The following is a 144,179-nucleotide window of genomic DNA, read 5'->3' as shown; positions in this document are numbered from 1 at the left end:
CAAAGAATAGCTCGCTAGGAATAGCTGCTATTCCTGGGTTGGAGCTATTCCCGTGTCATCCAAATGTACCCTTAGACGTTATCCAGCATCATATGTAAAAATATCAAGTTTTGTGGCCCCTTAGATAGTTATGACAATATTATAAAAACCTATATGGTCCCCCCCCCCCCCCAAATTTAGTTTGAGGGGTCATCCACAGATAGTTATAGTGCATGGACGTTTGAAAATTTTGATTTGAGAGAATTATTTACATAAAAATTGTTCACCTCATAAGTATAAATACATAGGTATAAATATTTTTGTGCATAGGTATTAATACTTAAAAAAAATGCAGTGTTGGATTTTTTGCAGTCCTCCCAGACAGTTATGGTAGTTATACGTAAAAAGTTTGAATTAAAAAATAGACACTTGTATCCTTTTTTAATCCGCTAATGCTTCTATTCTGAACCTCTCTCCAATTCTTCTCTTGCATGCAATTTTTTTTATTTTAAAATTGTTTTTGGATATAGAATAAACTAAGAGATCTAGCACCACTTTAACTTGTAATTTATATAAGAATAAATAAAAGTAATAACTAGATAAGAGAAATATACGAAATTACTTTTGAGTTTGAAAAAATAAGAATAAAATTAACAAAATACTATAATAAATTTGGACTCTGATAACAGTCTCACACTCTAATTATAACTAGGGAGAATTGGTTCCATGCCACTTCAAAAGTTGAAAATTAGAAAAATGCCACTCCAAAACATGAAATTAGTTATTTGCCACCGCAAAACCTTTTTATTTAGCAAATTGCCACCTATACTGTATAATTTATTTTGAGATGTATTTTGGTATTTCCAATTTTACCCTTCATTTCATCCTCTTCAGAGTTGAGATTTTGCTCCGCAGGAATCGTTGAAAAATTTTCTATTACTACTCCGCAAGAATCATTTTCTTCTTTCTCCTTCGCTGCTAAATTCTCATCCTCCCCTTCTTTTTCTTCCTCTCTCTTTTCTCTTTCAGAAATCAATACTAACCTTTCCTCCGCTTCTTTAATTTTCTCCAGGACCTCTTCTTTCAATAGGTTGGTTACATTCTCGTTGATAAAAGGGTACATGGTTAAAATAATAGTAAATATGTCAATTTTTAACATGTGGTCTTAATTATGTACTGGTTTAAAATTGTGGTATTATCAATATACAATTGTCATTTTCCAAGTGGTTGGAGAGGGAAGTACTTGTGCAAAGAAACAACTGAAGTTCTGGTTATTACCTTCCCACCTTTTCAACAACTGAAGTTTTGGTTCTTACCTTCCCACCTTTTCATTATTTTATTAGTGTTACTATATTACCAATGAAAAGAAACAAACAGATTAAGACTGTTGGATGAATGTGATTGAAAAATATGTCTTATCATGAGAAGGATGAAGGATATATAGTAAAAGATCAAATTATCCTTTAATTTACAATAATATTTACATATATGATGCTTAATATAATTACATGAACTGATATCCTTATTATTATAATTATCACATTAAATAAAAAAATTTGGAAAAAATAAACAAATAACTTGAACATTACACATGCCAAGTAAATCATAGCTCGCACCAGTTGACTTAAAATTTTGAAATTGCAATCGGATCTCAGTAATTAATGTCAACTAAGCATAATCAAGGATCATAATCGAGCCAATCGATTCAAAACTCCTAACACAATCATCACTATTTACTGGTAAAAGATGAAACAAGGAAAACATCTGTGAACATGGTCAGACTATTTACTGGTACGTTTATACATGTACCAGTTGGTTCTTCAAGAGGTCAAATGCTAAGAGAAAATCACAGTGTTCCAATTGGACACAAGAGAATCAATTCAAATTAAAATTTGAGCAAAACTGATAAAAAGTTTCTCGTATTTTTATTGAAACTGATACTTTCAATGAAAATCACTAAATTTTCACAATAACGAATCATTACTTAAGAAAAGAAATTTCAGCCCAAACAATTATAATTGCAACTTATAATTGCTTCTTAGAAGTATCATTGTGCACTGTCCAGTGGTATGCTGATAGGAAGATGTGACAATACCGAACTGGTACTGGTACATTCTGGTATGAGCTGAAGCAGGTGTTAGCTTGTAATAATCTAGAAGTCAATAATACGATAATTTTGATTATATAAAGCTTTGTTCATGAATTGGATGATTAATATCATTTTGTTGCCTTGAGTATTATTGCATTTATGGATCATTTTGAGTTCATGACTGAAATTGTGAAACTCCATAATATAGATGATATATACTCTTAAAAGGTCATTGACCAAGGTAATTAGCAGGAACACTAATTACCGCTGTAAGGTTAGTATGTGGATTAAATGATGGTCAAGTTTTACATACCATAGACAAGGAGTTGTCATTTTAATCACATAGATATATGTTCCAGGAACATGATATCTGACAGACCCCGAATGAAACATTATACGGAATTGTGTTCGTGTCATTAATGCTTTCATTCAGTGTTAAGTTCTAAAGTATGAGGTATTCATCTTTCCTACTAAGAAATGTATATGTGTGATTGTTATCAAACGCTGTCGGTAAAATGCAGTTATAACGGTAGCTCTTCGGTATACATGGCTTAGCTGAGGTAGTGATGGTTTACCAAAAGTATTATTGTCCCTCGTATCTCTATACGAGCTATAGCATCACTGGGCCCCTTGATAGAGTAAGATTATCAGCGCGCGGTATGATTACAAGAGTAATCATATTTGATAATCTGCTCAAGATCAAGAAAAGATTAAGTTTACAAGGATGACACACACCTACCTTGAAACTAATCTGATAGCTATGTGACAAAAGAACTGACACAAGTAAATTGTTTACTGGATCGTGATATTGTACTGTACAGCATCATCTGTGTAATTGGATGGTCATGATGCGTTTTGCCAGATGCCTCTCATGATTATAGAAGTTAAAACAGTTTTAATTCTATTTACCAACATAACACATATCCTATCGGGTCACACCATATAGGAGTTAATCGGAGAATCTTATTGTGATTGATTATAAATTGGTTATGATCAATAGTAAGATGGTTATAATTAATTATACGTGTTATAATTAAATTATAAATGTTATGTAAAAATAACAAGCAACAACATTGGTTAATTTATAAACGTGTGTGACACGTTGTATAAAAGTTAACCGGTTAATTTATAAATGTGCAGGACACGTTGTATAAATTACCGAAACAACAACCACAAAAAAAAATATAATTATTTAGAATAATTATACGAATATTATTTGTATTCGGGCCGAGGGCATTCGGGTCTTTTCAGATTCGTCCTTATTCGTATGACATGTCATCGATCCTATCCAGATGACACGTCATCGATCTTATCCACATGACATGTCATCATCCTTATCCATTCAATGGCATATCTTGTAGATAGGCCGAACTTGGAGGGCATTTTGGTCTTTTGGCAACCGACCCTAAACCCTATAAATAGGGGTGGAGGGGTAGAGAGAAAAACCGCTAATTCACACGTATCGTTTCGTGCAGAATCGAATCGGTATTTTCTCTCTTTCTCGGTTTCTCTCCCAAATAGTGTTTCGGTTGAGAAAAGAAAGTTATACGTAGTTGACGTATAATCTTGCGGGTTGTTGTGAAGTATATTTACGGGATCGATGAGTAGTGTTTTCCCGAATTTCGCGGTATGTCAGTTTTGCTTATTTGTGAAACTGAGTAACCGAAAATTCGAGTTTACGGGTTTTCGTCTTTTTCTTCATGAATAGTGTTTTTGCAAAATTTCACGGTTTATAGTATTTCTGGCAAAAGAAATAAACCGCTCTTTGGTTAGTCCTGGTGGATAACCTATAGAGGCATCAGACGTCTGATGCTCCGAGTAGAATCATTCCCGTGATGTAGCTCTACTCGCTCGGTCTGCATTCCAACTGTGATTTGGAAACAAGGTATAAATATGTTATATTAATCTATTTAATTGGTAAGTAGATTAAAGTTTTAGAAATCAATCATGGAGTTGTTACATTCCGAAATTTTAAAACATGATTAAATTGTTAAATCGATCATTTGGCTTAAATAATTGTTTCAATTAACTTAACGATCGTTCAGAAATTTTCTGACCGACTAAAACGAAACTAAAATTTCGAAATATAAATAAAGTATGAAATTATGTATAATAAAATTTAGGGATTAGAAATATGTGTGTATGAACATATTATTTGATATCGAAATTATTCGAATATGAAATTTATAATTTAACATCTGAAATATTATAACGAATATATGAAGTTCTAATTAAGAGATTAAAATACAAACTTTTGTATGATTAACATTATATAAAAGGTTTCAAATTTCGTTCATAATAAATTATACAGACTAATTGGATTATGTATATTAAAAACATAATTATTATAGCCCTAAAATAATAGTACGATGTTATAATAATTTTTACGAAACTTCGATTCGAAATTATAGTAGAAACAAATTTTAAACCAATTAAATGAGATTATATTGAAATTCTGAATTGTTTGGACCTTTGGATTACAACCCAGCACGAATCTTGAAGCAGCCTTTTATAATCTCTTCTCCCTTCTCTCTTTCTCTCCTTCCCTACCCGTGACAGCCCCAACCCAGACCCGTTCCCCTCTCCTCTCTTCTACGCCAAAGAAAAGAAAGAAACAGGGGCTCCGCCCACGCCCCACGCCCCACGCCCCACGCCCCACGCCCCACCCTCTCCTCTCTCTCCTTCTTGGTTCGGAAAACCCCAGCTCGCCCCCTCTCTCTCTCAGTTTCTGCCTCCACTGCCCCTCCGCACTACCCCTCCTCCTCTCTCGCTGACCCACGCCACCACCACCAAAATATCACTCTCTTCTCTCTCTAACCCGTGGAACTCCTCTTCCAATTTATCTCTCCCTCTTTTGTACCGGTTGCCGCTAATTTCGTGAGAATCCGAAACCCTAGAAATGCGGGTTGTGCCTCATGCTTGCAAATTGGTCCCGCTGGTACGTTCCAATTGCTGCCTTGGTGCTGTGCTGGTGTTGATGTGGTGCTGTCTTGGTGCTTGCTTGGTGCCGTGCTGGTGTTGGCGTGGTGCTGCCTCGGGGCTTGACTGGTGCTGTTCTGGTGCTTGGTTGGTGCTGAGCCGTGCTAAGTGCTCGTTGTTATTGCTCCGGTGTCGATTCCCCTTTCCCCTTTGCTCTCTCCATACCAGGCTAGCTCTAATCGGATAAATTATCGAGCCTCTTGTTTAAATTGATTGTATTTTGTTGAGGGAATTGTAGTAATTACACCTTTTTGCTCGGGTTGTTGATTTTCCCGGCAAAGGTGCTGACTTGTGGCTTGTGCCTTGTGAGATGTTCTGTTTTACTGGTTGGTGCTGATCTGATTCTGGTCTGTCTGTCTGGTTTCGCTGGTGAATGTGGTGCCTTGTATCTGACCTATGCTTGTCTCTGTTTTGCTGGTTTTATTGTGCATGGCTGTGTTGTGTTGTATGAATGGCGAAGTGCTAGTACCAGTGGTACCAGCCCAGTATACTACTGGTATGGTGCTGAATTTTGCATGATTACCAGCATTTGACCTAACAGGGACCATATTGCAATTATTGCAAAACTTTGGTTGATTATGTGAGAAACCAGCCCTTGTAGAAATTTATTTAAGAGAGGGGCCTAAATGCAAAACTGTTATGCCTTGTGGTGAATTCGGCTTTAAAATGATGTGAATTAATTGTAACTTTGGACCTCTCCTTACTGGGCCGAATTAATGTTGTATTGTAACATGGGCCAAGTTGAAAATGTTAATTAATTGGATAAAGGGCTTTAGACCTTTAGTACATACATACTTAAAATTGACAAATGGAATTGGACTTGAATTAAAATGATTATAAATGAGCCGAAAGGTATAAAAGAATTGACGGATTTAAAAGACGGCTTTTGAAATTTAAGTTTTGATAATGCAACTGAATTAAACCAAGTATACGTATAATATAGGTGTAGGCTCGGTCGAGCAAGATTTCGCGAGGTAATTCGAGACGCCCGATCCTTAGATTAAGTGGTACGCTCGTCATAATAAGGTGCGGGATTCTTGGACTTGTTTGATACTTTATTTTCAGGAATTAAACTGTGTATTCGTTTGTCATGTTGAATATCATTGATTGCATCATTGAATTGTGTAAAGCATTTGCATAGCCCAATCAAATTAAACTCGAATTTATGTGACTTGAGTGATTTGCATGCTGGTATGGTTGTAGGTTGTGTCGATCTATTATGATCTGATTTGATTGAAAGTCACCACGATTTGGATATGTATGTGAATGGATTTACGAAGTTAAGCACTTGGATCCAATGAATTTGCCAAGTCGGGCTGTATGCTGACTTGGATTCCCAGGATCCTAATGGCCTTAGGTGAACGGCCCTCGATATTCCCAGTACCGGTTGGGACGAGGGAGGGTGATTATGTTATGAGATGTGATTGGAAATCGTGGGTGACATGTGTAACGTCTATGGCTCGGTGGCATTCTCCTACGTGTTAATGCATTTGGAAGGTCAATTGAATATTACGACTATTGGAATAATTCCAAAGAGGATTTTCTTTATATGATTCGAACCAGACCTTAATAAACTGTTAAGCCAAGCGATTGCAGATGGGTGTCAGATAAAGGGTCCAGCGGTTGGCCATCTGTAGGTGTCAGTAACCCTACAGATGTGGGTTTGATAAAGGGTTCAGCTCGAAAGAACATCTGTAATTGCTACAAGCCCTAATGAATCGAGTTAAGCCAAAATATATGTTGTGTTTGAAATTCATTTTGGAAATTCCGTTAACTGTGATTTATCTGATTAATTGTTGTCGAGCATATGCATTCCTTTTTATTATGAATATGAATTGATTTGAATTGTTGTTGTATGGTTTCATTTTTGAATGTGGAGTTTGATTGCAAGTCCAATAGTCTGAACTGTGGCAAATTCGCACTGAGAATTTATTCTCACCCCACCCTTTGGGTTATTTTCAGGTTTATTACACGGATGCAGCGAATGAGGATATTGGTAATGCATATAAAAAGATCCACTGCCTTGCGTGTGTTTATATGTGACACTTAATAGATACAAGCGGCAGGCTGTCAGACCCGGGACTTGGGGTGTGACAGGAGTAGATCTGTAAAATGATTAAATTGGGTTTTGATGCCAAAGGAATACTGAAGGTGGACCGCCTTGGAAAGTTTACTGACATGCCCCGTTTAATCCTTGGCTTAAGTTAGAAGTAAAAATTTTTGTTTTGCGTTCTTTCCGCAGCTTAAGTCTAAACGGGTTTTGGTTACCCCGAAACCCAACAGCAGGCTCAGACCTGGACCAGAGAACGGGATATGGACCAGAGAAAGGCCTTCCTTTTTGGTGCGTGCTTCCTACTTGCTTCCTGTCACCGCTAATCCATCAGATTCATAGGTGGGAGTGCTTCCTACTTGCTTCCTGGCGGAGAGGAGAAGAAGTGTGGAGGGGAGATGATGAGGGGCATTATTGTCAACATGATTAATTTTAGTATTTTTATTATATAATTACATCTCAATACAGTATAGGTGGCAATTAGCTAAATAAAAAGGTTTTGCAGTGGCAAATAACTAATTTCATGTTTTGGGGTGACATTTTTCTAATTTTCAACTTTTGGAGTGGCATGGAACCAATTCTCCCTTATAACTATCATAATTGTTTGAGGGGTCACAAAATAAGTGATATTTTATACTGGTGCGTTATAAATAATACAGTGCGTAGACGTTTGAGGAATTTAGTTGGAGGGACCATTATACGTAAAAATTATTCAACTCATATGTATAAATACTTATGTGTATAGGTATTAATACTTTAGAAAAAAAAATTCAGCGTTGAATTTGTGTGACCCCTCAAACAATTATGATAGTTATAATTAGAGTGCGGAGACTGTTATTAGAGTCCAAATTTATTATAGTATTTTGTTAATTTTATTCTTATTTTTTCAAACTCAAAAGTAATTTCGTATATTTCTCTTATCTAGTTATTACTTCTATTTATTCTTATATAAATTACAAGTTAAAGTGGTGCTAGATATCTTAGTTTATTATATCCAAAAACAATTTTAAAATAAAAAAAATTGCATGCAAGAGAAGAATTGGAGAGAGGTTCAGAATAGAAGCATTAGCGGATTAAAAAAGGATACAAGTGTCTATTTTTTAATTCAAATTTTTTTATTAAAACAAGTGATATTTTATACTGTTGCGTTATAAATAATACCCACTCCTGGATTTAAATCACGGCCCAGTAGAAAAATGATGTGCGTAATAGAAAGTCAGCAGAGATTGATTTGCATAAAAAAAAGAAAGAAAGAAAGAAAGAAAAAGATGCGATCTGATTCACTACTTCACTCAGAATAATCGTTGATTCGCTTGGACAAAAAAATAAGTCTACTACTAGGGATCTAAATATGTATCGTGCCGTGACTAGTCACCACGTGACTTGGATTACACGTCAAGCCTTGACCAAGTTAGCTTTATATGCGCCGTATATGCCATGGCCAAATTTGGAAGGATGATCATGGCATGTGAATGGTTACAACACATTAGTTACGTCGTGACCAATCACGTTTGTCACGTTTGTCACGTTTGTCACGTTTGATCATGTTTAACTATTTTTCATAATTTAGATTGGTTAATTGAAAATTCACCATTGATCAAGATTTAACAGTCCTAATTACATATGACTCATATGATCATATGCTGTGCCATGACTAAATCCTTTACGTGATGTGCTGTCGTGCCAAATTTTTGAAGATGGTCATGTCACTTGATTGGTCACAACACATGATATACGAGTCACGATACGTGACCGACATACGTTTCGTGATGTATCCGATTATGCCGTGACATTTTTAAATTCCTATCTGCTACCCCATTCTGATTCGTCAGAAAAAAAATTATACTTTTATCAATATTTTGTGCCTACTTCTGACTAGAATCTTGAATCTGCCCCTGAATAAAAGCTAAAGGGATAAGATTAACTTTTCATAAAAAAGAGGGGCGATTTTCATTTACATTCTATGTACTGCATTGTGGAATATATATATATATATATATATATATATATATATATATATATATATATATATAGGAGGGTTCAAATGCACCCAAATTTTTGTGCACCCAAATGTGTTATACTTAGGGCACCTCTAATTGCTCAAAAACTGAAATTAAATTGCAATTGAAAGTAAATAGATGAGTTTAGAGAAATTTGACACGCGGGATGATAACGGAGTTCGGCAAAACAAAGGCCTACATCTCCGGGGCTTCGCAACCTTGTGTGGTGCGCCTTTTTATTACCCAATACGAAATGATTACAACTTGTGAACCGTTGAGCCCTTACACACCAAGCGGGAAGTCAAACGGCCAACTCAAAGAGATGAGAACAAGGTCTCGATTGTCTAGAAACACAAGAGAAACACTCAATAGATCACTCTAACCTAATATATATCAAGATTTGAGGTTTGAGGTTGCTTGAGGGATTTTGAAGTTTTAAGCTCTCACAACAATGGAGTAGGCTAAGCTCTCAGAAAATCATTTTAAAAATGATTAGGGTCGGCTGAGATGATTTGGGAAGAGATCCCAATCAACTATTTATAGTGTCAGCTCAAAAATGAGCTGTTTGACATAAAACGTTACCAACGTTTAGTTCAAATGCGATTTTAGGGTTTTAATTTTCTGACAGCTCAGCAAAACGTGATAACGTTTGCAAAACGTTATGACGTTTTAACCTGTAAAAACTTGATCAAAATAGAAGTTCTTTGAAGCTTAATATTTACTTAAAACGTTACAATGTTTTATAAACGTTGCAACGTTTAAATTTGAATTTTCAATCTTTGGTACAGCTGTACTTAAAATTCTGACATCCATAAAACGTTACAACGTTTCATGTTGGTACTGTACAGCTGTGCTTCAGTAGTTCTGTAGCTATTAAACGTTACAACGTTTGCATAACGTTATGACGTTTGTAAAACGTCACAACGTTTGTATAACGTTATAACGTTATAACTTGTTTCTTCTTTTGATCAGTTTGTTGTTTCTGACTAGTATAAAACGTTACAACGTTTTGAAAACGTTACCAACGTTTTATCCCAGTTTAATCAACCTCACACATACTTTACCAAGTTTCTGATTTTACAATTTGTATTCTTGATAAAAGTCTTCGTGATTTCTTCAGTCCAAGCATATTATACTGCAGTTCTTACTCTTCTTGGACCTACATAATCTCAAAATAGAAAAAAATCGTAAAATTCAATAATTGTATGTTTTTGCAAATTAGTCAAATAGACGTAAAAGATTATTGTACGAACAACAAAATGCACCTTATCATTTTTTTCCGTTTTCAAAGTCCGAATAGTCAATTCGAACCGTTAGATGCGATCTATATATTAAGATGTGCTTGGAGACCAAATTTTACATTTTTTGAAATTTTTTTACTATTTATTAAGCCACTTTGAAAAATCGCTGATCCAATGGTCCAGAAAATGTAAAATCAGCGATTTTCAAAGTGGCTTAATAAATAGTAAAAAAGTTTCAAAAAATGTAAAATTTGGTCTCCAAGCACATCTTAATATATAGATCACATCTAACGGTTCAGATTGACTATTTGAACTTTGAAAATGGAGAAAAAGGATTTGAAAGATAGAGTGCATTTGGGTGCACAAAAATTTGAGTGCATTTGAACCCTCCTCATATATATATATATATATATATATATATATATATATATATGAGGAGGGTTCAAATGCACCCAAATTTTTGTGCACCCAAATGCACCCTATCCTTTTTCTCCCTTTTCAAAGTCCCAATAGTCAATCCGAACCGTTAGATGCGATCTATATATTAAGATGTGCTTGGAGACCAAATTTTATATTTTTTGAAATTTTTTTACTATTTATTAAGCCACTTTGAAAAATCGCTGATCCAATGGTCCAGAAAATATAAAATCAGCGATTTTCAAAGTGGCTTAATAAATAGTAAAAAAATTCCAAAAAAATATAAAATTTGGTCTCCAAGCACATCTTAATATATAGATCGCATCTAACGGTTCGGATTGACTATTCGGACTTTGAAAATGGAGAAAAGGGATTTGAAAGATAGGGTGCATTTGGATGCACAAAAATTTGGGTGCATTTGAACCCTCCTCTATATATATATATATATATATATATATTTGTTCCTTTTTTCTTGTAATTAACATAGCATGGATATGACGAAAATAATGCTGAAATAGGTAACAATATAACGATTTTGTTTAATATGAGTTTGAATATAAATTGTAGTACCATATCAATCATCGAAATGACATTTATGATGATAACCTATCTAGTAATTATACTTGGAAATAAAATGATCACATTAGTCTTCGATCACCGATAGTTAACTTGACAGTAATTGCTATATAATTATGTTCACTATATATTATTTTCGGTCATGCAACTATTGTATTTAAATTAATACATATGTGTAAATTCAACTCCATTTTAAGACTTTTTAGTTATCAAAACATCTTACCCAAATTATAGTATAGTACTGTCTTACAAATTATTAGCCTAGTAACAAGATTCACAAATTATTGACAAATAATTCAAATTTCAACTGTTGGTGAATCAATGTGCGTATTATTCGGTTTTTCGAATTTTTTTTCTGAATTATTGACAAACTTTTCATGATTTTTTTTGCTCTCTCATGGGATTTTTTTTTTGCTCTCGATATATAGTTCCGAGTTATTTTTGAATTACAAATTTTTAACCCCGCTGATCATTTTCTGAATAATTAAATTATCACTATAATTATTGGTCGACAAATTGCTACACGGATCTCTACATCGCCCGGGCCACAGAAAATAAGATTCTTTAAGCCGCAGCAGCAGACAGAAAAGGCAATTGATTCTCTCCGACATATTTTTTTTTATCAAAAGGTAACATCGTCAATTACTCTTACAGATCATACCATTTAAAATATATTAAAACACAACAAATTATTTGCTTATATAACCTTCAACATAACAAAATAGGACATGTCTCTATTCATTCAATTGCCATTTTTTTTCCCCTTATAGAAGTGGGAGTCATATATGACCGATTTCATTTCCTTTTGGAAACTTGCCTCCAATTACTTGTAATTTTTCTTTGTTCAGATTCGGAACGGAAGTATTATGTGCCACGTAGATTCCGAGGTTATAGATTGAATGTTTTGGGTATCTCTTTTGGAGTGAGTCTATGGTACTATGCATATCACGGGTTGTTACTGTGCTACGGCTCTATATTCGAGTTTTCAAATTCTAACGGTCGATCCAAACCGTTCATCTTGTTCTCCATATTAATATGTGTTTGGATACCAAATTTTACATTTTTTGAAATTTATTTACTATTTTTTAGATATTTAGAAAATCACTTGATCTGAAAATTCTGGACCATCCAAAAACAGTGATTTTCAATAAATCTAAAAAAATAGTAAACAAATTTCAAAAAAATGTAAAATTTGGTCTCCAAACATATATTAATATGGAGAACAAGATTAATGGTTCAGATCGACCGTTAGGATTTGAAAACTCGAATATAGAGCCGTAGTACGGTAACAAATCGTAATATGCATAGTACTATAGACTCACTCTTTCTTTTGCTATAAAAAATCATGAGTAGAACTAGGGTGTTCTTAAGTTCATCAAATTCTTTGGTGAGCTCAAGTCTAAAACATGCCAAATCGACTTTAAATAATAAATTTGAACTGTTGAAATCTGCCTACCTTACGAATAATGCGTCTATATGTGAAGTTTTCAAACATTCAAATTAATTTAGTGAACTTTCAAAAGATAAATGCATTAAAATTAATTTATTAACTTTCTAATTTTGACCGATTGACTTTATACTAAATTAATTTGAATGCTTAAAATTTTCATATGTAGACGCATCACTCGTAAGATAAGCGGATTTCAACCGTTCGAATTTATCATTTGAAGTTGATTTGATGAATTTTAGACTTGAGTTCATCAAAAAACTTAATGAACTTAAGAACACCCTAGTTCTACTCCAAAAATCATCCATTATTTAATGCAATACTCTTCAATTTGCTCTATATCTATTTTACAGTTTCATGTTCTAGATTTCTCTCGTGTACTGTAAATGCAAAAAGATATCGTGAATAGACAGTATGGAAATACAGATACATACAAAATAGCAACGGTAATTATTATTTTTTAATCTATAAATTGCTGACTTCTCAATCTGGGGCACAAATTATAAACTTTGTTGATTAGGTTGAGGTAACATAACCGACAAAAATCAAATGCAACTATACAAACTTTAATTTATCTAAAGAAATAAATCAGTGGGGCAACGATCATCGCAATACCTGGTCGCTTTGATTTATGGTGTCTGTGGTGTTTCACTCTTCTGCTTTTATCCAGTATGATACAAGTGCCGCAAAGATTTTTTTTTCTCTCTCTCTCTCTTGTCTGTTCCATTTTTATTAAATGGATAAACGGTTTTTGAAAGTTTTGAAAAAAAATTATGTTTAGAGCATCTCCATTCTAAAATCCTTTGAGATTTTTAAATAACTGTCAATTACTGTTTAGAAATTAAAATTTATAATTTTTTAAATTTTCACATTTTAAAATTAATTTTATATTTTTAAGTAAACAAGTGAGCCATGAATTAAAAATGAGCTTAGGATTTAGGATTTAGGATTTAGGATTTAGAATTTAGGGTTAATTTTAATAATATTTTCAGGATTGACCTTTCGTTAGCTCCAGAGATATTTTTTAAAGGAGAGAGCCCAATGAAAACCTAGAGCCAGCTACCACCTTTCTCTCTCTTCTCTTTCCAAACTCACACTTCATATTTGTTCGTTCTTTCCACTACTTGTAGATCTCATCTCCGACACATCATGTCCCTCTCTCTTTTGCTAGGCTCTATTTCATTGAACAGAGAAGATAATGAGAGAGAGAGAGGAGGGAACCGAGCAGAGCCGATCGGAGCTGAGAGCACAGTATCATCGGAGTTCGGAGTATGGAGTTCTCATCTTGATCGGAGTGCGACGGTGGTCAGAAGAGCGGATCCGGTCGTAGATCGAGATGAAGATTAAGGTATTAGAGCGATTATGAGTGTATATATGTAAGATTAGAAGAGTAGATCTAGTTAAAAAGTAGATCTAAAAATTTAGAGAGTGATTAAGGGTAATTAGAGTAATTTTGAGTAATTTAGAGAATTTTGTAAGAATAAAAAAATAAATTTAGAAATTAGAGTTGCTTGACTCATTGTAAATATATTTTTTATCAATCGAATTATTAGTAGACATTAAAACCGCTAACCTTTAAAAAAAAAAAATGGGCTCATTTTTTCCCGTTGCAATAATCGTTCGACTCTTTGATGTTTCTCCTTTCCGTCATTCCCTTTCGCTTATCCATCAAGCTGTCGCCAATCTTTTCATATTAACTCAAATAGTCTTCTAAATTAAAGTAAAAAAAAAAAAATAGTCTTCTAAATGAACTGACTGGACATTAGTAGAACATATCTTTCAAATTTGCTAGGTGTTAGTAGGAAGTAGGAAACGAGTTCTATTTGCAAATAGAAAGAAGAGTGAGGTTATGGTACTTTGTAATGCGCGGATAGTTCTGTGAATTGGATTCATATCTTTATTTTCAAATTCTAAATAGTCGATTCCAGTTTAGAGTTTAAGGTTTGCAAATTTTATATTTTTTAAATCTTTTTTACTATTTTTTGAAACAATTAGAAAATCACTTAATTTAAAAATTCTCGACCATCCATAAGTAGTGATTTTCTATCTACAAAAAAAAATAGTTAAAAAATTCTCATAAATATAAAATTTAATCTCCAAGTATATTTTCATATAATAATAATGTTGAGCGGTTCGGATCGACTATTTAGACTTTGAAGACAAAAATATGAATTCAATAGAAATATTAAATATATGTACAAAACGATCCGCGCATTGCAAAGTACCATAGTCTCACTCTAGAAACAAATATCAGGTTTTTAGTAAAACAATTTCAATATTTTATGCTCTTTGATGGCTATTTCGTAAATATTTAAAATGAATGTTTCTTTCTCTTGTATCGTATTCTAAATGTATATGTATTTAATAATTTAAAATGAAAGCATGAATGCAATATGACTTATAAATGTGTACATTTAAAAAATTGGCATATAATTATCAAGTATTAAAAAATACAGATATTGATGTTAAGTATCTAAATAATGAGATTGACAAAAAATAATTTTGAAAACGAACTCCAAATTTTTTTGTCCTTCGTTTCCTTACAAATTAATTAGGGGTGTGCAAAAATGAAGCCCGTCTGAAGCACTACTCCAATAGGCCATATTATTTTTGAGAGGCCTAATACAAACCTGAAGCTACAAAGCCTAAAACTTGGACCCAACAAATTAAAACACTAGTGGAGACGATTTGGTTTTTGATCGTTCAAATTGGTTCCAACATTGTATTTGTATCCAAAATGATTGTTACAACTATACTCGTTTAAAATCAAACTTATTAGTTACTACAGGTCAAATTGATGACGTCATCGGGCCATTTAATTTATAATACGTATACAAACTAATACAGTAATTAGTAAAGAATTATTATTTGTGAATATTGAATTCATAAATATTACTGATTATATATAAAAATTATAATTGTTAAGGATGTGAACATACAATTTCTAACTAGTTAATAGGATGTCATGAGAGTAACTCTTCGGTGCAATGTTTCTAGCCCAGCATTTATTCATCAACCTTCACTAATTTCTACATGTAATGGCATATCTTTCTGTGGTCATACTAAAACATGTACAAACTTATACAAGTTCTAATGCATGTTATTTATGGGGACAAGGCTTAAAACCTAGAAATATAGTCCTGGAGTTCTTATTGTAAAATAAACTAATTAATAGTGCAGTTGACAAATAATTTTCCTCATATACATGAAATTAATAACTTACCAATTCATTGATTAATTTTCACGGAATATTTTGAATATTTAGAATAAAATTATAATTTTTATGAGCGAGACATTGCAAAGCGCAAATGGTCTATACTATGAATCTATATATATATATATATTTTGAATTCAAACAATCAATCCAAACCGTTCAATATGATTTCCAGGGAAAGCTATATAAGTATATGGATGCCCAGGGAAAGCTATCTCTCGAATTTCTGAAAAACTGAAGACACATATACATTAGAGAGCACTTAGAATTAGGGTTTTTCTCTTATGGAGGCTATGCAAAGGAGAAATCAATAGAATAGCGAAGTCTTCATTAGAAGAGAATGAAGTGACGAGACTTGAAGACGGTGTATGAAAGAAGAGACAGCATAAGTGTCCTCCTTCCATCTCTCTCTCTATTGCTTTCTTTCTTTATGTCTTTTATCTCTTTTGTTGTTGAACTCGCCATGAGCGGCTAAGCAACCCTTTTCTAGGGTGAAAACCTTGAATTCTTATGAGTTTAATTTAGTTGTTTATTTATATTATCATTGCACTGTGATATGAATTCTTATTGAGATTTATTCCTTATGTTCTTACTTATTGTGTGCTTAAAGAGACCTCGTATGCATGGAGATGTACACTCCATGCCATACCATTGTGGGGTTAACCAATAACCAAAGAATATAAGTATCTTACATACAAGTAGAATAGACTGATCGGTTGACCGCTTGTATCTAAACTACAGTAAGAGACCTATTAGGATATGGTTTAGCAGACGAACGTCACATTCTATGACTAATAATGGAGTAATCTTAATTGTTGTTATTATGAAAGGTTAGAGGAAGGACCGACTAAGTGAACTTGATCCTTTTGTAATATTAGTAATTAGGACTTATCATTAATCTTAATGCAATTGTACTAGGTACCTGACCAGGACCTACTCAGTTAGGGTGTTGTGAGACTGACCAGAGATCAATACTAGAATATGATTAGCAACTCTCAGATTGCAATTGATACCAGTGCAGGGCGTGTGCAGTTAAGGCCAAACCGTATGCGATTCCGATTGGAGTAGAAACCAGCCCTTGTACGGTTTGCCTAGTCGTGTGCGGATGGTGGTAGCACCGCATGCTACTTAGTGACTTTACATTGATAGGTATTAGGAGTAGCATGCAGTTGGTAACAGACTGTATGCAACTGTTATGTTGTCCATAATCTAGATTAAATGAATAGGAATGACAGATAACATAATCCCTAGAACCCTTTATTACCTTTAACTCTCTACTACTTTGATTGATCACCTAAAACACAAACTCAAGCAAACAACCAAACACAATCAATCAAACCTAGAATTAGTGAACAACTTAATCTTAATACACTATCCCTGTGGATCAACACCCCAATCTATACTATACGATAGATTCATACGCTTGTGAATCGACAGTAGAGTAAAACATTAGGGTATAAATATTATTAGCATTGATTTCCACTCCATCAATGGGTTTAATTGTAAAATTGCAATTCTTTTTGAATCTCTTGTATTATAAATACAATATACTTTGTACGGTCTTTGAAATATGACATTCTGATAAAAAAAAGAAGTTAATTTGTTCTTAATTTTAAAGTGTAGCTTTGATAAAGCAAACCGTAGTTCTTCTATGGATACTAAATTGACTTAGGAAGAGATTACAATTGCTATAGTTTGGTACTAATACCATGTACCAATTAGTGTTCATCCATATCCATATTCAATTTTCAAGGTATTATATAAGAAGTGCTTCAGTGAGTTTATTATTTCTTTTTGGCAGATTAAAAGGTGGTCTAATCTGACAAGAGGAGTTAAAGTAGGAAATGTACTAGTTTTGTGGGGCTTGATTTTGTAATTTTTTTTTGCTTGTATTTTTTTTGAGAAAATTAAGAAAAACTGTGTCATCAAGCCCATTCTGACAAGAGGAGTTGTGCCAACCTATATGGTGTAGTAACAAGTAGCAAGAAGGAAAAAAAGACGGATGTAATACTTATGCAAGGAGCAGCGCCATCAAGTCCATCCTTGTGTAAATATAATTTTCTGAATATGTTATATGAAATTTACTTAATATGATTGTAAGCACTTTATTTTGATTTTCAGTTGGGCTGAATATGTGTTGTATATGTGGAATGTGTGTTGTTGGGTTGAATATGTGTTGTAATAATTTTTATTAAATTTACTTAGTTGCAGTTTTTGAATGTTCAATTCTCCTCAACAGTTCAATTTATGAGATGAATGTAATATTTGAATATGTGCTGGTACACTTTACCTTGTTAATATTTTTTGTAATTTTTTTGTTGGTACACTATTAGTATTGTTTATAATTTTGAATGTGCGCTTGTAAAATGATTTTGAGTTAATTGTTGTTCTTCAGAATTCAGAATTAATGTGTCTTTTTAAGAAATAGAATAATTTATATTTAGGAATTAAGCATCATGGATCCACAAGGTTTACATTAGACACTGTTTTATTATCATATTTTTCTGACAAACCAACTTTAAAATCAAATTTAGAGAGATTTACTGCACCATATTTTTTGTTCTTTTTATGAAAATGTAGAGGAAATCCTATTCTAAATACATGCCAAATGTAGATACTGTATAAGGTAATTTGAAAAAAACAATTACCATTTATTGCTTGAAAAATTATTATTATTTTTTTTATTCAATTTTGGAAGTATTTAGAAAACGAATTTTCAGCACAAATATGCACACCAATAACCGATTTTCAGCACAAATAAACTAGCAAATTGAAGTTCTTAAAGGTCACATAATCCTTTAATATGAACCATATGGTCTTTGTATCTATTGCTATTCACTTTTTGATACAACAATATCAATTCACAGTTATCATTTGACGCATTAGAGTGTTGAATAAAATTAGACTTTAAGGAACCAACATATCTAACATCACAAGAAATTTCTAAATTAACATAGTGCAATGATAATATTTCTAATTTAACTGAAAGATCCATAAAATTCATCTTGTTATATTTTAATATATGGTGATGGATGTATTAACAAGAGAAGAGGGTAGTAGCAACCCTAATACAACACTCCAATTGAAGGTCTATGTAGCATTTTAGTAGTGTCTCCAGATGGCAACATAAGAGGGAAGTTCTAACCATAATACAACACTCCAATTGAAGGTTTTCGCAACACACTAGTAGTGTCTCCATATGAAAAGAGAAATGAGTGATCGCAACCCTAATACAATACTCCCATTGAAGGTTTTTGCAATGTACTAGTACTGTCCCCAAATGACAAAAGAAGAGTGTGGTCTTAACCCTAATACAACACTTCAATTGAAGGTCTTTGCAGCACTCTAGTAGTGTGTCCATATGACAAGGGAAAATGGTAGTTGCAACCCTAATACAAACTCCAATTAAAGGTCTTTGCAGAACTTTAGTAGTGTCCCCAGATAGCAACATAAGAGGGTAATTCTAACCCAAATACAACACTCCAATTCAAGGTGTTTGCATCAATCTAGTAGTGTTCCAAGATGATAACAAAAGATGGTAGTTGTAATCCTAATACAATACTCTAATTGAAGGTATTTGTAGCGCACTAGTAGTGTTCCCAAATTGCAAGAGAAAAAAAGTTGTAGCAACCTCATACAATACTTCAATTTAAGGTATTTGTGGCACTATAGTAGTGTCTCCATATGGCAATATAAGAGGGTAGTTGCAACCCTAATGAAAACTCGAATTGATGGTTTTGTAGCACTCTAGTATTGTGTTCATATGTCAAGGGAAGAGGGTAGTCGCAACCCTAATAGAACACTCCAATTGAAACTCTTTGCAGCACTCAAATAGTGTCTCCAGATGGCAAGAGAAATGGGTAGTTGCAACCCTAATACAATTGGAGTGTCGTATTGGAGTTGTAAATGCCCTATTACCTTGCTATATAAAGTCACTACTAGAGTGCTTCATACAACTTTAATTGGAGTGTTGTATTAGGGTTGTAAATACCGTATTATCTTACTATATAGAGTCACTACTAGAGTGCTGCAAACACCTTCAATTGGAGTATTGTATTAGGGTTGTAAATACCCTATTATCTTGCTATATAGAGTCACTACTAGAGTACTCCAAACACCTTCAATTGGTGTGTTGTATTAGGATTGTAAATGCCATATTATTTTGCCATCTGGAGACACTTCTAGAGTGCTCCAAACACCTTCAATTGGAGTATTGTATTGGAGTTATAAATGTCATATTATCTTTCCATATAGAGACACTACTAGAGTGATCCAAACACCTTCAATTGGAGTGTCGTGTTGGGGTTGTAAATGCCCTATTACCTTGCTATATAGAGTCACAACTAAAGTGCTCCAAACATCTTCAATTGGAGTGTTGTATTTGGGTTATAAATGCTCTATTATCTTGCCATATAGAGACATTACTAGAGTGCTCCAAACACCTTCAATTAGAGTGTCGTATTGGGGTTGTAAATGCGCTATTATCTTGCTATATAGAGTCACTACTAGAGTCCTCCAAACACCTTTAATTGGAGTGTTGTATTAGGGGTGTAATTGCCATATAGAGTCACTACTAGAGTGCCCCAAAGACCATGAATTGGAGTGTGGTATTAGGGTTATAAATGTTAGATATGTGTTCTAAAAGTTATCTTATGTTGATCACTTTTACATGTTATATTTATGAATTGGATGCTACATGCATTTTGTTCCATGAAATTTATGTTTATCTATAGAAGTGTTCAAGAAGATGCTCTTGGTCTTGAACCATAGAACTCTATATGATGACAAACATAAATCTCTAGAATGTTCACAAACTTGGTTATTAGCATGGAACACTAATATACCATGATAAGTTTGTCATGTTGATTAAAGTACATTGTAGTTCTACAAATATTGATAAAGGCTTATCGTTTAATAACATGAGTATATGAAAGGTTTCATATATTGAACATACCTAACAAATGAAAATATTATATGGGTTATGTTAGTGTCATTAATATTTTCATTGTGTCTCGGAATTCTAAGATATGAGATGTATTTTTTTCACGTGAGAAGTATATAATATAATTAGTATTAAAAGCTGCTTATCATAAGTGGTGATAAGAATATTAGTTCATTGTATATAACTTGTGGGGGAGAAAGTTATATGTCAATAGTATCATTGCCCCTCACTTATAACGAGTGATGATATTTTTTGGGCCCATTGGTAAAGTAGAATTATAATGCATGCAATATAACTGAAGTGCAGTTATATATTTATAATTTACTTAAGAGATCAGGAAACGAATATAACACAAAGATGACACAGTCTGACTTTGTATATTATTCATAATATCATGTGTCAAGGAATGGACACAAGTAATGCTTATTTGTAACATTACTTTAAAGGATCATGTATTGTAAAAATGATACTTTACATCTATGTTATTTGGGTAACTATAATGTATAGCTAGAATACTGCTTATAGTTTATGGTAATAAAATATTTTATGCCATTGCCAACATAACACAGATCCTCCATATAGGTCACACCAACTGAACGAGAAATAAGAAGGATATATGACATATATTGTTTCATATGACATAAAATAATATACAGGTGATAAATAAATATCATGACTGCTTAGAACGAAGATAAATTTATGAGAAGTGTACATATATATTATTTGGTATAATATGGTGCATATTATATAGTATAATATACATGACACATAAATATAATAATGTGCAGAACATTGTTATAACATAAGTTTATTAAAACCCAAAATTAATATGAGTTGAGGCAGTTACTGTAGCGCGCACAGTAGCAGCGGCTAGGGTTGGCTCCTTTAATAAGAAGAGTTATACTAGGAAGGTTGCACAATGGAAACCCTAGTATATTGGTATATAAGGAGAGGTAGAGAAGACAATTATTAAGCAAGCAAGAAAGTAATTTTCTGAAAATTTATTTCCTTCTCTTCCTCTTCCTCCTAGCCACCACCCGTCTTCCTCTCATATTATTGGTTTTTCAAATGAAGAATTATTAGAAGAACAAGAAGGGTTATTAACTAGGTTCTAAACTTAGATTAGTTTAAGATCTCTAGCAAGGTCTTTCTAATCCTTGTTTAGTTCAAAGTGAACACTAGGAGGCTGTTTCGACAAACGAAGATATCCAAAAGACCTAGAAGAGAATTCGACTTCTCTCTATTTACCAAAAAGACATTTGGTAGAGGTATATCCAAATCACCTTTAGTAGATAGATTGGTGATGAATGAATGAGTAGATAATTATTTGTGCATATGAATTGTTTGAATAAAAATTAGCACAATAAAGTAGATCCGTAGATGCTTACAAGAGGGTCAAATTTTTTATATTTATTGCCTTGCCACACATCATGAAATCCTTCAATAAAAGCCCTATTATCTTGCAATATAGAGACACTACTAGAGTGCTCCAAACACCTTCAATTGGTGCATCGTATTGGGGTTTTAAATGCTCTATTATCTTGCTATATAGACTCAATACTAGAGTGCTCTAAACACCTTCAATTGGAGTGTTGTACTAGGGTTGTAAATGCCCTATTATCTAGCTATATAGAGTCACTACTAGAATGCTCCAAACACCTTCAATTAGAGAGTTGTATTAGAGTTGTAAAAACCCTATTATCTTACTATATAGAGTCACTACTAGAGTGCTCCAAACACTTTCAATTGGAGTGTTATGTTAAGAATGCAAATACCATATTATCTTGACATTTGGAGAGACTACTAGAGTGTTCCAAAATACCTTTAAATGGCCTGTTGTATTAGGGTTGTGAATGCCCTATTATCTTGTCATATGGAGACATTACTAGAATGCTCCCAACACCTTCAATTGGAGTGTACTATTAGGGTTCTAAATGCCATATTATCTTGCTATATAGAGTATGTACTCGAGTGATCCAAACACCTTCAATTGGAGTGTTGTATTAGGTTAAATGCCATATTATCTTGCCATATAGAGACACTAATAGAGTACCCCAAACACCTTTAATTGGAGTGTCGTATTATGGTTGTAAATGCACTATTATCTTGCTATATAGAGTCACTACAAGAGTGTTCCAAACAGCTTCAATTGGAGAGTTGTATTAGGGTTATAAATGCCCTATTATCTTGTCATATAGAGACAGTACAGTGATCCAAACACCTTCAATTGGAGTGTCGTGTTGGGGTTGTAAATGCCCCATTATCTTTCTATATAGAGTCACTACTAGAGTGCTCCAAACACCTTCAATTGGAGTGTTGTATTGGGGTTGTAAATGCCATATTATCTTGCCATCTAGAGAGACTACTAGAGTGTTCCAAATACATTTAAATGGCCTATTGTATTAGGCTTGTGAATGCCCTATTATCTTGTCATATGGAGACACTACTAGAGTGCTCCAAACACCTTCAATTGGAGTGTAGTCTAAATGCCATATTATCTTTCTATATAGAGTCTGTACTCGAGTGCCCCAAACACCTTCAATTGCAGTGTTATATTAGGGTTCTAAATGCCCTATTATCTTGCTATATAGAGTCACTACTAGAGTGCTTCAAACACATTCAATTGGAGTGTCGTATTTGGGTTGTAAATACCCAATTATCTTGCTATATTGAGTCACTACTAGAGTGCTCCAAAAAACTTCAATTGAAGTGTTGTATTAGGGTTATAAATGACCTATTATCTTGGCATATAGAGACACTACTAGTGAGCTCCAAACACCTTAAATTGGAGTGTCATATTAGAGTTGTAAATGCCTTATTATCTTCTTAAATAGAGTCAATACTAGAGTGCTCCAAAAACCTTCAATTAGAGTGTTGTATTAGGGTTATAAATGCCCTATTATCTTGCCATATAGTCAGACTACTAGAGTGCTCCACACACCTTCAATTGGAGTGTCGTATTGGAGTTGTAAATGCCTTATTATGTTGCTATATAGAGTCACTACTAGAGTGTTTCCTACATCTTCAATTGGAGTGTTGTATTAGGGTTGTAAATGCCGTATTATCTTGCTATATAGAGTTAGTACTAGGGTGCGGCAAACATCTTCAATTGGAGTGTTGTATTAGGGTTGTAAATGCCATATTATCTTACTATATAGAGTCACTACTAGAGTGCTCCAAATACATTCAATTGGAGTGTTCTATTAGGGTTGTAAATGCCCTATTATATTGCTATATGGAGACACTACTGTTGTATTACAGTTGTAAATGCCCTATTATCTTGATAAATAGTGTCACTACTAGAGTGCTCCAAACACCTTCAATTGGAGTGTTGTATTAGGGATGTAAATACCCTATTATCTTGCCATCTGGAGACACTATTAGAGTGCTCCAAACACATTGAATTGGAGTGTTGTTTCAGGGTTGTAAATGCCCTACTATCTTGCTATATTGAGACACTACTAGAGTGCTCCAAACATCTGCATTTGGGGTGTTGTTTTAAGGTTGTAAATGCCATATTATCATGCTATATAGAGTCAATACTAGAGTTCTCCAAACACCTTCAATTGGAGAGTTGTATTAGGGTTGTAAATGCCCTATTATCATGCTATATAGAGTCACTACTCTAGTGCTGCAAATACCTTCAATTGGAGTGTTGTATTAGGGTTGTAAATGCCCTATTATGTTGCCATCTGGAGACACTACTAGAGTGCTCCCAAACGTTCAATTGGAGTGTTGTATTAGGTTTGTAAATGCTCTATTATCTTGCCATCTGGAGACAATACTCGACTCATCCAAACACCTTCAATTGGAGTGTTGGATTAGGATTCTAAATGCCCTATTATCTTGCCATATAGAGACGAGTACTCATAACACCTTCAATTGGAGTGTCGTATTGGGGTTGTAAATACCCTATTATCTTGCTATATAGAGTCACTACTAGAGTGCTCCAAACAAGTTCAATTGGAGTGTTGTATTAGGGTTATAAATGCCCTATTATCTAGCCATATAGAGACAGTACAATGATCTAAACACCTTCAATTGGGGTGTCGTGTTGGGGTTGTAAATGCAATATTATCTTACTATATAGAGTCACTACTATAGTGCTCTAAACACCTTCAATTAGAGTGTTGTATTGGAGTTGTAAATGTCATATTATGTTGCTATATATATAGTCACTACTAGAGTTCTCAAAATATCTTGAATTTGAGTGTTATGTTAAGAATGCAAATACCATATTATCTTGACATTTGGAGAGACTACTAGAGTGTTCCAAAATACCTTTAAATGACCTGTTGTATTAGGGTTGTGAATGCCCTATTATCTTGTCATATGGATACATTACTAGAATGCTCCCAACACCTTCAATTGGAGTGTAGTATTAGGGTTCTAAATGCCATATTATCTTGCTATATAGAGTATGTACTTGAGTGGTCCAAACAACTTCAATTGGAGTGTTGTATTGGGGTTGTAAATGCTCTATTATCTTGCTATATAGAGTCACTACTATAGTGCTCAAAACACCTTCATTTGGACTGTTGTATTAGGGTTGTAAATGCCCTATTATATTGCCATCTGGAGGCACTACTAGAGTGCTCCCAACACCTTCAATTGGAGTGTTGTATTAGGGTTGTAAATGCCCTATTATATTGCTATATAGAGACACTACTAGGGTGCACAAAACACCTTCAATTTGAGTGTTGTATAAGAGTTGAAAATGCGCAATTAGCTTGCTATATAGAGTCATAACTAGAGTCAATACAAGAGTGCTCCAAACACCGTCAATTAGAGTGTCGTATTGGGGTTATAAATGTCCTATTATCTTGCCATATAAAGAAACTTTTAGAGTGCTCCCAACACCTTCAATTGGAGTGTCGTTTTAGGGTTGTAAATGCGCAATTATCTTGCTACATAGAGTCACTACTAGAGTGCTCCCAACACCTTCAATTGGAGTGTTGTATTAGAGTCGTAAATGCCCTATTATATTGCCATCTAGAGGCAGTACTAGATTGCTCCCAACACCTTCAATTGGAGTGTTGTATTAGGGTTGTAAATGCCCCATTATCTTGCCATCTGGAGGCACTACTAGAGAGCTCCAAACACCTTCAATTTGAGTGTTGTATAAGGGTTGTAAATGTGCAATTATCTTGCTATATAGGGCCACTACTAGAGTGCTCCAAACACCGTCAATTGGTGTCTTGTATTAGGGTAGTAAATGTCCTATTATCTTGCCATATAGAGACACTTTTAGAGTGCTTCGAACACCTTCAATTGGAGTGTCACTACTAGAGTACTCCAAACACATCCATTTGGAGCACTACTAGAGTAAATGCCCTATTTTCTTGATATATAGAGTCACTACTAGAGTACTCCAAACACATCCATGTGGTTGTAAATGCCATATTTTCTTGCTATATAGAGTCACTACTAGAGTACCCCAAACACATCCATGTGGTTGTAAATGCCCTATTTTCTTGCTATATAGAGTCACTACTAGAGTACTCCAAACACATCCATTTGGAGTGTTGTAAATGACATATTATCTTCCTATATAGAGCCAAAACTAGAGTGCTCCAAACACCTTCAATGTGATTGTTGTATTAGGGTTGTAAATGCGCAATTATCTTATTATATAGAGTCACTACTAGAGTGCTCCAAACACCGTCAGTTGGAGTGTCGTATTGGGGTTGTAAATGTCCTATTTTCTTGCTATATGGAGTCACTACTAGAGTGCTCTAAACGCATTCATTTGGAGTGTTGTATTAGGGTTGTAAATAACATATTATCTTGCTATATAGAGTCATTACTAGAGTGCTCCAAACACCTTCAATTGGAGTGTTGTATTAATGTTTTAAATGACCTATTATCTTCCCATTTCGAGGCAGTACTAGAGTGCTCCAAACACCTTCAATTGGAGTGTTGTATTAGGGTTGTAAAGGCGAAATTATCTTGCTATGTAGAGTCACAACTAGAGTGCACTCAACACCTTCAATTGGAGTGTTGTATTAGGGTTGAAAATGTCCTATTATATTGTCATCTAGAGGCACTACTAGAGTGCTCCAAACACCTTCAGTTGGAGTGTCGTATTGGGGTTGTAAATGTCCCATTTTCTTGCTATATGAAGTCACTACTAGAGTGCTCCAAACACATTCATTTGGAGTGTTGTATTAGGGTTGTAAATGACATATTATCTTGCTATATAGAGTCAATACTAGAGTGCTCCAAACACCTTCAATTGGAGTGTTGTATTAGTGTTGTAAATGCCCAATTTTCTTCCCATTTGGAGGCACTACTAGAGTGCTCCCAACACCTTCAATTGGAGTGTTGTATTAGGGTTATAAATGCCATATTATATTTTCATCTAGAGGCACTACTAGAGTGCTCCAAACACCTTCAGTTTGAGTGTTATATAAGGGTTGTAAATACGCAATTATCTTGCTATATAGAGTCACTATTAGAGTGCTCCAAACACCATCAATTGGAGTGTCGTTTTGGGGTTGTAAATGCCCTATTATCTTGATATATAGAGTCAACACTAGAGTGCTCCAAACACCTTCAATTGGAGTGTTGTATTAGTGTTGTAAATGCCCTATTATATTCCCATTTGGAGACACTACTAGAGTGCTCCCAACACCTTAAGTTGGAGTGTTGTATTAGTGTTGTAAATGCGCAATTATCTTGCTATATAGAGTCACTCCTAGAGTGCTCCCAGAGTGCTCCCAACACCTTCATTTGCAGTGTTGTATTAGGGTTGTAAATGACATATTATCTTGCTATATAGAGTCAAAAATAGAGTGCTCCAAACACCTTCAATGTGAGTGTTGTATTAGGGTTGTAAATGCGCAATTATCTTGTTATATAGAGTCACTACTAGATTGCTCCAAACACCGTCAATTGGAGTGTCGTATTGTGGTGGTAAATGCTCTATTATCTAGCCATATCGAGACACTTTTAGAGTCCTCCGAACACCTTCAACTGGAGTGTCGTATTGGGGTTGTAAATGCCCTATTTGCTATATGGAGTCACTACTAGAGTGCTCCAAACACATTCAATGGGAGTGTTGTATTAGGATTGTAAATGACATATTATCTTGCTATATAGAGTCAATAGTAGAGTGCTCCAAACACCGTCAATTTGAGTGTTGTATTAGGTTTGTAAATGCGCAATTATCTTGTTATATAGAGTCACTACTAGAGTGCTCCAGACACCGTCAATTGGAGTGTCGTATTGGGGTTGTAAATGACCTAATATCTTGCCATATAGAGACACTTTTAGAGCGCTCCGAACATCTTCCGTTGGAGTGTCGTATTGGGGTGGTAAATGTCCCATTTTCTTGCTATATGGAGTCACTCCTAGAGTGCTCCAAACACATTAATTTGGAATGTTGTATTAGCGTTGTAAATGACATATTATCTTGCTATATAGAGTCAATACTAGAGTGCTCCAAACACCTTCAATTGGAGTGTTGTATTAGTGTTGTAAATGCCCGATTTTCTTCCCATTTAGAGGCACTACTAGAGTGCTCCCAACACCTTCAATTGAAGTGTTGTATTAGGGTTGTAAATGCCCTATTATATTTCCATCTAGAGGCACTACTAGATTGCTCCAAACACCTTCAGTTTGAGTGTTGTATAAGGGTTGTAAATGCGCAATTATCTTGCTATATAGAGTCACTACTAGAGTGCTCCAAACACCGTCAATTGGAGTGTCGTATTGGGGTTCTAAATGCCCTATTATCTAGCCATATAGAGACATTTTTAGAGTGCTCAGAACACCTTCAATTGGATTGTCGTATTGGTGTTGTAAATGCCCTATTTTCTTGCTATATGGAGTCCCTACTAGAGTGGTCCGAACACATTCATTTGGAGTGTTGTATTAGGGTTGTAAATAACATATTATCTTGCTATATACAGTCAATACTAGAGTGCTCCAAGCACCTTCAATTTGAGTGTTGTATAAGGGTTGTAAATGCACAATTATCTTGCAATATAGAGTCACTACTAGAGTGCTCCAAACACCGTCAATTGGAGTGTCGCATTGGGGTTGTAAATGCCCCATTATCTTGCCATATAGAGACACTTTTAGAGTGCTCCGAACACCTTCAATTGGAGTGTCGTATTGGGGTTGTAAATGTCCAATTTTCTTGCTATATAGAGTCACTACTAGAGTGCTACAAACACATTCATTTTGTGTGTTGTATTAGGGTTGTAAATGACATATTATCTTGTTATATAGAGTCAATACTAGAGTGCTCGAAGCACCTTCAATTTGAGTGTTGTATTAGTGTTGTAAATGCCCAATTATCTTCTCATTTGGAGACACAACTAGAGTGCTCCCAACACCTTCAATTGGAGTGTTGTATTAGGGTTGTAAATGCGTAATTATCTTGCTATATAGAGTCACTACTAGAGTGCTCCCAGCACCTTCAATTGCAGTGTTGTATTAGGGTTGTAAATGACATATTATCTTGCTATATATAGTAAAAAATAGAGTGCTCCAAAAACCTTCAAGGTGAGTGTTTTATTAAGGTTGTAAATGCACAATTATCTTGCTATATTGAGTCACTACTAGAGTGCTCCAAATACCGTCAATTGGAGTGTCGTATTGGGTGGTAAATGCCCTATTATCTAGCCATATCGAGACACTTTTAGAGTCCTCCGAACACCTTCAACTGGAGTGTCGTATTGGGGTTGTAAATGCCCTATTTGCTATATGGAGTCACTACTAGAGTGCTCCAAACACATTCAATTGGAGTGTTGTATTAGGGTTGTAAATGACATATTATCTTGCTATATAGAGTCAATACTAGAGTGCTCCAAACACCGTCAATTTGAGTGTTGTATTAGGGTTGTAAATGTGCAATTATCTTGTTATATAGAGTCACTACAAGAGTGCTCGAGACACCGTCAATTGGAGTGTCGTATTGGGGTTGTAAATGCCCTATTATCTTGCCATATAGAGACACATTTAGAGTGCTCTGAACACCTTCAGTTGGAGTGTCGTATTGGGGTTGTAAATGTCCCATTTTCGTGCTATATGGAGTCACTACTCGAGTGCTCCAAACACATTCATTTGGAGTGTTGTATTATGGTTGTAAATGACATATTATCTTGCTATATAAAGTCAATACTAGAGTGCTCCAAACACCTTCAATTGGAGTGTTGTATTAGTGTTGTAAATGTCATATTATCTATCCATTTGGAGGCACTACTAGAGTGCTCCCAACACCTTCAATTGGAGTGTTGTATTAGGGTTATAAATGCCATATTATATTTTCATCTAGAGGCACTACTAGAGTGCTCCAAACACCTTCAATTTGAGTGTTGTATAAGGGTTGTAAATGCGCAATTATCTTGCTATATAGAGTCACTACTAGAGTGCTCCCAACACCGTCAATTGGAGTATCGTATTGGGGTGGTAAATGCCCTATTACCTTGCTATATAGAGTCAATACTAGAGTGATCCAAACACCTTCAATTGGAGTGTTGTATTAGTGTTGTAAATGCCCTATTTTCTTTCCATTTGGAGGCACTACTAGAGTGCTCCCATCACATTCAATTGAAGTGTTGTATTAGAGTTGTAAATGCCTATTATATTTCCATCTAGAGACACTACTAGAGTGCTCCCAACACCTTTAATTGGAGTGTTGTATTAGGGTTGTAAATGCGCAATTATCTTGCTATATAGAGTCACTACTAGAGTGCCCCCAACACCTTCATTTGCGGTGTTGTATTAGGGTTGTAAATAACATATTATCTTGCTATATATAGTAAAAAATAGTGTGCTCCAAAAACCTTCTCGGTGAGTGTTGTATTAGGGTTGTAAATGCACAATTATCTTGCTCCAAATACCGTCAATTGGAGTGTCGTATTGGGTGGTAAATGCCCTATTATCTAGCCATATCGAGACACTTTTAGAGTCCTCCGAACACTTTCAACTGGAGTGTCGTATTGGTGTTGCAAATGCCCTATTTGCTATATGGAGTCACTACTAGAGTGCTCCAAACACATTCAATTGGAGTGTTGTATTAGGGTTGTATATGACATATTATCTTGCTATATAGAGTCAAAACTAGAGTGCTCCAAACACCTTCAATGTGAGTGTTGTATTAGGGTTGTAAATGCGCAATTATCTTGTTAAATAGAGTCACTACTAGAGTGCTCCAAACATCGTCAATTGGAGTGTCGTATTGGGGTTGTAAATGCCCTATTATCTTGCCATATAGAGACACTTTTAGAGTGCTCCGAATACCTTCAGTTGGAGTGTCGTATTGGGGTTGTAAATGTCCTATTTTCTTGCTATATGGAGTCACTACTAGAGTGCTCCAAACACATTCATTTTGTGTGTTGTATTAGGGTTGTAAATGACATATTATCTTGCTCCAAACTAGAGTCAATACTAGAGTGCTCGAAACACCTTCAATTGGATTGTTTTATTAGTGTTATAAATGCCTATCTTCCCATCTGGAGACACTACTAGAGTGCTCCCAACACCTTCAATTGGAGTGTTGTATTAGGGTTGTAAATGCGCAATTATCTTGCTATATAGAGTCACTACTAGAGTGCTCCCAACACCTTCAAATGGAGTGTTGTATTAGGGTTGTAAATGACATATTACCTTGCTATGTAGAGTCAATACTAGAGTGCTCCAAAGACCTTCAATTTGAGTGTTGTATTAGGGTTTTAAATGCGCAATTATCTTGTTATAGAGAGTCAGTACTAGAGTGCTCCAAGCACCATCAATTGGAGTGTCGTATTGGGGTTGTAAATGTCCTATTATGTTGCCATATCGAGACACTTTTAGAGTGCTCCGAACACCTTCAATTGGAGGGTCGTATTGGGGTTGTACATGCCCTATTTTCTTGCTATGTGGAGTCACTACTAGAGCGGTCCAAACACATTCATTTGGAGTGTTGTATTAGGGTTGTAAATGCGCAATTATCTTGTGATATAGAGTCACTACTAGAGTGCTTCAGACACCGTCAATTGGAGTGTCGTATTGGGGTTGTAAATGCCCTATTATCTTGCCATATAGAGACACTTTTAGAGTGCTCCGAATACCTTCAGTTGGAGTGTCGTATTAGGGTTGTAAATGTCCTATTTTCTAGCTATATGGAGTCACTACTAGAGTGCTCCAAACACATTCATTTTGTGTGTTGTATTAGGGTTGTAAATGACATATTATCTTGCTCCAAAGTAGAGTCAATACTAGAGTGCTCCAAACACCTTCAATTGGAGTGTTTTATTAGTGTAGTAAATGCCCTATTATCTTCCCATTTGTAGACACTACTAGAGTGCTCGAAGCACCTTCAATTTGAGTGTTGTATTAGTGTTGTAAATGCCCAATTATCTTCCCATTTGGAGACACAACAAGAGTGCTCCCAACACCTTCAATTGGAGTGTTGTATTAGGGTTGTAAATGCGCAATTATCTTGTTATATAGAGTCACTCCTAGAGTGCTCCAGACACCGTCAATTGGAGTGTCGTATTGGGGTTGTAAATGCCCTTTTATCTTGCCAAATAGAGACACTTTTAGAGTGCTCCGAACACCTTCAGTTGGAGTGTCGTACTGGGGTGGTAAATGTCCCATTTTCTTGCTATATGGAGTCACTACTAGAGTGCCTCAAACACATTCATTTAGAGTGTTGTATTAGCGTTGTAAATGACATATTTTCTTGCTATATAGAGTCAACTAGAGCGCTCCAAACACCTTCAACTGGAGTGTTGTATTAGTGTTGTAAATGCCCTATTTTCTTCCCATTTGGAGGCACTACTAGAGTGCTCCCAACACCTTCAATTGAAGTGTTGTATTAGGGTTGTAAATGCCCTATTATATTTCCATCTAGAGGCACTACTAGATTGCTCCAAACACCTTCAGTTTGAGTGTTGTATAAGGGTTGTAAATGCGCAATTTTCTTGCTATATAGAGTCACTACTAGAGTGCTCCAAACACCGTCAATTGGAGTGTCGTATTGGGGTTGTAAATGTCCTATTATCTAGCCATATAGAGACATTTTTAGAGTCCTCAGAACAACTTCAATTGGATTGTCGTATTGGTGTTGTAAATGCCCTATTTTCTTGCTATATGGAGTCACTACTAGAGTGGTCCGAACACATTCATTTGGAGTGTTGTATTAGGGTTGTAAATAACATATTATCTTGCTATATATAGTCAATACTAGAGTGCCTCAAGCACCTTCAATTTGAGTGTTGTATAAGGGTTGTAAATGCACAATTATCTTGCAATATAGAGTCACTACTAGAGTGCTCCAAACACCGTCAATTGGAGTGTCGCATTGGGGTTGTAAATGCCCCATTATCTTGCCATATAGAGACACTTTTAGAGTGCTCCGAACACCTTCAATTGGAGTGTCGTATTGGGGTTGTAAATGTCCAATTTTCTTGCTATATAGAGTCACTACTAGAGTGCTCCAAACACATTCATTTTGTGTGTTGTATTAGGGTTGTAAATGACATATTATCTTGTTATATAGAGTCAACACTAGAGTGCTCCAAGCACCTACAATTTGAGTGTTGTATTAGTGTTGTAAATGCCCAATTATCTTCCCATCTGGAGACACAACTAGAGTGCTCCGAACACCTTCTGTTGGAGTGTCGTATTGGGGTTGTAAATGCCCTATTTTCTTGCTATATGGAGTCACTACTAGGGTGCTCTCAACACCTTCATTTGCAGTGTTGTATTAGGGTTGTAAATGCGCAATTATCTTGTTATATAGAGTCACTACTAGAGTGCTCCAAACATCGTCAATTGGAGTGTCGTATTGGGGTTGTAAATGCCCTATTATCTTGCCATATAGAGACACTTTTACAGTGCTCCAAACACCTTCAGTTGGAGTGTCGTATTGGGGTTGTAAATGCCCTATTTTCTTGCTATATGGAGTCACTACTAGAGTGCTCCAAACACATTCATTTTGTGTGTTGTATTAGGGTTGTAAATGACATATTATCTTGGTCCAAACTAGAGTCAATACTAGAGTGCTCGAAACTCCTTCAATTGGAGTGTTTTATTAGTGTTGTAAATGCCTATCTTCCCATTTGGAGACACTACTAGAGTGCTCCCAACACCTTCAATTGGAGTGTTGTATTAGGGTTGTAATTGCGCAATTATCTTGCTATATAGAGTCACTACTAGAGTGCTCCCAACACCTTCAAATGGAGTGTTGTATTAGGGTTGTAAATGACATATTACCTTGCTATGTAGAGTCAATACTAGAGTGCTCCAAACACCTTCAATTTGAATGTTGTATTAGGGTTGTAAATGCGCAATTATCTTGTTATATAGAGTCAGTACTAGAGTGCTCCAAGCACCATCAATTGGAGTGTCGTATTGGGGTTGTAAATGCCCTATTATGTTGCCATATCGAGACACTTTTAGAGTGCTCCGAACACCTTCAATTGGAGGGTCGTATTGGGGTTGTACATGCCCTATTTTCTTGCTATGTGGAGTCACTACTAGAGCGGTCCAAACACATTCATTTGGAGTGTTGTATTAGGGTTGTAAATGCGCAATTATCTTGTGATATAGAGTCACTACTAGAGTGCTCCAGACACCGTCAATTGGAGTGTCGTATTGGGGTTGTAAATGCCCTATTATCTTGCCATATCGAGACACTTTTAGAGTGCTCCGAACACCTTCAGTTGGAGTGTCGTATTGGGGTTGGAAATGCCCTATTATCTTGCCATATAGAGACACTTTTAGAGTGCTCCAAACACCTTCAATTTGATTATTGTATAAATGCGCAATTATCTTGCTATATAGAGTCACTACTAGAGTGCTCCAAGCACCGTCAATTGGAGTGTCGTTTTGGAGTTGTAAATGTCCCATTATCTTGCCATATAGAGACACTTTTAGAGTGCTCCGAACACCTTCAATTGGATTGTCGTATTGGAGTTGTAAATGCCCTGTTATCAATTGGAGTGCTCCGAACAATTTTCTTGCTATATGGTGTCACTACTAGAGTGCTCCAAACACATTCATTTTGTGTGTTGTATGAGGGTTGTAAATGACATATTATCTTGTTATATAGAGTCAATACTAGAGTGCTCCAAGCACCTTCAATTTGAGTGTTGTATTAGTGTTGTAAATGCCCTATTATCTTCCCATTTGGAGACACTACTAGAGTGCTCCCAACACCTTCAATTGGAGTGTTGTATTAGGGTTGTAAATGCGCAATTATCTTGCATTTGGAGACACTACTAGAATGCTCCAAGCACCTTCAAATGGAGTGTTTTATTAGGGTTGTAAATGCTCTATTATCTTGCATCTGGAGACATTACTAGAATGCTCCAAACACCTTCCAATGGAGTGTTTTATTAGGGTTGTAAATGCCCTATTATCTTGCCATCTGGAGACACTACTTGAGTACTCCAAACACCTTCCTTTGGAGTGTTGTATTAGGGTTGTAAATGCCCTATTAATTTGCCATAGAGCGAAACTACTATAGTGCTCCAAACAGCTTCAACTGAAGTGTTATATTAGGATTTTAAATGCCCTGTTATCTTAACATCTGGAGACACCACTCGAGTGCTCCAAACATCTTAAATTTGAGTGTTTTATTAGGGTTATAAATGCCCTATTATCTTACTATATAGAGTCACTACTAGACTGCTCCAAACACCTTCAATTTGAGTATTGTATTAGGGTTGTAAATGCCCTATTATCTTGTTTTTGGAGACACTACTAGAGTGCTCCAAACACCTCCAATTGGAGTGTTGTATTTGGATTATAAATGCCATATTTTCTTGCTATATATAGTCACTACTAGAGTGCTGCAAACACCTTTAATTGGAGTGTTGTATTAGTGTTGTAAATGCCATATTATCTTGTCATCTAGAGACACTACTAGAGTGCACCAAACACCTTCAAATAAAGTGTTGTATTAGGGTAATAAATGTCCTTTTATCTTGATATATGGAGACACTAGTAGAGTGCTCCAAACACTCCCAATTGGAGTGTTGTATTAGGGTTGTAAATGCCCTTTTATCTTGCCATCTGGAGAAACTACTAAAGTGCTCCAAACACCTTCAATTGGAGTGTTGTATTAGGGTTGTAAATGTCAAATTATTTTGCCATCTGGAGACACTACTAAAGTTCTCCAAACACCTTCAATTGGAGTGTTGTATTATGGTTGTAAATGTCATATTATCTTGCTATATGGAGACACTAGTAGAGTGCTCGAAACACCTTCAATTATGGTGTTGTATTAGAGTTGTAAATGCCCTATTATCTTGTCATATGGGGACACTACTAGAGTGTTCCAAGCACCTTCAATTGTAGTGTTGTATTAGGATTGTAAATGCCCTTTTATCTTGCCATCTGGAGACACTACTAGAGTGCTCGAAACACCTTCAATTAGAGTGTTGTATTAGGGATTTAAAAGCCATATTATCTTGTTGGAGACACTACTAGAGTGCTCCAAACTCCTTCAATTGGAGTGTTGTATTAGGATTGTAAATACCTTTTTATCTTGCCATCTGGAGACACTACTAGAGTGCTCCAAACACCTTCAATTGGAGTGTTGTATTAGGGTTGTAAATAACATATTATCTTTCCATATGGAGACACTACTAGAGTTCTCCAAACACCTTCAATTGAAGTGTGGTATTAGAGTTGTAAATGCCCTTTTATCTTGTCATATGGAGACACTACTAGAATGCTCCAAACACCTTCAATTGGAGTGTTGTATTAGTGTTGTAAATTCCCTTTTATCTTGTCATCTGGAGACACTACTAGAGTGCTCCAAACACCTTCAATTGGAGTATTGTATTAGGGTTGTAAATGCCATATTATTTTGCCATCTGGAGACACTACTAGAGTGCTCCAAACACCTTCAATTTGTGTGTTGTATTAGGGTTGTAAATGCCATATTATCTTGCCATCTGGAGACACTATTAGAGTGCTTCAAACACCTTCAATTAGAATGTTGTATTAGGGTTCTAAATTCCCTATTAGCTTGCCCTATAAAAACACTACTAGAGTGCTTCAAATACTTTTAATTGTAGTGTTTTATTAGGGTTGTAAATGTCATATTATCTTGATAGGTTTTTTTTTCTACCGTTAGTAGAAGTGTTGTTTCGGCTAATAGATTTACCTGTTATAAAATTTGGTAATAATTCAGGAACAGAGACCGAAACTGCTGTAATTTTTTAAAAAAACTTGGTCTGGTATAGGCTCGGGGGGTCTGGGTGGTTTTGTCTGGGTCCGTGGGGGTTTGGGGGGTTTAGTGAGGTTTAGGTACTGGTTAGGTCGAGTTTAGAGGGATTTAGAGGGGCCAGGTCGGGGGTTCCCTCGGGTCGGATTTTAGGGGGTCTAATATCAAAAAACCTGACCAAACCCTTGTTAGACCCCGACCCAAGGGTTGGTCTGGACCGGTCTGGGGGTCTAGCTAGGGTCGGTCCGAGTCGGGTGCGGTCCTCGGTTCGGCCGGGTCGGGTCTGACCCACCTAGTCTTTTTCAATACACTAGAGTGAGGCTATGATAATATGCATGTTATGGATCGACTAATAATATAAATTCATATTTTTTTTAATGTTCAAATACAATCTGAACTGTTAAATATGATCTTCATATGATATTGTACTTTCAAATGAAATTTTATATTTTTAGAGAACTTTACCAACTTTTTAGGTAGATAGAAAGCTAATGTTTTTTAATAGTGCGAAATTTTTAATTAAGTGATTTCTACCTTTTTAAAAAAATATTAAAAAAATTCGAAAAAAAATAAAATTTGGTCTATATGTACATTTTTAGATGTTGATTATGTTGAACAACTCAGATCGATCGTATGAACTTTAAAAATAGATATATGAGTCCATAGCGCATGCCATTTTGTAATATGCATATTAATTTTTTAAATATATTTGTTAATAGATAATTGCCAAAAACCTTAAAAAAAATATCAATTTAAGAACTGGTCTCTTGTTCTCTGCCTTCTCTTATTACGATAAGTTGAGTTTACATCTTTTTGCTGGGTACTGGCAATGTTGAATGTCAACATCAGCTTTTGGTATCAAGAAAAAAAAAAACAAAGTAAGAAAAAAAATATAAACAACAGGCACGCGCGATAGGTGCACACGATACTCCAATTTGTTTAATTGAGGTGGTTGATGCTATATTTTTAAAGAGGAGAGCAAATTAGGCGTTTTCCTCTTCCTATTTTATTCCGTGTACTTCAGATCGATATTCCCATCTGTGCATGTATTTACTTCTGTTAATTCACAAATTCATTAAAATTGAAAGGCACAAAGCCACTTTTAATGGTCGCATAACTAAATATAAGCGCAATTTTTCTTAAGGCTACCGTAACATATTACGGATCTACCAATGGTCGCATAACTAAATATAAGCGCATTTTTTCTTAAGGCTACCTTAACATATTACGGATCGACTAGTTAAAATATATTTGTAGAGCAAGTTTTATATTTTTTTTACTATCATTTTAGATAGATTAAAAACACTCCTTTTGGATTGACTAGAATTTTCAAATAGGAAAAAACTCTAAAACATCTAAATTATAGAAGTTCCTATTGAATTCATGAAATCAAAATTGACAAAATTTATTTTTCCTGGAGGGGACAAGCCGAAATTTTTAAAAATACCATTTTATTAAAATTGATAAACCAAAACACCAATCTGGGTCAGAATTTATATAATTCGCATGGCCGCTGCCAAGGGAAGCGGGCAGCTGGAACCGGACCGCAGCGAGAGGAAGCGGGCGCTTATTTGGGCCGCTTCTGGGCCCAGCGGGCTGGGCCGCTTTGGGGGCAACGGCCACACTGGATTTTGCTTTCTTTTTTTTATTTTTTTTATTTTGGAAAACATAATTTTTTATTTTTATTTTTTTTTTGTATTAAAATATTAGAAATGTTGAATATATTTATTTGAAAATAGATGAAATACAATATAATTTGATTTATTAGAAAGACTGCAACAAATAACCCGGATCAATATTTTTCAGGCCGAATTTTTCGCAGCTGTAAGAAAAATTAATATATTTCTTTATGTGTTATTGGAAAATAATAAAAATACTTAGATTCTGAGTTATTGATCCCGATTCAAAATTCACTTCTAGGTAATACAAAAAATATTATGATTCTTCTAGTACATTTAATTTTTAAAAAATTGTATCTATTTTTGAAAAAAAATAAAAACTTTAATTTATTTAATGATTGTTTTTCAAAAATAATTCTCAAAATAGATATAACTTTTTATAAATTAAATGTATTAGAAAGATCACAATATTTTCTGGATTACCTAGAAGTGACTTTTGAACCGGGATCAATAACTCAGAATCTAAGTATTTTTATTATTTTCCAATAACACATAAAGAAATATATTAATTTTTCTTACAGCCGCGAAAAATCCGGCTTGAAAAATATTGATCCGGGTTATTTGTTGCGGTCTTTCTAATAAATCAAATTATATTGTATTTCATCTATTTTCAAAGAAATATATTCAACATTTCTAATATTTTAATACAAAAAATAAAAAAAAATTATGTTTTCCAAAAAAAAGAAGAAAAAAAAGAAGCAAAATCCAGTGTGGCCACTAGCCCCCAAAGCGGCCCAAATAAGCGCCCGCTTCCCCTCGCAGCAGCCCGCTTCCCTTGGCAGCGTCCATGCGAATTATATTAATTCCGACCCAGATTGGTGTTTTGGTTTATCAATTTTAATAAAATGATATTTTTTTAAAAATCGGGGGGACAAGACCAAGTTATCCATTCGGCCACTCGGGCAACAATTTTATTTGTCCGAATTGTAACAATTTTCTTTTTGGATTCATTTTGACCAAACTTGACTAAATGCTAATACCATGATTTTAAAATTGAAATATTGGCTTAGAATTGATTCCACCTCAGTAAAAAAAATAAAAAAATAAAAAAAATAGGGCTCTGGCAAGGTCAAATCGGGAAATCCACTCAATCGTGATAGATTTGAATATAGCAAAAGTCACCTGATGAGCATTTTATCCTTGGATTTTAATTTATTTATTTATTATCAATGTCACTCCACCCCTTCGATTTAGCGAAAGGACAAGACAGTATTCACCCCTTCTTTCTCTTTTTTTCTATTGGGATTTGGGGGGGAGGGAATCAATTGCACATACAAAAAATAAAATTATTTCTATATTTGGTTTGAATCGAATTTCAATCTTTTTTAAAACATATACTAGTTTTACAAAAAAAAAATATTATGCGTCCTAGTAAAAGATAACTATTGTCGAGAATAAAAAAAATGCAAATCGTTATTACTGATGGGAGTATCCACAAAGATACTGTGTAGTTGTACCGGTGTCTGATCAAATACAAAAATGGTCGGTATGGATATGTCATAGCGCTGCAACCGTAGTCAGATAGTTGGAGAGGATCCGATCACCATTGCAGAGCCTTTGTCCCGGAAAGCAGGAGGCCTGATGGGTTGAACAAAATGTGTACATTGAGCACCATCACAATTGATGCTTCTATCCAAAAATGGTCAACATTAGGATCCACACAATTAGATTAAACAATTCTGATAATGGGAGATCGAATGATTAAATTAATTGGAGGGATGATGTGATTAGGCCAATTGAAATTACAAGAGACACAGAGGCAAAAACAAGGCCTAGTGGATTTCTAGACAACTGGAAGCCATTGTATATGTTGGATAGTTCCAAATTATTTTATCATCAATTATTGGTAGTTTTTCAATTTCAATAATTCTTTTGAGTGATAGAAGTCGGTTCAAATTTTTCGTTTGCACTAATAAAAAAAAGGACAGTTCAAATTCTTTTTTATTTTTTGTCTTCATCATGCCTCAATTTTTAAACACATTAATAACTTTAAATTAAAAACATAAATGTCAAATTAAAACCGTTAGATGTGTTCTATGTTATTTTCACTATGTGCTCTTAAAAAATTATCACATTTCAATTTTATTTATATGTGAATCAATAGGTTGAAAAATCAACATCTAGAAATTATCCACATCAATACATTTTACAGCCTCCCAATAAAACAAAATAAAGTTGGAATGTCATATTTTTTTGACACATGGGTAGATAAAATGATGTACATCATATCTACCTGTTTTTATTTTGACTTTTAAGTTTTAATTTTGAGTTATTAATTTTTTTTTAAATGAAGATATGATAAAAACACAAAAAATAAATACATTTGAACCATCGTCTAAAAAATTAGGAAAAAGAAAGCCTTTCCTAATATTAGATACTCTAAAAAATGAAGCCTAAGCAGGTCTGGCGCATTGCAATAATTGATGAAGAATATGCATCTCGAAGGGAATATGTTCATACAATTACGGAGTATTAAATTGCTCTTTGTTTTTGTCTTTAACAACAAGAGGTGTTGAACAATTTTTTTTTAATTGTGTGTTTAAATAGTTTTTTTATATTTGGTTTCCTTTGCTCAAAAAAAATATATGATATTAAGATTTTTGATTTTTGGTTCATTTTTTATTTAAACAAACCAAAATATTCGTAAATATTATTCTTGTGTTGTACCGAAATTTTTATTTCGAGCATTTTCTCAAAAAATAAAAATTAAAAAATCCTCTTTTTTAGAAAATTCAATTTCTACTATAACCGCAAAATATTGATACTGCCTCAAATACTGAGGTCCACACTATGCCAATACAGTTTCAGATATGAATCTGCATCCGCATAGTGCGGCCCTTTTTTTTTCAGAAAAAATCAACTTTCAAATGGGATGATATAACAACGGGATTGATATATATCAGAGGATTAATTTTCTTACCAATGGAATTGATATGTATAAGAGGATGCGAATTCCAAGGAACATTAGCATATTTCTTTAGACAAAAAAGAAGAAGAAGATGGGGTCGCAGAACACCGGTGCGGACTTAACTCTGAAGTTGTATTGATATAGTGCGGACTTCAGTCTTTGAATCTGCACCGGTATTCTGCAGCCATAGTAGAAATCGAATTCCTCATAAATCAGAGTTGTTGTTTTTTTTTTTCAGAAAATGGTACAAATTGGACTCATCGTAATAATTTATTATTAAGTAAAATTATAATTTGTGTAAAAAAAATTATGTTTTTGGTTCAATTGCTAAATACATTTGATCGGTTTGGTTTACATTATTGGTGATAGACAAAAGCTTGATTTAACTGATTTTTTTTTTTATTTGAATTGAAGTTAGTAAACTAACCAATGGACATTATCATTATTTAGAAAGCTAATTATAAACTTAAACCACATCTGCTCCCCATCAGGACTCAAGTTTAAAATTGTAAGGTTCCAAATGGTCGTTGGCCTATTATTATTATACTCCTTAATTTAAACACAATTAATGGGCTTAGGTTACTTTGATTTTATAGGTTGGTTTTGAATTTTGTTCCATATATGTGCCTTGACATTATAACCACCCAATTACCTTGAGTTGCTTTATAGTGGGGTGCAAGTACAAAATTATTTGAGTGGCTTTAGCGTGGAATGCACACTCCATCCTCACTAACTAATGTTATCTTCTTCTCATACCACTTATCAGGAAAATTAGTGGTGGTCTATTCATTAAATTCAATTGGCTCCTTTTCCTATCAATAAACCATTCTATTTCTCTTCCTTTTAAGATAAAAATAATGATTTGGCGCCATATCTTTGGTGTGTGATTTGGTTACTTTTAAACTTTAATCTCTCTTATACAGCCATCATATGGGAAAGTAGTAGATTAGTTTAATTTAGCACTATATAATATTAACTAGCAACTCTAATAATTTGTTTGTTTATATTGTTTTGTAATTGTTTGTGTTAATTCTAATTTATTTTTTGTTTGCTCTAAATTGTTAATATGCAAGAACTAACTTTTAGTTTAGTGATAAAAATACACGTTATCTTATGTGAAAAATTATGAATTCGGAATCTGAATGAAGGAAATTCTTTGTTGTGATAAAAGATATTTGAAAAAAGATATGAGTGGCTTTGATCCTACCTTCTCATTCAAAAAATGTTGATTGTTAACATGCATGGAAAGAATGAGATCATAGTACTCAATTTATGACGGCTAAATGGAACAAAAATATGCGTGCACAAGCTTGCATTAATTTCTTAGGTTAAAACGCATAACACTAACTGGAAATCAAACCCACTAAGTTTTTAAATCTATGGACAAATCAGTTAATTTGATATTTTTTGGTAATATGTTTCAAATCCAAAAGGAATCATAGATATTTTATTAATCTTATATATTAATTACTTCTCAAGTTCGTACAGTCTGAGAGGTTCATAATATTTCCTTAAAACTGTCATTATATATATATATATACCGTTGTAAATTTTAAGTCGTTTGATGGACAGTTATAGTTACATTTATTTCTTTCATATAATAATATTTCATTTACATGGTATCAGCATAGTGTAGATTACATTTCAAATATACGATTTAAAAACTAAAAGAAATTTATAATTATTGCCAACATTATCAAGTTGATCCAATATCATGGATTCCAAACTTTAAAATGATCATCAAACCTTGTAACTTTTAAATCTATATCTTATATTTTTTACTTATCAATTTTTTTATTTTTTTTGTTATTTTATTGTTGATCATCCGATTCTGAATTTTTTTTATTTCTTTTTCCCTTTTTTTTTCTCTCTTTCTGTTTTTTTTTTATACAAACGTACAACAGCTTTGTGAAATCACGTCATGATCAATAAAAAAATTAACCTAAGATTCGGAGTCATGGTCAAATTTGTAGTACGTAATTTTGTTTGGAAGCTGATATGAGTACCCGCGCTACAATATTCATACCTAAACTGTCATAACTGTTTGTGGGAACCAAACTGCCATAACTGCACTTCAGATTTGTAACTTTTTTTTTTAATATTAATAGTAAAATCTTGAAGTATGTAGTCCAAAGAACACAATTATTTATATCTATATAGTAAATAATATAAATGATAAATTAATTATTTTTAAATAATCATACCCGCACCTAAACTACCATAATTGCTTGTGGGACCACAACTGTTCCAGATCTGTAACTTTATTTTTAAATATTAATATTCAAATCTTGAAGTATATAGTTTAAAGAACACAAGTATTTATGTCTATATAGTAAACAATGTAAATGATAAATTAATTATTTTTAAATAATTGTACCCGCACCTTTTTTTGAAATTTATGACGTCGTATCCGCACCTAAACTGCCATAATTGCTTGTGGCGACCGCAACCGTTCCAGATCTATAACTTTTTTTTAATATTAATAGTCAAATATTGAAGTATATAGTTCAAAGAACACAAGTATTTATATCTATATAGTAAACAATGTTGTAATTTTTACATAACTGCTTGTGGGGACCTAAACTGCCATAATGTTGTAATTGGATCCCTCCTCTTTTTACATATGACACTAAAAGAATTAATATCTAAGCATTGAAAGTATTTATATCTATGCACTAAACTATTTATTTTTATGAGGTCAAATATTTTTGTTAGAGAAATGTTGACGCGGAATTAGTGCCGAGGCTTTGAAATGGTACTGCTGGGATTTTAAAATAATAATTAGTTGAGACTATATAATATATTTTTAGAATAATAATTAGTGGACACAATATAATTAGTGGGGACATAATACATTATTCATCTAAGTACAGTTACTGTAGCGCGGGTACAGAAATGATTATTCATTTTGTTTAGATATATAATTTCGTCAACCCCGTCCTAATCAAGTGAAATTAGTTGGAAAAAATAGCAGTGATAACAACAACAACAAAAAAAGAAAAAAAATAAGGAGAAGTATTTGAAGTTTAGCTTAAGATTTGGAGTGATGGTCAAATAATTCGTCATAGGAAAATTTTATTTACATTAGTCCCCAATTTCTACTAGCTAAAACATCTTTTGTTAGTATTGGCCACCTTATTTTTTTTTTCCATAATATCTCGTCAATTTTTTTTGTCCCCAGTTTTTTTCCATAATATCTTTTATTTACATTTAGTCCCCAATTTCCCTCCATGTTAATTTGTTTATGATCGCCACTTGATACTATACCAGATTCGAGTTGTATAACATTAAGATTTGACTTTATTTTTCTTTAACCTGCTGGGATTCTCGTCATTTAGTTAGCACTTAAAATAATGTTTTGATATCGTTAGATATGTTGGCAGAATTTGATATAACTGCAAGCTACTCTACGCCTTTGTAAACTAATTGGTAGTTTTCTTTCCTATTAATTTAATGTATTCCGGATCTACCTTAAATTAACTATACATTTGACTCTAGAATCTGTACAATTATTTTCTTGAATAAATATTTCTTTTCCCCATTTTATTTTCCTCATCCATCCCCCAATCATTAATTATATGAGGAGACCACAACTTTCAGCACAAAAAGACAAAAAAAAACGTGTATCAGTCATTAATAATGTGAGGGACCGCTAATTAACTGAAGGACCACTTATATTTAAAAAACTTTACAACTGATGCGCGTAAATATGTATACTTACACACACAAGTATTAAATCTAATATAGTTAGTATTCATATGTAAGATATCAAGTATTTCTTTAAACAATCTTTCTTATCGCATACTCATTTTTTACACATTTTTAAAGATGGTTTTTTTTTTATTTCAATGTCGCCCATATTTCTGACAATCTGTGAATTTTTTTTTGTGAATCTAAAGTCACAGACGTTTTCTATGTAATTTTCTCTTTCAAATGAGATCCATGATGAAATACTTTTGAGTTGTCCGCCGCGCAAGTATTCATACCTCATAGTACAAGTATTCATACCTTGTCATGCAAGTATTCATAACTCATCGCGATCTCGATCCAGAATGCATCACCTCCGACTTCCTATCCATCGGCTCCTACCGATGCGCCGACAACAAGGCAGGTTGTCACAGGCGATTTATGATTACTTTTCCAACGAGGTATGAATACTTGCTCGACGAAATATCAATACTTGCACAAAGATGTATGAATACTTGCTCGACGTGGTAGAATATTTGCCCGATAAGGTATGAAATTATATGACAAGATATGAATACTTACGCGACGGACGACTCGAAAGTATGTCATCATGGATCTCATTTGAAAAAGAAAATTATGTAAAAGACGTTCGTGATATTAGATTTACAAATTTCATCACAGATCGTCAGAAATATTGGCGAGATTGAACGGAGAAAAAAAAATCACCTCTAAAAACATGTAAAAGATGGGTATGATATGTCCAGTTTTATTTTAAAATACTTGATATCTTAGGTATGAATACTTGATCTATTATATATTAACACTTGCGTGCATATGTATCCATATTTGTGCGTGTCAGTTGTAAAATCTATCAAATATTAAGTGGTCTCTCAAGTAGTTAGTGGTCCACCAGTAAATGAGCGACCCCTCAACTTAATAATCGATAATGACGCATTTTGTTTTGTCTTTTAGTGTTGGAAGTTGTGGTCCCCCTCTTAATTAGTGGTCAAGAATGACAATTATTGATTGAGGGATAAATGGAAGAAATGAATTGGGGGATAGTTAGTTGATCCCTATTTTCTTGTGCGCATAAAAAAATAATGTATTGAAAATGTCAGAAATAAGTGTCATACTAAACATTAAAATAAAATTAGAAGATAATTAAGAGATGTTACATAAGAAGAACTAGTTTTTGATCTGATGGCAAAAGACAACACTATTCGTGTAAGAGATTGTGAATTTGAAAATCAGATAAAAAATTATTTATATAGACATTATATAAAAGTTAAAATAAGACTGAACTTTCATCTTTTTTAAAAAAAACATCTGTTACATGACGAACTCTCTCGATTTGACTTCATATTCATACATGTAACTTTTTTTAACAATTAAAATACTGCGAAGTATCAAAGTTTCTAAGGTACTTTTGGATGGGAGCTAAAATAGTTAGAATAGTGAAATTTAAAGATAGGAAATGAGAATAGAAAAAAAAAATAGTGATTTTCAGATTAGTATACAAATGATGTTATTCTAATTAGTAAAAATGTTATTTGGATTGTATATGTGGAATAGTGAATAGCTATAACTGATAAATAATAGTGTTAACAATGCGCTAATTAAAAAAAAAGATAGATGAGTGGGGGTCTCAAACGAATTGTCACGACATGAAAATAATAGAAGTCGTGTCAATTTTGTTATTTCAGAATTATATTGACGGAAATCCTAGAAAAAAGTTTTTTTTTTCTCTCTCTTCACACTTTTGAATAACAAAATTGACAGTGCTTAGTTTGGTAAAATCAAGATATTAATTTGCGGTGACATTGTTTTCTAAAACAGTCTAATAATATACTTTGACTATTTGTGCCTCTGGTGACCTAAGAAAGTAGATAATGTTGTCATCACTTTAACACTTCATATGAATTTTTCACACACATTAAAAAATCAGGCCTCGTAATAACCCTCCAAGAACTCATCATCTAAACACTTCATATGAACTTTTCACACACTTGAAATGCACACTTATCTATTGTATCAATGCACACCTATCTATTATGCTAATACACACTTGCTTATAATATCAATGCAAGCTTGTTTATTACAGTTAAAAAATAATCGAGGATGGGGGTCTTGCAGTTTGATCAACAATTGTCTTTTACTTTTCATATTTGTTTTCCAAACCCCTTAAACTACACAATTGACTATTGCTCAATGCACACCTGTTTATTGATTTCTTTGTTCTTAAACAATGACAAAAAAAAAAAAAAAATAACAATTGGTAATTGTTTAAAAGATGATGGATTGGAGGCTACATACAATATTCCGTTGAAATTTATCTGCATCAAATTGATTATTAAACTTTTAAAAAAGGATTAAATCGGTCTTTAAACTTCTCTCAAAATAAAATTAGTTATTTTAAAAAACGATGATCAAACAAGCTTGAGCATGTAACGGAAACCAATGACAAATTAAAAAGACAAAAATTCAAAGTTCTTATTTTCTTGAAATCATAGCTGAAGCTATCCAATACATTTTCAAACATCTATATATATTATAGAGAATTTTTCTACTTTGTGAATTTTGAAAATATAATTTCCCACACAAAAGTCATATGTCTTTGTCACTAGACCAAAAGCAAGTTCTTGAAATTATTATAAAACAAATTAAAGTTGAAGACCAATTTGATATTCATGAAGTTATAATATCAAAACTTAGAATTTTCTAATATTAAATAACAGTAATTTTACCAATACATCAATATAATATGGTACATTTATTTTCAAATTTTTTATTAATATCCAAAAAAATTATGAAATTTCAGAAACTGTTTGGATTTTCGTGTTTTTTCGAAATCTACCCAAACCGCAAAAATATTTTGCGATAATTCAGTCTAAAAATTTGCGGTTGCAAAAAAAACACTATAATTTTTACCGGTTTTGCAATTTTCATATTTATTTTTTAGTTAATAGAAATATTTATAATTTATTTATTTTTATATTTAAATATTATAAATATTTATTATATTTCTTTAATGATAGATGGAATACTATATAATTTGATTTATTAGAAAAAAAAAATCTGCACCAACAACACACATTCAAAGCACTATCCTCTAATGTTTAGTCAACAAAAAAATGAAACATAAACCATAATTTATTATATCTAACAAATTCAACAGATTAGCACACATGCAAATTTCAACAAATTGTCCCTCAAAAGAAAATGCTTCAAATGTTTTTTTTTTTTTGAAGGTTAGTTGGCAAAGTGCCAATCTAACAAATATATTATAAGAAAAGTTTATTTACAATCCTTAAATTTATACACTGACCTTTGCGGTCATCTACCCTGCTTGCCAAAATGCTTCAAATGTTACAAAATGCTTCAAATGTTTTTTTTTTTAAGGTTAGTTGGCAAAATGCTTCAAATGTTACAAAATTGCTATTTAGTGTTGCATCTGTTATACTATTCTAAAAAATTGTAGGGTGTAAACATTAAAATTGTTAATTGCTTGTCAGAAAAGAAGAGAGAGAAGAAGACACAATACGAACAAGAAAATTATAAAGCACAAATATATACACACAAGCACATTTAGAAGTGCAATAAGTACAAGAAAAAAAATTTAGTTCTATGCAAAAGCCAGACTAGTACATTAACTGTATAAAATTACACTAACCGTTGCAACATTTAATTTCACTCATCAACTTTCAATAAATTAATACATCATACTATAAGACAAACTTTTTCAACTAAATATATATAGTTACAATATTTCACTAAGTAATTGCTCCACATCATCTTCAAAAACTGACAATTTTCTATAAATATCAATTTGATAGCTTGTCCATTCAAACCTCTTAATCTCTTCATCTTAACTATAACCCGGATCAACATTTTTCATGTCATATTTTTTGTGGTTGTAAAAAAAATAATATATTTCTTTATGTGTTATTGGAAAAAAAATAAAAATGCTTGGATTATTAAGTTATTGATTCCATTTCAAAAGGCACTTCTAAATCAAAAACTATTGTCATCCTTCTAAGACATTTAGTTTCTAAAAAGTTGTATTTAATTTTGGAAAAAAAACTAAAATTTTAATTTATTTAATGATTGTTATTCAAAAAGAATTCTCAAAATAGACACAACTTTTTAGAAATTAAATGTACTAGAAGGATCATAATGTTTTCTATTTTACCTAGAAGTGGCTTTTGAACCAGGATTAATAACTTAGAATCCAAGCATTTTTATTTTTTCTAATAACACATAAAGAAATATATTAATTTTTCATACAGCCGCAAAAAATCTAGCATGAAAAATGTTGATCCGGATTATTTGTAGCAGTCTTTCTAATAAATCAAATTATATAGTATTCCATCTATTTTTCAAAGAAATATATACAATATTTCTAATATTTAAATACAAAAAATAAATAAATTATAAATACTTCTATTTAACTAAAAAAATATGAAAAATGCAAAACCGGTAAAAATTATAGCTTTTTTTTTTGCAAACAAAAAAATTTGCGGTAACTGAGTCTAAAAATGCAAAAAAAAAATGCAGTTTGGGTAGATTTTGAAAAAATGCGAAAACCTAGATAGTTTATGAAATTTAATATTTTCTTGGATATTAATGAAAATTTCGGCATTTATTTCATATCTTGAAAAATACTAATCTAAAAAATTAAAATCTATGTATCCCGCACCTTCATTAATTGTTCTCGTCTTTCTTTCTCCTTGTTCGTCTTTCATTTAGATTTTGGCACAAATCAAAGATAAGTTAATTTGTAATTTGATTGGTTGTCTATTAGTCACACAATTGGATTGATTGGGATTTTAAACAAATTAATTTGATATATGATGGAAAACTAAATAATTTTTAAATTGACATAAATTTAATTCGACATATATATTTTATAATCAAAAACACATTTATAATTTTTTTTTTTACTTGAATAATTTGTGTGTAAATATATCATAAGAAGATATTTGATGTGCACTACAATTATATAATACATAGTATAACCAATTATGCATGCAAGGTGAATTAACTGTGAGCACTTCCAACCATTAAATGAACCAAATTGTAAGAGTGAAAGCATCTGATACAATCGATGAATTAAATAGGCCAAAGGATTTGTATACGCTCTTTTTGCTTAATTTCCTTTTGCTTAGTATGTGTATGATGATACTAAATGATTTAAAATACTTGCTTTTTCTTAGTAAGTAAAATTCCTTTCATAATTATTAACTGGCTAGTGCTTTATTTTTATTTTATTTTTACCTTTTTCCGTAGTGCTTCTGCTACTTTCTACTCATCCCCCACCACCATTAATATTACACTTCCGTAACTTGTATAAAAAGAGCAAAGCATAATTTCCATTCAATAAACTGCCTAAACCTCCTGGCGTGTGTTCTCCTCATTCACATTAATTCTATCTTAACTAATTAAGCAGCAGCTTTTAACTTACCATAAGATGGCCATCAATGACACCAAGATCACCATTCCTTGCACTGAACAAATTAGCCAAGAGAAAGATTTGGATTCGGAATCAAACATTTCCCAACGAGCCCAATGGCTCCGTGCCGCCATTCTAGGCTCAAATGACGGCCTCGTGTCGACTTCTTCCTTGATGATGGGCGTTGGTGCCGTGAAATCCGACCCCAAGGCTATGGTTTTGTCGGGCTTCGCCGGCCTTATAGCGGGAGCCTGCAGCATGGCCATTGGAGAATTTGTATCTGTGTCAAGCCAACTTGATGCTGAGCTGGCCCAGTTGAAAAGGGACCAACGGACCGACAAAGCTGATCGGGCTGGACTACCTAGCCCGATCCAGGCGGCCATGGCATCTGCCCTGGCATTTGCTATGGGTGCAATAGTGCCACTTCTGGCTGCGGGATTTATTGCCAATTATAAGATCAGGATTGCAGCAGTAGCGGTGGCTGCGACTATGGCACTACTGATTTTTGGATGTCTCGGTGCAGTACTGGGACGGGCCCCGGTGGTCCGGGCAGCAACACGGGTAGTTATTGGAGGTTGGGCTGCCATGGGGCTAACCTTTGGTCTTATGAAGTTGTTTGGGTCTGCTGGACTCTGATCGATAAAGGCCCAGAAAATTAATGTTGATGTTTTTTCTCTTTTTGTGTTTTCTTGAAATTAGGCATGGTATTGGTGCCATTATGTTGAGTCCACGCGCGTACTATTAATTGTCTAGTTCAGTTGCTTGCAGTAAATTCTTCTCAAATGTAGCAACTGGATATGAATATGATGCTAATTATCATTATTTTAATGAGGTAATCAGCTGCATTTCTCCAATAAATTAATGATTGTATCTGTTTTGACTCATGATATGCTAATGTGAATGTTCACAACTAGTGCAAGCAGATATACTTTACAGTTGCTTCTGAATCTTTTTTTAAGTGGTGCTCATTGCAATGCCGCTGTCATTTAAAAGCTAAAAAACACAAAATTATTTGCATCAGTTTAAACCACAAAAGTGTGTTTACAGTTTAGGTTTCAACATAGTTTGGAATGTTGTCACAACACTTTTCTTTTGCTTGTTCTCAATCTTTTCCTGAAAAAAAAAAATAAAAAAAATTTGTTTATGTTACTTCTCTTTCTAGCTTTTTTCACGTGATTATGTTTAGGATTTTTCTTTCTCCTATATCACATCTACAAACTGACGACAAAAGTGGACTCTGTTTATTGACGAGAAGGTGCGATTACATTCATTTCAACTAGAAAATCATTTTGTAGAAATATATGAATGTGGAAAAGAACAGCCTTAAAGTAGGGTCATATATACATTATAAGTTATTAACTATTTTGGATTCAGAAACCTACTATAATTCTAGCTCTGAACCAAATTTAAGACTTTAAAAAAGAAAGACGCAGGTTAAAAATATTCAAAATAACACTAATTAAATTCAAATGAAACAAGAATGGTGCCTGCTGCTACTCATTCCAGAATAGTACGCTCGTGTTATCAGAATCCAGACTATCGGATCTATAACAAAATGATGGAGAGCTCAATTCTAATTCAAGGAATATTCAATGTAAACCATTCGAAGAAAATCGATTCGCATAGTCTAGAAAAACCTTGCTATTCCCGCTAAGCAGCAAAAAAAATGGTAGTGAAACTATAAAGATCCTTTATATTCTGATTTGTGGAAACAGACTATACAAGTCAAATGCAATTAATACACACACTCTCACTACTAAACTGTCTCCTTTTTTGGAAGGAAATAATTAAACTGAATAGACTAGGGCATTCAAGCAGTGCCTATCAAGTTGGCAATGGAATACACAAAATTTTGGCATGACATATGGTATTGCTAATAATTGCTTTGATTAATTGTTGGACAGGAAATATGGAGGAAGCAACAATATCTTATCTGCACAAATAGAAGTTTTTGGAGCTGGATGCTGTCCCTCTTCAGTGCCTCGCCCCCTATCACCCTGCCAGAAGAAGCTGAAGACATAAGGCCATAAGAGTACCACTAGTATCCTTATTGTTGACTGGATAACTTGAGAATTTAAAAATTATGTTGCAATTTTGAATCCTAGTCATTATGTAATAAGATGTGACTTAAAATGCTGGAGTCCTCTACTTTGGTACCAGATGTTGTTTTGCTGAAGTGGGTAGTTTTTTCTTTGAACAAAAGATGTAGATGCTGCATAGCGTTCTTTTGGTGGTTGCTGAGAGTTTATTTATTCACACGGTGTACAACATGTGCCTCAATTGAGGACCAGATAAAGCTTATAGGTACCAAATGCACGGATAAAAACACTGCAAGCTCAATGACCAACAAGAAGAAAGACAATCATTTCAATAAAACAGAAGATTGATTTGGAATACACCTGATAAAAACAACAGGGCACCGGTGCAATTTTACACCTATCAAACTAGTTCAAATAAACACACGGCCATGTCAGTGGACCTCATCAAGCTCAGCTTATATATATATATATATATTTTTATATATATTCCTTTTTCTTTAGCTATGAATTAGAGCATCAAATTAGTATCATGCTAGCTAGATATAACATTAGTACTTTACATATACACATCAAGGCATTTTTATTTCCTCCATATCTTTTTCAGGGTTAGTTTCTTCTTTATGTTTGGCTTCTTTATCAGGGCATGATTCTGACGGATGGGGTCCACTCTGGCTTAAAATTGAATCTCTCATATGCATGTAATTCCTCAGCTCTTGTAATGCATCAGCTGCAGTTCGTGGCCCAGATGGAGCTGGGTTTGGATTCTGATCCAGGCTGTTAGATTTCTCAAATCCAATTTGCAATTTTGGAGCTGTCGTAAGCATCCGCATGAGTGCACCCACAATGGCACCCTGAGACCTTTCCCCTTCGTAATTGTGTGTCCTGTTTATATAAAGGAGAAAAAATTAATGATTAAAGACATGCAGCGCTATCATGGTTTCATACCAACTAAAACAGGTTTGATACAAGTTAAAATTGTTCTTTTTGATAACAAGAACAATAGTTTCATGCTGTTTTAGTTTGATACCAGGTCAATATACATCTGGATTGGTGCCAACCAAAACAGAGCCTGAACAGCTTGGTGTAGATACTGGAAACCTGTTCTTAGAAAAGACATTGATACCAACTGGTACAGTGCATTTCTGTTATAACATAGCGCTATTTGTACCTATCACAAATAACATATGGTGGTAATATTCAACCTAGTAGACTAAAATGAATGTCTGATTGTTTGTCAATTGAAGATTTTTAAATTCAGCAAGTACAATGTTTTTAGTAGTGCAAGCAATATTGGCCACAACTACACAGCAATTCCTCTAAATTGGAAAAGACAACTTTAGTTAAACTGAGATGTACAATTCAGTTAAGTCTCAATCACCCTTACAGGTACAAATTATACCAGCCAAAAAAAAAAAAAAAACAGGGAGAAAATAGAATTTGGTGAAGCCAGTATAAGGTACCATGAAACCTGACCATTCTTCCTGCCATAACAAGACTGCCTCATAATTAGTCACTTGAGGCTCCAAGGAGGAAAAGAACGAAATTTGCTATCTACCCAATTAAATCTCAGTATAAGAAAAGATTTATATTTTTACTGTCAAAAGAAGTAACACCCTCTATATGTCGTAACATGGATATATCTTCTTTGTGTTGTAAGTATAACACTTGCAAAAATTCCTTACAAAGGCAGTAGAGCTCTAAAATCATTTTCTGGAAAATGACCGAAAGTACCCTTCTTTTCTCACTTATCTCCTTTAAGAGGAAAGGCATGATTTTTGTTAACTGGAAGATATAAACCAGGAGAAATGGGCACATTTACAATGTTTAGAGGTATATGCAAAATCTTTTATTTAACATAAGCATATGAAATATTAAAAAGGATGCTGGAAATTGCCTATAAATGTGGTTTCCTTCTTTTTGACCCATTAACCAACAGAGGAATATTACACCCACATCAAAGACAAAGCACAAGACAGTTGCAGGGAGTTACCATAATAAACAGCTTTTCTTTCCACCAAAATACCATAAACCAGCAGAGCACCTGGATGTCCATACTATAATTTAGTGCTTCAACTTAATACTGACCAGGTCGTTACCAAATTGGTACGAGGTGGTATTGTTTTTTCAGGCCTACACTTTAAACAAATATCAACTGTAGTTACATGCTGCCCTGAGCGTAGCTTGTTCAGGAGCATATCTCAAAAAAAATGAACCGAGCATTACCTGTTAGTCGCATCTGGAGCAAAAGGATAATTGGCATCAGTGTCTTCATTCAAGTCAAGAGACAGCGAGAATTTCACCCCCACCAGGTAACGTGTGTTGTCTCCACCTATTGATATTTCCTAAAGCAAAGATAAACACCAATACACCATAGAAGTTAATAGTTATAGTTATAGTTATAGGTCAACTGCTACGTGTATTTCTACCATTATAGGCCAACTGTTATTCAAACAAAGAGGTGTAACAATCTATGAAATGGATGCTATTCATTTCTTTCCCATACAAACCCTTAGCAATGCAGTACTGAGATGTTTCAGCGCCATTGTATCATAACAATCTGCCTCTTGGTACAGACAAGACACAACCCCACCTTAATTTGCAGCCTTTAAAAAATACAAAATAGAATGTTTCAGTACTAAGCTGACAGGGCTATGCATGAGCCCAAGCAATTGAGTGCACAGATTCAAATGTAATCCAATTCCAAACCAGCAAAAAAGTTCGTTCTTTTAGTTTGATGGACAATCATATATTTTGAAAGAGAAACCATCAAGTACATACCAGCAACATAAAATTAAAGTACAAATTCCTAGTACTGAAACACTTTACAGCATCAAACAAAAAATCAGATATACTGCACACATACCTTAGGCAGAGAAGTTCCGGTGATCAGCTCCCCGAATCGAACAAGTTCGCTATCACCCCTTAACAGAGAGGCTTTCTGGGGAGAAGAAGTTAAAAATGGGTAGCAGCCTTCAGGCCCCTTATTGCTCTTTTGTGCTTCTGGCAGCGGTGACAGATTCGGTGCTCCCAATCGGGCAGCGCTCCAACTGTGCCTCCTGCCGGGTTGCACACAAATGGGTGTAGAACTGCCTAAAGGCAGAGCCTGAAACCGCTTTAACGGGTCAGTCGTTGGGCTACCCACATAATCTGGTATGAACTCGGTGGACAGAGGAGTCGACGGTTCAGACCCAATACTAAAATCATCTAAGACGGGCAAGTATGATACCCAATGGCTAAGCCTGCCAGATGGGGTCTCAATTGGGGCTAAAGATAAATGCCTCATTTCCGCCTCTTCTAATCGGGATAACGGGTTTACAAATGGCTGGATTCTGTGCAAAAGGCCTAAGGGACGGATCCGACCCGAAGAGTTGATCTCTCTGAAGAGATTGTAAGCTGGCAACAGCCTCACAAGCATGTACAGAGACCTAAACAAAAGGGTGGCACCCATGTAGTAAGTTCTCTTGGATTTTCGACCCGTACTGGGTTGTTTGCGGGTCTCGTACTGCACAACCCATCTCTCTAGAAGCTTTTCTGTGCCAGATACACGGTTTACAAGGAGAATATCTATGACCAGTGGCTCAAGGTTGCTCTGTCTCCAAAAATCAGAGTTTTCAAGTGCGGCCGGGTAGTCGTGAAGGGCCAGGTTGAACCAATTGTCACGGGGGCCGCTCGATCTGGTAGAGGGTGAACCGCTGGAGGAGGATGGAGATAAGGGAATTTGATCGTGTGAATAATTGCGAGAGGAGACAAATGGAGAGCGGGATTGCAGTATGACAAGAAGGCTTTTTGCAAAAATTGCAGTTATCACTTGTTCGGTAGCTGGAGTTTCTGAAGAAGAAGCCATTGGGGAATTGTTTTTGTAATTTTTTTGTCGTTGAGGATTTTCCGGGACTATTTATGAGCAAAGCTTGAGTATTTGAGGTAGTTTGGAGGATTCAAGAGAAAAGTGGGAGAATTGGATCGGAAAAAAAAAGTGTGATCAGCTTAGATTCTAAAAAGTTCTTAAGCAAACTCACACACCAGTAGAAACCAACTTAGGTGAACTTTAGAGAAAAACGAAACTTAAGCAACAATACCTTCTCAGATTCTTCAAAGAAAATACTCAAATAACTGTTCAAAAATAAGATAAGAGAGGAGATTGTATCAAACAACTGGATAAGAAAGCGACTGAAAGTGTCAAACGTAACGACTTTAAAAGTAAGCCGAACGGCGACCTACCTTCCTTCTCTAGTACCTTGTTGGAATGGAACTTAATTCAATAAATTTGGGGGGGTTTGCAAAATATGAATTCCAATTCCCCCGTCTTCGATGACACTTGAAACCCTCACAGTAGGTTGAAGAAGAGAGAGGAGAGCGAAGAACTGGAGAGAAGAAAAAGCGGGCGAAAACCGAATGGACTATGCCACTGTAGTTCCGATAAATTACGGAGAAGGCACCTGTGAAGAGAAAAAGACGAAGCGACGACTAGGGGAAAGAGACGAGAAATAAGCGTCGCCTGTCGCATTTCAGATCCAGTCCCACGCACAGCAAATTTCCTTTTCAAATCGGTCCGTCCATTTTATTACAATTCGTGCAATCTCAATCTCAAATGACAATCCTACAATCTACAGAGCAGATCCTCGCGGCACACATCCAGCGAAGGAGAGGATAATAGCATTGCTTGTCGTTCTAAAATTATGCAAGTTCCCTTTTTGGTTCCTTTTTATTTATAGTACTCTTCTGTTTTTTTTTTTAATTATATATATTTAACTAGTTTTTTTTTTTTAAACACTAATATTTTTCTAAAAGAATGTTTCCTATTTATTCCTGTAAAACATTGTCAAAGTACTGTACAATGACCTATATTTATCTATGAAATATTGTTACAACTCCATATAAGATTAGGCACTCTTATTTTTGTGATTTTATTATATATCGACATCAGAGTACATGAAGGTTTTTTTTATTGAAAAAAAAAATACCCCATGTAAACATCCTTCTTGTTTTATTGAATGTTTTTTTAGGAAAAAAAAAATCAAATTTTGGACTTTTTTCCAAAATGACCAAATTAACCCATAAAACTTTTATTCGTACAAAACTAATAGTTAAACTTTAAAAAAATAAATCAAGTCGATACCTATCAACCTATGTCCTATGTGATTAAAAAGAGGACAAATTGACATATGAACTTTTATTGATACCAAATTTGACCTTGGACTTTTAAGAAAAAATTCAGTTGCTCATTTTAACAATGACCAATTATACTGCTAAGTTGATTATTTTAACAGATGTTGAAGATTTTAATTTATTTATTTTAGGCACAAGAATCAATTTAGTGTAAATGAAACTTTTCAATTTTATTGAGAAAGTTAAAAGACCAATTTAGTGTAAATGATAATTGAAATATCAATTTAGTTTTTTGGGAAAACTTTAAAGATCACATTAAACGTAGCTTAAACTCAACAAATACTAATAAGAAATATGCATCGCATATCTATTCTCAGGTGCAAAATAGATTTCTAATAATTCACCCATATATTTATTCCATATACGGTGCATGTTTTATTTATATCCAAAATTAAAATAAAATTTCAAAACATATCTGTTTCGTCCGGTTTTTTTCAAAAATACCCAATCCGGAAAAAAAAATTCCATAACCACAATATCAATTCATAACATTTCAGGGTCTTTACTATATATTATGATTATGATTTTAAATGCGAATGACGTATGGGAAAAAAAAATTCCCAAAGTTTCGGGCTTATTACCTACTTCCCCTCCAATAATGCGGTAATCTCTTTCGTCTCCCCCATTTTTCTCCTGGTCACCGAGTTCGTGCCCGGGTTCCCCTCGCCCCCTCCTGTTAGTTCGTAAGTAGCCCCCTTTCGCCACCGCTATCCCTGTCGCTCTCTCTTTTCCTGGCGTCAGTGAACCCCCTTTCGTTGGTGTGGTCCATTCTCTCACTGTCCTGACCTTAACTCAAGCCAAGGCAGGTCTCTCTTTGATTTGGATCTATTTGATTACGAGTTTTCTATGATTCACATCGAGTTTGCACGATAGTGAACGAATCGAGTTTGATCCTTGTTTGCAGCCCTACTTCGGTGAGTATTTTCTTCGATGATTTAATATTGAAGCTCTTTAAAACTGTGTACAACTGTACATAGTTGTGTACTTAATTGTTTAGGCTGCAAAGTTTGTCTGTGCTCGCTTGACGTTTAGTTTTTCATTATTAGGAAAGAATTGCAAAACGAAGCCGTATAGTCTTGCAACTCCGTGGAGTGCTGAAAAGCTAAAACTGGTGTTTTTTTAAAAAAAATTTTAGCTTGAGGCCTCTTTGTACTAGTCTCACTTGCTTTTACACTGTGTTTGTTTAGAACAATCAAAGGATTCCGGTTAACTCATTGGCCTGTTGAGTAAAATATTTCTGAAGAGGAAAGTTTCAAGTTTGCTTCTCGGTATAGTATTTTCAAGCTCTTTTATAGCAAGGATCTGTTCTACTTTTGATGTTATTCGAGATTAATTATAGTTCCTTGTTCCAGATTCATTGGTTCCTCCATCCAGCATTGCAACATGAATTTCTGTTTGTCTCTGCAACAAATTTAAAAAAAGAGAGGGTATTATCAACTAAAAAATTTGACCTTACAAAATGGAAGGAAATATACCTTCTGGTAACATGATGCAAGGTGCTGCATCATATAGTGTATTGGACCTGCAAACCTCTATGCAAATCCCTCATCACCACCATCACCACCACCTCCAGCAAAGCACCCCCAACCCTAACCCTAATTTCTCCCACCCGGGCTTATCAGCAGCTGGATTCTCTCACCAATTAACTCAAATCCCCGAATCAAGTGATCCGCATTCTGGCATACCATTCATGGATTATGGAAAGAATGCGCCTGCAATGGACCATGGCAAGACCCCAGTCTCTGATGAGGATGAGGCTGTGGGTCCCACAGATGAAGGTACTGGTCCTGGCCACAGTAGTGACAAAGGAGGAAAGAAAGGTTCTGGGACCCCTTGGCAGCGCATGAAATGGACTGATGCCATGGTGAAATTGCTTATCACTGCTGTTTCGTACACTGGAGAAGACACGGGATCGGATTGTAACGGAACAAGACGTAAGTTCACCATCTTGCAAAAAAAAGGGAAATGGAAGGCTATTTCCAAAGTCATGGGAGAGAGGGGTTGCTATGTGTCCCCACAGCAGTGTGAGGATAAATTTAATGACTTGAACAAGCGATACAAGCGGCTGACTGACATTCTGGGTCGAGGTACATCTTGTAAGGTGGTTGAGACTCCCACTCTCCTAGAGCAAATGGACCTTTCTGACAAGGTGAAGGATGATGTCAGAAAGATCTTGAGTTCAAAACACCTATTCTATGAAGAAATGTGCTCGTACCATAATGGAAACAGGATTAACCTGCCAGCAGACCCTGCATTACAGAAGGCGCTCCTGCTGGCACTGCGAAACCGGGAAGAGACGGACCTGACAAAAAGAGGGTTTTCTGGGGAAGTGGATGAGGAGGAGCATAGCATAAACAGTGAGGATGATGAGGAGGAGGACATGCATGAAACTGATATGCATGCTTATTCTCACAAGAGGATGCAGGAGGATAATCCGTGCTGCGGCAATTCAAGCTATGGTAACTCAGGAGGCCATGGGAGGAGGCTAGACATAAACCAAGCATTGATTGAAGGGGGATCAAATTGTGGGAATATGAGTTGTGGAGGGAGTGCAGAGCAGGCGTTGGAGCTGGAGAAGAACAAGCTTCAATTGCAGGCACAGTCGCTGGAGTTGGAGAGGCAGAGGTTTAAGTGGGAGAGATTTAGCAAAAAGAAAGATAGGGAATTGCAGAGAATGAAAATGCAAAACGAGAGGATGCGGCTCGAGAATGAGAGAATGGCGCTCGAGTTGAAGCACAAGGAGTTGGAACTTGATCTCCAGATGAAGCGGGGGTCTCTGTAGTCAGTGAAGATTCTTGTTTAAATAGAGTTTGGGTTTCTTTCTGCTCCAAGGTAAAATATTTCTTTTAGTTTTTCTTAATTAATTTTGATTTCTGGCCAAAATGAATATTTTTGTAGGATCTAGTATACATTCTAGTTTTCTTTTTCTCGTTGGTAATTTAAAATAGAAAATTACATAAATATGCCGCAGACACAAACTTTTTACAAAAATATGAAGAACGCAGGCAGGTTTATCTGCCATTTTGGCACTGTTAACATTCCTTCTGAATCGGGAGACTTATATTTGGTAGTGTCTTATTGCTATTTGATAGAAGCACAATGGTCAATAGGATTATTTGTGTCATGGTGCAATAAAAATGTTTAATTGTTCTTTCAACCCAAACACGATGGTAGGAGCTATGCATGCCTGGTTGTTGAGACTTGAGATAGTAGCACAACAATCTATGAAGCAAACACTTCTTTCATGCAAGTGTTATGAGCTTTTGCGTCATTGCATTGAAACAACTGCTCAGATGTAATAATTGATTACTCTGATGAAACATTGACAATGTCTATTCCAGAATTTTGTCAATTTTCTTACTATTTTGAAAAAAGTTTGTACTGTGGCCATATTATGAAAATTTTAAATTACCAAAACAACAATAAAAATTATATGCAATCTATCAATCTATCAATTTGTACTGCACGGAAATTTTGGCATGAAATTATATGCCATTTGGCTTAGTTTTTTCATTTTTCTACACAACATGCAATATTCTCTAGTGATTTTTTTTGTGCACCCATCATAATTATGTCTTGTACACCCTTTCCTCTCTCCAGTCATGTCTGTTCAACAAGTTTGGTCTTTTACTAATGCCCCTGCAACTGGACATAGAATTCCATGCATTCTTATGTTGCATGAGAAGCATTTTCATTTCTTAAACATATGGCAAACTATTCCTCTTTCCATTATGCACCAGAAATAGGGATAATTTGCATTTTGTTTGAAAATTAAAGCAACCAAAGAATTTAATTTCAATAATGGATATTTCTCATTGTCTAGTGAAATGGGTTTTGTTCTGTTCGATGATCCTATCTCTAAATGATTCCAGAAACTCCGTGTTTGAGGCATACTTAGGTTGCAAGTTGAAATGAATTTATCAGATACAAACTCCTAGATATCTATTATCCAGAGATAATACTAGAACTTAAACTCTATATACACAGGTAGCATAGCATGTTCCTTGATATTAATATATAAATATTAACATTGCCTTCTGATAGTTATGTTTTTGGTCAGGACTGGGTTTGGTTTGGGTCAGGATCTGTTTTGTGTTTGGATTTGTAACAAGTACTCTTAGAAAATTCTCTCTTATGTTATACGGGATAAACATAGAGGATTTCTACTCTCTTTTTTTTCCTAAAAAATAGTATAACATACCATCGAATGGATTAGTAGTTGGAAAAATTGGTTGTGCAGAACTAAATTTATTAATTGAAGTTTGTTAAAAACATACATTATAGTTGTATTATATTTGAATTAACAAAAATGGACTCAGTATGGACTTGCAAAATCAGATGCAGCTAATTGATATTTTCATAAAGGAAATTTGGAATAAAAAATGGAATATATACCAATATTCATGGGGGCATTTATTTAGCCAGGTTTGCTCTATTCAAACCACCTGTCTAATGGACAGTTTTTAATATTTTTAATTTATCCTTTTCAAATTAGCATAGAGTTCAATACGCAGGAAAACACTGTTTGTAAAAATATAGATTGAAATTTAAAAAAACAATAATGTAATTAAAAAAAACACTGTTTGGAAAGGAAAGTACGGCCATTTTTTTTTTTTGGTAAAAGGACAGTTATGGCTTTTATCTGTGGGCGGGATTATCAATTTTGAAAAAGTTACACTTTAAATTTTACCTTTTTTTATATTTTGTTTTTCAAATTTCTGAAGTTCTCCATACTGTATTTGCTATACTTTGAAATTTTCTACAACCAAATGTACTTTAGCACTATAATATGGTACTAATAGCTGGTACATTACTTTGTGTAACAACGAAATGTTTCTTGTAATTACAGGCTTACTAACCAGCTGCAATAATAAGATTTGGTAACCTAGAGCAAAATCACTTTAATGGCCCAACATACAATCTTTGTTCTAATATTTTTTTTACTTTTCAGGTGTACATTCAATTTTTCAGTGGCTTCAAAATTGAAATCCCGGGTTAGAGATGATAGCACTTGTAAAACAATCCCATGTAGGAAAGGAGGAGCTTATTTTATTTTATTGTTTTGACACTAGAACACTCTTCTAAGCTATATGTTGACTTGTCAATTATATTGACGTACCTATTCTTCAAAATTGTACTTCCATTCTATGTTGAGCTTGTAGGAGAGGTGTAATTCTCACTTGGTAAGTTCAGGTTTGTATTGGGTGGCCTGTGGGGTGAAGCTATATTACATTCTATTGCTATCTTATTTTTATTTTGTATTCTGAAATGTTGTTCTTGATTCACTCAGTTTCATTAAATTTTTATTATTGATTATTTGGTTTAATTAGCTTGCTCAACTTTCAGCCGACTTTTTTATTAATAGTAAATAAGAAAAAAAAATCGGATTCTGACCCCGAAATCTGGGCGTTTGTATTTTGGGCATAACTTTGTGATTGGATTGACGTGAAATAAAATCGCCGGAAAGCTCACAAGAGAATTGCATTCTAGATCAAAAGATTTGACCAATCTTTTAAGTACTTAATTTACATCTAAATCTTAAACATTAAGCATAACCCTGATTCTAAATCGTAAATTAGCGATAACCTAATATAAACCCTAAACTTTATGTATAACAATCATTCTAATGTTACAAATGGGTTCAGTCAACTAACTACATTACTGGAAAAATCATTTGTACGTAAAACTAGAATTATTGTTATATATAAGGTTTAGGGTTGATATTTAGTTCTCGGTAGTTTACAATTTATATTATATTAAGCTGCTGGAGGACTCCATAAACTATGTCGTCCGGGGAGGATGCCATAGTTTATGGCCTTTTGTTTATTTTTGAATAATTTTCAGTTTTGTTCCTGTTTTTGTTTTTGTTTTTGTTTAAAAAAATCGGAACTTTCAGTATTGCTTAAATTGGGTCTTTTCCTTTGTCAATATTTATTGGCTAGGTTAATAATTGCGGGTTTTACTTTTTAAGTTCAAACTGCATTATAGGCACATAAAATCATAAAATTAAGTTGTTATATAAGGTGTTGGTTCTCGAGCCACGCAGAAGCTGGAAGATGAAAACCAGGACAAAAGCACAACATCGCTCGACTGGCACTTTTTGCGAGAATAAATAGTGACTTTTGTGACGGAGTACCATTGTAAACGTGTTTTTTCTATTCGCGACGGTACTTTTTGTGACGGACCACCATCATAAATGCACTTCTCTCGCAAAAAGTGCCTACTTTGTTGTTGTGGTTACATTTCCTATGCAAATCTGCCTCACCCCAATAAAAGCTGGAACTGATCAAGCACAAAGTGCGAGCTGTGTGCCTGTGTCCTTCCTCAGCCTCTAAAAGCTATGAATAATTGAATATTGTACTGCACAGCTGTACTTACGGTGCACAGCTGTACTGTACTTGTGTTAACTTGCTACATCTTGCCTTATACTGTATATATAAGGTCTGATACGAACGGAAATAAATGATAAATTTGCTCGATTCCAAAGGATCGCAAGATCCCTGCAATTCTAATCCCAACTGTTCATATGTTTTGAGATTCGTGCACAAAATCTAACTTCTTTTGAGATTCGTGTATTTCAATAAATGAATGGTTGGGATTGGAATCGCAGCAGATTTGCTTCCGATACGAACAGGTCAGCATGGATTGATTTCTTACACTGGTTAAAATTGTTCATTGAGCAAATTTGTAGTTCCACTTCCAAATTTTTGTTAAAATTTGGCTGCAGCTGCCTATTGTATTAATAAAAAAAGGAGTCTACATCATACAAACAACAGGAATTTTTGAAAGAGAAATGTGAAGGTCGAGCCTTCAAACAACAGGAATTATTAACAGCCTAAAAGCAATCAAGACAACAAAGCTAACAAACCAATAACAACTAAAGAGGAGCCAACAAAAGACCAGTAACAGGATAGCACCAGTATCCCTGGTGCCAGTACTTCCATCCTGGAAAAGGCTGCCAAGTGTGAGCATATCTCTCTCTCTCACTGGTACTGGTACTTCCGTTATGATATAGCGTTGTGTGAGCATCTCCCTCTCTCCCTCTCTCACACACGCACACCCAGATATAAGTGATTTTAGAGATCTTGCCTTGTGTGGGCATTCTGATGTACATCTGAAGGCCCACATAGCTCAGAAACAATTACACCGCAAAGCATCCATATTCTCTCTAGCTCTTTTTAATTGTGAAAAAACTTTGTTCCTAATAGGACCCATCAGTGACAAAATTTTGATGAAGTTGCACAAAATATAGTTCATCTGAAAATGAGTCCGGCAATCTAACATAGGGATACACCATCCAGAATTATTCTTATAAAAAAGCCTGGTGCATTTTAAGTCATAATACTCTTATACAACAAATGACGTAATTGTGCTTATGCGCAATCTTTACATGTTTAACATAAAACATTCCTTAAATAAGCATTTCCAGTGTACAAAAAAAAAGTGCTAATCCAGTCATAGCAGCTGATAATAATTGTTACTTGTGATTGGTGTATTCTTCAGTTACTTCAATCTCGAGTAGCAAATGCCCCCACCAAAACCTCTGGTTCATTTGTGTTACTTCGGATACTGGCATTTGTTGGTATCTCTGAACTTTCTTTGCCTTTTCCCCATAAGACACTGTATAGGCCTCCAACCATCAGAAGTCCTCCTAAGACACTGCAAGATAAGTTTGCGGCTTGTATTGGTCAATCAAGATGCAAATGCACTAATTAACCCAAGCATATAGTTTCCGTTCTTTTCTTATTGTTTGCTGTTGTCCTGGCAAACATCCATGGAATACATGGCATTTTTGTGCAATTTTTCTGACTGTACTTGTTGTATTGGAGCTTTGACAAGCTAGAACCTTCTACGTATTGCCAAGGATCAAATATCTATTGATGTTCTGTTTTTTTACCAATAACAGTAATGACCTTTTTAATCTAGTGTTTGGTCTCTGCATCTCCATCCTTACCAAGGTAAAAATAAAGACTTGTACCTGAACAAAACAGAAATTCTGTTTTCTTCTAAATTCATTAACCCACCACACTAAGAACTGAACTGTATAAATTTTCTAATGGAAAAATGCCAGCTAAGAAAATCAAATATTTAAATAAAAAAAATCAAAATTTATACAGTTCAGTTCTTCTAGTGCTACAGGGTTGATGCCTTAGAAGCCCTAACTAAATAAACAAAATCAAATATTTAGATAAAAACCTACAAAATCGAGTTTAATTCTGGTATCCATACACCCCTTCTAAGAAAAGGAATCAGGAATTCCTTCCCATCTCCCAAAATATGCCGTATTGGTTTTGAAGGAATTCTGGCCATTTAATGGGATGCGCCACAAAATTAGATGTATCAGAAAAAATGGATTGGCTAGTGTAATATTCTGGAATATGATGGAAGCTCCAAGCTGCATAACAGTAGTCATATCTTTGTTGAGACCCATCTATTGTGTTTCTTATATGGGTAATATGGCGATTAATATAATTTTTTTAATAATATGAACTTGCTTTCTGTATGTTAATACTGAAACAGGTAACTACAAAGTTTCTACTTCCAAAAAAAAAAAATAATAAATAAGATGACTCAGATTAAAGTTATTCAAAGTTGGCATCATTTCTGAATGTCAACCATCAGAATTTCTGATAAATGTCAACCATCTGTTCTATTCCATTATCAAAGCACTTGCATACAACGAGTTACAACATTCCACCATTACCTTACATTATATACTAAATCTTATATCTCAATTGCTCGGAGTCAGACTTGCGGGAAGTAGTCATTGCAAAATCAGGCAGAAAGATATTGCTGGGCTTACTTACAAATTTCAAGATACAGATTTTACACTAATAAGTGAAAGTTGTTCAGTTATATATTACTATGATATTACCTTCCTAAGTTGATTGTTTCTCCAAGAAAGAATGAAGAACACACCAGGGTAGTGAGCAGAGACAAAGGTTGCCACACTGCCAAGAAAACTGCCCCTTTTTTCTCGATGCACCATGCTTGCAAATAGAACGATATTCCCGATACAAATAGTCCCTAAAATGTTGTCATTATTATTTAGTTCACTCTGTGTTCTTTGGTGGAATATGTAAATTTGGGTGTTCTATGTTTCATTCATTAATATAATGAAAACAAGTAAAGTCAGCTCTAAGAGTAAACTATGAATTTTGTGGTTTATATTGTATTTCAGTCCATGGACTCATCTGCATTAGTTGTACTCACCTAAGATTTACGATGAATAAATCTGGACAATATATCTTGAAGTGTAATGTTCATGCAAATTAAAAATATTTATGCAAGGACAAAAAGTATTAATAACATGGTGCTCTTGCATGTTCCTTTTTATCTAGGCTTATTTTTGTGATGATACAGTATAACTGTTTTGATACTTCTACCTTATTGATCTAGTAAATTTCCACCTTCCATGGACTGTATACTTATTTTCCTCAGTACTGAACAGTGTACTTTTCAATTTGTTTATAGCTGTGGTGGTAGTTTGGTGAATTTTGTTTTATTAGGTAATCACATATGCAGACCAGAAAGTACATTATATGATACTCCCAGGAGGCCATCATCAAAATGCAGCTTCCACTTGTTGAAATCTCTCTCTGCTACCAAAGCAACGAAGAACGATTGAATTGTGCCTAGAAAGTTGCATGTTGCACTGAACATGAGCTTCGATGGATATTGGTTCAAAATGGGTCCCTGTTCAAATTATATTATATTAGAAAGTAACTATTGATAATGCTGTTAGCACCTAAATTGGTGGCAGTCCATTATTACTGGTAAACCTACATCAGACAGCCAACTCTGACAGTCTAAATATTCTGTACCACTTAAAGAGCAGTATCTCTCTACCGAGTCAATAAAATGCTGCTCAACACATATTTATTAACAAGGACCCACAATTAGCGACTTGTACAATGCATTCCGACTACTCAATGCTGGACATATTTTTCAGCTTTATCTTATTTTTTTCCCTTTTTCTATGGTTTGAGCTCTGGCTAAAGCCGATGATCAAGTTCTGGTTTAAACACTCAAAACCTTAATTATTTGAGGAGATTGAATGAGATACTTTTTGCGAGAAACCTGTAAAATGATCCAAAGAGACCATGTAACTGCGGAAAGAATCATGACAAAGGTGCCTATGATCCATTCCGATTTTGAATGAGATCCTTGCTTGCTGTTACTTTGATGGAGAATTGGCCGGTCATGGCTCATTGACTTTAAATGAGGTCCCTCATAGAAGGCAAGCACTAAAACTCCTGCTAGACAAAGTACTATTCCAAAAACTTTTGCAATTCCTGTAGCTTCCTTTAGCTTTACTGATTCGATTCTGCAATAATATATTTGGGAACTTCTGTAAGATATCAATTAGAGGCCAATTGTTAATTTTCACATGAATTGTTCCTCAAAATTTCATCCTTTAGAAAGGACTAATTTGAGTAAAATGGTTCTAGTTTTAGTAACTCATGAGGAAGAACTGTTTTAAACAAATCTAAAATAAAATATAAAGAAGTGCTTAAATGTGGCCATTTCTCCCTGTTAACGAATTCAGCATAATTCAGTAGAATTAATTGCTAGTACCGATGAACTTTTTTCTTCTTTTGTCGTTTTGTTTTGATTTGCATAATAAGATTTAGCCTAGTTCTGTAACTAGCACAGTCTACTCAGAAAAAACGTTTTAAAAGTACGAGGAAGATAATGCCCTATGATGTTGGATTTCCATATTTAGCAAGTAAGTAAGTAGATACGCAACTAGACAAGTGCCAACAAAATGGACCAAGTGGATTATTATCCTTTTCACTATAAATTGTGACAATTAATTAATACCGTAATAAAACAGCTAATGTGAAAGTAACCACAGGAACAGCATTTGTCACAGCTGATGCCACCGTTGATGAGGTGTACTTGATTCCTAAATTAAACAGATTCAAGGAACATGCTACCCTGAAATTTAGTAGTATAAAGAGTTAACAATTTTTTTTTCTTTGGCATAATTGAATATATTCTTATAAAACTTAAATACATACCCGACTGTAGTGAGAAAGAATATCTTTACAAAAATTCTTAAAGACATTCTTGGAGCCGTTTTACTGCACAGAAAATTTACAATTCTTAACAATGGCCTGTCAATGGAACAAACAAATAATCTACTTATAAATAAAATAAAATTGCAAATAGAAGAAAAAGTAGAGTCGGTTAAAGCAATTAGAAAGTTATAAGTGGGCCTGTATTCATCAATTTGTTTTCTTTTAGTTGTCGGAAATGAAAGTTTGAACTTTGAAAACTCAAATCCAATATTTGATTGTAAAATGCAGCTATATATATCTGTAAATGAAGAAAATGAAATGTTCAAAAAAATTGCAAGGGCGTACTGTAAATTGCTTAAACTTCCTTGTGTTGACTGTGGAATAATTAATGCCCTGTAAATTTATAACTGGACATTTAATTTCATTTTGCTTAAACCGATCTACTTCATTTGTTGTGCGTTTACATATAAAATTTATAAGTTTTTGAGTTTATTTGATATCAAGTCAAGCGGTCAAATGTTTGAGTTTTTAAGTTAATTTTAATACATTCATTTTTCAATTTTTTTGCCGCTTGATTTGATACTAAAATAACTTGAAAATATAAAAAAGTTTGCATGTAAACGCATCACTCATAAAGTAAATTGGTTTGAACGGTTTGGATTCATTATTTGAACTCGATTTGATAGGTTTTGGAGTTGGTGTTATATAGACTGAAATGACACTGATGTTATATTAGTCATACTCTTTAATGCTTTCAGACAGAGGTTTACATACTTGTGAGTAGCATTATAAAATGTTATAAACATAGCTTTAAATGTTTTGATATTAGCGCTGAAAATGAAAGTTAGACAACATTGAAAGTTTTTTCTGTTAAACTACTTGGGGGACGCCCTCGGATATGATGACTCGGGGTACCAGAACATTTCTCTATTACATTAGCCCAACTAATATATTAGTATATTACGTTTAATAGGTTGCTTGTCGATACAAATTGCTCACAGCTCACATCCTCTCATGCAAAAAGGGGGAGAGGTGGCTTGCCTCGATCGGCCTAATTCTCCTATTAACCTTAAAAAATTATTATAGATGTAATTAGTTAACTAAACTATTACCGAGCAAACCATAATTTTGAAGGTTCTGAATATATTAAGATTGCGTGGTTATGCGAAATTAGTGAGTAAAAAAAGCGTGGTTATGCATAAAATCTAAGCAATCTAGTTCAATTTAATTTTCTGTGTCTTTTAGATATTTTTCATCACCAGGTTGAATTGACAATAAATTTAAATATAATTGTATTGTTCAAAATAAAATCGTCCTTTTGAATTTAGCATGAGACGACTGGTCTGATTCTCATCCGCCTTTTGTTTTCCTTGTTAATCCCTTCTTCTACTCTTTGACTCCTTCAGTTTTAGCTGCTGCGTGTGCGTGTGCGTGGTCCCCATAACTATAAGTAGGACATGCACATCGATCGTGCCATGTGCCTATGTCTCCGTAAGAGAATCACAAACAAAATTAGGTTCTCAAACTATCTACTAGTCATTACTAGTCATGTCATGTCAAGGAAACATTCCATGCTTTGTGTTTTATATAATTTTTATATATAAGAATAATCGTTACTCGTTAGGAATGGAATGACGCAAAGTATAAATTTTGTGACAACTGCATCGTAAATATTTCTTCTTTTGAATCGACCCGTTAGTTCGTGTTAACGGCCGTACAAACACAAATATCAAAGAAATCAGAAATTTGAATCGTCGTGTAATGGAAATATGGAATGGATTGGATGTTCACACTTTGATCTCACGGATCCGGACAACGCATGCTCCCGCCCGAGTCAAGCGCGGTTCACTCGGTATGGTTGACCTATTCTTTACTTTTCCCAATATACCCAAAAATCAGCCAATATAAAGGCAAATCAAATACCCATTATCGTCATTTCACAATTTTTATCGCCTATCTGGAAACATTCCTCGCACGCTCGGGTGTGGAGTGACGACCCGAGACCCGGTCAAGAAGTTGCGATGCCCGATCCAACACATGTAAACCCATGAGATTTTGCCGCGTGTCAGCGAGAAAATCGCGTCTCTCCCGCGTGCTCTTCGATCATACGGTAGAGAGTAGAGACTCGGTCTCCGGCCGCGGTCAAGGAATTATCGTCTATAAGCGTTTTGGTGTTCTTTAATTACATTTAGTATTTTGCACATAAAACCCTAAACAAAGTTTTATCCAATATATCCAGCGATTGCACCTATTTGAGTATTGATATCAGTGTTGTAAAAAACTTTCTTTTAATTTAGACCAAAGATTTAAATAGCGTTTATCGCGTCATAGCGGACTGGCTAAAAAAACAATGCTATACCCAAATATTCTATGGTCCGCTATACTGCTGAATAGCGCCATAGATTCTATGGTCCGAAAACGCTATAGCGCGCTATTTAGAACATTGATTTAGACTGATTAATCGGCTGATTAGTTGTTGGCGGTAATCAAATCGTCACATATTTTTCCGATTAATCGATTGATTATTTTCAAATTATGATCGATTATTGCTGATTAATCACTTGACGATACTCTATCCGTCTGATAATCGCATACCGTTATTTACAACACTGATTGATATTTCAACTTTATGTCATGATATATTATCCGCAAAAGAGTAATCACGACTGGTTAGTGATGGATGATTAAAATAAATAAATTATTACGGCTCCAAACTATTATTTTGGGTAAACCGTTGACGATAACAATATAAACTTTCATTTGATCAATTTAGTAAAATATTCTTCATTTTAGGGATCATTATAATATCATATCGTAACTCTGCATCATGATCAAAAGTATAATATTGTAATTTTGTTTTGTTGAAATAAAAAAAAGGACAATTACATTATTATAATATATTTGTTTTATTGTGCTCAAGTTATTAAATTTTTGAGAGATGTAGAATAAATAAGTAAACTAGCAAATCAAAAGTAAATAGTTAGACATTTTGAAATATGAAGTACCATAATATTTGTTCAACTTAACGAAACATGTGAAAAAAGAAATCTCTACAACAGGAGGCAGGAGCACATGAGGTATATTAGTTGGAAATTTAAGTGGCTATGTGCAAAAGAGCAAACGAGGATCAATTCATCATCAATTTATTAAATATATATATATATACAATGAGAAGCTGAAGCCATATGATATCTAAAAATAAATAAAACAAATATTCTTTTTTTAGCGCACTAAATTAATCCCCACAATAAAAGACCTATTCCTAACCATCCTGTCTCCTCCCTCTCAATTCACCCAACTCCTCCCCAATTAATCTCTCCCTCTTCCCCTCGGAAAATCCATTAATCATTTAATCTACCATGCACGCGATCCGGAATCCGAGTCAGTTCCGCTGAATTACTTCTCCATTTCCGATCTCAAATCCAATGCCTGCTACAGACTACCAGGGATCCTCAGTTCCGTTCGCCTCTCTCGGGCGATCAATTCTGTCCATCCGTCGCGATCAAGTTCACTCAATGGACGGCCACGATCCCTCAACCGAGCAGGAGCTTGAATCGTTTCAGCGCCGCGTGTCAGACCTCTTCGCCGACTTGTCCTCGTCCCCCGACGAAATCCTCTCCCTTGCCTGGATCCGGAAGCTTCTAGAAGGTTTTCTCGTTTCTCTGGAAGAATTTCGCGTTATATTGTTCAACCACAGGGCAGCGGTCACGCGACCGCCGTTGGATCGCATGGTGTCAGATTTCTTCGAGCGGGCGGTCAAGGCACTCGACTTGTGCAACGCCGTAAGAGACGGTGTGGGCCAGGTATGTCAATGGAACAAGCACGTGGAGATCGTGGTTCAATCCCTCGCATCCTGGTGCGAGGTGGATGAAAGTGGTGCGAACAAAACACGACCTTTTGGTGAAGGCCAGTTGAGGCGAGGGAAGAAAACGTTGATGGATCTAAATTTTCTGATAATGGATGAGAAAGAATCCGCTTCTGCGTCACACCGCAACCGTTCATTTGGGCGGTCAAAGGATTCACACAAGAGCTCATCCTCCTCACCCAGCCACCTCAGCAGTGGGGTCCACTTCCGTTCTCTTTCCTGGAGCGTCTCGCGCACCTGGTCTGCTGCACGCCAGTTGCAAAACATAGCTGCTAACCTCAATGCACCACGTGGACATGATGTAACTGCAACGGCCGGTCTTGCCATGCCCGTTTACACCATCAGTACAGTACTTGTCTTCACTATGTGGGCTCTCGTGGCAGCCATCCCCTGCCAAGACAGGGGCTTACAGATCCACTTCTCAATACCTCGTAATGGATTTGTGTGGTCACCGGCATTGCTTTCTCTCCATGAGAAGATAGTTGAGGAATCGAAGAGGAAGGACCGGCGCAATGCAAATGGTCTTATGAAGGAGATATACCAGATCGAGAAAAGCTCGCATCAATTGCTGGAATTGCTTGATGGTGTGGAGGTGCCAATGGTAGAAGAGACAGAGAATCAATTGAAAAATAGTGTGCAGGAGCTTGAAAATGTTTGTGAAATTTTGAAAGGAGGTCTGGAGCCGCTAGAGAGACAGATAAGGGAGGTGTTTCATAGGATTGTGCGTAGCCGAACGGAGGGTCTAGATTCACTCTCGCATGGCAATGAGTGAATGGACTTCAGGGAATGATTTGCAAGAACGGTGTGAGATGGAGAGAAATTGGGTATAGAGTTCTACGGGCTGGAATTGAAATTTGAAATGCAGATCCATTTCAGATAAGGAGGTTGGAGGTTCAGGTAGTCTATGTTTCGTTGATTCCTGTGCTGTTTTGTCCATGTCGTTTTGATTTTTATGGTAATTAGTATATGTTGTAAAGTCAAAATGTTGGTATGGTGGTTCGGCAGGAGTTGAAATTTGGGGATGAAATTGTTGTTTGGTCTTGTGATTATTATAAAAAATTAAAAAATCGCCATTGTTTTTGGTGAAATGAGTGCTTATTTTTAAGATCAGTAGAACTCCAAATGTGTGCGATAATTTCATTCTTGCTAAATCCAAGTTAGATCAATGTGAATTGTGGATTCATTGATGATTGCTTAGTTGTTTATGAAACTTTGAAACAGCCATTTTTCTGGTTTGATATCCTTTAGTATTTATCTTGTGTCCCTATTGTACAACAGCTCATGATGTACCAGTCAGTTTCAATACCTGCTCAGTGCTGGTATATACTGCCTGCTATCTAGTTTTGACCATGGAGTACATGTCCAAATCGATCATTGCCTTACACAACTGGTGCTTGGAAAATATGAAAAACTAGATATCCAAGCTATGGTCAACAAATTAGAATTTCTAACAACAATGGCCTGGCTAGGTATTGCACTTCATGTTGGTTCCCCTGCCAATACCAGTCGTCTCTTGAACTAATAAAATTCTGGAAAGTGTTGAACTTGGATGTTAGCTTAAATTGGACTATTGCTAAGATTCTGTATCCGCAAATGTAATGTCTCCACATCATTTCATGGTATGGTTTAGTAGTGCCAGTGTACAATGGATTGATTATACTTGCTTCATTCTAGTAAAATATACTATTATCAGAATGAATGCAAAACTGGACCAATATTTATAGTGATATTTTTGTGTTGAATATTTTATCATTTTCTGAAATATAGTTTGAACTTGTTTCATTTTCTCTTATTTTATATTATGACATTTGTCTCCAAATGAAGAGAATGTCGCATTCGAAATTGGGTATGTAACTGACTATAACTGATTTCTTATGACATGTAGCATATACTATATTATATTATATATATATATAAAGTTCCTATTTTTATTGCGTGAAGCACATGGAGTGAGCACAAGTCAACAACCACCCTTATGCAAACCACTTGGCCGTTAATCACACTGATACAAATGTTCACCGCTATTAACAATTTCATTCTAGTCCTTCAACTGTTCTACAGTACTTTGTTTCAATATGAGCGACAAAAGTTTGGAAATAAGAATTACCACGTCTTGGCATATTCGTCAAAGCACTTAAATATATCATAACAAAGGGTAAATCTTCACACTTCCCACATGTATCATAATTTTTTTAGTCTTGTTTTGTTGTTATGAAATTGTGCGGAGTGAGATTTTTTGGATTTGAAAATTTTCAAATTAATTTGTGGGAACTTATATTCAGGAGTATACACAGAAAAATGTGAAGAGAATGTGCTGAAATGTTTGTTTAATATACTGTGAGAACACTCGTAAAACAAAAATTCTTCTAAAACTGTTTGGTATCAATACAATTATTCTTATTAATAACTATTAATATAATTAAATAAAATGATTAAATGATAACATGACAATACTTATTAATTATTATTTCGTCACAATGCTTTTGCTCGTAAAATTATTATCCAATCACTTAAAAATAAATAAATAATAATTAGCAAATTTTAATTAACGTTTTTTTATTTCCTTGAAATAGAATACAAATATATAATTTTTATAATTTTGTTATACTATAAATTATATTTATTTATCAAATATTATGATTTTTAATATAACAACAAATATTATAAATTAAGTTGCGATTAAAATAAGTTAATTTAATGTAATAAAATTTAGAAACTGAAATTGCAAGGAATCAACACAGAGATATGTAAGCTTGGAAAAATAAGAAGAGATAACACAAGAACTTTTATCGTGAAAAAAATATTGGGTCCAACTTGATGTATTTTTTTTCTCATCAATTTACACTAGAATGGAAAAGAAGAATGAGAGAGGAAAAAAAAAAAACCCAATCTCACTTCATACAAACTACCATCCCAATGAAAGATGAAAATTAAATCATAATAAGTTCAAATTCTCACCCATTTATAAAAAAAAAAAATTGGATAAACGAACAGACCGGTGCTCTTTCATGTTTTTAAATTTTTTTTGCAAGGCTTATATGTGACGTCCGCAAAATAAATAAAAACGCTGAGCTTCCCGTGACTTGCGGCCACACATTTCAGAACAAGAGTAGAACTAGGGTCTTCCTAAGTTCATCAATCCGAATTCAACTCTAAAATTTATCGAATTGACTTCAAATAACAAATTTAAATGTTGAAATCCGTCTACCTTACGAGTGATACGTCTACATACAAAAATTTTAAACTTTCAATTAATTTAGTATAAAGTAATGCGATCAAAATTAATAAGTTTATAAATTAATTTTAGCGCATTCATTTATTGAATGTTTTTTTACCACTTGACTTCATATAAAATTAATTTGAAAATTTAAATTTTTTTACCACTTTACTTGTAAGTTAGACGGATTTCAACAGTACGAATTTATCATTTGAAATCAATTCGATAAGTTTTAGAATTGAGTTCACCAAAGATGATCGGTGAACGTAGAAACACCCTAGTTGTACTCTCAGAACAAAATTTGCTGCTTTTTTTTTTTAGAAAAGCAAGAACATCTATTTTTTCATTCTAACCGTTCAAATTTGAAGATGAATATTGTTGCTCCTCTTTTTTTCAAAATCTGAACTATTATAAATATTTGAACAATCGAGTGAAAAAAAAAAAAAAGGATCCTGCTTTTCTCAAAAAGGAGCAGCACATCTCACCCCATATAGTTTCACCATCCTCCCCAATGAAATCAAAGCAGCTCAAGTAATGACAAAAACAAAACAGGAAAAGAAGTTCGCATCATTCCACATATTTTGACAAGGAAACAATAACTTATTTAAGAAGTAGGGCAAAATTTAATCAAAAACCAGCACATCCTAATTTTATTATTAATACATGTCATTATACAATGCTAACGAGAACAAAATAAATATAATGATATTCATCTCGTTACAAAGTATGTTTGCTGTCCCAATACTAGTTTTTGCAGACAATATAGATCAACCTAACTTTTCATAGATTCATAAACAGGTGCTGCTATTCGCACAAAAATCTGTGGCATTTCTGTTTCCCAAATTAAGTACAATTGAGAAATTTAAGGGTGAATTTGTCGAAGAATTAATTTTTTTGAATGTTGTTATGTCGATAATAAAAACTACCATGCAAATATTACCTCATCTTCAAACTAGGGCCATTCATCTCAGGAACCTCAAAATTACTTTACTATGAATTTTGTCATTTCCGCCTTTAAAGAAGGAAACAATACCAAAAGTATACTACCGGTCTCAGCTGAAACCCCTTAAAAGAAATATCAAATACCCTTGATGAGATTGTTGATTGAGTCCCCATTTTTCTTTAAAGTACCCAAAATGCTATTGACAATTTTCTCCTTTTCATCCTCAACTTCATCAGCTACAAACTTGTACTGTCCTTTCTGGGACCTCAAAGGCCTCGGCTTTCTGACACTATCCCCTAAACAAACACTTTTATTGATGTCATGCCTTCTAACACAATCAACAATCTCATCAATCCCTAAAGGCTCTTTGCTCATAGCATCCGCATCTTTGGTACTGGCAAAGGTATCGACAATTTCAGTGAGTGAGCTCTGTTCCTTTGTAGTTTCCCCATTGAAATCTGTGCTTGCCTTGGTTTCTGGTTCGTCGGAGAATTCCTCACCAGATAGGGAAGGCTCGTGGGTTATCAACTCTGATATAGGACCCAGTTCATCAAACACAGAATCCTCTTCATTGCTATCCACCACATCGTTACCAATATTGTCAGCTTCAATTTTCTTCTTTTCTTTGTCAAACTTACATACCTTATTCTTCTCAACTATCTTTATATCAGGTATAGTTTGCAACAGAGATATAAGTTTTCGGTACCCAAGTTTCCTATATTCCAACATGTAACCAAATTTGCTTTCAAATCTAGGTTTAATATAACCAATTTGGAAACCCTCAGGTTGCTCATCTAGCAACTCTTTCACAACCTTGCGAAAATCTGATAGCATAATTTTTTTAGGTGGGGGCTTTTTAATTGACAATTGATCTGGGTTAGTGATGCATTGAGGCAAATTTTCCTGGGTGGAGTCAGATGGGATAGAAAGGGTAAAAGGGAAGGTACTTGATGTATTTTCTTGAATCCATTTCTTCTCTGAAATTAGAAGATCTATTAATTGGATAATGTGAGCTTCTTCTAGGGATTTTAAAGAGAGCATTCCAGCGTTGTGTAGACCCTGCATCAACTCTTTCCTAATAAAAGAAAAAAAAAACAGAGAACATTAGGATATTGAAGAATTAAGGCAATACTACACTGGTGGGACAAATCATAGACCAAAAAAATATGATTGTTTAATCCAAGGGAAAAATACTGGACAAGACTATGTACCAGCATAGTTCGAAAATTTGGTAAAAGCAACCCTAAGGAAGAAGAAAATAAACATACCAAAACACAAATTAAAAGATCAAGAAATAAACTAAGGATCAACAAAAATACATGTACACAGCTCATACCTAGTTCTTGATTTTGCAACAAGGTCAGAACCCTCCAGGTTTGTCAGAAAAGATTCCACTTCACTCCAAAATTTGTGGTCAGCAAACAGATTAGAGCCTCCTTTTTCTCTCCCAAATCCAAACCACCTCCCTATCCTTCCAAATAAACCCCTATCACTCACAGCATGTTTCTCTTTTGGTTCATCCTTCTGATTGTTCTCTGTCAGTCTATCCTTTGCGTAAGGAACTGAGACTGGAAGTGAAGCAGAAGAATCCTCCTCACATTTTACAACTGGATTGGCTTTTTCAGAGTTCTTATGATTGCCGAAGAAGACCTTCCGGAACCTCCCAAAAATACTCTCATCCATGTTATCAACCTGATCTGTCTTTTCAATATCAAGCTCAAGGCTAGGGTCAACTGGTTCCACTGGCTCGGTTGGCAGTTGAATCATCTTAACTGTTCCAGATGATTTCTCCTGACTTGGTTTCACTGGTTTATCGGCCTTGATGGCTACCTAAAATTAAAATAAAGTAAAAGAAAGGTAATGCTATTTTATCCCTTCATCAAGTATTCCTCAAAACATAAGATTTAAGCAAAACTGTGCAAAATCCAGTAATTTTTCCAAAAGGCTAATTTCGTCAAGTTCTACAAAAGCATGATCTGAAGCTTGTACATACCATCAACATAGCTCAAAGAAATTAGGCGATATAGCGATTAGAGTTCTTAATATATTTTTAATGGTATTAATTAAATCACACACTTCAAGTCTCTAAAAAATTATAAGAAATAAAGATCTCCTTCTTTTAAAACATTCACATAATTTTATATACCCAAATACCCCTACCTGAACAGATATGAATCATTAGTTTCTGAATGAATGGCTGAGATTGGACTGAAGTTGCTAGGTTTCTCTTGCACCTACCAAAGTACCATACACAGCCTGTTTCATCCCTTTCTTTCCTTTGTAAAGGGTATTGAAAAAAATGGAAGGAAATAAAAAAACTCTGAAGGAAAAAATAATAGATGTCGAATGAAGTCGGAAATAATAACTGAGAGAAAAAAAGGGAAACTAGTTCAAACATTATTTGACGGTAAAGAAAGACTTGAGTTTGTAATTCTTGCTAAAGAAAGATATGAACAAAAATGGAGAGACAGGCAAATCAGAACAATAAAGGGATACTTTCTATTTTACAACTCACGCTTTGTTATAGGGGAAAAAAACTATTTGTATCTAATAGATATTTTTGTAAACCTTTTAGTTACAGTTTCAACAGCTGACACATTGGGCGGGAGAATTGGATTTAAATATGAAACCCTTCTCTTTCACTTATCATTCCATTAGATTAACAAGAAAGGGATGGACTTTGCTACGCTAACACATTGGTGGCGATGGACTGGTCAATTTGTTTTAGTGAGACATTAGCTTACAGCGGAAAGAAACAAGTAAAACTTTGATATATGAATGCTGATGATAGGGTGCCCCTACCCAGCCATGGCCATAAGCATACAAAAGATGTCAGTCCCTCTAGAACCCTCTCTCCTGTACTCTGTTGAGGTGAATTTTTTAAAACAAAGCGAATATTTGACCACTACATCAAAATGTCAAGTAACAAAGAATAAGGAGACATGACTGCAATTAGAATTCTGGAAGAGCTTTTTGCAATACATATGTTACTGAGAAGAAAAAAATTTCTGTGTATATATCCACACCAAAAACATGTAACATAAAGCACACACGAAACAAGCACAGATTGGCTTATACTGAAAGATAAGAATACAAGATTTTGTTGGCCTGTACAAGAGAGTACCTGTTCCAGTTCAGCAGGCTGTGAAGATTCCTCCACGCAAGGTCGTTCAACCGATTCGTCGACCAGCTTAGCAGACCGTTTCCTTGTTAGAAATACGTAAGGTTCGTGTTTACCAGGATGAGGATGCCGGACCAGAGTGACGTCAGGCATGGAGTCAACGAGATTGGAGAACTTGTTAAAACCGAAGAGATCATCATTTAGAATATTCTTGCTTCTGACCTTGGATCCAAGGATTGAAAGGGGAATCCCATCAGGATACGAGAGAAGGACCTGACATATACTGTTCACTACCGACTTGGGGATTGTAGGAGTCTCAGTCTTCACAACTCTCTCCATCGGTTCCTGTCACGGTGAGTAGGGGATTATAAGTCATTGGCTACTTGGGTCATGTTTTATTGGCCATGGTTTTGGAATGAATGCTTAAGTCTCATACAAACAATTCAATACAAACAAAAATGAATGAAATTTGGAGCAATCTGGTCAGTGATTGGTCTCATAATTTTTTGAAAAAAAAAAGACTTGTATGGTATCCTTTATTAATTCTAGACCTAAGCACTATTGCCAGACTTCTTTATGCGAGTAACAAATTATTCTTGATGGCAACTTTGAAATAACAATAGTGGGATGCTGCTTTTAATGTACCTCCTCCAAGGGGTCACACAGGAGTCCCTTCTGATGTCCATACCATGACCCATACATTCCATCAGGAGGATGATTGAATTGCTTGGCAGTGAAATCCTTCCCCTTGGCAACCAATATCCATGGCCATATTAATGTGGCAGCACTATGTAAGGAGGATTTGACTTCAAAATCAAAGCAGGAAAGAAGAACATTGTAGTTACTCATTCTGAGACGGTGAAGGATGGTTGCAAAATCACTATCATTGGAGATGAGGAAGAAATGGGCTGGTGGCGGATTATGTGCAGTCCAACCTATCAAGTCAGCCATGAGCAACCTGTCTGCACTGTTCTTTCCATCTGTCACGTTGAGATTCCATGAGTCACACACAATTCTCTTTTTGTCAATAGTCAATTGTGAATTTGAAACACAAGGTCCATATAAGAGTGATGAAATTTAACTCAAAAAAGTACCAGGCACAACACAAACTGAAGTTCCTAAAAGCTTGATGAGAAAAAAATATTTGAAAATCATTATACTACTTAGGCAGCAAAAAATATTTGATTTCAATTCAATATGGTCAAAGCCCATCGTCTACTGCCTTTTTAATAATTCATGCAGTCTATTAACTGAAACCTACTTAGCTAACAAATATTAGTGATCGCAAAAATAACATTTTCTTTGCACCTTACTAAAGAAGATTACAAATGATGATCAATTTAGATAGGATTAGAAGGTGCATTAAAACCAAATATACATTACTTCCATTATAAGGAAGGTTTTAAAAAGGAAAGTTTCAATCACATTTTGATTTGCAACAAGCTAAATAGAGAGGAATTAGAAATAGAAAATAAGATGAGGTAAATTTAATCAATCATATCAAAATTGGCTTGATGGACATGAGCATGAGCATCCAGATAGGTGGGGGTTTAACAAATAACTCACTGTGTGGCGCATGGGTGAGACAAATGCCGGTGGATACAAGAGCCTCCTGAATGGCACGCGATATCTGACACATGTCACCGAAGGCATTGATGGTCACAGGTCCTCGGATGCCACTGGACCGTAATGCTGAAACAATCCTGTTCCCAATCCGGTGCACATTAGCGCCAGCAGGGATGGCACAGTTCTCATAGTCCCACCACACCGAAACCTTAATTGACTTGCTCTCTTCATCGCAGGAATTTTGTTCTCTCAAGAATTCCGCACGGCAACATGATAATGATGAGAAGGAAGAGTAAGGCAAGCGAAAAAAGAGGAGGAGGTGGAGGCGAGGCGACGAGAGAGGGGAGGAGGCTGTGCAGAGAAAGGATCGTGATGGATTCAGGGTTTGCATTTTCTCTCCTTCGTTCGGTTAGGTGTCCGGTGATGGCTGCGGAAGCAAAATGCCGCGAGTCAGCGAGCAGCCATGGGAGATGGAAAGAAAGAGAGCAGAGGGTTTTGTTAAACCCGTACCCGTTGTTGGTGGTCTCCGACTATCTCAAGTCTCAACTCAACCACCTATTGTGGACTCTCCGTGCTCATATGGGCCCAGTCCGGGCTTCAACCCGATTGCGGATTGCCTAATTGGCTGCTCACTTATTTAATTTAATATAATTTTATGAGTAAAACCATGGTGTTCTTAAATTCATCCAAACTTTTAAGTGAGCTTAATTTCAAAATATATCGAATAGATCTCAATCTGGAGTGAGGTCTGAACCTAACTACTAAATGGTCAGTCTCACAGTTGATCAATTTGAAGAGGGGCTCGACTTGAGACAAATGAGTTAACTCAACTGCGACCTTCGATTTACCTTAGAGCTAGGTTGGTACGCCGGACTGGATTAATTTCCACATCAATTATTTTGTACCCACCCCCAGAAAAATTCATTGTTTGGTTATACATTATATGTCAGACTTCAGCATTCTAAACTAAAAATAGTTAAAACTAGATTTATGCTGGACCATTCGGCATGCTAATTTTGGCATGAATATTAAGGTCATACTAACCCTGATTCATATCCAAATTCTGACAAATAACAATCTTCATTCTCAAATAATCAGTACCAATCATTACCGGGATCACACTAACAGGCATGATACTATAACAAATCCCATTAGGGTCTTATAAAACCTTACCTTACCACTGGTGTAAATGGATATCATAAGACTTATTTTGAACCAATTGCACACAAACCTAAAATTATAAATTAACTAAATTGAAATTATGCATCTGAAAATGAATTTATAGTAAAATAGGGGCCCGCAGTGACAAATGGTGGCCCTAAGAACGAGACCGCATGATAAGTCTCAATTATATATACTTCAAAAGCTATGCCAATTTTCTTATATTTTAGTGTAATTTTGTATTAAAATATGTCAAAAATCAAGTTACTGCCAAAGTCTATTTAAATTACAAAAAATTGATCAAATTGTAGATCTTCTCACAAGTTTTTCCGAAAAATGATAAAACATTGAAAACAAAGTTACGGGTGATGATCTATGCCCGTTTGAAGTTCGATTTTAGAGAGTTTTGTGGCCTTATCTGGACGCACATTCGGCAGCACAGAATCGCAGCTAACGACACACAGTTTGTATTTTGGTCATATTTTGGTCATACGAACTCCGGTTTTTTTAAATCAAAGCTTGACAGAACTAGGACAAAACTATCTACAACTTTCATGAAAGAAACAAACTCAAATTCAGAATGTAGAATTTTGTGCATCTGCACTAGCCTAGATTTTAACATATTTTATTACCAAATTGACGCAATCTTTGTCTGATTCACTTCCAAATCTTGTTTTCTTGCTCCCAAAGTCACAAAAAATGCTATATATTGTAGGGAAGCAGTAGGAGAAGTCATCTTGTATTCCATTTTTAATTCCACTTTTTACTCTACCAAATTCTCTACACATACTTCTACCTTTTTCAAGTGAATCAAGGCGATTGAAGCGAAGGATTGAAGGTTGCTTGAGCGGAACAAAGTGAAGATGAGGGCAACAAGAGAGGAGATTGGTGTAGTTCATTCTTTTCTTTTTTTTTTTTCTTAGTTTTTATCATGTTTTCTCTTGTATTTCTTTTGAATATTAGTGCATCTATGAGATGCTAGATTTCTTCTCTAGGGGCTTAGGATTTAAGTATGAATTTGTGTTAAAATATATCTTACTTGGATGGTTTTCTTTATTATGATTGTTTGGTTGTATGAATGTTCTTGCTGATTCTATTATTTGTGTGATTGCATGATTTGTGCTTCTTGATAATTAGTATCCCACTTAGGTCTAAACAACTTGAGTAGAATAGGATCTTGAATTGATTGTATCAAATTATCTACATGAATATCTTAGGAATTGAGATTAGAAATTATCAAATCTAATTCATAGTCGGAAACTACAAGAAACAATTGTTGAATTTAGGTAAATGACTTAATAGTGAAGCCTCATGTTTTATTGGGACCTCTAGAATTGAACTAAATATTTTATGAAGAACTTAATCGTGAAGTATTGATATTTAGGGATAAACTAGGCTAACATATGCTTACGGTCTAAACCACTAGGGTGAAGGATTTAATCATGAAATTCGAATTGTTTAGGCACGTCATTAATTCACGAAAGTGACCATAAATGACACTTTAGGCTTAGAAACTCCATCAATGCAAACATGAATTTAGAAATCAAATAAATATGAATTTGACCAAGTGATTGTATGTCAATAGCCCGTAGACTTCTCTCCATTGAAATACAAAAAGTCATTTTACACAATTTTTCTATTAATGAACTTGAGGCTTCTCACCGACACCGGGTGATCCATAATTACACATGTCCGAAGACAAAAGGTTTGATTGAATTCTTTGTGCATCCGTACCAGAAGACCTAAAATTGGCATACACATTTTTTGACATGCCAACGTACCAGCAAGCCTAAATTGTCATATCCTTCGACTGTCTGTCTGTCTCAACTCAACCGCCTATTGGACTCTCTGAGCTCATATGGACCTAGTACTGGGTTTCACCCAAGCAATTAAATCCAGGCCGAATATATATATCTAGCTCCGTTTTCAGGTTAATATATTTTTATCTGAGTGAATTTTTCTATTATATGCTAGCTTAAATATAAATTTTACAAAATCTATAGGAATACTATTTCTGTAATTTAGTGTAATTTTCTTGGGAAATTTCTTGTGTAAATTTTTAAAATAACCAATATCTCCATTAAAACATCTTAATATCCAATATCCCCGTACAAATTTAACACTATTTCTTTTATCCCCATTTACTCAATAAATTTATTATTTAGACAAATATACCCTTCTTCTAAAATGGAGATGTCCCTTTAAATTAGCAACATGATGGAATTGATCAATAAGAAAAAAAAAAAAAAAAAAAAAAAAAAAAAAAAGGTTCCATCTTCTTCATCTTGACATCTAAACTGAAACTCTTAGCTTCCCTCCAAAGCTTCTCTATAAAGGATATATTTTATTCCAAAACACAAAGTTTGACCTTGTCTCTTTTAACGATTGAAATAAGTACCAATGTTTAAGGTCTTATAAAAAAAAGGAGGCATCCAGAAAACAGGGATAAACTAGAGGATATTCATCTGTAACAGTAATTGATTTCATTGTATTTGAAATTTTGAAAGAGGAAATACAATCTGCTTTATATAGCGACTACTGTATTTAACTAGATTAACTAAACAAAGGTAAAAATAACCCCACAGCTAATTAACTATGCATAAATCAGCCTTGGTTAGGCATCAGTGAATATTTCAATATTCTTGTAAATGAGAAGGTTCCAATTCCAGTAGCTTGTTTTCCTAAAAAAAAAAAAATTATCAGTAGCTTCTCTCCACATAATGAACATATCCATTTGTTCATCTAATAAATCCGCACATGTGTTTGTGTTTGCTTCCGAATCATGAAGAAAAAGGCCTCAACGATCTGCATATATAGATTAAAAAATTTTCCAAGTTCAATCCAGTTGAAAATTCATATAATTATTATGTATAAAGAGGTCACAAGCAAATTAAGGTAGAACCTCAGCTCCAATAAATATATCTTCTAAATTTCAATTCCTCTGTCATTCTGGTAGTGAAGATGGCTCCTGTCGTTGGGTGGATTAGACAGTTTTACTCTTCCGTTTCAATTTTCTTAATAGAGAAGCTTTGAAGAGAAGCTAACTTAATGGTTGAGAACTTTAATTTCTATCATTGAAGGAGAAAAAAATTAGATACCAAGATGAAGAAGATCGAGCTTCTCTTTTCTTATTCAATTCCATCATGTTGCTAATTTAAAGGGATATCTCCATTTTAGAGGAAGGGTAAATAATAAATTTAATGACTAAATGGGGATAAAAGAAAGAGTATTACATTTTTATGGGGATATTGGATATTAAGATGTTTAATTTTCATGGGTACACTAGAAATTTTCCCAATTTTCTTCTAGTCTCGTTTTATTTATTATACTGATTTAAGATATTAAATATTTACTTTTGAATCAGGAATCATTTTTTGGAATTCAGATGGTTTATATACATCCCAAGTTGCAACGGTGGTCTTCAAAAATCGGATGCCTAAATAAAACATCATTTATAAAAAAAAATTCAAGAAATTTATCAATAGAGATTATTGCCTGATTCAAATAAGTTGCAGCTATGCCATTTTCTTTCTAATAAAACCGTGCTATATATATGTAGGTACAAATATTTTCCAACAAGGACTTGATTCTTCTAAAACAATTCACTTTTTGAAGTTGAAAATTAATAACTGATGAAGTTCATTTGTACTATATATTCTTCTTCTTTTTTCTAGTTTTTAGAAAGAAAAAAAGTGTATCTATAACGCGCAGTTTCTTTAAAACTATGAGCATTTTCATTCGAGGCGCGGTTATTTAATTTCAACGGGCGGTTTGTTCCAATTAATGTGCTTTGAAATCCTCTGTGCCTTCTTCATCGCTATAAATAGACACACTTAGTTGAAATGGAAAACTCATTATTATAGAGAGAAGCTTGAGGCCACTTTACATATATAAACGATGATTTTTTTAGCGATATAATTTCCAAGATGATCATATTCTATGAAGAATGCTTGCGAGCTATTTGGCATGGGCGGTCTAGGAAATGTTGGAAGTGTTTTACTGCAAAGGTAATAACTTCATTACTTCACCTTTATGTATATTTCTTTTTGTATCAAATTAAGGGTTTTAATTTCTCTTGATTATTAGTATTGCATTAACTCTTTCGGTAAAGAGCCGAGGTTTCAGCAGCTTGTAAATTTAGCCAATTAGTGCCCTAGCCAGATTATGTAGATTCAACAAATTATTTTAATAAAGTTATTTTCTTTCTTTAAATAATTAGTTGTAGACTTCACAATCTATGCAAAGGTTTTCAAAAATAATAATAATAATAATTATTCGAGTCCTAGCTCATTAATCTTCCTTAATTAGTTTTAAGTCTTCAAGTCTCCCCACAAATAGGGGTGCCAATGAAGCCTGTTTAGCCGTTTATTCGACCCTTATCGTATTCGATAAGGCTGGCTAGCATCGGTAAGATTTTTTTTGTTTACTTAATGGATATGTGTAAAAAATAATTTTTATTAGCTTATCAGATAAGAGTATGATTAAGCTATTTTGTATTCGTTATTCTATAGGATAATTAATAAATATTAAATTATATATGATATTATTTAATTTATACATATAATTATATTTTTTTTGTTATTATGATTAGATTGATTTGCACAATGTTTTATATATTTTTTTTATCAAGTAATGTATAAAAATAATTTATTCCACACTTTATATTATTTTTTCTAATTAGTAATTTATGGAAAAATTGAATTATATAATAATTTATATAATTATATTTAACTCGTAATTTTTAATTTTTAAATTAATGGGATAGAAAAATTATAATTTTTATATTTACATACATATGTTTAATATATTTATTTATTTGTTAATATTTAAAAAAAATTATATAATTATTATATTAAATTGTATATGATATTATTTAATGGGTAAATATAGAGTATGATTAAGGTCAAAATTTAATAGATAAAAGTAAAACAGGAGTAAGACTGACTCATATGTATAGTGATATGAAAATTTCTCTACCCGCCCATACCGTACTCATTGACACGTACTCCTGCACCTGCTGACACTAACCAATGGCACATATATTAATATTATAGCCGGTAAGTGCTATATCTTTGTGCTCCCAAATAACGATTCAAAGCTAACAAATTTGATGCACTTTTAGTAAAGCAATCACAATTTAAACAACTATAGAACAAAAACACAAACAATCAGCAACAACACAAGTACGTCTAATGAAGAATAATTTTTCAGCCAACCTAACTGCATCTCTCTCCCCCAAATCAATACGACAATGATAATCCAATGTTTTTTTTTTTCCTTTCAGAATATAATAAAAAAACAAAACACTGTTCCAACACCAAAATTCGCATCTCGATCCAACATACTTATTCTTACAAACTCTACTCCAACACCAAAGTGCCTCCCGCTCCGAGTGAGCACTTTGATGCTCTTGAAAAAAGCTTTGCAATCTTGGATCTTCTCATCTTTGCATCGCACCCATGCAAATCCTTCAGCAAAAAAGAAGACGAAAGAAAAGATTAAGAAGAATCAATATATAAGGTTGTTTCATTTCTTTCAAATTTTCAGAAATTTGATGGTGAAGATTACAAAACTAATTTCAAATTGTTGCAATTACCAGGATATGTTTCTGTGTGTTCTTTGGAGAACTCGTAGAACTCATTAGAGAATTGGGAAAGACTGTACTGTCGAGATGCCTCCACAGCCTGACGCAACCTCTGTCACCTATCCGCCAGCAAGTGCAAGCCAAAGTGGAACAACCGACCATTGCCCTTGGGATATGAAAACTCATACCAATCTGATGAAAGTGCCAATTTGAATACTAAAAGTATCAATCTCTCAGTATCTGTGCGCCATGTTTAGTTTAAGTAGCCATCTTGGTTGCCTTTATGCCATTCCAGCCTCTCCGTCAGCTATTCTTTATCTGATCCTCCTCCATAAAAGAAAGGGATTTCCCCGTATAGATCAAATAGCAAAGCGGTCCAATACCCTACTACATGAATATGTGAGTCCTTGGAGACTCCAATGGATTCATTTCAATGAACTTTACCATTTTTGGGGCCACCTCTGTATCTTTAACCAAGGCTTACCTGTCATTGAAAAATAAAGTTTATTAGCATTAATAGGGGAAAATTATGATGGTTGGTGCTAACCCGATTTGAGTGTCAACATGGCCGGTTGCTTTTGAGACTGTAAAGAGCATCGCATCATGTTTTGCTGGGCCACGCAATAGTATGCCATGTCATGGATCCTTTTGCTACCTTCAGTGCCGAGTATTCCATCTCTAGTCTCCCCGTCTTGGTTATACTTTTTTTTTTTATTTGAAACTCTTGGCAATGGCTGCCAAGTATAATTTTTATTAATTAAAATGTAAAATAACATTCGTCGTTCTACATTTAGAACATCGCACGCATCAAACTACATCAGCATCTAAAAAAAGCATCCAGATCTAAACATCAACTTCTAAATCTTAACATATAACAACACAAACACAACTAAAACAACAAAATAAACAAACCCTCTCCTTTAGTGGTAGACACTATGACCTTCAACATTAGCTAGCCAAGCGCGGAGGTGGGAATGTTAGGAGATTGGAGGGATGACAACTAGGACTATTGCCGCTAACGCTATTCTCCCAATAATGGTGAAGGAGGACAGGAAAATGCCGATAGACGAGAGAAATGACGACTAGGGCTATTATCGTCTAATATCTATTCTTCCGACGGATTGGAGCAAAGATGGGGACAATGAGGGGTAGGGCTTGATGGCGACTAGGGTTTCTTGATGAGAAGGAGTGGTGGCAGAGACGGAGCCAATGTACACCAGAGGTAGGCACTTGCCTACCCCTGAATTTGAAAATTTTAATAAGAACAGGGTAAATTTTTACTCTGCCTACCTCTGAAATTAGTTGTGCCTACCCTTGGGTACAATTTCTAGCCCTCACTCAAACTCGATCTAATTGACTCTAACTTAAAACAGATTCACCCTAAAACCAAATTCGCTAATCATAACTCAATCTGTTTCTCTTTTGGACAAACGCATGAAGAAACTGTAGCGAATCTAGCGATTCTGAGGGAATCCACGATCTACCGGAAATGAAGAGGAGAAAAGGTAAACTGGCAGAGGAGAAGAAACACCACCCCTCTGCCACCCCTCCACCACTGCTCCGCCCTTGATTCCCCTCCTCCAGTCCTCTGTCACTACCTCTGCCCTTGTCACTGGTCTCGTTCGTCTTTGATGCTACTGTCGATGGGAGGTAGGTAAAGGTTGGTGTTTCCATTGGATTTCGCCTGTGTGTGGATGCAATTAGTTAAAATTTGATTCAGGTTTTGTTCTGTTTGACTAATTAAATTGAGGTAAATTCATCTCATTTTATCCCAAATATTGTCCTTTCTAAGTAAAAATAGGCAATCTATGCAGTCCAATTTACAACCAACCATTTCTACTTCTCTATGACTACTTGCTGAAATTTTCATTGTAATTGATTGGTTTCTCATAAATTCCTCATCCGAATCTCTGAGAGATACCATGTATATGATCAGCTCTAGGCCCCAAATTACAATTTTGGATTAATGCCTACTTGTTTTGTAATCACAGACTAGTCTAATACTATGTTAACTCTTTCTTTCTTGGAGTAGTATCACAATATATTACTTTGCAAATGAAGGACCTAATTGGGAAAGAGAATTTTAGACTCGTCAGCTCGCCTGAACTGGAGGTAACAAATGTAGAGGATGATAAATTGGGGAAGGATTGTGTTATTTGCTTGTTAGAGCTGAGAAATACTGATGCACTACCTTGCCGACATATGGTGAGTACATCTGATTCTATATTTAGTTCAACAATTTCAGTTCCTGTACTGTATTGTGTATATGGTCTCAATATTTTTCCTGCATTCTTTTCTTTTATTCGAACGTGAACCCGTCAGTTTATTCCAATCCAAACCCAATTTCTGTCTACCCCTGGCTCAAATCCTGACTACGCCATTGTGGTGGACAAAGGTGGAAGAGAGTAGAGAAGTGAGACGAAGAGGAGTTGAGAAGGCAGAGAGAAGGGGGAGGGACTTGACGGTGTGGATCACCCTGCTCCCCCGGAGGGGAGCGGGAGGCGAGAAGGTGGCGGTAAAGGAGCAAAGGGTAGCTGATTGGAGGAAGGCGACAGGGGATAGGAGCCCCCGTCTTGATTATTGAGGCTACAAACAAGTTCGATGAAGTTGTCGTCCCCTTTGTAGGTGGCTACATATCTTGCCCCCCCCCCCCGATTTCATGAAGTCCACTATACTTGAATACATCTGTAACAAACATGAGAAAAGAAAAAAAAATGTGACAATATTGTTTACTTATTGTAAGAAAAATGTAAAAAGAAATACTCAATTGTTATCTTGAGATTTGCAATAATATAATAGTATGGCTGCTTAGTTTAAATTTTTTAAGGGCCTTGCTTTGCTCATTTTAATTTTCTTTGTTTTGTTTCTATTTATCTTCTTTATCTTTTTCCTTTCGGTAACATATTTTGATGTACTTCATAAATTAGTATAACAATTAGCAAGGTATCTCCTAAAAGAAATGTTATCACAATCGAACCGAACATTGAACCGCTAAAGCTTCGGTTTAATGGTTTACTGATCGAACTGGTAGTTCAACTAGTTTATTTACTAGTTTTTTTAAAATATATATAACTTATTATCTGAGTGCCAAACTGATTATAAATTCACATTTTTTAGTTTTAATGGTTTTTTATATATCAAAATTAATATTTTTTAAGTAGAATTTTATCATAAATTTTATTTTATGAAAATCACTGTCCATTATTAGTGAAGTTAAAAGAAAAATATTTTAGGTTATAATTCTCACTCAATTCTCAAGAAATTAATATGCTGAATTTCTTAGATATATTTCTAATTACTTAGGGTCCAACAACAGTTTATTTTAAAATTTGCAGATATAAATGTATTATAAAACATTAATTAGAATTTTTAATGTGACATACGAGCTTTTATAATAGATAGATGATAGATGATAAAAATGGAAGACTTCGGCCGAAAGTCCATCCGACACTATACCAGACGTGCTGACCTCAATGATCAAGATTTAACCCAAAACAAAATTCCCAAAAAAAAAAAAAAGAATGTCATAATTTTAATTCATTTTTTTTTTTATTAACAACCCGTGCCCCGTGGGCATTTAATTCAATTTTAGTACACTGTAGCGTGAGAAAGACGACAGGTAGTGGGGCACCTGCCTCTTTCTTCGAAGAAGAAACCATCCCGTCTCGTCGGTCCATTCGTACTTGTGTCTTCTCTTATTATAAATTATAATGTTTTCTTCTTCTGTATTTTACGGCAGTATAACAGAATCCTGCTATCCAGCGTGAACCGTATGATTTAATCTGACGGTTCATGTAAGCTTGAGCAATGCTGAAATCCAGATTTGATGCCTTCGGAATTGGAAACAGTCAAACAGATATTCAACTGTTCTTCTGGATTGAAGTTGAACGGGTCATGAGTTTAGTTTAATAGCAAGGGCTTACTATTCTTTAACCTAGAACAACAGCATAGCTGTCCCTGTCCATGTCCGTGTCTGCATCTGTATGTCTGCCTCGTTCGGATCAATTTAATTTTTGGTTGTAAGCATCTGAGCTCCAGACACAAACTTTATTGTCTCCGCATGACTCCCGAGTTCCGACTTCCGACTCCCCTTCCCGATCTCCTCTCCATCTCTCTCTAACCTCTCTTGACTGGGTCAACCTTCTCCCGCCATTTCTCTCTCAGAGAAAACCCAACCCATTTTCTACTTTTACGACCCGACGCTCCTCTCTACGCTCGACCAAAACCCTAGATCCTCTGAAGACAGAGGAACAAACTCAAATTCACCCGAATTGGAGATCGACTTTCAAAGATCCGTTCAATGTATGTCCGGAAGGAGTATCGTATAGCTGACCAGCCATGTTACAGCGGGTGAGGCGGCTTATCGGGTTGGATCCTAAAAGCCCTTCCTCAAGCAGGGTCTCCAGCGCCAAGTCTCCACTTTCCTCCACGGGAGGCGCGGTTTTGTTCAGGCCGCCAGAAATGTTCGAGACTGTGCACGAGATCGCCATTTACATCCACCGGTTTCACAACCTCGACCTCTTCCAACAAGGGTAATTTAGTAAAATTCACTTGGGTTTAGTTCATTTTTCACGGCTGATCTCACATATTTCCTGTCCGAGTTCATTGAATCCTTGGCCTTCAATCAAATGTTGATTTAAATTTACGGTTAAACAGGATAAAAAATTGAGTTGTCACGAAAAAGCCTGTATGAAATCGGATGTATAATCCTCTTGAGTTCTGTAATTCTATCTGTCAGTTGGACTAACATGTGTTTGTTTGTTTACAGATGGTACCAACTGAAGATAAGTGTTAGGTCTGAGGATACCAGTCGTGAATGGCATGGTGTACCTGCAAGAGTCGTGCAATATGAAGGTGATCACTTTTGCTTATTGACTTTCAGAAATTTTGAACAATATTGGTACAGACTGACTGGCATATACAAGCACTGTGTGTTACTGGTATGGTGCAAATGATGGGGAGCCTGAATTAGATGTTGATTTCTCAATTAAGCAGCAGGCTGTAAAAAATAAACAATATTATACTGAATTGGAAAAGAGTGTCAGTGTTGGAAAACCACCTGACCTCACAAAATGGAATCAGAGGTACTTAGAAAAAGCAGTCTGTAGTGAAGTGTTACCTTAATGTTGAAATGCCTACTAAGGAAATGACAACGTGTCTGCTGATGCTACTAAATATGTAGATATCTTGAATGATACTTGATAATTTTTAGTAAAGTACTTTATAAAGATTAATTATATAGAAGTTCCCACTAGAAGTTAGCTTTAATAGAATAGAAAGAGAAGAAGTACCAATAGTCCAAAACCAACTTTATTTTAATCTGACTTTAGAAGGATTTCAATATTCATGCAACTTTTAGAGACTGTGTTAGTGGTCATTGGATCCAAGTACCAGTTTGCAAAAAATTTAAACAAGCCTTTGAAACAAGTACCAGTTTGAATGTGGTTGATAACTCTTTTATTTTAACATCCCTTTATCTGTGAAGGAATGCCTAAATCCTCAATTCAACAATACATCTGGAGTTGTTTTTAAGGGTCTTTTGGCTATTTTCCAACTTCTCTGAAGAGTAATCCTAATTTGGTTTTTCAAGTAACCCTAAATTTTCTTTACAACATTTGAAAAACATAAATGTTCATGTTTAACTTTAGAATAGTGAATCCTCTTTTTGCAACTCCTTTTGCAGAAGAGTACATGTACAAAGCATAAACTTAAATTTTTTTTCTTTTGGATATTTAAAACGTACTTTCCAATTACATATACTTTACATGTAAGTTGCAGTAACACCAGTGCAACTAGTATAATATATTGTCATGCTGTCTAAAGCATAGCAGTTTCAGGTCTTCACCTATATAGGACAAGCAAGTTCTCTAGATAGCCTAGTTATTTTATCAGTAATTAGTAATAAAGCGAAAGAAAAATGAAAAGTATCTCATGCCTCACTAATTCTCTGTACTGAACAAACTACAAAGACATAAAACTGAAGACAACCCCAGGAATTAGGGAAATGTTATTGCCACTACAGGCAACTCCAGCCCACCTAAAAAGCAACATTGAAACCCAAAAATTCGTACAAGCATGAAGGAATGGGGAAAATGACCAATCTGACATTCAAATTAAACCTTTTCAAAGAAGACATGATGATTTTGATTTACAAAGTTGATGATTTGACCTAAACTGTAAACATTGTTGGCCTTGAGCTAATAATAGGAAATTGACGTTGTTAGGTGGATTGTGCAGCTCCTGAAGCAGTTGCAGAGGAAACACTGGGAGTCTGGAGGATAGATGATTCTGACAACAGCTTCTACACTCAGCCCTTTCGTATCAAATATTCCAGACAAGATGTCTACCTCTCTGTCATGGTTTCTTTCAACTTGATCATGCGTGAAGATGAGGTTCTCTCCTTGAACTTTTCTTTTATGGTTAAGATTCATTAACCGTTCAAAAAATGATTTTTTTTTTCTTGCATTTCAAATATACATCTATGATATTATGAACAATGTGCAATGCTGTAAAAAAATTACTTCAAATTAAGTAGGATTATTTTTGTCTGCTTCTTTTATTAAAGATACTCCATCCTTTTTATACATAATTCAACCACAGTAGCCAACATCAACAACAAACCATAAACCTAAGCCTGCTTTTGAAATGCCATTCTTAGTCTCTGAAATCACTTTCACCATCTGTGTTGTCTATCAGCAGATGACCTTTGGTCTTGAAGCTGGTTTTGAAAGGCTGGCCACAACTTTGCTGAATGCATGTGTTTCTTTCTGATATTAAAGAATTAGTATTTTTTCTTCTGTTAAGATCTTGTTTCAGATCTCACAGAACTTCTCATTGCTTTCTTCCCTGATTGCATGTTGTAAATGACCTAATTTGGCATTATGATTCAGGGGTTAAAATAGAAAAAAAATATGTTCTGAAGGAAAGCTAACAGTTTGTGTGCTCTATTCATTCAGGTTCCATCAACTTCTTCAGTGATATTGAAGTTTGAGCTTATCTACACCCCACTGTTGGGAAATACGTACGTGAGAAAAGAAGATCCAATTATTAGGGTTGGTAATATACACTTGGGGTTGGATCTGTATCAGACTAAGCCACCATATAGTTTTTGTTAAGGATAGGATATAATGTTGACAATATTCTTCAAATCAGGCCAAAAAAGGAGTTCCAAACTGAAGAAGATCACAGTTGTCTTGTTGGACATATAGATAGCTTACTGGTCAAATTTTGCAAAATGACATTTGCTTTGATCAAATTTATTAATTTTAGACATCTCGAAGTTTCAATTTTTTTGATAAAGTGCAAATTCATAAACAGGATCTGATCATTTTTAATAATAATGGATTTAGAAATTAAACACTTTCAATGGCTAATTTTCAAGTGAACGTACCAACAAAGGATCCTATATCCATTCAATATATAAGAAAAAAGGCCAAGGCTTGAAATGGACCTGGTTTCTTCACTCACAAATAGTGAAAGGATTATAGTAAGCCCAACATGTGTACCAACCCACTATAGACTACTGTAGCTGGTAAATTCACATCTCAATCTGTCAGGCTTGCATTGCCTGATCCAAGTATAGACAAAAGTGTTGGATTAAAAGCATAGTTTGGATAACTTCATATAAGTAGAAATAAAGACAATTCCAGAAGAGTAAGCCATGTCCTTATATAAGCATAGTTTGCATGCCTTATGTACAGATCAAAAGTAACTTGCTTGTAATTTTAACATTTTTTCTTTTTGGTATAGGATCGACATGCAAGACTCATCAGGTTCATCTTCATCTTCAGTACATGAATTTAGGCTGCCTTGCAAGACCCTCATGGGGCTGCACTCATACTGCCCTGTGCACTTTGATATATTCCATGCGGTGCTTGTGGATCTCTCAGTGCACATTGCTTATCTCAAATCAGGAACTAAATCCTCTCTGAAGGTACACAGGTTTGTGATTTTTTTCCTTCAATTTTGACATCTTTTTGTTCTTTTTTAATTTGCAGACCTTTTACTCTAGACATATTCAGATCTCTTTGAAAAGCTGCAATTTTCAATTATTACTAGTGCTAGTACTTAAACTTATCAGTAAAAATGAAAGGTGTGGTAGTTTGGGTCTTTTTGGATGTACCTTGTTAAGCTGCAAATGTTATATTATGGTTTAATATCAAATGTGAAAAGACACAATGAAATTGTAATTCTCTCTGTTTTCATTTTCTTTGAATGCCTAAAACTTTCCTTTGCTGCTGCTATTCGCTCTGTACTTTTGAGAATGGAAGGGCTTTATTGGATGTGCCTTGACACTCTGTGCTGAATTTGTCTGTACTGCAGTGATTTTTATGGTTATTTTTTATAACGTTTGCTAGTACATGAAACAACTCTTTTGACCCATTCTAATTAATTATTTGAATTGAAACATTCTAGTTTGATGAATGGTTCTACCAAGGCTGTGCAAAATGATGGAGAAAATGGAGCAGTTGATCAGGTACTTTAATTTCATTCAATTTAATCCCAGTGTTAGTGGTATTAATCTAACCGATAATAGTACGATGAATGGTTCTACCAGGTGACGCATAGTGGTATTAATCTAACCGATGATAGTACGAGTAATGATAGTATGCCAAAATCTACAAACCAATGATGACTCAGTCATTGTGCAAGTATATCTCAAACCTAACCCCATACTACCTAATACCACTCTCCAAGGTGAAGTTTTAAAATAGCCATACTTTTACAGGTACCATATAGCTTGCCTTACTTTCCTACATAAGATATGAAGTTGTTCCAATCCCTTGGATATCATTTGATATGACTGCTGGCTTGATTCAAGTATACTATTACATTATCATTTGGATAATTCTTTCATAACTTTGACTTATCTTAGGTATCCAGAGTCCACAGAAAATTCTTGGATATCATTTGGTACAAACTAATATAAGTAGTCCATCGATAAATATAATTTGATTAATTGCCAACTAATGTTTTACTCTTAGTAACCACAGTCCACAGATGTTTATAATGGAATAATGTAATTGGGCAGGTGCTGGGGCAAGGTTCGGGTCTAAAAGCAATCGAGATTGTGAAGTCATTTTTAGCCTCTCGTGAGATACTTTTAGAAGAACTGCAAAAGATTAGTGACGCAGTTGGTCAGACAGTAGATGAGTTGTGTGATGCTGACCTTACCCTTGGTAAATACGAGACAATTGTTGCTTCACGAGCCGGGGTACCGTTGTATAGCATTGGGTCATCCGGAACAAATAAGGGTGTTGGGCAATTAGCAGGAATTTTGCATAACTTTCTTGAGGTTTACCATTTATTAGCTGTTCCTTTGTTGTTTTTGTTCTTTTTTTTGTGTGTTTGAAGTTTTGGCACATGTACTCCTGCAAAATCTGAATGAACTGCATATTAGTTTTGCATCTTAATAAATTGAGGAGCGGTGAGGATATTTTCACATTATGTGAGAAGTTTCCTGGAACTTGTGTATGTGATGCCTCAGGTTTTGTAAGGAATTGATGGCACTTCAGTGCTGTTGTTGATTTGTGGGTGCAAGCTTGAATTACCTTTGGTACAAGCATATCAGATTGAAATTCAATTACAGACATTAAGGTTTTACCAAAAATTGATATTTGGGATTTGTTAAACTCTTGCGAGCCAAACCTCCCAAAATAAGTGCAGCAAAGTTTAATGAGAAAGGTGAAATTATCTTTTGCTTGATTTGATAGTTGCTAGTTTTTAGGTATTGATTTGGTCCTTTTTCTTGTACGGCTTATGTATTTAGTGTCTCAGTGTAAGCTGACTTCACATTTTAGACATATTTATCTTTGTTTTATGTTGTGCAGAGGTCTGATGGTGGGGTTGATCTCGACAATAATGTGATGCTCCATACTCTTTCGAAGGAGGAGCTTCTTGATTTATTTCATACTCTTGGCACCCAGCTTTCTTTTGTATGGAATGCATTTTTGCGATACCACAGGTACCATTTTTTGGTTTTAGAGAGATCCAGCTCACAACAAAATATTTATCTTGGTGCTAACCGAGATTTGCAAAAATTCATATTGCATGCATATATATATGCTGGACTTGATTGGCACAGAACAAGATGATGATGTATTATTGTTTACCAGGTGGGTTTTGTGAACATTCTTTTAATTGCCTGTACCAAAAGTAACTAGGATGCAAAACGGTCTTGATATGTGTGAATCAGGATGCAATAGTTATTGTGCCTATCAGTTCTTTTAGAAACTTTAGATGCTTATTATGGAGATTTATGTTGCCCTTGTACAGGATAAATAGATTTAAGATAGTGGATTATTTGCATGATGTGTGGGCCAATGATAGAAAAACTGAATGGTCGATATGGACAGTTCATTCAAAGATAGAGATCCCCCATCGATACCTGAGAAGCGGTACAGACGAATCGTCTCACCGGAACTCTATAGGAAAGATGGTTGCTTCACGCAAGATACCTGAAGATGTAATACATTTTATCATAATGCTATCAGTTATCTGTTAGGGTTGGCAAAGCTGATATTGGCGTTGAGTCCTGCACTAACCAAAATTTGATCCCAACTCATCCCTTGTTCCTTTTTCTTTGTTTAAACTTTTACTAAGTCTTACTAATACCACTGATTGCTGCCTTGGGTTGGTCACTGGGAGGTGACCATCTCATGCTTTAAATTGTTAGTTTTTATGACTACCTTAGAAGAAATTCATACATTGTGATTTGAAGTTTGAGAGCGTTATACTCTTTATATACACCTCTAATGGTAAAATTATTTCTGTAGCCAACACTAGCTGCTATCGCACGTGCTGAACTACATAGAAAAAGCATCGGCCAAATGAAGGCAAGTTTATTACCTGCATACAGTTTCTTTATCCTTTCCTACTTCACTCTGGGTGTAACTAAAAATCATTGCATCTGTGCAACTTGAAAGGACAAAATTTACAGGGCCCATTACAACAAAGGATGGTATGTGCCATGCTATCTGTGTTTCTAACATCCTTGGGTCCTATAATAGATTGTGTGAACTATTTCATCAAATTTGAAGGCATAGCTTGAACACATTATAAGTAACCAAGATAATAGCTTAGGGTTGCAACACTAGCCTTGTATAGTATTAAAAATAGCTTAGGTTTCCTCAAAAAAAAGAAGAAGAAGAAGATAATAGCTTAGGGTTGCAACAATGCTAGCCTTGTATAGTATTAAAAATTTAGGCACTGGCATATACATTGTTAAATGCTCATTCATTTTTTAGCTAATATATTAGAAAATTCACTGGGTCATGCAGATCAGCTCGAGATCTATACAGGATATGCAAATATTTGGAGACCCTTCACGCATACCAATTGTTGTGATAGAGCAACATGTAATGATTGTACCACAACATAGTTCGTCTGTCAACAATTCACCCCCAAGTTCTGACCAGAGTGAGGCGAGCACAATAGTACTTCCCCTACATAAAGAAGAAACTAACATCTTAACCAAGACTCGTAATGCTAAAAGAACTGCTCGTGTGCTGCGGGCTGTTGTCTTTGTGCATGGATTTCAGGTAGGCACCTAGAAAAGGGAAGAAATATAAGAGAAAACAACAACAACAAAACAACAGTAAAATGATTGAAAGAAAGAAAAGGTGGTAATTAAGGTTACAATGACCAGTACTGAAATCCATGACTAGATTCCTTGGTTTATGATTTGTAGGTACAAACACATAAGAATGTTTTGATTGAATAATATAACATAGTTTCAAACTGCAAAACCCTGGAAATATACTGAGCAACCAAAACAGGATGAATTTTTGCACTTCTAGCAGACTCCTAGAAATTTACAGCAACCTGTGTGAAATGCTAATACAGGGTCATCATCTAGATCTTCGACTTGTGAGAAATCAATGGCTGTTACTGGATCCTGGCGCGGATTGTCTTATGTCAGAGTCAAATGAGGAGAAGACCTCAGGGGACTTTAGGGAGATGGGTGCCCGACTGGCAGACGAGGTGGTCACCTTTGTTCGCAAGCGGGTCGATAAGTTGGCTCGGTATGGCGGTTGCAAGGAAATCAAGCTCAGTTTTGTGGGCCATTCCATTGGTAACATCATCATCAGAAGTGCCCTTGCCGGTATGCCATTTCTCTTCTCATTTCACATGCTTTTATGATCAAACCTATGTATTATGTTTTGCATATTGTACTCATAATTTACCTTTATGCAAAACATATGGAAATCTTCTGATACTGGTTTGACAACTTTTGCCTCATTTGGTTTCTTTTGGTGAAGCTAGTATCATAGTACTCTGGCATACTAATTAGCTGGGGTGATTCCCGTGTGGAATTAATGAACATTTTGGTACTTGGAAGGCCAACTCTCTTACCTTGTTGTATGACTTCTAATTTTTGAAACTTGACTAAATGAATTTTTTTTCTAAATGTTTATTTACTTATTCTATTCCTTGGTTGAACAGAGACAGTAATGGGTCCATATCTGAAGAACTTGTATACCTACATGTCGATTTCTGGGCCCCACCTTAGCTATTGTTACAGCTCTAATTCACTATTCAACTCTGGATTGTGGCTCCTAAAGAAATTCAACAAAATTCAGTGCATCCATCAGCTCACAATGACAGATGAAACTGATCTCTACAATACTTTCTTTTACAAGCTTTGCAAGGTACCAAATTTCTGTACTTACCTGTTAGACCTGTTTAAATCCCAATTAATCTACCATTGTTCAATTAAGCACTAGCATATCCAACTTCCCAATTGGCTGTAAATTATGCCTCAATTAGCCTCAACTTCAATCATGTTAGTAAACACGGAATAATCCAAAGAAAAAGAGAAATAAAGAGGCCTAAAAGTGGTGTTATCGCAGTGGCTCAGATATGATATATTTTGAAAGATCAAAAAAATGTTCCTTCTAGGTTTCAGAAGTTTGATTCTCGTCTCTCTTCTTTTAATTATTTTTCAGGAGAAGACATTAGAAAATTTCAAGAACATAATGCTCTTATCATCACCTCAGGTAATTCCAAATTTAAACATCAATATCTAATAGGTTATCCCAATTGGTGACTAAAGATGTGTTGAAACATAAATCTTAGGGGTGCTCAAGCCATTTAAATTCTGGTGATTAATTGCATAGTGATTGATAAATCAATTCCAGATTGTTTAGATTGTTTCTTAATTGAGCTAAAATCTTTTAGTTGCATAAAAGGAAATTAAAAATTGAAGTTGTGGTTTAGCCTCAATTCAGTTTTGACTGACCATAATTGCAACCATTTGGAGTTGAGGGGTTGAGGTTGTGCTGCAAATTAGTTTCATCACTAACCCATACCATAATGTTATGGGTACTTTGTGGTAATTGCACTTGACATGTTAAGTTTAAACTTTGGAACTGTAATGCTTGCAGATTGTATTTTTGTTTCAATTAATTAGAATTTTGATGATGAAATAAAATCCCCCGTACAGGATGGCTATGTCCCGTACCACTCGGCCCGGATTGAGCTATGTCACTTGTCATCTTTTGACAACTCAAAAAAGGCAGAGGTTTTCACAGATATGCTTAACAGCTGTCTTGATCAGTTTCGAGCGCCTACTTCTGAAAAACGAATTCTTATGCGATGTGACGTAAATTTTGACACCTCCTCACAAGGGAGAAATTTAAATACACTAATTGGCCGGGCGGCACACATTGAGTTTCTCGAAACTGACACCTATGCAAAGTTTATTATGTGGTCTTTCCCCGAACTGTTTCGCTGATAATATTATATATAACTTGGTAGAACCCCTTAGGTTAATTATCTTAACCGGCTGGTTTTCCTTTGATAGAATTTGTAATAGGTTTTGGTTTTGTTTTCAATAGTTGGGTTTGGTTGCTCTTGGGTTAGCCATGTACAACATGGCTAGTTTGGGAAGTACATCTACATTGTAATTATGGTTAGAGTGGTCATAATTTTTTTTTTTTGTTTTTGGCTCTTCTTTTTTCCCCTTGTTTTCGGTGTTGTAGTGTGGCGGTTAGAGTGCCTCGTTCATTGTATAATTTTACACAAGATGCTGAGATGAACTTTAAATAGTGAGGTTAAACTGTTTCTTTTCTCCGTCATTATTGAAAGACCCACATGCCAAGCTCTTGAGTTAATTTTTGACGTGATTCTTAAGTTGTTATTTCTGATGGACGTAAAAGCTTTGATAGTCTCCAAATGCTTTTTGCGTGAGAATGGTGTTCTCAACTTTCAACCAGTAGGAACTTTTGAGCTGCCATGGTACGCAGATGTGACATTCAGTACCGATACTGGTTTCTGTATATATGATGATGCAATGCCTTTAGCTCAATAGTATTCGAAGTGGACTACTTCGTTAGGGTGAGTAGGTATTACTCAATTATTTTCCCCGTTTTGATCAAAATCGAGCAATATGAGTGCTTCATAATTTAGACTTTAGAGGAAACTTTTTTATCTATCCAATTAAAGCTGTACTACTCCCAACTTACATATAGTCAATGTTTTTAAATGCGATTTCTATGCGATATACGGAAGGTCACTGCATATGAGGTATGTGGTCTGTATATACATATTTTTATACAGACTTATATATGCAGATTTTAAAATGAGAATTTATATATGCGATAATATGTGATAATATACAACCGAATATGTAGTCGAAAATGCAAAACTACTTATCTGATCAAATATAAATTTTTTATTTGCATTGCAAACCGAATAGGAATATGTGATCACATAGATCAAATTCTAATACACCGCATTCAATGTTTTTTTTAAGAAAAGTGATAATCTGAGCGATCTAACAAGATTGTTGTTCCATTTTCCAAAATTTTTATTAATATTAAAAGAATATAAAATTTAACATTCTATATTCAAATTTGAAAAAAAATCGAAATCTACTCAATTTGGAGAATAATTTTCCAGATCCAAGCCTTCTTTTTGGAAAATTATTATCTGGATTCAAAAATATCTTCCCGGAGAAGTATTCTCTGAATTTGTGTTTCCGAAAAATAAATTCTCCGGATTTGTGCTTTTATAATTAAACAGAAAATGTTATGATTTATTTATTTTTGTATTAAAATATTATAAAATATATATATATATATATTTTTAAAATAGATGGAATACTATATAATTTGATTTATCAGCAATGTTCTAAATAGCGTGCTATAGCGATGCAATAGGATTTTGGGACCTTGAACGCTAAGCTATGGAATAAAAGTGTGTTGTTTCAGCTACAACCGCTATAGCGGTCCGCTATCTATGCTACATGCAACTCGCTATAGCACACGCTATGCTACTTAGGCTTTTATATAAAAGCCCAACTAAAAATTAATTTTAAAAACCAATTTTTTCAAGGTCCATATTGATTTTGTTTTTAAATAGAAAAAGATAGATAGTTTATTTCATGATGCTTAGGTTTTTTTTTAATAGAAAAAAAATATAGTTTATATCATGTTGCTTCGGTTATTTTGAATGGAATAACATAGATAGTTTATGATATTATTAGGGATATTTTGAATAGCAATTTGGACTTTGTACTGATTTAATATAAATAATCTAATTCCTTGATCAATTTTGTATTACTTTTTGCTCTAGGAGACTTTAGATAATGTTGATAATTAGTAGAAATATAAAATATAATTTTTTAAATAAAAATTTCTATGTAGGATAGCTTTCGTTATTCAAGATAGGTTTTTTAAGTCTTTCCGCTATTTATATATATATATTTTAAGGAGGAGATTCATGATTATTTGATGTTCCGCAGAAACTCCGAATAGTAGCGTTGCCTTCTTATTTTTAAAATTATCAGCTAAGTTTTCTTATTTTTAATATTTTATTTATTTGATTTCTTATGAATAAAAATTGCGGTAATGTACTGTACTCTATCAATAAAAAATTCCAAATTAAATACCAACCCAACCCGAGGGTCCGGAGTTCCGGACCTCTCTAATTGGTGGAGCTAGAGCGGTAGAGCCTAGAGCCTAGAGCCTAGAGCCTAGAGCCTAGAGGTTGTACTCCATCTCCATGTACCGTATTCTGAGGGGAACCCGGAGAAGACAGACAGCTTTAGGTGGAGGTGGAGGTGGAGGTAGAGGTTTCCGGTCGGAAGCGGCCTTAGACGCCATTAGATGTTTCATTGAAAGAGGAAGAGAAACAGGCGGGTTGAACGTGGCGTTGTACAACTATCCCTCTTTCTCTGGCGCATACGCCGCTCTGTTCGCCTCTCTTTTTCACTCCAAGCTCCACCTCCCTTTTCTCCCTCTCCCTTTCTCTTCCGTCCACCCTTTCAAGTGAGTTGATTTTACTCTTTAAACTCTTATTTTAGTTGTTACTTGTTAATGCATCCTATCGGCTATCACCTCTCACCTCTCACCTCTTTTTAAGGCAATGAGGCTGCTTGCATACTGTGTGTTATCAATCCCGGCCTTAAGTACCTTCTTTACTAACCGTATTGATTAAAAGCAACTACATAGTTGACAAAACATCGGATGATGGTTTTTTTAAACTATTTGTCATTTTGCAAATAACACCTAACCAATAGTTTTTCCTTTTTGTCAAAATATTTTTTTAACTTGTATTATCTACATTCTACAAAGGGTGGAAGATTTCAAGCTTGCAGGTGTCAAAACATGCTATCTTCTAGATTTCGTCGGTCCAAAGGATTTCTCCTTTGAGCTCGCACATTTTTTTCCTTGGTATGACAAATTGATCTCTTTTTGGTCAATCAAAATACTAAGATTAAGGAAGAATGAATGTGGTCTTCAATCTTTATTTGCAGAAATTTAATCTCGTCAACCAAACCCCTTATGATATGGGTTGAATTGGTATTTGCTTACTTAAGAAATGCAAATAAGGAATGGGTATTGGCTTCGACCTGACCAGCTCATCATTGCCAAATTGTTATATTTGCCGGTTTAACTTGTTACAATACTCTCTCTCTCTCTCTCTCTCTCTCTCTCTCTCTCTCTATGATGTTATTAATGAGCAAATCTTTTCATTTGAAAAGATTCAAGCATTAATGGGTCAGATCCAATATGGACTTGACTTATTAACCCAAGCTTGTCTTAACTTGGAGAGGTCGACAATTTCCAGCCATATAACTAGCCTATGGACCAAGAATTATGAAGTTAAAAGTTCAGTGATCTAGCCCTGGATTCATGTGAAAGGAAAAAAAAGGGGAACATTAATTAGTGCTTGAAATTTTGTTTTTGCGCAGTGTGATTGCATTCGATCATCGCCAATCTACAATCACCAGGCTTTCTAAGATGAGAGAGAAACGCTCATCTAACCTTGATCTGCAAGTAGATACCACCAGAAGCAGCGCCAGAGCCACTTTTGATTATTTCTCTACTAAGCTTCATGGGAATGTAAGTATGAGATCCTTAGAATATCTAGTATTTCTGTGTCTTTCTTTACTAGTAGGATTTAAGAAGAAAGCTTGTTGGGGAAATGTAATGCCATCAGTGTACATGGAAGTTTGTACTGAAGCTAACTTTGAGGCTGTTTGTATTTACGTTTGAGCTTTGTGTTCATTTGTGGTCTCTGAGTGTTTTATATATCAGTTATTACACATTTACACTATATATATTAGCTTTTGATAAAAAAAAAAGCTTGCAATTGTCAAACCAAAGAGGCATAATATCACCGAGGATACCACAACCTGGTAGTTTACTATTTGTTCTGTTAGCAGTTCATGTTACTTTTTTACTGAGTGTGACTACTTTTACTGAGCCTGACTTGTATGTTTACTTGTATTATTAAAGCTTTTAGAAAAGTTGTATTATTAAAGCAACCACTTATCTACTTGTATTATTAAAGCTTTAGAAAAGTTGGTTGATTAACATCATGTCAGCTTTATCAATGTGATTCCTCTAGCGTATCTTATCCGCATTTCAAGTGGTCAAGATATAGAATTGACCAGCAATGAGCATGGTGGAAATGTAATACTATAAGTAACTTACAATAGATGTTTTTGGTATCCTGACTTTTTAAAATATCTGTATGTTATTGTAAATTGAAAATTTTGGTCCCCTCCTCTCAGTACGGTAAAATGCACCTAGGCTAGTATTTAAGATTGTAAATTACCATATTTAATAATTGTTTGAATTGCAAAACTTAAGGTCAAGTTAAGTTGATCAGTGGTATTTAGAAAAATGACCACCTCTTGGATTGTTTTGTAGGGGGGATCTCAGAGACTGTTGGACACAGAAGAACTAGAGAGAGTTACATATCTTCTTAGATACTTAGAAGACTCTGATCTTTGCCAGTGGAAGTTACCTGACATAAAGTACTTCAATGCTGGGATCAGGGACCTACGTGCAAAACTGAATTGCATTGTAAATCCTCATCTTTTTGACCAGGTTTACTTCTTCTCTGCCTTCTACTTTCTGGTGGGGAATGTTTTGAGAGAGGGGTGGGGGGCATTTATGGGCATGGAATTGTGCTATTTGAAGGTGAGTGTTCATTTTATTGGTTTTGCTTTAATGTTTTCATTACCCTGTCCCTTTTTTTATTGAGATAATTTATTGCATATCAAGTTTCAATTTGGTCTTGAGTGCACTACAAAGACCTATTAATTGTATCATTATTGTTCTGTGCCAGTTAGGTTTAGTACCTATATGCTGACAGAGATTTTTCAGCATGGGAAAGCACATGGGCTGAAATTGCTAGAACTTGTATGGTAGTGTACTCTATATTTTAATAAGGTACTACTATGTTTATCTAACAAGAGATGTTGCTGATAGCTACTGGAGATTGATACCAGTGCCTTAATAGCCAAAGGGAGATCTATTCTTATATCACGGCAGAATGAGGCTGGCACTTTGGTTAAAAATCCCTTCAGACTTTGTCTAGGAAGAGGATTATATGGAGAGTGCCTGGTAATTTTCTTTTAGTTTTTTTCTTTATTAGTCACTTTAAAGAAAATCTAATTAGATACATAATTACTTCTATTTTTGTTTTCTCATCAAGGAACAAAGACCTTGACTAGCTGGCGTCTTACTGATCAAACTGCTTTCTGAAGCATGGACCAATTGCTTATTGTTTTGTAACCTTAAAGTTACAAGTCAGTTTGAATTGGCAATGCATCATATAATTATGGTAGAAAACTATACTGAGATTCAACGCCATGATTCTTTGTTTGGGTATAGGTCCTACTGGAACTCTAGTACAACTATTGGGAAGCTTATTAAAAATAAATAGAAGAGCTTTTTATTTGGAAATAAATTGGAAATTGATATTTCAGGCAGTTAGGTCAGATGGGCATTCAAATCTGAGTCACGAAATCAGCTTGGAACTAAGCAGGAGAAGCTCTGCTGCTGGTTTAAGGTAATAAATCTCAAAAACTTAAATAGGAATAAAAATAAAAGTTAAAAATTATCCAAAAAGTATGAATCCATAATCCATATATGAAAATGTTTAGCTGATGCTTGGAAATTTATTGATATCCATTGTATCAAGTAGATTATGGGTTCAGGTGTGCCTGCTCAGATCATACTGGATTTTAATATCTTGGCTAAGGTCGTCTCTGATAAATAGGCCCATAGGTGCAGCAGTGTTCATGCAAAGGGGCATTGTAAAGGTGTGTCTTAGGAGCTTTGATAGTATGACTGACACTTCAGAAATTGCCAAGGTATGTTGTGGTAGAAGTATTCATGAATTCGTATACTCTCCTTTGCAATTAAGCACCAAAGAAGCCAAGTTAATGACGTAAATTTGGTCTTGAGTGGTATTGGAACTGTAATAGTGGTATAGTGGTACTGCAAATTCCGTACTCCCAATTTTTTGGTCTCAAATGAAAAATTCCTAATTTTGGTTTCACAATGGAGGTCTATGGTGGAGGTGGAAAACCTAGCTCAAGCTCTTTTACACTAAGAATGGATGACTACAATCTTTGGACTTCAGTTAATGTTCCTGATACATATGATAGGTAATAATAATGTATTTGTTAGATTAGATAATAATGGTGTCAACTATTTTGCTCAATAAAAAAAAATATTTTCCACTCAGAACAATGAAGTGGAGTTTTATGTCCATTAAATGTCAGAGTCAGACATAACTATGTTGTTCTTTTATTTGAATTTGCATACAAGTCAAAATTTCAGGAGCTTCTCCACAAAAATGAAAACTGGAGAGAAACTTAAAACATGACTTGCAAGTTGCAATAGATCTACTGAGGTTAGTGAGATGTTTTCCCTCTTATTTTGGTTGTTGAGTGTTTTTTCATAATTATTTGGTGAGTTGATAATTCTTTGTGTTCATATTATATTTAAATTTAAAAAAAAAAAAAATCATAGTTGTTAGTGCTTCTGTAGTATTGAATTGCTCCACTTGATTTGATGTGTTATACATAGTTGAGATCTTTTTCAACATTGTGAGACTTGAAAATTTAAATTTGAATCAGTTGCAAAATATAACCTAGTTTATTGTCAGAGTTATATGTAGCTAAACTTTGGTTGAAATTTTTGGTCTTTTAACATAAACTTAGCTTGTCTTTCTTCTTATCTTTGGAAAGGAATATGACATCAAATGGGTACTAATTACAAAATTCTTGGTGTGAAATTTGTGGGTTAAAAGAATTATTTCAGAGTGTCAATTGTTGCATGGGTACCTTTTGATCCAATGCACCATTTTCAATTTCTGGTAATGTTTAGATGCAATGTACTGTTTTTGATCTCTGCATTTGCTAAAGTTTGGGTTACACAATTTCCACACACTGTGGTCCAATATGACATATTTATATACATTTACATTAACATTCGATGGAATATGATACATGCGTTTCTTTTCAAGTATAGGGCTTTAGGGGAGGTGAAAAAATATTGTTTGAGCATTAATATTTCTATTAAGAAAAGGAAAACAAAAACAAAAATGAGAAAGTTCCAGGCTAACAAGTAAAAATGTTTCTGCAGCAAACGAAATTGTAATATTGATATCTCTCAATACACAAAATATGAAGTTTTTGACTCAAAACACAATGGACTATATACATAGAATCAATTACAATGTTTTATCTCGTTGATCTAGCACGCCTCTTGTTCCTAAGCACATGCATGAACAGTGCCATGAGTGACAGAATAAACACTGACCCTGCTATCATGCTAGGGTAAAGTGTCGATTTGGCCCCTCTCTTTCTTCTGCTCCTCCATTCCTGTTCATTTACTTCCTCTTCCTCTTCCTCTTCTGTTTCTTTACTGTGAACTTCACTCTCTTGATCTGATCCAACTTGATTTTCTTCAGAACTGGATTCCTTTCTCTGAATTGATTTTGGCGAATCTGGATGAGGATCTAAAAGTGGATGCACTATGGGCTGGTCTTCTTGAACTTGTTGTTCATTCTGATCTGGTTCGTTTTTCTCAATTGATCTTATTGAGTTCAGCTCAGGATCTGACGGTGGAGATTCAATAAATGGGTCTTCTTGAACTTCTTGTTCACTGTGGTCTGGTTCTGTTTTCTCAATTGATTGTGTTGAATCTGGATCAGATTCTGATGGTGGAGATGTTATAGGTGAGCCTACTTGAACTTGTTCATCAATGTCTGGTTCGCATTTCTCAATTGGTTTCGGTAAATCTAAGTTAGGATTCGAAGCTGGATATTCTGGAGGTGCACCTTCTATTTTCTCTTCTTCCTTTTCTTTAGGTTTCATTTTGGTTTCTATGTTTTGGGGTTTTGGGGGACCTATTATCTCTTCTTCTTTTTCTTTAGCTTTTGTTTCAGTTTCTATTTCTTGTGGTTTTACTGTGGTTTCAGTTTCTATTTCTTTAGCTTTTGGCGAATCTGGATGAGGATCTAAAAGTGGATGCAGTATGGGCTGGTCTTCTTTAACTTGTTGTTCATTCTGATCTGGTTCGTTTTTCTCAATTGATCTTATTGAGTTCAGCTCAGGATCTGACGGTGGAGATTCAATAAATGGGTCTTCTTGAACTTCTTGTTCACTGTGGTCTGGTTCGGTTTTCTCAATTGATTGTGTTGAATCTGGATCAGATTCTGATGGTGGAGATGTTATAGGTGAGCCTACTTGAACTTGTTCATCATGGTCTGGTTCGCATTTCTCAATTGGTTTCGGTAAATCTAAGTTAGGATTCGAAGTTGGATATTCTGGAGGTGCACCTTCTATTTTCTCTTCTTCCTTTTCTTTAGGTTTCATTTTGGTTTCTATGTTTTGGGGTTTTGGGGGACCTATTATCTCTTCTTTTTCTTTAGCTTTTGTTTCAGTTTCTATTTCTTGTGGTTTTACTGTGGTTTCAGATTCCAATTCCTCTGGTTTTTTCATTATCTCAACTTCCCGTTCGTTGATTTCATTTTCTATGTTTCCCCTTTCCATTTCTAAATCGTCAGATTTTGATTCATCATTCATTTCCAATTCCAGTTCTGGGCAGCCTTGTTCGATTTCTTTATCTGGGTCCGGAGCTTCGCGATTGATTTCTAGTTCCATTTCTGGGCCCTCGTGAATGATTTCGCACTCTGGTTCTGGGTCTTCATGTTTTATTTCTGGCTGCACTTCAGGTTCTTCATGCTTGATTTCTAATTCTAGTTCTGGGTCTTCAAGTCTGATTTCTGATACTGCTTTTGGTTCTTCATGCTTGCTTTCAAATTCTGGTTTTGGGTCTTCGAGTTTGATGTCTGATACTATTTCTGGGTTATATAGGTTTTCTGGTTCTGGTTTTGGATCATCATCCTTGATTTCTAATTCCAGATTGGGTTCTTCTTTATCAATTTCTAGTATCTCTATATCTGTTGTAATTTCAAGTTCGTCTCCTTCTGTTATTTCCTCTATGGTTTCAATTTCCCGATACACAAAATCTTGCTCCAGGTTTTCATAATCAACCTCCAACTCCTTTTCTTCATTTATGTCAGTTTCTTGTAAATCAAGTGGTACCTCTTTGCCTATCTCCAAAGCAATCTCTTGTTCTTGTCTTACTACTTTAGGAAGTGTAATGACAAGAACAGCATCTTCTTCCTCATAACCCACATCGATCCTATCCAAATCAACCCCACTCGGTATTAAGAAATCCTCTGAGAACCCTTGGATTGAGACTTCGTGAGAGATCCTGACTCTTTGTGAGACCTCTGTCTCGATCAAGTAAGTTTCTCCTTTGTCTCCAGTTATGTTGATTTCAGTTCTTGTTTCATTTAAACTCACTGCTATCTCATCTTTCTCAAATCCTAAAATCAATGTTGAATTTGAAAGTATTTATTTGTATCAATTGAAAGATAAGAACTGTGTATCAGCGTATGAAAATAAGTATGCCTCTCATGATGAAAACCAAGTCAAAAATTGTGAACTTTGAAAATTGGAGAAAATTATCTTCATTTTTAACCATAAATTCTAGGCCTGTGACATTTCTAAAATAATATTAGACTTAAAAATCACAAGGCCCTAGGATTATTGTGAAATATATTTATATGAAGAATTGAAATGGTGGATGTATGGTACCTGGGAGATGTGCGACGATGAGAAACACTGTGTCAGTATCGGTGGACGTGAAGGTGATAGTATCTGCTAATCGAGTTTCGTGGACCCCTATATCCAGCTCCATGCATGCCTATCTACAACATAGGTATTTACTATTTAGTTTGTGTGGTATTTTTTTGCCATACCAATTGTTGCATCTTGAGACACAAGAATTCATTTCTTTGCCTCTAGTTTATAAGAGATGCCTAATGGAAGGGAAAGGGAAAGGGAAAGGTTTAGAGAGGGATAGGGCTTCTTTTCAATGGGAACGTTTCTTTTCTCCGAAGTGTGGAAGAGAACTGTAATTTACACCTTTGGCTTCACGGGAAGGTTTCCTCTCTCCAGTTATTCCTAGTATGGAACCGTTCCTTCTTGATATGGGTTACCTAAGTTAAGGTAAATCAGATGGTGCACATAATAGTATAATACTCTCCTCAGGTTTGCTATTACTATGGACACTCACTGTATTTAAATAGAATAAAAAGACGTGTGAGCACTGAGTGAAAATGCCAACGAGGTAAAATTTAATTTTCTAACCCATCTCTGAAGGAATCACACTGGCCATCAGGCCATGGTTATATGTTGAGCCACTGTTACTAAAACCGGAGCGGACTGGATGGATGGACCAGAAAAAAAACCGGACCCGGAACAAAATACAGTTCAGTTGGAATAAAAGACCAAATAAGCATATCAGACTCAGAGGATACGCATTCGGTGGCCCATTCATCACCTTTTACAGTGTCAGAAAAAGAAAAAAGAAAACAGTTAACACGTGTTATTCTGTGAACGAATCTGTGTTTTCTTTATGTGTTACTACCACGTATTTTATTTTAAACAATTATGTATATGTATTTGAACACGATCAATCGCCATCATATTTTATTTTTCTTAAAAAAATCTAAAACTGCAGAAAATATAATATGGATCCACAGTTCTTTGTAATCACAAAAGAATGAAATTTTTATATGATGTGAGTTATTCAATTCTAAAATAAAAAAAAGTATAATTATAAGTTCCTTACATTGTAACTAGCTAGTTTAATATTTCTCAAAATTCTATGATGTTAGTTATTTATCACAAAAGCGTTCTTATAATGTTTTATTTTAATAATTAAAAAATAAGTTTAACAAAATTTGAGTTTAAAAATAAATGTTTCTTGCATTTTTTATATAGTTTCATTATAAATTTAGACTTGATTCTCACTTCTCAGTATAGTCTTTTTGTAAATCTTCAATTATTAATAATATTAAAAAATCATGACATTGTAAATGAAAATGTATCTTTATCCAATAGACGAAATATATATATATTGTATTCAATTATTAATAATCTTCATTTTTCGTCTTTCAGCTTTGTTATTGATTTTTTTTTCAGCCATTAGACAAATTAAACTTTTATGTGATGTATTATTTTGACAATGTACATTGTTATACCTTTGCATTTACTTAATATTAATTAAAGGCTAATACTTTCATTTATTGGAGAATAACTTTTATATTTCTTAATAAAGTTAATATTATTAAAATATTAACAATTGAACCGACTAACTCACCGATTCGATGAATAAATCATTGATCCAAATCATTACCGGATCCATGTCTGATCCGATTATAATAACATTGTATTGAGCGTACTACCGAACAATTGACATTCCGCGCATCATATGCTAAACTTGAAATTAAATAATTTGGATACCTCCCTTAACTGCGAGATGCAATTTTGGTAGTGTTTTTGTTGGATGCAATCTGTGTAGCACTGTAGTTGCTCCCTCATCGGTCACAAACAGTGTTTTAAAATGCGGTTTTGTTCATACATGTAGAAAGTCACTGTATACCGCATATGTGGCATGCAACTGTATATGCAGATTTGTATGTGACATGTTTTGTTAAAAAATTACAGATAAAATAAAACCATTTTTTTTTTATCTAAAGACTCAATTTAGTCTAATGGTTTGTACTCTTTATCATATTATAAATGTTATAGATTTTAATCTTCTCTACCGTAAAATAATTTTTAGACATTTTCAAGTCCACATGGACCATATAAATGTGCTCCAATATTCAAAACAACATGAACTTAACTGCATGGAATTCTATATGTGAAAGACCACTGTATAAGCACATGCGGTCAATGTGGCCGTATTTTAAAACACTGTTCACGGATTTGTATATTTCTAGGTACCTGGCTCAACCGAGTATGAATCTGCTGTAATTCCGAGAGGAATTACAGGATTCTGAAATGTCAATATCAACCGTTCAAATTTTTTCATGCGCAGATCTCGAAAATGTTACAAAGAAGTATATTTTCATGCACACATCTCGAGAAAGACCAACAGTTGAAATTAGAATTACAGGGTCCTGTAATTCCCAGAGAATTACAGCAGATTTATTTTCATATTTGTGGGTGTAACGCCGTAACGCAAGCTTATTATATGACTTGTCGATCATGGGCAAAGCGTGACCGATTTACTTAAATTGTTTTTAGTAATAATTTATTAACCAAGATATACTGTGTAGTTTTGCATAATGACGAATTTGTAATAGTTAAGTAATAATATTTTCTTAATGAGAGGGTTCAAATGCCTCCATTTTTTGTGAGTATGGCTAATATAACATCAGTGTCATTTTAGTCTATATAACACCAACTCTAAAACCTATCAAATCGAGTTCAAATGGTGAATCCAAACTGTTCAAACCGATTTACTTCATTAGTTGTGCGTTTACATATAAAATTTATAAGTTTTTGAGTTTATTTGGTATCAAGCCAAGCGGTCAAATGTGTGAGTTTTTAAGTTAATTTAATACATTCATTTTTCAATTTTTTTTGCCGCTTGATTTGATACTAAAATAACTCAAAAATATAAAAAGTTTGCATGTAAACGCATCACTCATAAAGTAAATTAGTTTGAACGGTTTGAATTCGCCATTTGAACTCGATTTGATAGGTTTTGGAGTTGGTGTTATATAAACTTAAATGACACTGATGTTATATTAGCCATACTCATTTTTTGTGCCTCCACCATGTCTCAATTTTTTAAATCTTTAATAACTCAAAATTTAAAACTTAAAAATCAAAATAAAACAGTTAAATGTGATCTATATTATTGTCTCAATGTGCACATAAAAAATTATCACATTTCAATTTTATTTTTATGTGAATTAATAAGTTCAAAAATCAACGTCTAGAAATCATCCACATTAGTGCGTTTTTTACGAGCTCTTGATGACAATCAAAATAAAATTGAAATGCTATAATTTTTTACACGTGCATAGAAAAAATGATGTAGATCATATCCAACGGTTTTATTTTGACTTTAGAGTTTTAAATTTTGAATTATTAAAGTTTTAAAAATGAAGGCATGGTGGAGGCACAAAAAATGGAGGCATTTGAACCCTCCTCTTTCTTAATTATATTTAATTGTGCCTATAAATCTTGATAAACTTTTATTAACTTTTTCTCAAAACAAAATAAATAATTAAAAAAAAAAAAACTAAAACTAAAGCGAACAGAGTTGTTAATTGAAATCTAAATTTAAACCACGTTATCAAATGCGAAATTGTAATAAATTTTTAGTTTATAAATATTAAATAACCTCATACTACTTTATGACTACATGTTATATAGCTACATATCTGAAATGATTTATTTATTGTGCTAGAGAAAATCGGCTTTTATCTGCGAAGTAATGCCCAAAGATTAAAAAAAAAAATCATGAAGTAAATGATCTAATATTGAAATATTTTATGATGCCAGAGAAAAAATTCTATTAGAATTCAATATCTAATAGAATTCAATATATCTAAATATCATTAGACTCTCTATGAGACTATGACTACTTAGTTGTATTAAGGAAGGTATAATTTCGAGCAAAATATCCAGTGAACTTTTTCTATTATAAACAAGGACAAGGAATCTTGAAAGAAAAAAAAAATAAGAACTGTGTTGGAAACTTTATTTATTTTTTACTCTGCAATCTGCATCACAGCAGACGAGTAATGAAGCTTTATTTGTATTTCACAATGTTGAAATGCTCTGTGCCATACTCTCTGTCTTTTTAAGCTTCTTTGTGAAGTCTTTTAATCAGACAATGTGCTTATGTTTTCGTATTCTGTGCTGAAACTTTGAACAATAGTTAACTTGTAGTTTTAATTGCTAGGAGAACAGTTTGATACCTGTCAATTCCTTTGATCTGGGAGACATGTTTTATTTTGTAAGTTACATATTTTGAAATGAAACGGACAATAGTAGTCTTATTTAAAAAGAAAAGAAAAACTCTTATGTCTTTGATTATAGAAGCTTATTCATATTTAATATAACCGGATTAATTTAAAAAGTATCTGTCTTATGACAATATTTGTATTCATATTTTTTGTTTAAAGAGGAAAAGATTACCAACATAGTGATAAGAGATAAGTACATATAAATAATTATAATTAGCGTGAATTTAAAATATTTTGTCATTATAAATAACAAGGGCTTATTACTTATTAGCAGAGTTGAAGAATAAATAAAATAATTTTACACATCAAGCGGTCTTATTCATATAATGATATAAACTAAGTATGTTGTGGTTTTCACTTTTCAAGAATCAAGAGTTTAACTACTTGAAGGTATTCGACAGTCGACACGAATATTATTATTATTACACATGGTTTCAAACCCAGCAGACCAAAAATACAGAAACGGACTGCGGACAAATCCCTTCCCTCACTGTCGGCTGTCGCGGCTAATTCGTCCGCTCAAACCTCGTGGGCCCCACCAACACACATGACCTGATGTCCTGATGAGCACCCGCCAACACGAGGAATGCGTACCCTCTGCATTAACTCAAAAGACAATCTTCTCTTTTCAGTTAATAAATCTCAACTGATTAATTTTAAACTGAGTTAACTCTATCAGAAGAAAATACTCTTTAGTCTCGTAGAAAATTGTGTGCAAAAGTAAAGATCAAGGAGGCTTAGGGGTTTTAAACCTTCAGCTTATGAATAAGGCCCTTCTTGCTAAATGGTGGTACCGGTTTCTGGATAATTCTGTTTCTGGTAGATGTAAAAATATTTTGCTTAGTAAATATGAAACTAGAACTACTCTTTCTCTTTGTTTACCATTTTGGCAATCAATCCTAAAAGATCATGTGGTTATCAATTTAGGGCTAAATAAAAAAATAGGTAACGGTAAAACAACTTCTTTTTGGTTAGATAGATGGTGTAGTGAAAATACCTTAAAAAATCAATTTCCAAACCTTTATTCTATTGTTACTGATACGGCCCAAGTCCCGGAGGACGAGACCGTGATGTTTTGGCGGCTCGACTTGCCCCAACTCGGGAAGTTCGGTTCGAGTCTCGCAGTGGTGACTTAGGATAATTATTGAGGTACTCGTACTCTAACCTGTTGGTACCTTCTATTGTCCAAAAGTTCAGCCCCTCATCCCTCGGGATTTGGGACTTATATAGGTCATTCTCTGACAATCATTCCGCGTTGTCAGGATTGTTAGAGTCCGCATATTGTTCTACGTAGCGTCCCTGCGGAGGTTATGGGGACACTATGCCGAGAGGGCTTTTCGATTGGGCTTGATTTCGGGTCCGTCTCGTTTGTCCGAGGTCACCCTGGACAGGCCTTGGGCCTTAGTCATGCCGGATTGGCTTAACTGGGGATGAGAGTCTTATTCTTAGTCCCGGCCTGGTCCTTTACAGGGTTCGAGACCGGGTTATTCATGACCCACATCCATTCTTCTAAGGCCTTGTTCACATGGGCCTATCAGTTACTGATAGATTTATTTCTGTAGCTGAGGCATTTTCTACTTCTCATTTAAGTTTGTCTTTTCAACAGCAAATAACTGGTATTTATAGAGAAGAATTACTTACCTTGCACCACAAATTTCAGCATTTTACTTTGTCTTCTCATTTGGAAGATAGATTGATATGGCGATGGTCACAAGATGATTATTTTACTGTTCATTCTTTTTATAAATGGTTAGAATATGGTGGTATTCCAAATTCTGAGTATGATACCATTTGGAAATCTCGCATCCCTTTAAAAATCAAAATATTTCTTTGGCTTATCCGACGCGATAAAATTCTCACTAAGGTTAACTTGGCAAAAAAGGATGGCCAGGAGATCTCACTTGTGCATTTTGTGACCAACATGAGAGCGCTGACCATTTATTTATACACTGTTCATATATACACTTGATATGGAATTGGATTGCAACATACAATTCATTTCCTTTTACATGTAATTCTTTAGATGATTTATGGTTACTTGATGCTTTTATTCCCTTAAAAGATAGACTACTTGTAGAATTGTTAAGAGGAGCTATCTTATGAAATGTATGGTTAGAACGAAATCGAGTTATTTTTAATGATAATACTACTCTCATCTCAGCTAAATCATTAGGGTTTAAGATAATCTCTTTAGCTATTTTTTGGTGTAAGTCTAGTTCAAACAATTCATACTTAAAATTAAGTCTAATGCTTCCATGTGATGTTAAGAACCTTCCAGGTCAGCTCCTGGAGGCGGAAGAGGACCCCTCTCAAGCTCCTGGAGTCAGCAACCCCCAGATCATATGTCTGGAGAAGAGATGTTGGATGAGGATTTATTGAATTACTAGTCTCCTATGATATGATTGCTTTTTGAGACTTGTTCTTTTGCTTAGTATTCATTTTATTTCCAAATTTAGCTTTGCTCTGTACTATCTCTACGTGTATACTTTTATGTTTCATGATGGTGACTTGATATATGACTTTTCATATTTGATTTTGGTATCTATTTTAGGTACCACATCAGATATGCTTGATTTCTATGAAATCGGTGATAATACCATTATTTTTCAAAAAAAAAAAAACAATTATAACATAGGAGCTCTTTAATTTACACGAATTTTAAAACAAATTAGATAGGATCCCCTTTTGAGTTAGTGCAGAGGATACGATTTCCAACACGAGCATGTCATTCCTGTAGATTTACCAGTTATTCATAGTTGTAGCCACGGAATTGTGAAAAGAAGACGGAGAGAAAAGAGAATGATGTCTGCGCTTCAAACGGAATAGTAGCGAGGAATCATTAAATGTCGTGGAACAAAATTGACGTGTACCGGTGTACGTAATGAATTGAATATGATTTCCTATTTTACCATAGATACTAGATAGTATAAACTATAAACCAGTACAATGACAAGAATATTACAGTTGAAAAGAAAAAATGCGGGGAAGCCATGTTACCGAACTAGTTATATTGAACTACTTGCTAAGAAATAACTTATGGTGGCTAAATAAGGGAAATAAATATTTATATTTTCTAAAATAATTATCTGAAGAAAGCTAGGCACACTTGCAGTGCCTTACACTTGCAAGCAATAAAAGTATTTGAAACAGTATGTCAGAAAAATAAAAATCTCTTAAAATGCCGGTCCCGGTCATATCTCATATATTATATTCTTTTAGGGGCCCACCGCCCACTACCTCCCGGGATCCAAGAAGAGGCAAGTGCCTCATTAGTCATTTCTGTTCGGACCTGTCTCCATTTTGCTATCAGTTGCAAATAAATAAAAGAAAAAGAAAAAGAAAAAGGCTGGCGACATTTGCCGCAAATTCGCAATAAAAATTGTTCTGGAGTCTGGACACGATCCACTTCTGTTCACCAATAAACTTTTTAAGTTTTAACCTATCAATGGACCGAAGCAGGAGATATATGTATAACCGGAAGGCGGAAGCGCCTCAGCGGTTCCTTGAGGTGGAGCCCCCCCTGCGGATAAAGCCGTTCCTCGGCTTCGGGATCTCGTTTATGCTCATCACTTGAACAGTCCTTTGCTTCTTAGCTAAAATTATAACAAAATAAAGCATATTAAATTAGTTGATTCAGTTTTTACTTTTTAAGAAGACCATTATTAGCCCTTAATTTAACAAGGACATTTGAAGGGCTTTTTTTAAGGCTGTCAAAGAATTATTTGTTAGCAGAAAAAAATAATGGAACTTAATTGCTCTCTATTGGCAAGTAGATTGTGTACCATTTTGGACTTCTTGGTAGTTCTCTTGTAGCTTTTTCCTGGCGGACTCCAGCCTTGCTTGGTCAGCCAAGCTATCCTCTTTCTCCTTCCTCTTCTGGATAATTTTCAAAGCAAATCAAAATGAGCTCTGATTAACATAATGTAAACAAGTCACAACCAAACTATAAAGAATTAGTACTGTCTTACAGCTGGAGGGGCGACAGATGGGATGGAAGAACGGTCGTTTGTGGCGGGCTTGGCTCTCGCCTCGCTTCGCGAACTGGATCCTGCCTTGGAGGGTAAATAATCCGACCCGCTTCTCTCCGAAGAGCCTACTCCATCTGCTCCAGCAAATCCAAACATTCGACTTCATTAATTATATGAGGACAGATTATGAAGTTGGATAATTATTTGTTTAGAGCCCTTCAAAATCTCGAAATGTTAAAAGTCCCCAAGCAAAGCAAACAAGTTAAGAAGATAATAAAGTATCAGTTTGGCAATGCGGCCGGGGTATTTGTAATATTCTGAGATTTATAGGGGCTAATTAAACTAATTCCGAAGAACGAATATGCTCGTCTTTTGGAATTCCATCGCATCACTCACTCTGCCGCTTCGGCGAGCGCACGAACTCCTGCGTGTTCAAAAGTAGCAACCAATCAAAATTTATTATTGTAATTATTATTATTATTCATCAACTATTTCTATAAAAAAAAAAAAAAAAAAAAAAAAATTCGGAATGTAGCAGAAGATTTTTGCGATAATTCTCACATGGGGCCCACTAGAATTGTGGGGGCGGCTCTTTGGAGCGATCATCTGAGGCGAGCCATTTTCAGCTGCGGTGCGTCAAAATAAAACTGGTTTGTTAGTTCGATTTGAAAATCAAATTCTGGATAAATTTGCAAGTAAAATAAAAAATAAGTCCCTTACTGGGAACAGGCGAAGAAGAAGAGTCGCACGCGGAATTAGTCTTCATTTGCGCGTTCAGCAGCATCTTCCACTTGCTGCAACTCCAGTTAAAGAAAGTGAAAATTCAGCGAATCTGATACTATTTTTTAAAAAAATATTTCTATTTCTTTTACCTGATAATATGCTTGGCCAATTGACGCACCTCCTCGCATTGATGTTGCTTGCGGATAGCAGTCACATGGCGCGCAATATCCGTTTGCTGAATCCAGAAATTTATAAGTAACTAGAAAATTGTAGTTTTACACTAAAAATTAATGCAGATTTTTGGAGAAGTATGGGATGATTACGAAGAGAACTTCATAAGTGACGTCCATGTCTGCTAGACTCTGCAGGAGACACACCAACGATTCTTCATCGGACTGAAAGAAAAAATAAAATAAAATAGAGATTAAGCATCAGAAAAATTAGTAAGAATTAATAAGGCACTTAAATAAAACAATGTAACAGAAAGAAAATAACCCATTGCTCAGTATCTTCCAAGAACTCCCTCATTGAGATTATCTCTCGAATAGATGCCTCTGTTTCATTCTCATCTTCCCGTTCTCTATGTCTTATTTCCAGCTCAGGCGATGGTGTAGGAGACACAGCTCTCATATCTGGCGATTCTTCGATACCATAACCAGGGTTTACGACCGGACCATTCCCGTTAACAAGAGTTACCACCGATCCGTCCCCGTTGGTGCGGGTCGAATCGGGTCCGTGCCCATTTGCGAAGTTGGATCGGTTTGGATCACAGTTTCGGCACGGGGTCAGGGCATAGAGAGACTGGACAATTCCTTCCCGGCGGAGGCGGAGGTCGGCGGGGTGGTCGCGCACCGCAACGGCGATTGCCGTGTCGATGAGAGACCAAATATCGACACCGGTCCCTAGAACCTGCCTCAGGCGTTCCTCACTCGGATCCATGGTACTAGATCTTATGAGTTGAGTTGAGTTGAGTTGAGGTACGCAGCCAGAGAGAGGGATTTCAGAGAAAGAGAAGGGAAGATGCGAACTAGGAGATGAATGGAAGGATAGGTTCGTGTTATTTTTTTTTTCCTCTCCTTTTGGCCTTTCTATTTTGTCCGGGGATGGGGCCCATGGGGGTTCTGTTAGGAGAGAAATATTGGAATATCCTGAAATAGAATTATTGTACAACTGTATAATACTTCCGTCACTCCGTCAAGCTATATGTTTTAAATTTTCTCTGTGATATTGCAAATTTATTTAAATGTAAGTTCATAATAGTTAAATAAACATTTAGATCAATCAAATAATAAATAAATTATAATTGTTTAACAATTGTGATGTTGATCAACGAATTGTGAAAATCAAAAGGAATATTATTAGAAAGAAATTACTATAATCTAGATGGATATTATATCAACTTTGATATAATTGAAGCTCAATGCTAATTGAAAAATTGACTATTCAATTTTACCAACATTTAGTTAATGATGAAATAATTTTCAAACGTTAGGGAATTTGATCCACTACCTATTTAAATATCAAAGCACATTTTAGTTCTTGTATGAATTTAGTTGTTAATAAATTTTAATAACTTTGATCATCGATATGTTAATGTTTCTCTTCTTAAAAAAATAAAATGGTTATATCGACAATATACTTATTCAATTACTGTGTCAATTAACAAAAATCTAGTAAAAATAATCAAATGATCCGTAATCTATATAAATTAAACAAATCATATTAATAATTTTATTTTCGGACTTTGATAAGTCTTGACATTTTATTCTATAACTGTTATCAAAATAATTTGGTAGATAATAATATTCATTTGACTATTTGGACACTAATATTATATTATATTCTTACGCTCGAACTTATAATTAATTATTCATTGTCAACAAAAAAAATCTACATAATTTTTAATAATTTGGACACTAATGTATATTTATTTTTCTTAATAATATTAGAAGAATTAGACTTTTTTCTCTTTGCTCTTAAAAAGTATTGCACTCAGGTAGAATGTATGAGTATTGCACACGACAAGGTCAATTAGATAGTGGGTCTGTGTGCGGGTGAGAGAGAGAAAGAGAGGGAGAGATGATAAAACGGAAACTAAACTTCTATGTTGATTGGATTGTAACAACTCGTGATACAAGTTGTCACTCTACAGATATCGAAATAGAAGTATCAAAATAGTCACTGTGCCAAGTTTGTATATGAAGATCAACTCATATGTGAAAAGTATGTAGTTTGGCCACAAATATCTGAAACAAAATGCAGCTTATATTATCACTTACTAAATAGTAAATACAGCTACATCACTCGCTACACAAGGTGCCACAAAAATTATGAACCAGAAATGCACATGGGAGGATAATTAGGGAAAGGCACCAGAGTGTAAACATGTAGATATTTGATATTTCATCATGCTCCTATTTTATTTTTCCCATTTTCAATTTCTCTTCGTTATATGTTATGTCTCTTCATTTGAATTATTTCCAGGATATATTATATGTTACGTCTCTTCATTTATTTTGGGGAAATGATTTCGTAATTCCTAGTTAGTTCTTTGGGAGGCTTCACCATTGTAAGTTATCGTAAAAATAGAAAGTAATAAATCTTTCACCAGAAATATTGGCGTGTTCCGACTCAAATTCTTTTATTTATTATTATATATTTTTTTTTGAGAAAACCCGTAGCTAAATTCTTTTATTCTTTCCCTGATGTTTTACTCTTCAAGGACGGTGTCAATCTGACATAAAAACCGAGTCTTCTATAAAAGGTTCCCAAGAACACGTCTTGTAGCGAGTCACGGATGGAAAGAAAGGTCCAGACCACCAACACTCAAGTGGGCCTTCACCCTTATAAGAAAGCGGCGCACATCGGCACATGCAGTGACTTGTTACAGGATTTCCGTAAATTTGAAGCGGAGAACTTGACCTTTCTGAGACGAGTGAGGGGGGTGTCCGATGGGCATCGGACCAAATAGGGTTCGATGAGGGGTTTAAACCGTCGGATCTGCTTTAAGATTCGCACTCGCAATTTCGCGTCTGCTTTAAAATCCGTATACACGAATCCTAAAGCAGATCCGACGGTTTAAACCCCTCATCGAACCCTATTTGTGTCCGATGCCCATCGGAAACCCCCCTCTCCCTTCTGAGACATGGATTTTCTGTCTCGACTCTCGAGATGAGGGCATGGGCCAAGGCAATAATGTATCATGCTAAATGTTAAGAGTAAATATATTGCAGATTGCAGTAATAAAAAAATAATGTTAAGAGTAAAATATTGTACTAATTTGATGATTATTGAAATAAATTCGATTTAATGTCTGCTCCGATTTTATTCTAGATTTTTCAACACTCCGATTCAGTTCAATTTTTTTTTTTAAATTTGTATGTGTTGCTTCAAAATCTGTGCAAATTAAGTATTTGCAAATTTTTAAGTTAATCGGACAGTTTTCAGCGAACATCAAACCAATCTTGATCCGATATCTGAACTTCTATTGACAGATCTAAGAAGAGTCATAAATAGGCACGTGCTTGGATTTGAAAAAAAAATTAGACCCAATGATATTTTACATTTGTGTCTATATCTGAATGGAAATAATACATACCCCTAGATTTAATTCATGCTCCAAAAAAATTACGTAAAAAATAAAGTAAGTCCATACTGATTTGCGTAAAAGAAAAAAAAAAGTGGTCTAATTCGTTACTACAATTCGAATAATTGTTGATTCATCAGGAGGAAAAGAGGTCTGATTCACTACTCCACCTCAGTGTTGTAAAAAAACGTCCATTTAGATTGATTAATCGTCCAATTAGTTGTTGGCGGTGATCCAACTGTCATGGATTTTCTTGACTAATCAACCGATTATTTCTGATTACGGTCGATTATTCTCGATTAATTGCTTGGCGGAACCCTTTATGTCCGACAACCGAATACAGTTATTTACAACACTGCTCCACCTAATATGTACCATGCTGTGACTTGGATCATGTGTCGTGTTGTGACAAAGTCAAATTTATACATGCCGTGCCGTGTCATGATCAAATTTAGAGTGATGGGCACGACATGCAAATGATCACAACACGTTAGTCATACCATGACCAAGGCATGTCGTGACCCCACGTAACGTGTCCAAACGTGAACTATTTTTTTCATAATTTAAGCTAGTTTATTTAAGATTTACCATTCGATCAAGATATGATAGTCCTAATTACACGTGGCTCACGTGACCATGTGTTGTGTCGTAACCAAAATCTTTGTGTGACGTGCCATGTCGTGTCAAATTATCGAAATATAATCACGGCAAGAAGCACGCGAGTCACAATATATGACCAGCACACGTGTCGTGTTGTGTCACAACGTATCCAATCATGTCATGTTGAGTCACAATATTCTTATTAATATTTTGTGCCTACTCTTATCCTAAATTTTAGATCTGTCCACTGTCCGCTTTCAAATATCATAACAAATAACACATGTTAGTTTAATAAAAATATATATTTTTAGATACTTCAAGAAAGAAAAATTTGTACACAATATGCTATGTGAACATGGCAAAAAAAAATTATGACTATTCAATTCAAACAAAGTATGTCTCATACTGTTCGAGTGTAATATACTTCGGAAGTTTGAATTGTACAAAAAAGGAAATAAATAAAAAAGGACACAAACCGTTAATTGTCAAAGAAATATAAAAAGTGAAAAAAAATGTGTAATTATAAATTTTTTTTGTCTTATTTGTCAAAAAATAATAAAAAAGAATATTTATACTTGTCATATGATATAAAATGAAATTTTCATTTCTTTCTAACATGTATGTAATTTTTACAAATCTGAGGGCCAATAAAAAAAGGTACAACAACTGGCATGACCTCAACAATTATTTAAACATAATACTGGCCATGGCAAAACGAGTATTTTGAAAAAAACAACCTTAATTTGAAGGGAGAATTTCATGTATCCCCTCAAAAACTTGAAAATTATGTGTTTCCCTCTAAAATTCATAATATCATATTTACCATTATAATCTTAAAAAACTTACAAATTTATCCATTCTAATCTTATATTATGAATTTCATGTATCCGTCCCTAATAAGTTTACAAAAAAAATATTATCTGTATCCATCTTATTGAATAAATAGATCCATACCAAAAAAAATGGATAAAAATATTTCATTGACACCCCTAATGTCACGTCACCCGACAAATCTTTTCTATATTTTTTTTATATTTTAGCATCATCTTTTATATTGTTTTTTATGATTTAACAATCTTAAAAATTATAATTAAGCGTGATTATTGTTACGTGATTGTCCTATCCTTTATTATTTTAGTAATATCACATCAAATCACGTGCTATGATGTGACACATGTCAAGTCACATTTTTTTTTTCACCAAGACATGAGAAATGATTGAACGGTATAAAATAATAAAAAGGAGTAATATTAAATGAACCGATAAATACTATCGAAATTTCGTATTATAAATAATATTTCCATTTATGATGATTTGTTTAGAATTTTTTCTACAATGATACTTAAAACTTGTTTTATACTATATACGTATAAGTATAACATGAGGTTTATATCAATTTGAGAAATTAAAAAAACTTAAACAATTCGGAAATAGGGACAATGGAAGTCATCATATCAAAAGTTAGCTCAGAATTGGTACTGCCAACAAAAAACAATGAATGGACAAAATCTTTTCAGATAATTTAATTTGACTAATTGACAAAAGTAAGCACGATTTTTTTAATAAAACGAGAAGGAAGATAGCGTTTCATCATGAGCTTGTACTGTTGTACAGCGAGTGCGTATCCTCTGAGCTATCTCAACTTTTGCATGACCGATTTTAATAAACAACGGTGCCTATAGTATTCGGGGATAGCGCAGGGGCCAGTATTATTTTTTTTGTTTGTGCTTTGAGATTCGTGCAGAATGTATTTGAACGTTTGAGATTTTTGAAGAAAACACTAATTTTAAAGTTTGAGATATCTCAGAGGATGCGAATTCCTTGTAGAGCAGGAGCAGGAGCAGGAGCAGGAGCAGGGTCAATGGGTCATCCTCAAAAACCTCCTTTACCGGCCTCCAACAGCCTTCTACTGTGTAATGTGTATTCCCCGAATCTAATTGACGTTCCATCTCAAGCTTGGCTGGAACTGGAATCCGAGGTGGTTTGTAAAAAAAAACATTTAATTGGAAGAACAAGGTGTTGTCAGTTTAGGCTTGGGAGTTGGGACCCAGCCTTTAATGAAGACAATACCGGGTGTTAGGCTGTTACCATGTTACCACTTCAGTCTTCAGCCCCGTGTCTACTTTTTAATGGTTGACAAAATAAGTTCGCAAGTTTAGTATAATTGTTAACTGCTGTCAAAATTATCTTTTTCTTTGATCAAACTAGTGATAGTTTTTAACAATTGTTTTTAATTTAAATATATAATTGCACACTTTGCAAATTGCAATAGACGTACGTGTGTTTTGTAATATTCCAGACTCCAGTCTATATTTTTATAATAATTAATTGTATTTTATTGTGCATAGAAATTGCATTGTGAATATTTTAAAGATGAGTTTATAAAAAAAAATGTTTTTCACCCTTTTTTTTTTGGAAAAGACCATTTTTTAGGTACAAATTAATAAAATAGAAGAGAGAAACATAAAGAATACATTAGATTTTTGATTGATGAAAACATTGGTAGGAATTCTATCGATCCAAACCAGTTTTTTTTTCCTTTTTATTTTCTTTAGTAAAATATAAAAAAGATTTTACAACAATAGATAGAGTATCTATAAATTTACATATAATAGAAACATTCCATCTACTTTTTGAAATTTTTTTATATTTTACTTAGAGATCTAATAAAAGAATACTCCAACTATGTATGAAATTAAAAAAAAATGATAACTAAGTTTGGATCGGTAGAATTCCTACCGATTCAAACTTTTTTTTTTTTGAACAAGTAAAAATTCTATCAATCTCTCTATCAATGAAAAACCTAATACACTATTTATATTTCTCTCTCTTCTTTTTTATTAATTTCTATAAAAAACAATTCCTTAGAACTTAGAAGTAGGTGGTCAAGGAGACAAAACAGAGCATGCTTTGTAACCCGGAATTTTTATTTTTAGCATAATAAAAAAAAAAATCAAAACACTCTAGTTTTGGATAATGTTGACTTCTACCTAGTTTGCTCTGGCATTCTGGGGCACAATGCCGCTGTGGTCCCAATCAGAGGACCGTTCTGACATTCTGCGGTCTCAAACACCGGGGTGTTGGATCTTAATCCAACGTTGAGCATATATGTGATATAATTATGAATTGTTTACTGTCATATATGATTGTCACAATTAAAGTGATCTAATATGGAATTAAGATATTAGACAATCAATGTATTCAATAGGATGTGGTCCATAAGTGTGTAGAACAATTTGGGCAAAGATCAAATCATTGATGGACTGATTCTGAGATTTGCAATTAAGAAAACTGTCTTTTTTGAGCCCAGTGCGGGTGGTCCACCCACACTGGATCTGAGTGCGGACGCACTCAGGAGTTAGCCAAATTATGGGAGGCTTTTGGGAGCCCAGTGCGGAATCACTCAGGAGTTAGCCAAATTATGGGAGCCTTTTTTGGTGGCCCAGTGCGGGTGGTTCACCCGCACTGGATCTGAGTGCGGACGCACTCAGTACTTAGCCAATTTTTGGGAACTTCAGAACAACGCAAGAAAAAGTCCGAGCGCAGTGCGGACGCACTGAGCTCCAGTGCGGGTGAACCACTCGCACTGAGGACTTGGTCAATTTTAGAAGTTCTGTTTTAAGCCCAGTGTGGGTGGCTCACCCACACTGAACCTGAGTGCGGACGCACTCAGGATACAGATTATTTTTTGGCTGAATTTTAAGGCAGTTACTTAGACACGTTTTGACCCAGTGCGGACGCACTGAATCCAGTGCGGGTGGACCACCCGCACTCGTGTCGCCAGAAGTGTATTACTATATATAGATGGGTCTCCAAGGCACAAGATGAACTAACTCATCTCATAATTCTAAAAGAGATTATTATATACAGAATTTTGAGAGCCTTCTCTTTCTCTTCCACCATCAAAGAATTGAGAGGAGAAATCCATTAGAAATTTAGAAAGGATTTCTCAAGAGCGATCTTGTTGCTTTGGAAGACCTAATCTAAGATCCAACCAAAATGGCGTGAAAGGAAAAACTTGCAATAGTCTTGTCTCGCGCTCACGAAGACGATTGCTTCTCCAACCTAGGGTTTGATATTCCATGGCAAACGACATGGAATCAGGTATTGTATTCCGCACTAAAGATTATGTTTTGGGTCTCTTTGGCATAGGACGGTCTTAGGTTAAGGTGGGGATTGTTTCTTCTTCCCCGGGGTGTAAGTGTTTGACCCCTAGATGAGATGTAATTGTTTGATCTCTAAATAAGGCGTAATTGTTTGGCCTTTATGATTCCCAACAAGTGGTATCAGAGCCTTCCTATGCCGAAGGATTAGGTTTTCAAGGTCTAGAGAGAATTAGGAATTGAATTTTTTTCATCGATTTTTCGGATTTTTCTTGATTTTTCTTGATTTTTCTTGATTTTTTCTGAAAATTAAAGTTTGAAAGCACAAAAGATGTTTTAAATTAAGATCATGACTACTTAAATTTTAAGTTATTAAATTGGTTAGGATTTGCTCGAAGATTTCCATTTGAAATCGCAAAATCCTAATCAAGATTCGGTCTTGGAGTTCTTTGTGGGGCTTATCTTGGCCACACAAGATTCCGCTGCCATTAATTTGGCATTTTAAGTAGTCATGAAAATTAGGGTTTTAGAAAATTTATTCTTTGGATGAATTTTTTGAAACAAAAATTACAAAATTAGAAATTCTTCTAATTTTGAAAGGTCATTTTAAGGTGCTTCCAATTTTAAAACTCTCTCTATACCATGTATTAATTTCAGTTTTATTTTATGTTATTTGGTATAGATTATGATTCTTACAAAGGCATTGTAGTTGTATATATATCTTGAATTGATTAATTGAGTCATTATTGTACCCTCCGGTGCCTCTTTTGACAAGATTAATTGAATTCATTATATAAAAGGAAATAAAATGTACATTTAATGGAAACAATCATTCATCGGCCCTCTGGAAGATAATGATTGTTGAAATTTTATGTACAATTTAGTGATATTAAAGTATAGTGATGATTATTATGATTAATACATATGTCAATAATGTCGGCCCTCCGGAATGCATGTTGTCAATATGTTATTGAATCATCAATACTTTATTATTGCGCCGAAGTATCATAAGAAGTTAATTATTTTGCCCTCCGGTAATCAATTAATGGAAACCGATACTTTGTTAAGATGGTTGAATTTAGCCTTTGTTTGAACATAATTTATAACATTCAGAATTTATTTTGCTAAATCGTGGTTGTTTTGTGTGTTTTTTGTTCGTATTTTTTAGCTAGCATTACTACCAGCCTAAAAGACATTTCGATGTTAAATGGTACCAATTTCAAGTTTTGGCAAGAGAGTGTTATGATAACTCTTGGTGTTATGGATTTAGACTTAGCACTCAGGATAGATCGTCCCAACATTACTGATACCTCAACCGAAAAAGAAATAAGGGTTGAGGAAAAGTGGGATAGATCTAATAGAGTGAGTCTAATGATTATGAAAAGGTCCATTCCAGAGGCATTTAGAGGCTCGATTTCTGATACGATTACTAATGCTAAGGAATTTTTGGCTGAAGTTGAGACAAGGTTTGTCAAGAATGAAAAGTCTGAAATTGGTACACTCTTGACCAAACTTGTCTCAATGAAGTATAAAGATAAGAGAAGTATTAGGGAGTACATCATGGAGATGTCTAACGTTGTTTCAAAGCTAAGGGCACTTAAGTTGGAGATCTCTGATGATCTCTTGGTGCACTTAGTATTGATATCCCTTCCTCCACACTTTGGACAGTTTAGGGTGAGCTACAATTGTCAAAAGGACAAATGGCCACTCAATGAACTCATCTCCCATTGTGTGGAAGAAGAGGAAAGACTGAAACAACACAAGACAAAAAGTGCACATGTTGCTACTACTTCCAAATCTAAGGCCTTAGCTAAGCGTAAAAGATCTGATCAGACTAAGGATAATAAGGATGCTGCGGTGATCACCAATAAGAAACAGGATAAGGGCAAGAAAGTTGCCACTTCGGAAAATGCCTGTTACTTCTGTGGTGCGGTTGGACACAAGAAGATTCATTGCCAAAATTATCACGCTTGGCGTGCTAAGAAAGGTAAATCTCTTGTTATGGTTTATACGGAAGTTAATTTATCTTCTGTATCTAGATATACTTGGTGGATAGATTCAGGTGCAACTACTCACATAAGTATATCTTTGCAGGGCTGCCTAAATTGCCGGAAGCCAAGTGATGATGAAAGATTCATCTTTGTGGGCGATGGCAATAAAGTTGAGGTGGAGGCTATTGGGACTTATAGATTATTGTTAAAATCAGGATTTTATTTGAATTTGTATGAGACTTTTGTTGTACCGTCTTTTAGACGTAACTTAATTTCTATTTCTGCATTGGATAAGTATGGATTTACTTGTACTTTTGGAAATGGAAACTTTAGTTTGTTTCATGATTCAAATCAAGTTGGTTCTGGTTTTCTTTCTGTTTATGATAATTTATATTCTTTGGATGTCAATAGCTCATATATTGAAACCTTGCATGTGGATACAAATAGTAAGAAAAGAAAATTAACTAATGAGAATTCGGCTGCATTATGGCACAAGCGATTAGGTCACATTTCTAGGCATAGAATTGAAAGACTTGTGTCAAATGACATTCTCCAACCCTTAAATTTTTCAGATTTTGTCGATTGTATTAATTGCATAAAAGAGAAACAAACCAATTTCAGAAAATATGAAGCCAATAGGTGTTCGGAAGTCTTGGAATTAATTCATACCGATATCTGTGGTCCGTTTCCAACGGCAACAAGAAATGGTCATCGGTATTTTATTAGTTTCATAGATGACTATTCAAGATATGGCTACATATATTTAATTAAGGAAAAGGCGGAAGCCCTTGACATGTTCAAAAGTTTCAAAGCGGAAGTTGAGTTACAACTTAACAAATGCATTAAGGCCATTAGATCTGACCGTGGTGGTGAATATTACGGCAGATATGATGGATCAGGTGAACAGTGTAAAGGGCCTTTTGCACATTTCATAGATGAATGCGGGATTGTGCCTCACTATACATTGTCCGGTTCACCGGCAATGAATGGTGTTTCTGAGAGGCGCAATCGAACGCTTAAGGACATGGTAAGAAGTATGATTAGTCGTACTACTTTACCAAAAAATCTATGGGGTGAAGCCTTAAAAACAGCAGCATATATCCTAAATAGAGTGCCCACTAAAGCAACTAACAAAACCCCATACGAGATGTGGAATGGGCGAAAGCCTAATTTGAAACATTTGCGTGTGTGGGGATGTCCAGCTGAAGCAAAGCCTTATAGGCCTCAAGAAAAGAAACTGGATGAAAGGACTGTTAGTTGTTATTTTATTGGGTATCCCGAGCGGTCAAGGGGCTATAAGTTTTACAATCCCACAGAATATTCAGTTTTTGAGACGGGAAATGCAAATTTTTTTGAGGATGTTGAGTTTGTGGGGGGAGATACAATAATGGATTTCGAATTCGAAGAGGAATGTGAAAATATTCCCACGGGTGTTGAGAATTTTGTGGATATTGAACCCATTTTAACTCAAAATACAATTATCGAAAACGAAACCATTATTGAAGACCAAACTCAACAAGATCAAACAGCACAAAGTGAAATTCCAGAAATTCTGGATGATGTTGTTGTTGGCCAGATTGTTCAAGACAATGCTGGAAACCCTCAAGAAAATTTAGAAGTGCCAATAAGAAGGTCCACTAGAGAAAAATGGTCTGCAATATCTTCGGATTATGTAGTTTACCTTCAAGAGCATGATTTTGATATTGGTATGTTAGAAAATGACCCCATAAATTTTCAACAAGCCATGAAAGACTCTAACTCTCAAAAGTGGATCGATGCCATGAATGAGGAAATAAAATTTATGGCTGACAATGACGTTTGGGAAATTGTCCCATTACCTAAAAGAACGAGACCCATTGGTTGTAAATGGATATTTAAAACCAAAAGGGATTCGAAAGGTAATGTGGAGAAATATAAGGCACGTCTTGTCGCTAAGGGTTTTACACAAAAGGAAGGCATCGATTATAAAGAGACTTTCTCTCCAGTTTCATTGAAAGACTCTTTAAGGATTATATTGGCATTAGTTGCGCATTTCGATTTAGAGCTTCATCAGATGGATGTTAAGACAGTGTTTCTTAATGGTGACTAGAGGTGCTACTTTTACCCGATTACCCGGATCCGATCCGGAACCGAACCGGATCCGACCCGGAACCGACTCGGATCCGATTAATTTGGATATGGTATGGTTTAAAAAATATAACCGATTAAATTATGGGTATGGGTACAAAATTAATAATTTAATATCTGACCCGGATCCGAACCGGAACCGATACTGTAATGGGTAGGATATGGGTATTATTTAATTATCCGACCCATAACCGGACCCGACCCGATACCCGTATAAATACCCGATAAAATATATATTAATAACTCTGCATCAAGTTTTTGTGTTAGATAATATATTTCAGCTGAGCTATAATTTGATAAAACTTAGCCAAATTTATGCTACTGTTTTACACTACCCTTTAATTACATCCTTAACTAGCCCTTTAATTTTTGTTATATATTATACACATGTGACACATGACACATGATTGTCAAATTTATTCTTCCATATATGACCAGCTTATTTTATACCTTTTCTCTTCCATTACATTCAATTAATAGATTTTTTTGAATTATAGAAAAGAAAATCATCATCTCTAATATTTTACTTTCTAAAAATTATATCTCCTCCATCCTCCTAAATTCAAAAGCTATTAACAAAAAACTGAATTCAATATTTTTTGTTACACCATGAGTACTCCAAACAACCAACAACCAACTAATAATTTAGAGTTATTATTTTTATTTTGCTATGTATCATGATATATTTTATTATTTATAAACATGATTAATAGTATAATTTTTATTTTGCAGTAGTTTTTAATTTATATTGTAATGATTTATTATATGAGATGTTTAAGAAATTATAATTATATTTAAATGTAAATAATTTCTCGAATACTTTGGAGTTGTGACCTATACCCGCTCTGGATCCAGAACCGCCCCGTATCCGAACCGGACCCGATAATCCACAAACAAGTTACGGGTATCTATCTACCCGGAACCGAAAGACTGGACCCGAAATATCTACGGGTAGATAGGTATCCGGATCCGGACCCGACCCGATTTGAAACAAATAAGTATATGAATCGAAATTTGGACCCGAACACTTTTAGGGTCCGGGTCCAAATATAATAGTACTCGGACCCGATAGCACCTCTAATGGTGACATTGAAGAAACAATCTATATGGTGCAACCAGAAAACTATGTGTCGGGAGACGCAAAGTCTATGGTATGCAAACTCAAGAAATCTATCTATGGGCTAAAGCAAGCGTCTAGGCAATGGTACTACAAATTCCACAATGTGATTATCTGATTTGGTTTTGAGGCAAATCTTGTGGATGAGTGTATATACCTCAAGTTCTGTGGGAGTAAGTTTGTGTTTCTGGTTTTATATGTGGATGACATATTGCTTGCCAGCAATGATATAAATATGTTGCATGAGACCAAGAAATTTCTGATGAAGAATTTTGAGATGAAAGATCTTGGTGATGCATCATTTGTCCTAGGGATTGAAATACTGAGGAATAGAACCCAAGGTATATTAGGTTTATCCCAAAGGAATTATATCGAAAAGGTTCTGAAAAGATATGGCATGCAAGACTGTAAACCAGGACATACCCCTGTGGCAAGAGGAGACAAATTTAGTCTCAGCCAATGCCCAAAGAATAATTTGGAAAAGGAAGTAATGCAAAAGTATCCATATGCCTCAGTTATTGGGAGCATCATGTATGCACAAGTGTGTACGCGTCCGGATATTGCATTCATCACTGGCATGTTGGGCAGATACTTATCAAATCCAGGTCTGGATCATTGGAAAGCAGCCAAACGGGTCTTGAGATACCTGAAGCGAACAAAAGACCACATGCTCACGTATCGGAGATCGGACAGGTTAGAGGTCATTGGGTATACCGATTCTGATTTTGGAGGATGTCAAGATAGCATGAAATCTACATCCGGCTACATTTATATGTTAGCTGGAGGGGTTGTTTCATGGAAGAGTGCTAAACAGTCACTCATAGCATCTTCCACAATGGCCGCAGAATTTGTAGCATGTCATGAGGCATCGAATCATGGTGTATGGCTACGCAATTTTGTCACTAGGCTGCGTATAGTGGAGTCTATTGAGAGACCACTAAAATTGTATTGTGACAATAATTCGGCTGTGCTATATGCAAACAACAACCGAAGTTCGTCAAAGTCTAAGTACATTGACATTAAGTTCTTGGTTGTAAAAGAAAGAGTACAAAATGGTCAGTTGACAATAGAACATATAGGGACGGACTCCATGTTAGCGGATCCACTTACGAAAGGATTACCACCCAATAAGTTTGAAGAGCATGTTGCTCATATGGGGGTAATTGCTATTGAGGAAATTCAGTTTTAGTGGGAGTCCAATTTTTGTTTATTTTGATGTTCTATTTTGTAATTTTGGATAATGATACAAGTTATTTTTGTTATATGCATGGCATTGCAAAAGGATTTGTTGTATACATTCTGTCTCTAATTTAGTTTTTTGACCTTACATTTGAGTATGTGATTTGCGAATTGTTTATTTGAATTTTGCATTTTACAATAAGTTTATGGAATTCGGTTTCAAGATTTTAGTGGGAGACCTAGTTAGAAATTGGCACGTAAGATCATAATTGCGTGTAATTTCTATGCTACACATCCACATCATGATTCATGTCATTTGGTTATGTTAGTATTGTGATTATTGATGGTTTAGTCATGACTAAAATAAATGTGACGAAAGCTGCTTTAGTCATTTGCTAATATAATTGATGGACGAAATTGGTTTGGGAATACATAAGGATGACAGAAAGTATGTGCGCACATAGGGTTGACAATACATAATTAAAAGAGTATAACATATTGCTCAAGTGGGAGATTGTTGGATCTTAATCCAACGTTGAGCATATATGTGATATAATTATGAATTGTTTACTGTCATATATGATTGTCACAATTAAAGTGATCTAATATGAAATTAAGATATTAGACAATCAATGTATTCAATAGGATGTGGTCCATAAGTGTGTAGAACAATTTGGGCAAAGATCAAATCATTGATGGACTGATTTTGAGATTTGCAATTAAGAAAACTGTCTTTTTTGAGCCCAGTGCGGGTGGTCCACCCGCACTGGATCTGAGTGCGGACGCACTCAGGAGTTAGCCAAATTCTGGGAGGCTTTTGGGAGCCCAGTGCGGGTGGTTCACCCGCACTGGATCTGAGTGCGGACGCACTCAGGAGTTAGCCAAATTCTGGGAGCCTTTTTTGGTGGCCCAGTGCGGGTGGTTCACCCGCACTGGATCTGAGTGCGGACACACTCAGTACTTAGCCAATTTTTGGGAACTTCAGAACAACGCAAGAAAAAGTCCGAGCGTAGTGCGGGTGAACCACCCGCACTGAGGACTTGGTCAAATTTAGAAGTTCTGTTTTAAGCCCAGTGCGGGTGGCTCACACGCACTGAACCTGAGTGCGGACGCACTCAGGATACAGACTATTTTTGGGCTGAATTTTAAGGCGGTTACTTAGACACGTTTTGACCCAGTGCGGATGCACTGAATCCAGTGCGGGTGGACCACCCGCACTCGTGTCGCCAGAAGTGTATTACTATATATAGATGGGTCCCCAAGGCACAAGATGAACTAACTCATCTCAAAATTCTAAAAGAGATTATTATATACATAATTTTGAGAGCCTTCTCTTTCTCTTCCACCATCAAAGAATTGAGAGGAGAAATCCATTATAAATTTGGAAAGGATTTCTCAAGAGCGATCTTGTTGCTTTGGAAGACCTAATCTAAGATCCAACCAAAATGGCATGAAAGGAAAAGCTTGCAAGAGTCTTGTCTCGCGCTCACGGAGACGATTGCTTCTCCAACCTAGGGTTTGATATTCCATGGCAAACGACATGGAATCAGGTATTGTATTCCGCACTAAAGATTATGTTTTGGGTCTCTTTGGCATAGGACGGTCTTAGGTTAAGGTGGGGATTGTTTCTTCTTCCCCGGGGTGTAAGTGTTTGACCCCTAGATGAGATGTAATTGTTTGATCTTTAGATAAGGTGTAATTGTTTGGCCTTTATGATTCCCAACACGGGGTCTGCACAATGCCGCTGCGGTCCCAATCAGAGAACCGCTATGACATTCTGCGACCTCTGCAAATGGATTCAAATGTGACAGATGAATTCAAACATTTAATTTGCATGAAATAAATGTTTTTATTTGACAGTGATATCTGCTTGCTACGAAGAATCTGCCAAAAATGTTTAATATGAAACGACAACCTTAATTATCTCAGTCAGGGGCTCGCAGAATACCAGAGTGGCTTCTTGACTGGAGCCGCATGATAATGTGCGGACTCTAGTATTTGAGACCTGTCACGCCCCGGCGGCCGGGCCGGGCACGCGACGCGACAGAACGACATCCTCGCATCCATTCGCCGTCCTGTCAACCTACGTCGCAATAGAAATAAACATAAACAATATGGAGTCAGCTACAAAGCCGAGTAACCAGTTATTTAACGACGCAGCTTCTCTATAATTGGCTTAATAACAGTAATCAACCATTTCAATAGGATTGGATTAATCCACACAATTAAAAATCAGATTACGCATGCATATTTAACCGATAATATCAGTTGGGTCTAGTTTTCAATAAAAATAGTTCCATTTCAGTTGGAATCCCTGAAATAGGTGATTCCCAGTATTCCAGTCCATTAAAAACAATTTCAGTATCTAGACCTCATATTCCAGTTAAATATGCTATCATAATCCGATCACCCAATTCAGTATCCAATCAACCATACAAATCGAAAACTCAGATTATAGAGAAGTTTGGTTACCTGATAGCGATTAGTTCAGAAATCCAATTCGAGTTCCAACGACTGTTCAGAATCAATGTGACGTAGTCAAAATCCAATCGGACAAACAACCAAATAATAATCAATATCAAAATCTATCATCAAAATATTCTCTCTATTATTTTTCCTATTTTCCTCTCATTTTTCCTTTCTTTTCTTTTCATTTTCGGTTTTCTTTTCATTTTCAATTAAATGAAATCAAGAAAGAGGAGAAGGTTTTTATCTAGGAGGAATCAAATGAGTCACCATAGTTGAAAATTTTACCATGAGCCACGTGGCCAATTAGTGCCACCTCCTTTTTTTAATTTGAATTTGTCTAATTTACAATTTAAACCTTTAATATTTTCAATATTATAAATGAGTCCAAAATATTTAAAAATGTATACCGGGGTGTTACAAGACCGCAGAATGTCAGAGCGGCTTGGGTATTCTTCGAATTCTCTAAAACTGAAGTGTTTTGATTTAATTTTTTTTTTATTATGTTAGAAATAAAAATTTCGGCTATGTAACGGACGGTAGAAGTAGCAGAATTGAGGTACTGTACTGGTTTGGTTCCTGACAGGGTTTGACTTGTACTGAATTGCTTGTGTGAATTTGTTCAGAGTTACAAAGGGTAAGCCAATTTTATTTAATTGAATTAAATGATCACTTAATTTCAAATACGGGACATGGAGTTTTTATCGCTGCATTTTAATTTTGAGATTTTGACTGCGGATATTTTCGAAAACACCAATGCAAACGGAAAGAATAATGAATTCACATCCCCTCCTCAGGTTACAATTGAAGAATCCATCCTCCCCTCAGGTTACAATTGAAACGGACGGTTCAGAATCCGTCTTTTAATTTGGTACGAATCTCAAAGCACATATAATATTGACTCTCTGCGCCATCCCGATTCCCGAATAGGTAACGACTGCCAGGTAACTAGAAATATACAAATCTGTGAACGACGAGGGAGCAACAGTGCTACACAGATTGCATCTGACAAAAAGACTCCCTGTGCCATCCCGAATAGGTACCGACTGAGTAATTCTGGTCTGTCCGTTTTAATTGGCTTGAGCCGGAAATAAATCTGGTGCGATCTAAAAATCCCTGCAATCCCTGCGATTTCAAATCTGGGAGGAAAGGGTGTTTCTGGGAGTGCTTTTAAACACTAGTCATTTATTTTAAAATTGGTATGCTGTGATGAAGTTGGAAACTTAATTAGTGCAGCCATTTCTTCATTAAAGGAAATAAAGGTTACAGTAGGTAAAAGTTGTTCGTGACGGCTTGACCTGAATTTATAAAATTTAATTGGTCACAACTCATATGACCTAATAATGGTTCAACCTAACTTATTTATGAAACATTCAAACATGTTAAACATGCATGCTTGCTGCCTAGCAACTTCCGGTTCAAGTGGAATTTCAATGTTTATATTTTATGTTTATATATTCTTTTCATTACTACAAAAAACTTTTTTATATCGGTTAGAATCGCGTTCCGTCATCGGGGTCCGATCCAATGCATATCGTCCCGATAGGAAATCCACAGACATAGGCCATCGGCGGAAACCGATGGCGTTAAGCACCAACGCCATCTGTTGAAAAATTAGGGACCGATAGGAGTAATAGTTTTCCGGTCGTTAAATAAGTCGTTTAATGTAGAACACCATTGGATCTACTTTGTAATGAACTGATGGCGATCCTACATACGGCGTTTGATATTTGACACTGTTAAGGGTCTAATGCCAACTCGTACGCGCGATTGTTCGAACCGATGGCAGGTGTCACTTACGCCATCTGTTACTAACTAATTTTGAGCTATTGGTAATTTATGAGAATATTTTTTTTTAATTGTGCTTTTATTAGGGTGAAGCCCCCTACGCGCGTGTGTGTGTGTATACATGAGGAGGGATCAAGTTACAACATTTTTTGAGTTACAACAAGTTACAACAAGCATTTTCTACATTTTGAAAGTCCAAATCATCTATCCAAACCGTTAGATGTGATCTCTACAATAAAATGTGCTTGGAGACCAAATTTTACATTTTTTGGAATTTTTTTACTATTTATTAAGATGGGTACAAAAACTAGTCAAATTTATACCATTGAATTTTCTACCCATCTTAATAAATAGTAAAAAAATTCCAAAAAATGTAAAATTTGGTCTCCAAGCACATTTTATTGTAGAGATCACATCTAACGGGTTGGATCGACGATTTAGACTTTGAAAATGTAAATAATGCTTGTTGTAACTTGTTGCAACTCAAAAAATGTTGTAACTTCATCCCTCCTCATATATATATATAATATATATAGGGTCTGTCTAAATTGCTGCTGGCAGCATTTCGGCAGAGGTGCTGCCGGGGCTATATTTAGCCGTGTGATGTCCAAACAACAAATCCAAACCGTTAGATGTTTAATCTATATTATAATCTACTTGGAGACCAAATTTTACATTTTTTGGAATTTTTTTACTATATATTAAGCTGGTTTGAAAACCGCTGATTTCAGTAAATTTCTGCAGCATTGAAATCAGCGGTTTTCAAACCAGCTTAATATATAGTAAAAAAATTCCAAAAAATGTAAAATTTGGTCTCCAAGTAGATTATAATATAGATTAAATATCTAACGGTTTAGATTTGTCGTTTGAACATCAAAAAATAGAAAAAACAGTGGCAGCACCGCCGGCAGAAATGCTGCCGGCAGCAAATTAGCCACAACCAATATATATATATATATATAGAGAGAGAGAGAGAGAGTGGCTAAGCTCAAATCGTTTGTTCCTGGACTCAGGAACAAATGATTCGGTTATCTGATTTCCGAAGTTCAAACGGCCAATCCAAACCGTTAGATGTTTAATCTATATTAAAATGTGCTTGGAAACAAAATTTTATATTTTTTGGAATTTTTTTACTATTTATTAAGATGGTTTGAAAGTTGCTGTTTTTTTATGGTGTAGAATTTTAATAAAAACAGCGATTTTCAAACTATCTTAATAAATAGTAAAAAAATTCCAAAAAATATAAAATTTTGTTTCCAAGCACATTTTAATATAGATTAAACATCTAATGGTTTGAATCGGCCATTTGAACTTCAAAAATAGGAGAACCGAATTGTTTGTTCCTGAGCCCAGGAATAAACGATTTGAGCTTAGCCATTCTCTCTCTCTCTCTCTCTATATATATATATATATATCCATCCATTTATATTAAAAACACGCAATAGTAGGTACCAATCAACAATCAACAATCAACAAATCAACAAATAATATAAAACCATGCAAGCTAATATGAATAAAAAATTAATATAAACAGAAATAACCAATTGTATCATATATATAATTAATACATGCAAGTTGTGTTCAACTCATACAAGAGTAGTTACAAAATTAAGGACCCCCTAGCTAGATATCACTGATAACAAAATCCAAAACGGGATTGGCTGTTCCTAAACATACACATATTAATCATCATCACTAATAACAAAATTCAAAACAGGGTTGCTTTACCTAGCTAAACAGAGATTAATTAATCATCATCAAAAGGAGAATAATCCTTGCCATCATGTGCTGCAATGTTGGATTTTGTCAGTAGCATATATATATGAGTGAAAGAGATGTTACTATTTAATTTATGTATTGCTCATAAGGTCGTACCATGCTAAATAATTAAGCTTGCTCCTCTTGTGCCTTCTCCAGCTCTTGTGCTTGCTCCTCTTGAGCCTTTTGTGCCGCCTCCACCTTCTCCACCTTGATCTCCACATCTTGTGCTTGCTCCTCTCGTACCTCTTCCACCTGCTCATCTCGTGCCTTCTCCACCTTCTCCACCTTGATCTCCACCTCTTGTGCCTTCTCCAACTTCTCGACCTTGATCTTCACCTTTTGTGCTTGCTCCTCTCGTGCTTCCTCCTCTACAAAATACAAATAGACATCTAATTAACATACCATAAAACTATTCCTATCTAACATAATTTACTAAAATGAAACTTTACAAGTAATAGCTAAAGTTGTGGCAAAGGAAAATGCACCTGTCGTCAGCTTGATTTTTTTTGTTGTGGTGCAGTTCAGTCTCTTCATCCTCCCCCCTAACCTGCCTTTGTGCTTCTTGAAACCTGTTTAGTACATGAGCCACCAATAGAGTCATCAAATAGGAAATAGATTGCTGAGCCCCCTCTCGTGATCCAACAGGTGTTCCATACTCAGAATGGTCTCCTTCATTACTAGTAGCAGGAGCTTCACCTGAAATTGGAACAAAAGTTAACATGATAGCCAATATCAGGGTTTCAAAAAAGAAATTGGAACAAAAGACAAGTGAATATGTATAATGAAAAGTAACAATGAATATTTTTTGTAAAATTGAAACATAATACAAATGATTGGACTTATTACCTTTCCCTGATACAGCCTCCTCGGGTTTTTCCTCCAATATCACGTTAAACTTGTCCATATCAGTTACTACATATCATTAATTAACAAGCATTACCATTATGTTATAATTTAGATAACCATGAGAAAGAGATATACATTAATTAAAGAAATGAAGCAATTCACATGAGAATTCGAGATGTAGGTCATCAATTATATCGGACCGCTCATCTTCATATATGAGCTCCAAAAACAGTAGCTCATCTTGATAGCTAGATTTGTGATCCGAAATAATTGATAACCTAAATCTCCACCCAATTGTTAACTGTGAGAGGGAGTACTACTCGCAGATTTGAACTCAAACCTTAACCTTTGTGGTTATTGAAATGATCTACTAAATATTTGATCTAAATCCTTCATGTGGATGAACTGAAAGGTTCAATAACCCCTTAAAATTGCGTTATTTGGTTATTGAACCTTCAAGTCCATCTACAAAGAAGGACAGATCAACATGCACCAAACCACAATATAAGCTCTTTCTCTCTTCCCCCCTATAAAACCCAACGAAATCTAAACATAAGCCTAAGGTCAAGAAACTTAAAACCAAAACTGAAAACATAAACTTAAAACTAAAACTAAAAGTAAAAAATCAAACCCCCTGTATTATGACGTACGTACCTCAGAAAAAGCAAAACTCAAAACATAAAAAAAATAATATATCAAAATATATGTAAAAAACTCTAAGACTTTAACCACAACAAAAACAAAAAATCATAAACCTAAACCCAAAGACCTAAGGTTAGAAAAAAAATCAAAACTTAAAACTAAAAATAAAAAAATAAAAAAAATTGCTAGACCTCAACCTAAACCTAAATCCAAAAACTCCTTAAAAATAAACCTAAACCTAATTAAAGAACTAAGCTCGAAAAAAAATTAAAACTAAAAATTTAAAATATATTAACAATAATTACAATAACCCTCTAAGAAACTTTACCCCCTACAAAACTCCCTAAAAACTAAGCAGTATATAACAGAAAAACACTACAGTAAGATCTAGACCTAGGTATTTAATATATATCAGTAAAAGCACTAGAAATTAAAACACTACATAAAAACTTAGTAAGATCGCGACCTACGTACACAGAGAGTGATAGCGATGAACCTTAGGACTTAGGTGAGAGAGAGAGCTTAGATGGCGGCCTGTTATTCCTAGTGAGAGAGAGTAAAGTTGCGAAATTTGAAATTGGGGGAGATGAAACGATCCAAAGTAAATATATATTGCTCTTTTAGGTTACAAATTATAAAATATAATAATTAATCTATTTTACTATCGGATTGTAACTGATGGCGATGTTAAACGAAAAGTCAGGACGTCACGTACTTCAATTTTCTGTTGAATGCTATGCAAAGTTGGCCTAAAGTATTGCGAATTTTGTGTTATCAACTAGATGGTCCGATCTGTAATATTTTGAGTTAATATTCGTGCTATCTCGGATTTGACTTCTGGATCTGAACTTAAACTTTTATGTTACTTTATATAGATTCACGCTCTTAATAAATACCCGACGGATCATATATGGGTACATCATATAGATGCATGCACTTAATTAATTAAAGCGTATCTTGTATGTTATATATATAAAATGGATGATTAGGAAATGTAATTGAATAGAAAAATTATTGTTACAAATTCATCATTGTTATTAGTTAGTCTTCAGTTTTGGTCTTATGCAATGATGTTTGATTACATAAGTAATTTGTCGAAATATTTACTTCTCAT

General features: G+C 34.8%; 10 protein-coding genes and 1 long non-coding RNA gene across 20 annotated transcripts; 6 read left to right on the top strand and 5 right to left on the bottom strand.

Moving 5' to 3' along the window:
• The first annotated feature begins 50,769 nt into the window (after positions 1–50,769).
• LOC144564817 (vacuolar iron transporter homolog 5-like) lies at positions 50,770–51,741 on the top strand. The gene has a single exon (XM_078314426.1). The coding sequence runs from the start codon at positions 50,847–50,849 to the stop codon at positions 51,462–51,464; it is 618 nt and encodes a 205-aa protein (XP_078170552.1). The 5' UTR covers positions 50,770–50,846; the 3' UTR covers positions 51,465–51,741.
• Positions 51,742–53,182: 1,441 nt separating this feature from the next.
• Positions 53,183–57,253, bottom strand: LOC144550753 (Autophagy-related protein 13). 3 transcript variants are annotated; one of them, XM_078298677.1, is made up of 5 exons: positions 57,086–57,251; positions 55,731–56,977; positions 55,091–55,209; positions 54,858–54,908; positions 53,183–53,749 (listed from the first exon to the last, which is right to left on the bottom strand). In XM_078298677.1, exons 2-5 carry the CDS (start codon positions 56,709–56,711, stop codon positions 53,437–53,439), a joined length of 1,464 nt encoding a protein of 487 aa, XP_078154803.1. In that variant the 5' UTR covers positions 56,712–56,977; positions 57,086–57,251; the 3' UTR covers positions 53,183–53,436. The 3 variants fall into 3 exon arrangements, with proteins under 3 accessions (XP_078154803.1, XP_078154801.1, XP_078154804.1); XM_078298675.1 differs by having other exon boundaries at positions 55,731–57,253; XM_078298678.1 differs by lacking the exon at positions 54,858–54,908 and having other exon boundaries at positions 55,731–57,238.
• A 1,415-nt stretch (positions 57,254–58,668) lies between these two features.
• Positions 58,669–63,359, top strand: LOC144550678 (uncharacterized). 5 transcript variants are annotated; one of them, XM_078298671.1, is made up of 5 exons: positions 58,734–58,947; positions 59,080–59,144; positions 59,221–59,301; positions 59,386–60,865; positions 62,985–63,359. In XM_078298671.1, the coding sequence occupies exon 4, from the start codon at positions 59,493–59,495 to the stop codon at positions 60,813–60,815; it is 1,323 nt and encodes a 440-aa protein (XP_078154797.1). In that variant the 5' UTR covers positions 58,734–58,947; positions 59,080–59,144; positions 59,221–59,301; positions 59,386–59,492; the 3' UTR covers positions 60,816–60,865; positions 62,985–63,359. The 5 variants fall into 5 exon arrangements, with proteins under 5 accessions (XP_078154796.1, XP_078154797.1, XP_078154798.1 ...); XM_078298672.1 differs by lacking the exon at positions 59,080–59,144; XM_078298670.1 differs by lacking the exons at positions 59,080–59,144; positions 59,221–59,301 and having other exon boundaries at positions 58,669–58,947.
• A 1,739-nt stretch (positions 63,360–65,098) lies between these two features.
• LOC144564811 (WAT1-related protein At5g64700-like) lies at positions 65,099–69,433 on the bottom strand. Its single transcript, XM_078314413.1, has 7 exons — positions 69,403–69,433; positions 69,058–69,120; positions 68,858–68,974; positions 68,114–68,360; positions 67,571–67,729; positions 66,909–67,060; positions 65,099–65,692 (listed from the first exon to the last, which is right to left on the bottom strand). The coding sequence occupies exons 2-7, from the start codon at positions 69,102–69,104 to the stop codon at positions 65,542–65,544; spliced, it is 873 nt and encodes a 290-aa protein (XP_078170539.1). The 5' UTR covers positions 69,105–69,120; positions 69,403–69,433; the 3' UTR covers positions 65,099–65,541.
• A 2,853-nt stretch (positions 69,434–72,286) lies between these two features.
• LOC144550668 (protein BYPASS1-LIKE-like) lies at positions 72,287–74,162 on the top strand. The gene has a single exon (XM_078298650.1). The coding sequence runs from the start codon at positions 72,483–72,485 to the stop codon at positions 73,692–73,694; it is 1,212 nt and encodes a 403-aa protein (XP_078154776.1). The 5' UTR covers positions 72,287–72,482; the 3' UTR covers positions 73,695–74,162.
• A 2,696-nt stretch (positions 74,163–76,858) lies between these two features.
• LOC144550658 (uncharacterized) lies at positions 76,859–82,269 on the bottom strand. Its single transcript, XM_078298644.1, has 5 exons — positions 81,770–82,269; positions 80,849–81,183; positions 80,207–80,548; positions 78,419–78,912; positions 76,859–78,157 (listed from the first exon to the last, which is right to left on the bottom strand). Exons 1-5 carry the CDS (start codon positions 82,158–82,160, stop codon positions 77,218–77,220), a joined length of 2,502 nt encoding a protein of 833 aa, XP_078154770.1. The 5' UTR covers positions 82,161–82,269; the 3' UTR covers positions 76,859–77,217.
• Positions 82,270–89,766: 7,497 nt separating this feature from the next.
• Positions 89,767–90,897, top strand: LOC144564803 (uncharacterized). Its single transcript, XR_013514748.1, has 2 exons — positions 89,767–90,164; positions 90,602–90,897. It is a non-coding gene; the product is annotated as an uncharacterized LOC144564803 (long non-coding RNA).
• Positions 90,898–92,465: 1,568 nt separating this feature from the next.
• Positions 92,466–102,607, top strand: LOC144550727 (uncharacterized). 2 transcript variants are annotated; one of them, XM_078298674.1, is made up of 15 exons: positions 92,466–93,046; positions 93,283–93,368; positions 94,739–94,906; positions 95,471–95,535; positions 96,264–96,455; positions 96,930–96,990; positions 97,546–97,809; positions 98,345–98,478; positions 98,790–98,979; positions 99,290–99,349; positions 99,794–100,054; positions 100,359–100,617; positions 100,959–101,164; positions 101,462–101,512; positions 101,959–102,607. In XM_078298674.1, the coding sequence occupies exons 2-15, from the start codon at positions 93,336–93,338 to the stop codon at positions 102,247–102,249; spliced, it is 2,235 nt and encodes a 744-aa protein (XP_078154800.1). In that variant the 5' UTR covers positions 92,466–93,046; positions 93,283–93,335; the 3' UTR covers positions 102,250–102,607. The 2 variants fall into 2 exon arrangements, with proteins under 2 accessions (XP_078154800.1, XP_078154799.1); XM_078298673.1 differs by having other exon boundaries at positions 92,527–93,046; positions 94,752–94,906.
• Positions 102,608–104,446: 1,839 nt separating this feature from the next.
• On the top strand, positions 104,447–108,925 carry LOC144550637 (heat shock protein). 3 transcript variants are annotated; one of them, XM_078298627.1, is made up of 8 exons: positions 104,447–104,785; positions 105,092–105,190; positions 105,712–105,862; positions 106,676–106,855; positions 107,240–107,374; positions 107,740–107,822; positions 107,958–108,126; positions 108,323–108,925. In XM_078298627.1, the coding sequence occupies exons 1-8, from the start codon at positions 104,520–104,522 to the stop codon at positions 108,425–108,427; spliced, it is 1,188 nt and encodes a 395-aa protein (XP_078154753.1). In that variant the 5' UTR covers positions 104,447–104,519; the 3' UTR covers positions 108,428–108,925. The 3 variants fall into 3 exon arrangements, with proteins under 3 accessions (XP_078154753.1, XP_078154758.1, XP_078154763.1); XM_078298632.1 differs by having other exon boundaries at positions 104,448–104,785; positions 108,015–108,126; XM_078298637.1 differs by having other exon boundaries at positions 104,451–104,785; positions 108,033–108,126.
• Positions 108,926–109,361: 436 nt separating this feature from the next.
• Positions 109,362–112,333, bottom strand: LOC144550625 (uncharacterized). Its single transcript, XM_078298617.1, has 2 exons — positions 111,931–112,333; positions 109,362–111,659 (listed from the first exon to the last, which is right to left on the bottom strand). Exons 1-2 carry the CDS (start codon positions 112,031–112,033, stop codon positions 109,504–109,506), a joined length of 2,259 nt encoding a protein of 752 aa, XP_078154743.1. The 5' UTR covers positions 112,034–112,333; the 3' UTR covers positions 109,362–109,503.
• Positions 112,334–119,322: 6,989 nt separating this feature from the next.
• On the bottom strand, positions 119,323–121,949 carry LOC144550613 (Transcription elongation factor (TFIIS) family protein). The gene is made up of 9 exons (XM_078298610.1): positions 121,355–121,949; positions 121,183–121,254; positions 121,009–121,094; positions 120,857–120,930; positions 120,698–120,762; positions 120,533–120,560; positions 120,137–120,270; positions 119,951–120,044; positions 119,323–119,761 (listed from the first exon to the last, which is right to left on the bottom strand). Exons 1-9 carry the CDS (start codon positions 121,796–121,798, stop codon positions 119,661–119,663), a joined length of 1,098 nt encoding a protein of 365 aa, XP_078154736.1. The 5' UTR covers positions 121,799–121,949; the 3' UTR covers positions 119,323–119,660.
• Positions 121,950–144,179: the final 22,230 nt, after the last annotated feature.

This window comes from Carex rostrata, chromosome 1 (genome assembly GCF_964058835.1).
Source record: "Carex rostrata chromosome 1, lpCarRost1.2, whole genome shotgun sequence".
NCBI classification, from domain to species: domain Eukaryota; kingdom Viridiplantae; phylum Streptophyta; class Magnoliopsida; order Poales; family Cyperaceae; genus Carex; species Carex rostrata.
The sequence above is the reverse complement of the archived record's forward strand: the minus strand, read 5'-3'. Positions and strand labels throughout refer to the sequence as shown.

Bases quoted from the DNA above. Each gene is read 5' to 3' on its own strand.
- LOC144550727 (XM_078298673.1), top strand. From the start codon at position 92,853: ATGTTACAGCGGGTGAGGCGGCTTATCGGGTTGGATCCTAAAAGCCCT. The intron at 95,536-96,263 runs GTACGTGAGAAA...TTTTTGGTATAG, and splicing joins ACCCCACTGTTGGGAAATAC to GATCGACATGCAAGACTCAT. The intron at 97,810-98,344 runs GTTTACCATTTA...TATGTTGTGCAG, and splicing joins TTTTGCATAACTTTCTTGAG to AGGTCTGATGGTGGGGTTGA.
- LOC144550637 (XM_078298627.1), top strand. From the start codon at position 104,520: ATGTACCGTATTCTGAGGGGAACCCGGAGAAGACAGACAGCTTTAGGT. The intron at 106,856-107,239 runs GTTTACTTCTTC...TGTTGCTGATAG, and splicing joins ATCCTCATCTTTTTGACCAG to CTACTGGAGATTGATACCAG. The intron at 107,823-107,957 runs GTAATAAATCTC...TGTATCAAGTAG, and splicing joins AGCTCTGCTGCTGGTTTAAG to ATTATGGGTTCAGGTGTGCC.
- LOC144550753 (XM_078298675.1), bottom strand. From the start codon at position 56,711: ATGGCTTCTTCTTCAGAAACTCCAGCTACCGAACAAGTGATAACTGCA. The intron at 55,210-55,730 runs GTATGTGTGCAG...TCTTTGCTTTAG, and splicing joins CCGGAACTTCTCTGCCTAAG to GAAATATCAATAGGTGGAGA. The intron at 53,750-54,857 runs GTAACTCCCTGC...TTATATAAACAG, and splicing joins AAGAAAAGCTGTTTATTATG to GACACACAATTACGAAGGGG.
- LOC144550678 (XM_078298670.1), top strand. From the start codon at position 59,493: ATGGAAGGAAATATACCTTCTGGTAACATGATGCAAGGTGCTGCATCA.
- LOC144550668 (XM_078298650.1), top strand. From the start codon at position 72,483: ATGCCTGCTACAGACTACCAGGGATCCTCAGTTCCGTTCGCCTCTCTC.
- LOC144564817 (XM_078314426.1), top strand. From the start codon at position 50,847: ATGGCCATCAATGACACCAAGATCACCATTCCTTGCACTGAACAAATT.
- LOC144550658 (XM_078298644.1), bottom strand. From the start codon at position 82,160: ATGCAAACCCTGAATCCATCACGATCCTTTCTCTGCACAGCCTCCTCC. The intron at 81,184-81,769 runs GTGAGTTATTTG...TCAACGTGACAG, and splicing joins TCTCACCCATGCGCCACACA to ATGGAAAGAACAGTGCAGAC. The intron at 80,549-80,848 runs GTACATTAAAAG...TCACCGTGACAG, and splicing joins TGTGTGACCCCTTGGAGGAG to GAACCGATGGAGAGAGTTGT.
- LOC144564811 (XM_078314413.1), bottom strand. From the start codon at position 69,104: ATGTCTTTAAGAATTTTTGTAAAGATATTCTTTCTCACTACAGTCGG. The intron at 68,361-68,857 runs GTATTAATTAAT...ATATTATTGCAG, and splicing joins ACATTAGCTGTTTTATTACG to AATCGAATCAGTAAAGCTAA. The intron at 67,730-68,113 runs GTTTCTCGCAAA...TAATTTGAACAG, and splicing joins CTCTTTGGATCATTTTACAG to GGACCCATTTTGAACCAATA.
- LOC144550613 (XM_078298610.1), bottom strand. From the start codon at position 121,798: ATGGATCCGAGTGAGGAACGCCTGAGGCAGGTTCTAGGGACCGGTGTC. The intron at 121,255-121,354 runs GTTATTTTCTTT...TTTTTCTTTCAG, and splicing joins TGGAAGATACTGAGCAATGG to TCCGATGAAGAATCGTTGGT. The intron at 119,762-119,950 runs GTACACAATCTA...TTATAATTTTAG, and splicing joins CTACCAAGAAGTCCAAAATG to CTAAGAAGCAAAGGACTGTT.
- LOC144550625 (XM_078298617.1), bottom strand. From the start codon at position 112,033: ATGGAGCTGGATATAGGGGTCCACGAAACTCGATTAGCAGATACTATC. The intron at 111,660-111,930 runs GTACCATACATC...CATTGATTTTAG, and splicing joins CATCGTCGCACATCTCCCAG to GATTTGAGAAAGATGAGATA.